The sequence below is a fragment of the Sceloporus occidentalis genome, unplaced genomic scaffold (genome assembly GCF_023333645.1).
Source record: "Sceloporus occidentalis isolate IW3139 unplaced genomic scaffold, rSceOcc1.0.p SCAF_11, whole genome shotgun sequence".
NCBI lineage: Eukaryota > Metazoa > Chordata > Lepidosauria > Squamata > Phrynosomatidae > Sceloporus > Sceloporus occidentalis.
The window spans coordinates 2,544,704-2,688,882 of NW_028316991.1; the positions used below are offsets into that span (position 1 = coordinate 2,544,704).

General features: G+C 39.6%; 2 protein-coding genes across 2 annotated transcripts; one reads left to right on the plus strand and one right to left on the minus strand.

Moving 5' to 3' along the window:
• Positions 1-50,681: 50,681 nt before the first annotated feature.
• LOC149305433 (clavesin-1) lies at positions 50,682-65,374 on the plus strand. Its single transcript, XM_089477436.1, has 5 exons — positions 50,682-51,073; positions 52,773-52,947; positions 57,131-57,241; positions 60,604-60,833; positions 65,287-65,374. The coding sequence occupies exons 1-5, from the start codon at positions 50,685-50,687 to the stop codon at positions 65,372-65,374; spliced, it is 993 nt and encodes a 330-aa protein (XP_089333562.1). The 5' UTR covers positions 50,682-50,684.
• A 5,416-nt stretch (positions 65,375-70,790) lies between these two features.
• On the minus strand, positions 70,791-120,550 carry LOC149305434 (aspartyl/asparaginyl beta-hydroxylase-like). Its single transcript, XM_089477505.1, has 19 exons — positions 120,535-120,550; positions 119,233-119,379; positions 117,356-117,400; positions 116,688-116,756; positions 113,847-114,084; positions 110,300-110,448; positions 106,719-106,799; positions 100,067-100,138; positions 83,165-83,250; positions 79,999-80,085; positions 79,429-79,579; positions 78,742-78,878; positions 77,987-78,085; positions 77,418-77,507; positions 76,845-76,982; positions 75,461-75,596; positions 75,057-75,148; positions 74,687-74,820; positions 70,791-70,941 (listed from the first exon to the last, which is right to left on the minus strand). The coding sequence occupies exons 1-19, from the start codon at positions 120,548-120,550 to the stop codon at positions 70,791-70,793; spliced, it is 2,118 nt and encodes a 705-aa protein (XP_089333631.1).
• Between the last annotated feature and the right edge of the window lie 23,629 nt (positions 120,551-144,179).

Sequence of the window (144,179 nt, forward strand, 5' to 3'; positions counted from 1 at the left end):
TTATGAGCAGCAATTAAAAATGTGTTTGTGTCTGGGACGCGTAAAGAGATAAATGCGAATGTCAGTTAACATATGGTTAACCTCTGTACTGCGACGTTGAATGATGTGTTGGAATATGTTAAGCATTCTGAAAAGTGGCACAAAGAATGGGAGAAAAAGAAAGTGAGAGTAATGTTAGCAGGAGAGGTGTATGAAGGAATGTTGTATGAAGGAATGTTGACAGGGAATAACGAAAGAGGAAGAGAGAGATTTCGAGGTCGTGGCCGGGGCAGAGGGTCATACCGAGGTAGAAGAGGTAGTGGTGATAGACGGTCACGTGGATGTTATAATTGCGGAAAGGAAGGTCATTGGGCGAAAGAGTGTCCCGAGCCAGACAAGAGAAAGCAGAACTCCCCAGAGCAATGACCAATACAGGAAAAAGAGACGTTGGATCTCAGTAATGTTCATGATGTGTTGTTATTGTCAAACTTGCCTGAAATTGATTTAATTGTAAATAACAAACGTGTAACATTTTTGGTTGATTCAGGGCCTTCGCGAACCCTATTGAATCATCCCACCTGCACGGGCATACAGAAAGGGACTGGTAAAATTCACATAAAGGGAGTAAATGGGAGGACACATACCGAAAGCTTATCTGTTCCCCTTCAAATACAACATCCAGAGTCTGGAAAAATAATTACCGCCAGTGTAATATTATCTGAGGTATGTCCCGTAAATCTTCTAGGAAGAGATCTGATTAGAGAGTTGGGAGTGCACATTGCACCCGTGGGAGACAAGTTTGATGTTACAGTGGGGGGAAGAAGAAATAACTATCAAGGACGGCATGATCATTACTACTATGCTTTAAACATAGATTTTACTGAAAATAAGGGAAATATAATACAGGCTTTAGAACTTGTACATAAAACATTCGAGATCTGTGATCATTTACAAGTTCAGCATTCAAATGATTTTCATTGTACAATGTATGTTAAGAAAACAGCAGGAGGAGACGAGTATTATGAATCTAAAAAGATGAACAAAGTACTGTAATACAGACAGAATACTTTTACTGGACAAAGGACAGGGGGCATTATCTGGTATATTAACACCCCGAATAACCACACTTTTTGTCTCTGAATAACCACACTTTTTGTCTCTGAATAACCACACATTTGTCTCTGTGTAAACAGCAAACTGATCAGTGGAAGTCTGTGGGAGATATGGTGTTGCGATGTGAGATTAGTCACTCGTGGAAAAGGGATAAAGGAAAAGCTGAACTAATCAAGGCAGGTAAATTATCTAATTATTTATTAGCCCAGGCGGCTGAGTTAACGGCTCTCATAGAGGCATGCAAATGGGCAGTAGACAAACGGGTAAATATCTATACCGACAGTCAATATGTATTTTCTACTATACATGTGTTTGCACAACAATGGAAAAAAAAAAGGTATGATTACCTCCACAGGGAAACCAATAAATCATAAAGCCCTGATTGAAGAACTATTAACAGTTATAAATCTACCAAAGGAAGTAGCTGTAATAAAGTGTGCAGCCCATACCAACAGCAAAGATCCTATAGCATTAGGCAATAACCGTGCAGATATTGAAGCAAAAAGGATTGCTCAAGAGATGTTTGCCATAATCACTCACGATATACAAATTGATCACCAGGTTTTGTATGATATGCAGCAGGCTGCCCCTATGTCTGAAAAGCGATATTGGCAGTCTAAACAAGCCACTCTATGTAACAAAATTTTTCACATTAACAACAAACCAATATTGCCGAAATCATTGTTTCGCTATGCAGCCTTATTGAGTCATGGGCTGAGCCATGTCTCAACAGGAGGGATGGTAGCCATCATAGATAAGGTATTTACAACATTCAGATTTCAAAATTACTCTAAAAAATTTTGTGCTAATTGTCTTATCTGTGCTCGATATAATCCACAGGGAAATCTCAAACCTGCTATTGGGAAGTTCCCCAACCCCGAGTATCCGTTTCAACATATTTGCATGGATTATATTGAACTAAACAAATGTGAAAATATGAGATATTGCCTAGTTATTGTTGATGCATTAACTAAATGGGTAGAAATATTCCCAACAGCCCACGCAGATGCAGATACAGTAGCTAAGGTCATGATAAAAGAAATCATTCCTAGATTTGGAACACCAGAAAGAATATACAGTCATTTTGTCAATCAACTAATCTCCAGATTTACACAAGTATTTGGTATACAATTAAAGAATCATTGCGCCTATCATCCTCAGTCAGCAGGGTTGGTAGAAAGAAACAATGGAACAATAAAGAATAAATTAAAAAAGACCATGGCAGAAACCGGGAATTGGGTTTCTTGCCTACCTATGGTAAAATTGAGTATGCGTATTACACCCAACAAGCAAGGTCTCACCCCATTTGAAGTAATGTACGGGAGACCCTATAGTTTGCCACAGATAAAGGTAAAAGAGGCAAATGATGAAAGAGAATTAACCCTAGCAGATTATATGGCAAAAATGCTGAATACCAGATCAATACAAACTGTGAATTCTCTTCCAGAGACACAAGAGCCAATTCCTGAGAAATTGAGCGTTGGAGATTGGGTACTAATAAGGATAATCAAACGAAAGAATTGGTCATCACCGAGGTGGGAAGGATCGTACCAAGTACTACTAACCACCCCCACGGCATGTAAGATAGCTGAGAGGAGTTGTTGGATACATCAGTCGCACTGTAAGAAGGTAACACCACTTGCTGGTAGTCACTCATTAAGTCTGGGTACAAAGGGGGGTCCAGACGATAGGTTGGACTCGTCTCAAGCCAGTGAAGAAATCCATTCCCCAAACCCTGAGTTGACGGCCAGGTAGGATGAAGGGGTGGTGCCTGCTTATAGTTTATTGGGTAGTGACTGATGCTATTCCTTTTTTTATTAAAAAGACTGAGTGGAATGAGAACAAGAAAGTGACCAAGTGGGAAGATACCAAAGCACAAAATCTGACTTTTTCACCAGCAGGAGATAGTTCTATTGAAATTGATCTGTATAAACTGATTAATTGTAAAAATATTGAGCAAACAAGAAACTATGCTAAGTCCGATGTATATGTATGCTGGATGCCCGAAAGGCCCCCTAAAAGACAAAGCATAACATCATGTCTTGGATGGGATTATGCTATGTGGACAACAGCTAGTTACGATTGGGGATATGATATACCCGGGGCAAGAGCAAGTAGAATCAAAACAAGATTTTCTGTGAAAAGACTACGATCCGAATGTACAACCTTTAATAACTGTAATAAATTGTTATTTACTTTAAAGGAACCTATGAAGACGGATGAGAGACTATATACTATAGGTGTGTGGGTTTCCAATAGAGACCTGCAGGGAATTTTCTTTTTGTCTTTTTCAGAAAATAAGGTCCAAGCAGAAACAGAGTTTCAGATCCAGGAAGAAAGATATATCGAGGAAATTGAGACAGGGGTAATTCCGTATACCAGTTTGAGTTCTATTGATCAAATTGCCCTGGAAGCAGGATTTCATGGAGATAACGTTTGGTTGGAATGGCTTCAATTTACTGTAAAAAGTCTAAACAAAGAGAATTGTATAGTCTGCGCAGAAGCCCGTCCGCAGTTGGCTACGGTGCCATTTCCATTAACAGAAGAGAATGATCCAGTCGGATTTGACTGCATAATAAAGCTCTTTGATGAGACTTATGCCCCACCTGGAAATGGAACTTGTCATACATTAGACTTGTTGTTTCCCAAGGTTAAAAGGGCTCAATTACCTCCAACAGTGCAAATATATGAGGGAAATTACACCTGTATGAAACTTCAGGGTGATAGCAGCTATTTCGATTATAAAGATTTGTCTAATTCACTATGTGTCGAGACTTTCTCCACAGGACTGCGACAGCCAACCCAGATGAGAGCAGATATTTGGTGGTTATGTGGAGACCGGAAAATAAGACCTTTTATCGATCCCAGAGGAAAAGGAAAATGTGCTGTAATACAGCTCATTGTACCTTTAAATTTGTTGACCTCACGGAAGGAACCAACCTCAAGGCCGAAAAGATCAATACAACCACAAGGATCGTTTGATGATCGAATATATATTGATGAAATTGGAATACCACGAGGAGTTCCAAATGAGTTCAAAGCCCGAAACCAAATTGCTGCAGGTTTCGAATCAATCATTTTCTGGTGGAGTACAATAGCAAAAAATGTGGACTGGATAAACTACATCTATTATAATCAACAGCGGTTTGTGAATTATACTCGAGATGCTATTAAAGGAATACATGAGCAACTGGATGCGACCTCCCTTATGGCCTGGCAGAATCGAATGGCCTTGGACATGCTATTGGCCGAGAAAGGGGGCGTGTGCAAGATGTTCGGGAACCAATGCTGCACCTTCATACCAAATAATACCGCCCCTGATGGGAGCATCACCAAAGCCCTCGAAGGACTAACATCCTTATCAAATGAACTTGCCGAGAATGCAGGAATACATAATGTGTTCACCTCTTGGTTAGAAGGATGGTTCGGGCGATGGTCAGGAATGATAATGTCCGGAATAATTACTATCACTATAGTAGCCGCAGTATTGATATTCGGAGGATGCTGTTTTATTCCATGTTGCCGAGGACTTTTGAATAAGACAATTGATAAAGCTGTAAATCAGACTATGTACTCCCTGGTCGACAAAGAAGAATGTGATCAATTATTAAGAGTATCTGAGACTCTACATATTAATGACGTTGTTGATATGAAAGATAAATTATCAGTGTTAATGACCGATACTGAAGATGAAGAGTCTGATATTTAATAATATTTTGATAAACAGGAGGGAAATGTTGGAAAAATACTTATGTTATCGAAAATATTATTTGCTTACATATAAGGAAGTAGAAAATGTCATGTCCATGATATATGCACCAGTCCCCGCCAACACGCTTCCTCTATAATATTCTATATATATATATAGAATAAAAGGTCAAGTCTGGGCCATTTTTAATTATGCAGCTTAATAGGTGTAACCTGCTTGAAAAGTAACCAATCATAATGATGCATGCTATTACAAGTAGATAAGATGCTATATAAACCATGTAATCTAAACATATAATCAGACAATGCTTCGACTTTTGTGTGTTATGTGCCTTGTCTCGATTATGCGCATGATCTAATTAAAGGAAACTCTTTCTGAGGAGAATTCGACCATTAATTCGACCAACAATGTGTTTGGAGTTAATACATCACTCCTGCATTTTTAAGTCATTTTAATTTTGTTATAGGTGTCCTGACACCTCAAGGCCTCACCAAATGTCCAAAATTCTAACTGCTCAGCACGGTTGTCCAAGCAGCTCACCAGACGTCACCACCCTGTGGCTCTCTGGACAAAGAGGAGACATTATGATTTATTAGTTACAGCCAAGCTGCTCTGTGAAAGTGTGGAAGTAAGGAGGAGCCGACTTCAAAATGCATGTCAGGGGAAAATCTTAACGCTGAGCAGCTTGTGAAAGAGAAAGATGCAAGGGACAGGTTAGCATCTTCCCTTGGTAGTCTCGTGACAGGTACTGTAGGCTGTTTGCATCTAGGAATGCCAAATGTTCATTCCTCTCCATTTTTCAGAATTATACATTTTTTTAGTATATGTTTCCAAAATGAAAGGAATGAGGGGAAAATAATTTAAAATAAATGAATGATACAATAATGATATATTGACCTTGAGGGATAACTTGAAATAAATTGAAATAATTCCTTTGCAGTCAGGATGAACATGAGAAAAATATGGCAACTACTAGGTTAGGGTAATAAGGTGAAAGACAAGCCCTGGATAATAAGAGAAAGGGCTGCATGACTGGGCCTATATTAACAGTAAGCTGCTGTCAGGATGTAGATGGGGTCATCTGTAGGACACCCTATAGGGTTCCTCGTCATGCTAGGGTGGGGTTTTCTGGCTGTCTATTTATGGGACCCCCTTTTCCCGCCTTTGGTCAGATAATATTTGCCAGCTTATTAAGCAGAGAATCCGTTAAAGCAGTGAATCATCAATCCTTGCGCATCTCTATATTCTTAATATCTACATACCTGCATATGGCTGATCAGAACGTTGAGGCCATGCTGGCTGCCATCAGGGCTGCTGCTGTGGCCAATGGTGGTTCCTGGCTGCAAGACAAATTGGCTTCATTAGTTTCTGACCTACCGGCCGGCCCTTCTGCTTCAGCTGGGGCCCGCAGGAGCAGGCCTCCGTCCCGGCTTAGTCCTGAGGTTTCCAGGAGGCCCGCCAGACGACCCAGACTTTCTGCTTCTCCCGGAGCTCAAAGACCGTCGCATGCAGGAGGGACGTCCCAAAGGAATTCTGCCAGCCGTGGAAGATCTGCGAGACGGGCTCCTGTCCTCCCCTGTCCACCGGAACCTGTGGTCGCGCGGGATTCCGACGAAGGCGGCTCCTCTGATGTGGTTCCACCTACCCCTTTGCAGCCTTCATCATCCGGGCGTGTTTCTCCTCCGTCAGTTTCCCGGTCGCGGCGGCCTCTTTCTTCAGTTGTGGTCCCTGCTCCCGGCAGCATGTCTCCCTTCAATATGGCCGCCGCCATGCCGCGTTTATCACGTGGCCGGCAGAGGTCGTCGCGGGCTGTGACGTCATCGAGGCGCCGAGGTGAAGACGATGCGGGCGGCCATCTTTTTGGTGTCTGCAGAGATTCGCCGGCTGTGTCTGACTCTCGTTCGGGCCGTGCGGCGCTTCCTTCGCCCGCAGGAGCTGGTGCTCATCAGGATTCATCTCAGCAGACGTCTGGTTTGTCTCCGGTGCTGTTTCCCGACGACAGTACCGCTCCGGATGCCGCTGCTGCAGAACATCTTCTTCCGTCCGGAATGGCTCCCCTGCAACCCAGCAGTTCTGGTGAGCATTTTCAGGATTCTGGTCCTGTTGCACCACACCCTCCTATACATACCTCTTTACCTTTGTCTGCTGCTGTTGGGGGTCTTCCTCCCGCTTCCTGCGCTGTGTCCCCTCACCCTTTACCACAGGTGTCTCCTTTACCATTTTTGGATTTATTTTCGGGTTTTCGTTCGTTTTTACAACAATGTGAGGATAGGTTTAGGGCTGGTAACCCGTGCCCACAGGCGGTCTGGAGTGGTTATGCTCCACAGCCCACTGGTGTCTTGCCTCCCCCTTTAGGTTCCGTAGCCAGCTCGGTACCTGCTCCACCTGTGCCTGCCCCTGCCACGGTGGCGCCGTCGCCGCAGACGGTAGAAAAGGCTACGGGAAAAAGTCCTGATAAGCCCGAGAGGGTTGGTGATTCGGCACATGGTGAGGTTTATGTGTGCTTCGAGGGCCCGCTTGGGGCACATCTCAAGCAGGAGGTGAGGGAGCGTATATGGAAGGGTGAGTATGTTGAAATTTTTTCTCTTCTTCCCTTGGAGAAATTTAATCTGGATAGGGGCTCCAAAGGGGATGAGAGTAAGAAGGAGGAGGAAGAAAAGAGGCGCTATCGCCTCATTCCTCGTACGTTTACGAACTGGTTGCAAGCTTTTGCTATTTTGGCAAGTGTCATCGGCGAGAAAAACCCTGAGCATTGCTCAGGATTATTCTGCTATATGGATAGCATTGGAGAAGCTTACCGGGTGTATGGGGGTATGGCATGGCTGCGTTATGACGAGCAATTTCGGCAGCGTATGTCGGTCCGTAAGACTATTCGTTGGGACCACAAGGACATTGCCTTGTGGCTCCGGGTTACTGCCCCGGCCAGGTCTTCAGGTAACCCCTTTACAGGGGCTGCCGGGGGCGCTTCAGCAGCCGCGTCTTCGGCAGGCAATAAGAAAGGCTGTTGCTGGCAGTTCAACCAGGGTATGTGTCGATGGGGAGCTTCCTGCAGATACAAACACGAGTGTTCGGTCTGTGGGGGTTCCCATGCCTCATCTAAATGCTTTAAAAAGGCAAAATCCGCTTCCGCCGCAAGCACTGTTGCAAAGGGGGAGAACTCCGGTGAACGCTCACGCGATGCTACCGTGGCTTCAGCGTTATGAGGATGAGGTAGCTGCTGAATTGTTGTGGTTCGGTTTTACAGAAGGTTTTCGTATTCCTTGTCGGGCTGAACGAAGTTCGTTTGATGTTAAAAATTTGCAGTCTGCTTTGTCTTTTCCGGAAGTGGTCACCGAGAAGTTGCGGAAAGAGGTCGCTTTGGGGAGAATAGCGGGCCCTTTTCTTTTTTCCCCTCTTCCGGATTTGATTGTATCCCCTTTGGGTGTTGTCCCTAAAAAAGAAGCGGGCAAGTTTCGATTAATACATCACTTGTCCTATCCGAAGGGCTCTTCGGTAAATGATGGTATAGATAGGGAGTGTTGTGTTGTTTCGTATACCCCTTTTGATCGGGCTTTACACTGGGTTAGGTCTCTGGTACTCTGATGGCTAAGACTGACGTGGAGTCTGCTTTTCGGCTCCTTCCAGTTCATCCGGAAAGTTTCAGGTTGTTGGGTTTTAAGTGGGACGGACGGTTTTATTGTGATCGTTGTCTTCCCATGGGCTGTTCCATTTCGTGCTCGTACTTTGAAGCTTTCAGCAGTTTTCTGGAATGGGTCATCAGGACGGAATCTGGTATTCCCTCCTTGATCCACTATCTGGATGATTTTTTGTGCATTGGTCCTCCGCGCTCTTGGTTGTGTCACGTCCTTTTACAAACTACGCAGCGCGTCATGGCTTCTTTTGGGGTTCCCTTGTCGCCCGAAAAGACTGAGGGTCCTTCTGAGGTTATAAAATTTTTGGGACTTGAGATCGATTCCCGGGTCTTGTGCTGCCGTCTCCCGTTAGACAAAGTGGTTGATTTGCGGTCTACGGTCCAGGCTGTTGTTTCTAAGAAGAAGGTCATCCTAAAGGAGTTGCAATCGCTCCTTGGTAAGCTGAATTTTGCCTGTAGGATTATTCCTATGGGCCGTATTTTCTGTAGGCGTCTGTCATTAGCCACGTCCGGTGCTCGCGCCCCCCAACATTTTATTAGGGTGACTACTGATCATAAGGACGATCTGCGCGTGTGGGATATCTTTCTGCGCGATTTTAATGGTCAAACATTTTGGTTGGATAGCGAGGTTTCGAATTCTGAATTGTGCCTCTGGACCGACGCGGCGGGTGCTTCTGGGTACGGTGCGTATTTTCGTGGGCATTGGAGTGCGGGGGCTTGGCCCCAGTGCTGGCGGGATGAAGGGTTGACCGCGAACTTGACCTTTTTGGAGCTGTTCCCGATGTTGGTTTCCGTTTGTGTTTGGGGCGATTTACTGCGCAACAAAAAGGTGCGTTTTTATTGCGACAATTTAAGTGTGGTGCACGCTATCAACAACGTTACTGCTTCTTCCCCTCCAGTGGTTCGGCTGTTACGCAATTTAGTCTTACTTTGTTTACGTTTCAATATATACCTTAGGGCTCAACATCTGCCCGGTGTTGAGAACGAAATTGCAGACTCTCTGTCTCGGTTTCAGCTGGAGCGCTTCCGGCTCCTGGCCCCCGATGCGGATTCGGATGGAGTGGAGTGCCCTGTGGAACTCTGGGATTTGGGAGTAGTGGTGCGATGGCCTTAATCCGACGCTCTATGGCTGACAGCACGTGGACGGCTTACTGTAGAATTTGGGAGGAATGGTCGGCTACGTTGGCTGCAGCCGGCGACCCGGTGCAGGATGAGGAAAAGTTGGCAGTATTGCTTTGGTTTTTGGGGGACGCTTACTCCTGCGGTGTGTCTGTGTCGTGCATTTCCCGCAAAATGGCTGCCCTGGCTTTTTATTTTAAGCTTATGGGGTCAAAGGACCTCACGAAATGCTTTCTGGTTAGGCAGGCTCTGAAGGGTTACAAGAAAGGGTACTTTCAGCACGACACTCACCGCCCGGTTACGCTGGATCTATTGGAGCGTTTGTTCCGTGTTCTGCCTTCTGTTTGTACCTCGGCTTACGAAAGTTCGCTTTTTCGGCTGAGTTTCACGCTTGCGTTTTTTGGAGCGTTTCGAGTTTCTGAACTGGTCTGCCCGAATAGGCGTTGCCCCGGTGGCTTGCGTTACTGCGACGTGTTCCCGAGTATGGACAGCCTTTGTCTACGTATATATCGCTCCAAGACTGACCAGTGCGGAAAAGGCTTTACGGTGCATTTGGCGCGTTTTGAAGGTAGTGATCTCTGCCCGCTGCTTTGCTTACGAAACTATTTGGCAATTAGACCTCACGGGGATGGGCCATTGCTGATTCATGAGGGTGGCTCTTTTCTTTCCCGTTTCCAATTCGTTTCCAATCCGGCGCTGCTTGGCTGCTTTGTTCCTTCCCCCTTATGAGTATTGCTCTCATTCCTTCCGCATTGGTGCGGCGACTCAGGCAGCTAGATGGGGCCTAAGCGATTCTGTTATCAAAAGAATCGGGCGCTGGGAATCGGCCCGTTTCAAGTCTTATATTCGCCCCCTTTTGATATAACTAAACAAAAAAAAAAAAAAAAAAAAAAAAAAAAAAAAAAAAAACAACACACTACTGGTTGCTATGGGTCTGCATTTATATGCAGAAAAAAAAAAAAAAGAGAACAATACGATGCTTGTTGTTGCGGAGCTTCCCGTCTGGGGGCGAATGTTTCTGATCATGTTTTAATTTCCTGCTTTTGGTCGACGTCTCGTTATTTATGTTTCTTTCTTTAGGTTGCAGGACGTGTTTAGTTTGGATAGTTGGCCACTCCTACGTTTTTTGGGCCGAGCGTAGAGCGGCACTTCGGCGCTCGGGTCGTCAGTTGGGTTTTGTCCTGCCCGAAGTGAAGATCCATTGGATGGGCGTGAGGGGCCTTCGCTGGGAAGGGATCTCTTACGAATTGGAGCAGGCTATTTGGCTTGACAGGCCTCCCCAGATTTTGGTTATCCACGCGGGTGGGAACGATTTATGTTCAGTGCCCCTTCGGCGCCTCAAAAAAGATATTAAGTGTGATATCGTTCGTTTCCAGGCTTCTATGCCCGGTGTCATTATATTGTGGTCCGAGATCATCCCCAGGTTATTTTGGAGGGGTGCAAGGTCGTTGGCTGGGATTAATAGGGCTCGTCTGAACGTAAATAAGGCTATTGCTCGTTTCGTTGCTTTGCAAGGAGGTCTGGTGATTTCTCACCCTGAGATTACAACCGACTCCCCGGCGCTTTTTCGAGATGACGGTGTTCACCTGAGTGATGTGGGAGCCGATCTGTGGTGTCTCGAGGTCACCACGGGTATTGAGCGAGCTGTCCAGTTGTGGAGGAATCTCCGCGTTTAAGGCGGTCAAACGCGTAGATTATGGCTGAATTCTGAGCGTTAAGGTGATATGTTTACAATTGGCTGTTATGCCGACGTGTATGTTTCATGTTGATTTCTCCACAGGTTCAGTCCCTGGGGGAACTTTGGAAGGGTAGGGTGTTCCGACCCAACGGTTCCCGTATGGTATTTGGCGGGACATCCCTACAAATGTTATTTTAACAATGTTTATGTTTTACAAATTTTCTACAATTTTGTCACAGTAATAAAGCGCTGTGGCCTTACACTTTCCAACGACCTCATGTCTCTTGTGTCTTTATTTATGTGTTTCAACTGTATGTTAATATATAGTGCCCGAGTCATGATAAGGGTAGACAAGTCATGTCCTATCACAATGATGTAAGACTCTATAATTACAAAGCAACATGGTAACGGTTAGTACTACAAATATTATACACTCCAGTTCCCAGCATCTCCAGGAATGCATCCAGAATGGCCTATTAAACATCTATAGCTTTTACAATATTGTATTTGTATATTTTTGTTCTATTTACATAGTATAGATATATATTAGTTTTACTAATATAAGCAGGATTCTTCTTATTCTGCATCTGTGTAAAATTCACTTGATTTCACTAGCCACTGACAGTAAATATCAGCCATGTTCCTTATTACTGGGCAGCCTGTGGACTTGGAGGAAGGGAGCAGAGGAGCCTGTGGACTGGGGGAGAAGGCAGCAGGGCAAAAGGGGTAGACAGAATGGAGGCCTGTTTCTAGAGGAGGGAGATAAATTACATCTTTATAGTATAGTGGAGAAAGGGGTAGGGCCCGTAGAGACCTACAGACACATGTACACATGTATACCTGTGGGGATTTTTCTTCCAGAATGAATTCTGCAGGCTGGTTTCGCTAAACAAGCTGCCCCTGAAATAAAATATACATGTTACAATATATGCATGTCATAAGTATCGGGAGAGTAAAACACAAAAAACATTCCGTAATATTAAAAATGCATTTTAGGAAGTCATAACTTAAAAAAAAAATTACTTTATATATATAACACATAATACCTGTGATATAGCTCCCAACTAGCACTTGGACAAACTAATACTAAGAAAACATCTCTACAAATAACATTTAGGATACCATGGGGACCAAATGTGTTCCGGTGTCTTTTCGAGTATTGTGTATGTGCATAGTTTGGCAGGTCATCAAGGGATTACATTTGAGACAGCTTTTGTAGCTCCAGGTATTTGCAGAGTATCTGTATGCTGTTTATAAAGCTAGACATGCTTAAATGATTGTGACAAACAGAAGGGTATTTTTTTAATTATTTTACCATACTAGATATTTATTACACATAAGAGTAACATTCTCCCTATACTTTAACTTTAATTCCACAGTGAGTCAACAATGCAGTAGATATGAACTTTTTTTTAAATGTTGAAGATAAAAATTAGAAGTACACACACGGCAGAGGGAAGCATTACTAGTAACAACTGAGAACACTAGAGATGTGTGCTAATAAATACTTTTAATCCAGTAAAATGTTACTTAGTCCCCATGGAATGCTTTTGTAGTCCCCACAGTTTAAGATTTGTACCTATATGTTTTGTTTCCCCGTTCAGTTGACGTTACATAACAATTTATTTGTATTCTTGTTAAATTATGCCTAATGTTTTGCTGCCTAAAACATTAAACCCTAAAAAATCTAATCCAACCAACAGCTTCCAGAGTCAATCAATGGCTGTCTCGCTAGCTTTCTCAAATTTCCATTCCCTTTAATTAGGATAATTCTAAAAATATTGTAAGACAATACTGGTTAAATCTAATCTCTGGAACGCGGCAGGCTGCTTTATCATTTTTCTTATTTGCCATGAAATTTAAACTTTCAGTTAAAAAAAAATCAGATGCGTCACCATTTCAGAATAATTGAGGTGTCAATATGAAGTATAGAAGTAAGGTGTGCCATCTAGTGGACCAGGTATGTATTACCATACAGAGTATTTGACGTTTCACCATTCATGTGTTATAGTTTCAGCACTTAATCTTCCAGATCCTAATGTTAGTTTTTGATTAATTTAGAAGCACTCACGATAACTAACTTTTGGAATATATATATATATAAATATATATATATATATATATATACACACATACAGTATATTGTAATAGGAACCAGGTAAACTGGAGGGTTCCTGCCTTCCTCACACTCTGGGCCAAATACAGATGAGTGGCTGGTAGCTGGGTAACAGGTCCCTTGGTAAGAAAACATAGCCTATGCTATTATATATTCACTGGCATTGGGGAAGAGACTTTTGCGACCCAAGATGAGGCTCCTTAGTTCCGCGTACCCGCATGTGGGAGCCGTTGGAGCTCAGGCTCTTCCTCAATGCATTCCTCTGTCTCTGCCTACAATGGAGGAATTGGCTTTCACATTCTGTATCTCTCTTCAGCCCTACATCCCTGTACCTGCCACCGAGGATGAGCCTCTTCAGTCCCACATCCCTGTACTACCAATACTTTTTATGCTAGCTATTGAAAAGGATCCTCCTCTGGACCAGATAAAAAATTGGGGGGATGGATGGTGAAACTTCCCTGTAGACCCACCCTTTCCATCCATTTTGCAGAACTTCATATTATTGAGTTACATAATGCACATTGAACATATTAGAATGAACAATCAACAAGCCAACCGGAGTGTGATATACAGAATGACGAATATATACAACATACAAAATCCATGCACAAATATATTTATTTCTATTGTTAAAGCCAGTACAAAGAAGCAGTCTGTAGCAGTTGTTGAAAGAGATATGTGATGAATACAGAGAGGGAGGGAGAGAGGCTAGGGCAAATTTAGCAGCTTTCACATGATTAAAGCAAGGAAAATATGTTTCCCGTCTAAAACGGCAAATTGTGTTCTCACAGCACATATGGGATTTGTTTGTAAGATCACTGCATCTCCTAGCATGTCTTAGCTGTACAGCAGAAGCTCCCCTCTTCAAAGTAGTAAAAGCAGAGTCCTTAGGGTGGACTACTGCTGATCATTTTCACGTCTCATATATAAGCACTGATACAAATATTTGCACACACAATGGTTTCTAAATATATATTTAGGTATGAAGCCTGGGTATTACATTTTTTTAGTTATTAGAAAAACATCAATTAAATTTCAGATAGTTGTCACTGATAAATTCTTAATTACACAAGTACATTTCCTCTGTTGGTGCAAAAGCCATTAGACAAGACTCACTGTAGTTGTTCAATAATATTTTAGTAATATTGAAATGGCTTACCAGCAGATTAAACTGTCATTAAACGGGTACCTCTTGTTAAAGAAAAGAATGTAAAAAAAAAAATGTAGCATCATATCTGAAGAGAGGCCATTGCAAGAATCAAAAAGGTTTCCTGAAACATCCCAAGCCCACTGCAAACCAATATATAAAACAAAGCACTAAGGGTTACTGGTGCCAGGAGTTTTTTGTCCTCTGCATACATGGGGAAGGCTACAAAGCCTATCCTCATAACATTACCTCAGCACTTCTGACACAGCTATATAAATACACAAATACATCTTACACTAACACCTACTCTCTAACCACACACACCGCTCTAATTCCATACACTAAAATAAGCATACTTTAACAGTGGCGGATCTACCGGGGTCGCAGGGGTCGCGACTGCGACCGGGCCCCAGCGGCAGGGGGGCCCAAGCCAAGGGGCCGCCCGAAATCTTTTTTACGTTTTTTTTTTAAATAAGGCAGGGGCGTCCAACATGCGGCCCGCGGGCCAAATGCGGCCCGCGAGACCTCGAGGTGCGGCCCGCGTAAGATCGGCAGCCAGGGCAACCGATCTTACACGAGCCGCACCTCAAGCCCTGCTACTTACTTGTGGGAGGGTCTTCTGGACAGCACAGAGGAAGCGGAGTTCACGTGACATCCTACTTCCTCTGTGCTTTAGCAGAGAAGGCAGAGGGAGGCCGCGCCCCCTGCTGAAGTCTGTGAGCGGCATCGAGGGAGCTGCAGTGCAGGTAAGGGGGTGGGGAGGGTCTTTGAATGAGTGTGTGTGATTGAGGGAATGAATCTGTGAATTAATGATTATATGAATAAATGAGTGTGTGTGTGTGTGTGATAGCATGGATGTGTACGTGCTGGAACCTAGGCATGATGGGACTGTGATTGCTGTTAGCAATCACACTGCTATCATGCCAAGTCAGCCAGTACATGCTGAAACCTGGCTAGCTGCCCCCCTTGTGTATTGATGCTGCCAGCAGTATGGGGTCTGCACATCACTTACAGCCATCCTGTACCAGCGTGTATTGGCTGACTTGGCATGATAGGAGTGTGATTGCTAACAGCAATCAGAGTCCCATCATGCCTAGGTTCCAGCATTTACTGGATGGATGTGTAAGTGCTGGAACCTAGGTATGATGGGACTGTGACTACTGTTAGCAATCACACTCCTATCATGCCAAGTCAGCCAGTACATGCTGAAACCTAGCTAGCTGCCCCCCTTGTGTAGTGATGCTGCCAGCAGTATGGGGTCTGCACATCACTTACAGCCATCCTGTACCAGCATGTACTGGCTGACTTGGCATGATAGGAGTGTGATTGCTAACAGCAATCACAGCGAGCACAGTCCCATCATGCCTAGGTACCAGCATTTACTGGTTGCCTGGGTATGATAGGAGTGTGATTGCTGTTAGCAATCACACTCCTATCATGCCAAGTCATATTGCTAATTTTGTCCAATTGTGTGTTACCTACTTTTATTAAACATGTGAGTTTTTATTATTATTTTTAAAGGTGGGGGTCATTTTCGGTTTTGGCTAAGTGAACCCTGAATGTTTTGGTCCAGAATTTTCATTTTAGTTCATCCCTAGAATAAATCTAGGGAATCCTGAATTTGTAGTCGCAAAACTTTCAAGGCCCAGAAATCAGTGAGAGGAAGAGTAAAGGTTTTGTGTCATTTTACTTTATTTTAATCTGCATATTTTATTAAAGGCCATATTCTTTGTCACAGTGAAAAATGAGTGTGGCCCGCGCACGTATACAATTCTGATGAAGTGGCCCACTGCAGAAAAAACTTGGACACCCCTGGATTATGCTCTTTGTACATGCGCCCCTTTTTCTTTGATTTTTTTACAGATATGATTCAATATGTAAATTGAATTTGTTGAATTAGTTGAAAAAAAATTGTTGGGTAAAAATCATGTTTTTTGGGGGGGGTGAGGGGGTGGGGGGGCCCTTAACAGATTCTCGCACCCGGGCCCTGAGGCGTCTAGTTACGCCCCTGTACTTTAACACTATACATTAACACACAGACCCACTCTCTCTTTCACTCACACACTGTCAAGAGCCATGGAAGTTTGAACCAGCAACATATAGATGGTGACACCTAACCTTTACACCACCAGTCACTAGGCTCTCATCATGGTTTGCCTTTTTGTATGGTGTTGATTCTGATTATCTGGACTCTGACCTCGGCGTAGACTTTGATATCCCGTTTGGATTACCCGTCTGTACAATATTATTGTCTCCTTATATGAGACCCAGTTGCCAAGGAGCCCGTTTCACAGACCCCGTTGCCGTGACCCTGTTTCCCCGTCTATTGGTGACACCAAAGAAAAGGTCTAAGGCTAGAGCAGACAGCTTGAGGCAGACATGCGTTGATGTATCTAGATGCAGACAGCTAAGTTCTAGGTCCAATCCTGCCCCTGCACAGGGACTGCTACCTGACCCAGCACCCTCGACACCTAACACAGATAGGAACTCACATGTGCCAACACCCTACACTCCCACTAACACACCCACTCTAATCCTATACACTAACACACATTCTAACACCATACACTAACCCAGCCTCTCACATTTTCACTCAAATATGTCAATTACTTCCATAATTGCTCCAATAATTTATTTGTTCATTAAGGAGAAGTATTTAAACAATTGTTAGAATAGTGTAGCTGGGAGGAATGGGAGTTGCAGTCCATTAGAAATGATGCTATTACCATACTCTGCATATTCTATATCTTTATACAGTGACACAGACCATAATTTTATTAAATAACATATGGCAGATGGAAATTGCAAGCTGCTCACAGGGTGGGAACGTAATGTTGTTATCTAAACACTGTGCGTTGCCAGCCAGGAAATTCAAAAACATATTGTGGACAATAGCAGCATGGGGCTTCTTTGATAATATTTGATTACAGCTGAACGCTCGCTCTTACTCAGGTCTCCACTCAGTAGGATGTGACCATGGCGGATAAGGTTACGCAGCACACCCTGTATTTTGGCTTAAGTCGTAGGAAATCTATAAGGGCAAAGGAGAAAAGGCTCAATATGTATCTTGGTGCCAGCTTTTTAAGAGCTCTGGTTTCTTCAACTGTATCTGCATTTTCAAGGAACATCATGTGTGCAATGTGCCAGGAGTCAAATCTACAACAGCAGCCTGGGAAATTTAAAGGGCAGGTGACACAGACCACTAAAGCCTAGAGAATTAGATCAACAATAGATAGGGTATTGGTTAAAATAAGATGTCTACTTAGAAATCTTTTGCATCAAAGAGTGTTGTTATGTTGTGTATTTACCGCCTAGTTGTGTATCCAAATAACAACATAGCAGATATTATAGGCATTGCCACAAAAGTGTCATTTTGTCAGACACTTTTATTTGTATGTTTATAATTCAATGCTGTATCGTGTGTATCGTGTATCGTGTGTATATTGTTTGCAAGATCGGTTAATTACTCTGCATGACTGCTGTCTTGCTGCTCAAGAATGTTGCTCTTTCCTTTGTGACAGCTGGAATCAAGGTTCTTTTCTGATTATTTTCTAATAACCGATTTATTCTGGCATCTAGCAGGAGCTTTTACCTAATTTTTTTTTTCCATCAAAGGCTAATCTGACTTTTTTTCCCTATTGTAGACCAGTTTTCTGATCTGTTTGTCATTTTCTATAAACAGTCCTTACAGTAGTTTTGGCTGCCCGGACGTCACTTTCCTCGAAAGAATCAATAGGATTAGGTTTTTACAGCAGCTCGAAATTATCAAATTAGTATAAAAAAAAATCAAATTAGAACTTTTCACTCTAATTTGTGAAAGCCTGTCCCCTAGCCATTCAGCCTGAAAATGTTGTCAGCATTGCCAGTGATTCTCTTAAAAATTTGCTGTTACAAATAACATTCAATTAAAATGATTGGCATTTTGAAATCATTAACTGTTCTCAAGGAATATTAATATCTTATATAGTCATGTAACAAATGCACACTTCCCTATTATGTATAGCTTTACTGTGTAGTTGACAAAATCACTTAAATATAAGAGACAGCCCAACAGCACTTATTTAAATAAAACACTTAGAAAATACCTTTTGATGGACGTACATGTTACACATGGAAAATAAATAAAAATCAGGGCGTTACATCATTGCAACAACTGAAAATATGAAATATTTCTGTTATATTATTTTTGTGTTTAATGATTTCTCTTTGCTTGGTTAAAGACAATCTTCCCACACGTTATAACACTTCTAAATTGCAATTCCGAAGAGTTAACACTAGATGATGCTAGCAGGTTCTAGGGAGGACATTTAAACCTAGGGAGCACATTTAAAGCAAGGATGCAGTTAAGTCAGGCTTCATTTTGGATCTTTATTTATTTTTTAACCCCTTCATGACCGGGGCAATATTACGCTACAAGACCAGAGCAAATTTAATATTTTTGCAATCTCTTTCTTCCCCTCTTTCACAATTAGTGTACCCACACAAATTATATATTCTCACGTTGTATGTGTAAGACATAATTTTTTATGAGTAAGTCGGAAAAAAATGAAACACATTTACTCACACTTTTACAGGTAGATAAATTATGCACATGAAATAGCTAAAAAAAAAACCTGGGAGTTGGCACACAGGGAAACACTGTCCTCTTACTCTTTCCAGCTCACAATCACTGTGAGGAGGAAACGTATGCAGAGAAGAGAGACAAAGGCAATGTTAATAAACACTTTCTTTGTCATCTGACTTTAACTGTGCATGTGATTCACTGTAGAAGTGGTACTCGGCCTTTTGGCTAAGATCAAGTGTAGTTCCTCTTTGGGAAGGGGGGGACTATGCTGATCCTCTGGCCTTAGGGTTCGGGATAGCTAATGGAGCCCGAGGTGAAATTGCCCTGGCAGAAATGCTGGAGTCACCGTGTGTGGTATTGCACGCCACTGCACACGGTGAGCGCATGTTTCCACTGGCGGCCCGTCAGCACTACCTTTTCCCCAGGTACCTTTTGGTCCTAAGTTCTTTATTTTTGAATCTGGCAGGCCAGCAATGGTCTGTCCTTAAATTATTTTTCTTTATTTATATAATGTACTTCGTTTTCACGAGTGCCTATTAATTTGCCCCCCTTATCTGATTCACGGTTTTGAAATTCACGGCTTGGCCCCCACGATGGGACATGATTTTGATCCCACGTTTTTTGGACACTGTTTTCTTTTAGAGGCAGTGAAGCCTGGACTTTGCTGGAGGAGGATTGGGAGCCTTCTGGCCCCTTCCTCTCTCTACAAACCCAGCAAGGAGTCTCACTCTTCGGGGTGAGACTCAAGATCCGACCCTCCCATGGGGGGGGTTGGAATTTGTCCGAGTTCTCCGTGAGGGAACTCGGAATCGTAGTCTGGCTTCTGTTGCCTTGTGCACAGAATGCAGCACCATAAGGAGCACGCACCTCGGGCTTCCAAAAAAAAAACATGTCACATGTGTGGAAATGCAGGGGATCGACTGTAGGTCCGTAATAGCGACTCTATTGGTTGCCGCCAGGGGGCTCATCTGGCATCAACCAATGAAGAACAGCTGCCCTTCATTGGTTGATGCCACAGGAGGCCCCTGCTGCCGACCAATAGAGTCGGTCTTACGGACTTTTAAAATCCTGGTGCCAAAGCTGCTGTGTACCACATTAACCCCGTATTAACCACTGCTAGAAAACTGGCAGAAAACAAAGAGAAAATACAAAGAGCGTACATGGGTACGGGCAAATATTCATGGAATATGAAAGTTTTTTCCGCGATGACGGACACAAACACTTCGTCTCCTTGTTTGAGACATAATTCCTTCCTGTACTTGGTTGAATCCCTCTATATGTATTTAAATCATGTCCCCTCTCATTCATGCTATACATGCTAAGATGGTTCACAGATTTAGAAGCTCTAGTCTTCTCTAACGTCTCTCCGTAATATGGGGACTCCAGGAACCCAGTACTGTGCAGAATATTCCTGGTGAGGTCTGATCATAACCACTTCCTTCTTTCATACAGCCCAGCATAATGGTTGCAGTTTCCTACACTTTGTCATATATTGTCTACCTTTAAGTCCTCAGAAACAATTATTCCCAAATCGCTCTCATTTTTTGTCGCTTCTGCAGAGTACTCCTAAAACTACCGTATTTGCTCGAATGCAAATGCTCTGAAAAATACCCCTCGTCTTATAATCGGGGTCATCTTATAATCAGACCTCAAATAGGTCTGACTATGAGACTAAGATCCAGATCCCCCGCAGCGATGCAAGGGACCTGGATCCTCCTGTGTTATGCCCCCCCCCCAACTTACCAGTGCTTCTGAGTCCCCCGGTGCTTAGTCTGGGCAGCATGTAGAGCTCTACGCGATTCACGTAGACAACTTCTGCTCAAGCATGTAGAGCTCTACGCGCTGCCCGGACTAAGCACCGGGGGACTCAGAAGCACCGGTAAATTTGGAGGAGGGAGGGGGAGGGAGTGTTAAATGGGGGGCATAAGGAATTTCTGGAGGCAGAATGCTCTGTGAAATGCCTTTTAACCCCCGTAATGCCACTCTGCCTCCTGAAATCCTTTCTACCTCCCTATATGCCTTTCATCCCCATAATATGCCTTTTAACCCCCTAAATGCCAGAGTCAGCATATAGGGGTATAAGGCATTTCTGGAGGCAGAGTGGCACATAGGGGGTCAAAAGGCATATCATGGGGCACAGTGGCATTTAGAGGGTTAAAAGGCATATCATGGGGTACAGTGGCATTTAGAGGGTTAAAAGGCATATCATGGGGCACAGTGGCATATAGAGGGTACAAGGCATTTCTGGGGCAGAGTGGCAAGCCTGGGGGCAGATGTGCATAACTGGGTTGAAAAAAAAGGAAATAAAAACAAAATATTTTTCTCAATCATAGCTTTTATTAACAAACAATTGTTCACATAGTTTACATGAATTAACATTTACTGGTAAAACTTTTTTCCTATAGGGTCGTCTTATATTCGGGCTTTTTCTTTTTTTCATAAATTAATATTCAGATTTTGGGGGGTCGTCTTATAATCAGGTTATACGGTATACGGTATATTCTTCCTTTGGATTTTTACATCCCAAGTGCTTTATTTTATATTTGTTTGCAGGAGGTATGTTCTTGACTATTTTCCAAATGTACTTAAATCATCAGTTACCTGGCTTATCCAGCCATAAATGTCTACCCTGTTGGAGACCTTTGTATTATCAGCACCTTTGATGCCATTTGTAATATTGCTGATAAAATAGTAAAAGCAATGGGTCCCTGTACAGATCCTCTAGGTACTCTACTAGTAACATTTCCTTCTTCTGAACATTCATCATGACCCACAACCTCATGTTTCCTGTCAGTATACGATTATCTTATCCATTTTGATATCCAAACCTAAACAATGTATTTATGAGTCTTCTAGGATGGAAAGTGTCAAATGCCTTACTGAAATCCTAATATGCTCTTCTGCTTCTGCTTATGGTACAATGGAAAGACCATTGAGTGCTGTAAAGCAACAATATTTAGTCTTACTCTGGTGTCTGGTGTTTTTTTTCATGTTTATTAGAAATGTATACTTGAGTAACCTGCTCGTTGTTTTGTGACGTATTCTCTGTGTGTGCTAGGACATGTGCAAGGTGCTTCATGGTAGGAATATTTTAATATGTAATACATACATTTCCCAGTTTGAATCTAACTATACCTGACTAGTCAAAGAAACCCCCCTAAAAAAATGTAAAAAAAAAAAAAAAAAAGACATAACAGCATGGCTATGAGTGCTGTGACATGCTCAATCTCAGATTCAGATGCACTTCAAAGAGCGGATGCTATAAAGATATCAAGTCAAGGAGAACAATCTCTTGTGAATGGGGTGCTTACATTTTATGACAAGCTATTTGGCAAGAACTTCTTATAAGAGTCATCTATGGAGAACAAGAGAAGGAAATATTTTTGCCTTAGGAAAGATAAAAAGAGATAGCTAGATGACAAATGCCATGTCTGAGAAAAAAATGCCTACGGAAGAAATCTATGCCAGAGAAACAGGAGGAGGTCTTCATCCTCTCATAAACTATTCTGCGGAAAATAAGCCTTTCATGGCAATCGCTATGCAATAAATCATCACTGGTTTATGGGAAAACAATAGATTCTGGGATTTTCAACCTTTACCACCTGGGGATATGTAAATCAGAAAAGACAAATAGATAAAGCATGTGACATTGATATATGAATAATGACGGGCTGATTACATTTATATCTCACAATTACATACAATGTATTGCAATTCGGTTACGTATTTTCTGGAAAGAAATAAAATTTGTAATGAATACATTAATACAGCACCCTTCCTCTCTTCTCACCTGCCCCATCTACTCTACTGTTCTCTGCAACCACCTCCTATTCCACTAGCCCTCCGGGCCAGTCCTCCTCATACTTTTTGCCACTAACACCACATGTCAGGAAACAACTTGTCAATGACGACAGTTTATTTAGAGTGTGTGAGAGGCAGGTTAACTACAGCGTTGCATTGGGATAACAATGAATGGAATTATTTCAGTCTGTGTAGTGTAATGGTTAAGGTTCTGACATACAATTCATAGGATCCTTGGATTCATCCCCTAGGGGCTTATGTTCAACTGTCCCTGTTTCCAGGCTCAGCACCCTACTTCCAGAGTGCCTTCCAAATATTTGAAGCCAATAGTAAGCTATATTCTTATTATCTGAGTAATTTTACTTCCATAATTTGATATCAATTATGTAGCTTATTAAAAAGCAAGGAAGTGAAAATTGTATTATCTTTATTACAATCCTCCCACCGCAGTGATTATATTTTTATCTTAAAACATACAGTTAAGAGAATAACACAGCCTCTTGTTTGGGAAACGGTGAATATCATCTATTTGTACATGCGTCTTTTAGGAAAATGTGGTGGAGTAAGGTTATTTGGATATATTCATGCACATACACATGTATGTACCTTAGGCAGACTGTGAGAAGAAGGAAGAAAAGTAATTGGTGACAGAAAAGAAGAAAATCAATAAAACCTACAGAAATTTGTAGTGAAATAATGGGGTCTATTTTGGTGATTTGCTAGTTCTTACTCTTTAATCAAGGTGAAGGTCAGCTGGACAAGACATCAAGATTAATACTGATCCTAGTTCCTAGGTGCTCATCAAGTTAAATTACTTAACTTGGCCATGGTAGACTCATATTTGAGACTACCTGACAATCAACAAAAGACACATCTGAGCAAAGTACTCTGCCTCATGATAAGCCTATGGTATATTTAGGCATAGAGTAGCTAGGACCAGGACGAGGCCTAGGGCAGCCGGTCATAAACACAGTTTACCCAGTTGGCAGGACAGATACTGAAAAGGTTTTAGCATTTATTTTCCCTCAGGCACAAGGTTAAATGATGGAGGCAAAATTTTTTGCATGAGGCTATCAGCAGTCATTAGTATTGTGATGCCTAAATGGATAGCTTGAGTGTGACATTATCACACGTACAGCAGGGTTGCAGTTTGAGCAATGGCTTCACAGTTGAAGCTTGGGATGGATGACTTGGTGCATCTCATATAAAGAACCAGACCCAGACCGGGCATCTGGCACACCGGCAGATGCCTGGGAGGCTGGTGGCCGTTAGGGCCGCATACTAACAGATTTGGTATGGACCAAATAGAAATGCTGGACATCTGGCAACCTTACTAGCGCCACCACTCCAGGGCCCTGAGGTAATTGCTACATGTGCCCCTTGAATAATCAACTAAATTCTTTATGCATGATAACAAAAAGCATTACTCATCCTGTTGTTAAAATAATCTTTGCATGATTTGGATATAGATGAGGATCTTATAACGTAATCCACTAAGGATGAGATCAGGATATGCCATCTGCCTTGGCTCATTTATATATAGAAGCAGTGTGTGGGAAGTACGTTAACTTAATAACTATCAATATATATCCAGCTTTATGACCTGATGCATGCTGTGTTTTGATTGGTGCATTGTATGCTCCTTCAAAATTGTATTTATATACCTTTTTTAATTTTGTCTTATGTTTTTATACAACTTTTTACGAACAAATTAATAAAATGAATGCTGTTGGTAAAGATTTACATGATCGGATGACTCTTTTAACAAGGGGGGGGGACAATGCAATTGCTATTAAGTATTCCTGCTGAACCCTTAGAGTGCGGATTGCTAAAGTGGTGTTTATTTAGCTGCACTCTAGGCCCTACTTTCTGTAGCAGTTTGGGGCTTCTGATTGGCTGAGCCCTGGCAAGCAGTTTGCATGCAGTAAAATTTACTAGACTCCATGCAAAACGGATCCTCCTAAAATACATAGAGAAGTATTGTTCCTATATGCATATTGGCAGGTGGCAAATAATGGATGCATTCCAGCTGCGTGCCAGTCACAATGTTTCCTTATTTAATATTTTATTGTAACATATATTGACACATTTAGGTTGTAATTGCTTCCAAACACAAGATCTTCTTTTTTTTAATGTTTTGGCTTAATGGCATAATACTAACATTATAAAATGCACGCCTGTGTGTTAGTGATATTTATATTGAACCCACTCCTGAGGGCATCACCATTACCACTCCCACAACAAGGCTAATGATTTATTGAGACCTTGCCATGTAACACAGGCAATTACTGCTAAGTGTGTGATTGGATATTGCATGACCCATCAAATAGTCATTAACTGCTTTACTGACATCCTGATATCCTAGAAATCTAAGGAAACATTGGTAAATGAAAAATTGTGTAATCATAGAAACAGTATGTCATCCAGCACAGACTGTGTCAGTATGCAAATAGGACACATTAAGCTTGATTGAGAAAAGGAATTGACATTTATATCTGCAGCCAATATCATCGCCCCCCTACATGTTTTGGATTTAGTATTTAACAAGCCGAAAATGTAATATGCTATAAAATTGTGACATTATTGACCCTCTTCTGTATGGAAAATAAAGAGTTCTTGGTTTACCAAACTGACCAGATAATTATCAGCCATGTGTATAGAATGTAATCCTGGGTAAATACAGGGCAATCAGAAGGTGCATTCCATTGGTTTTTCATTGGGAACATTCAGAATTGTGTATCATAATTTCTCAAATATTACCCTATATTACTTTAAATATTCATTTATGTATCAGGATTATGTATAATGAGCAATCCTTTACTTAACTAGAGATTACAATTAAACAGATACAGTGGCCTTTTAACATTATCACAAGTATTAGAATTTTGCACAAGTCTGGAATGTTGGTGGCATTCTGCTGACCCTACCTGTGTCTCCATGCACATCAATATTGAGCCTGGATGACAACTGAGTTCAGTATTTCTTTAGCATCCATACACAAACTCACTCTAAATCCATAAACTTGCATATACACATTATGTCCATCACACCAGTAACTCTAGACTCATCCAAACACCATATGCTGACACATACAGATACTCAGACCAACACTCACACACAGATATTCTGACAATAACGACTTAAACACAGTCAGGCTAACACTATAAACTAACAACCCTTCCTCACACACATTCTAATACCATACCTTAACACACACATTTTCCATACAGTAACATGCACACACTTACTCTCCCATTATCAGTGTAGCATGTACAGCTCTCCCATCAGTCTCCCTTTTACCTCATGGTGAGGTATGTCTTCACTTCACTTTGCAGTTTCCATGCAAGATCCTGTGCGGTTCACGGCCTTTTACCTTGGGGTCACGTAAAACAGCTCTGCTTCTCAATTACTGGGGTGCCTGAGTGCTTAGCACCCACATCGCCTCCCTTACTGCACCTAGACACACATAACACAAACGCAAAGTGAAAACAATAACATCCAACTTAGTGGATTCACCAAAGCTTGTCTACATGCTGCCAAGGTTCCCACTTAGCTGTTATTTTCATTTTTAATATTTTTGTAGCAGGCAATCATACAAGCATTTCAACTCTCCTTTGAACAGTAGGCCAACATATTCAAAGTATTTCAAGACTTAAGATGTCTCCTTTTCTGTTGGCATGGCTGTAAGGAAAAAAAAGAGAAAACTAGAAATATCCATCCTAGCCTCATCTCTTAGTTAACATGCCTCAAGGGATTCCCTCTGGTTAAAGCTGCCACAGAGTAATAATTTGACAGAATCAGTGACAGTGAGGGCTATAGAGTAAAATTGTTGCCCTAAGCATTTAAGATCTATTGATATAATTTTTAAGTAGTTCAAATTGTTACTTGAGGTCACAGCTTCTGTAGTCGTAGCAGAAGGAACTTCGTCAAACGTGTTGTTTTATTTTAATTTCAAATTAATAGCATAAGACCAACTCTTAGCAGAACCAATTAGCATTGCATACTTACAAACCAAGGCAGTAACTACACACAACCACAGTCACTAGTAAATTGATTTTGAAAGTATTATAGCAATAAGAAATTAATATGTACCGTACATTTAACAGATATGCAGCAAAACTTTACTGTGTAAGGGCCGATTTCACTGTGCCGAACTTCATAGGGGCCACAACTATAAGATCTTCATTTCTTATGGTCCCCATTCTCATAAGGGAAGTATGACACCTTCCATGCCAAAAGGCAAGAGGGAGAGCCAAAAGCTGACCTCCTAGACTCTTGACTACATGGCCAAATTTTGAATTGCATATCCTAGTAGCGACCTTTGGCCTGTCTGGCTCACCAATTCTGGGGTGAATAAACAACTACGTACACACCATAGTGCAGCTTTGTGTCGAAGGGAGACAGAAGGTATTGGCAACAACAGCAAGCTCATAACAGCCACCATGGGTGCAAAGGGTGTCGTTAGGCCTCAGCCTTCTCAAGGAGTGTGACTAGTTCCCAGGGACAGGTAGGGCACAGTCATCCACTGCACTAGCCTACCCTAGAACACTTTGGGGCTTTCCATTCAAGGAGCATGTCAAAGCAGCAGTCAAATTAGGAATCACGACTGCTTGGTCAGCTTATCTCTGTTGATGGTGCTTCCTTCTTCATGATTGGGGAAGCTTTTCAGGCAGCTGTCTTGGACCTTGCTCCCCACTACTACCTCCCCTGTAGTGTTGTAAGATTGCTGGGCACTTTCACTGCAGCATGAAGTCAAGCCAGCAGCTGAGCTAGGAGCATGAGAAGGTAGGTCTACCCCACCACCGTCTACATCAGGACCTAGCCACCCACTGGAATACCATCCTGGACATGATAGAGCGTATCCCAGAGCAGCAGCCAGCACTACACCCCATGCCATCTAAGCATGTCCAGCTCATTGGGCAGAGGGGAATGGATATTGATGGGGCAAGTGGTGGTGGTCCTGAAGCTTTAGTACTTATGCCAGATCACTGCCACTTTGGCCCATGTTATCCCCTTACTTACCTACCTTAAACAACACATGCATGACTTCCTGCAACAAAATGAGGTCTTTCTGGGTGACATGGAGGATGTTAAATAAAGTAAAAAAAAAAAACTCTGATGTTTTAATGTAAGCCCTGTGCGGCCGCAGACCCCTAAGGCCGGCCCTGGTGGGGGCTTCCCGGCCCCTTAGAGTGGCGGACCCGGTCGCAGTTGCAGCGGGCTTAAGGGGCAGGTGCCCCTTATGCCCTGCGTTAATGTGGCCGTAGAGGCTGCATAGGCCCAGTCAGTCCGGTCCTGCCGCGGGCCCGGCCGCAGTTGCTGCTTACTCCGGCAACAAGGTAAGTAGGGTGAGGTAGGGGGTGCAGTGAGAAGGGGCAGAGGGAGGTTAGATAGTGAGAAATGGGGAGAGGGGATAGATAGTGAGAGGGGGTACATAGTGAAAAGGGGGAACATAGTGAGAAGGGGCAGATAAGATGGGGAGAGGGGGTAGTGTGAATGCGTATGAGAATGAATGAATGAATGAATAAATGTGTGGATGAATTGTGTGAATGCGTATGACAATTAATGAATTCATGTGTGGATGAATTGCTTGAATGATTTGTGAGACTGCATTAATGAATGTGTTAATGATTTGTGTGAATGAGTAAATGCAAAGATGGTACATGAAGGGTGGGCTTTAACAATAAATAAATATGGGCTGCTCGGGCTTAAATGCCCAGGCCTATTTTTTGTCCCAGTCCAGGCCTGACTCCCACTACCTGATAGTACTGACCTTCTACGTTATTGGGACCAGAAAGATGTTGTCTAACCAGGCTTCTATTTAGTGGCCCAGCAGTTGCTTTAATGCCCACCAGTGCCCAAAGCAAGAGGTTTGTCTCTATGATAGGCAACATACTTAAACCTCAGAAAACACTGCTCTTCTTGAAAGTTGTTCTTCCCAAATTAGTGTGCCCAGCACTTAATGTTCAAAGTGTGTGAGGCTCTAGTGCTGCTTTTCTATTTCCTTCCTTAATCTTCCTTAATCTAAGTGATCATTTCTTTTAACAAATTCTTTAATATTGTTGTAATTTAGCCCTGTTCCAAGGGCCAGTGGCTGCCTGCCAAGACCCAGTGCTCTGCTACTGCTACTGCTTCTCCTCTTTGACCATCCAAACTCTGGGGGAACCTTTTTTTTGTATTTCTATAATATTGGGAAAATTGACTTCTGTTCCAAGGGGTTGCATGTGCCTATCATCTGCCAGTGCCTGCCTGCTTAGGCTCAGTGCCTGCCTGCTTAGGCTCAGTGCCCTGCTACTACTGCTGCTTCTCCTCTTGACCTTCCCTCTTCTGGGGAAACCTTTTTTTAAAATGTCTATTATAGACTTGTGCATTTGTCTTCGGGCGAACATGAAAACGAACACGAAGAGTGCGTTTTCGTGTTCGTTCCGAAGACATGAAGAAGAGAAGACAGTGCTGGTAAAACGTAGGCGAAGACAAAGACTCACACACGAAGAATCTTCGCCTTCGTCTACTATTCTCCCCGGTCCCTTCCCCATCTAACTTACCTTATCTTCACAGCATCGCGGGAGTTGACTGAAGTGGAAATCTGCAGGTTCGTCGTCAGGGGTTACAGGGCAGTGTGAGTGAGCCTATTGGTCACCTGCAGGGTCTTCCTCTGGCATCAACCAATCGATTGATGCCAGAGGAAGACCCTGCAGGTGACCAATAGGGCTCACTCGCACGGCCTTTTTAACTCCTGATTTGCGCTCCCGTTAACCCCTGCGATGCTGCGTTGGATAACGGGAGCAGAAATCCGTAGGGTAAAGGGCTGTGCAAGCGACCAATAGGCTCACTCGCACGGGCCCTTACCACTAGTTGCTAGGCAGAAAAAAAAATAAAGCAACCTGGGACCCTGCTGCAACAGTTAAAAGTCCGTGCCAGCGACCAACAAAGTCGCTGGTACGTCATTTAACTGACACAGCACGGACACCAGTGGTCTCCCCGCTGTGTCAGTTAAATGTCAGTGCCAGCGACCAACAAAGTCGCCGGTACGGACATTTAACTTAGCATAAATAACTTACTATAACTTCGGACACAATGCTGCCCTCTGTTGGTTTTACATTAAGTAGCATATGCTTGAAATCCAAAGTTATTATGCTACTCAATGTAAAACCAACAGAGGGCAGCATTCTGTCCGAAGATATATTAGCCATATGTGGCAGTGTGTTCATTTTCATCTATTAATTATTTAAATAAAATATAGTCCCATGATCCGCTGGTCTCCCCGCTGCAACAGTTAAATGTCCGCACTCGCGGACATTAATTCTGTCGAACTTGCAAACTCTTTTTTTCTATTTATTTGGGGGGTTTTTTGTATTAAACTGTTAGACAAAAGCATCATGGGAATGTATTTTATTTGAATAAATGCAAATGAGCACACTGCCACATATGGCTAATATATGTTCGGACAGAATGCTGCCCTCTGTTGGTTTTACATTAAGTTGCATAATAACTTTGGATTTCTTTCAAGCATATGGCATATAGCCATATATGTTCGGACAGAATGCTGCCCTCTGTTGGTTTTACATTAAGTAGCATTGTTCCATATGCTTGAAATCCAGTTATTTATTATGCTACTTAATAGAAAACCAACAGAGGGCAGCATTCTGTCCGAAGACATATGGCTAATATATGTTCGGACAGAATGCTGCCCTCTGTTGGTTTTACATTAAGTAGCATTGTTCCATATGCTTGAAAGAAATCCAGTTATTATGCTACTTAATGTAAAACCAACAGAGGGCAGCATTCTGTCCGAACATATATTAGCCATATGTGGCAGTGTGCTCATTTGCATTTATTCAAATAAAATATATTCCCATGATCCTTTTGTGTAATGGTTAAATAAAAAAAACCCCCAAATAAATAGAAAAAAAGAGTTTGCAAGCTCGACATAATTAATGTCCGCGAGTGCGGACATTTAACTGTTGCAGCGGGGAGACCAGCGGATCATGGGACTATATTTTATTTAAATAATTAATAAATGAAAATGAACACACTGCCACATATGGCTAATATATCTTTGGACAGAATGCTGCCCTCTGTTGGTTTTACACTGAGTAGCATAATATTCTGCCCGAGAATATATTAGCTATATGTATGGTAGTGAGCTCATTGGTCACCAGCAGGAGGCCCCCTGCTGGCGACCAATAGAGTTGCTGATACGCACATTTAAACTACTGGCGCCAGAGCTGCTGCGGTACGCGTTAACCCCGTATTAACCCCTTAACCAGAAAAAACGAAGAAAAAACGAATATTCGCCCGAAGAGAAGACAGGAACGGGCGAATATTCGCGGAATACGAAGATTTTTTTTTGACGAAGACGAGCACGAAGACGAAGAGCCCCCTGGTGCCCAAGTCTAGTCTATTATATTGGGGAACTCCAGTCCTGCTCTAAAGGGCTGCATGTGCCTGTCTGCCACGGCCCAGTGCTCTTTTACTGCTGTTGATACGCTTTCACCGTCCTTACTCTGGGCATTCTTATTTTTTCTAATATGGGAGGGGGGGGTCAGTCTTTTGGCTGGATGTGGCTGGTTGTGTCTGTCTGTCAGTACCTGTTCGGTGCCCTCTGTGCCTAAATGCCCTTCATTACTCTGGGGAATAAATTCTTATTTTTTGTAATATGGGGGGATCAGTCTGTCTGCCAATGCCTGCCCTGTGCCCTGCTCTGCTGCTGCAGCTCCATCTCTTTCCTTACTCTGAGGCATACATTTTTTATTCAGGGATAATTCAGTGCCTTGTACGTTGGAACTGGATATGTGCCAGTACCTACCTTCTTCCAGTGCCCTGCTACTGCCATATCACCTTCCTTACTCTGAGGGATCAACTAATCAAACTTGTCCAATTTTTGGAGAAATTGAGTGCCATAAAATGCTGCTGGATGTGTGTATCCATTGATGCAGTGCCGCTATTGTTGGTGGTCTCTTCCTTGTTGCTGCAATCTCTTGACCTTGAGATGGTGCTGCTGTAGGTAAGAGGTGAATCCAGAAGGTGCCAGCAATTTCCCCCTTTGGGAACACCCCCGAATGTTGTTTCTGAATCCAAAAATTCCCCCAAATTTTGTCCGAGCCAAGTGGCAAGTTCATTGCCCGAAAATGAATGCAGCAAAAACAAAACAAAATTTTTTTCTGAATGAATTTTGCTTGCCGTTCACAAGTCTAGTATTTGGTTCCTTTGCAAAATCACAATTATCAGATACATATCTTTCAAATAAGCTCCTTTTTAATTGTTGCATAAAAACACATTTTCAAAATGTTTCTTCTCATAAAAGCAACTTTGCTTAAGAGAAGAATGCATTCAATATAAATGTATTAGGTTAAGAATGAAAGATTATGCAAAGGACTGAAAGTGAGAGAGTGAAAGATTACGGTAGCTCAATGATTTGATGATGTATTAATAATGGTGTTCCAGTCAAATACCTTAATATGCACTTTTCCGGACTATATTAGGTGAAATACCCATACCTTGAGTTCAGATTCAAATTGCATGGTATTGCGCAAGTAGCCCTGGAAGTTTTATACAATATAGGATCTCCTAATAGTTTCTTGTTCATATGAGATCCCAGTATCTGACCTCATACATATACCAATAAGTAAAGAACTGAATTCTAAGCGGCAGAATAATCTTGTTAAACAGCAGAGGTCACTGCAGTATAAAGAGAGTGTTGTTAGTTTGTAGAACTGCTTACATCTGTCTCGTGCTTCACGATAATGCAACCAATTGAAATATATTTACATTTCCCTTTATTGTATTAACCATTTCTTATGCATACCTGCCCAAAGTTGTTCTTTTAAAGCATTAATCATGATTCATGGGTTGTAGAGAAAGCACCAGAGAGTTATAAGCAATCACACCAAGAAGTTCCTGCGGAAACAGGGCCCTTCATTCCTCTTGTATCTGTATGTCAATTGCTGTGTTGTACTTGTCATTATCTGTATCATTTTCTTTATTGTGCAGCACTGCAGAATCTGTCGGTGCTTTATAAATAAAGTATAATAATAATAATAATAAATTAAAGGAACACAGTTTATCTCGTTTATAAAGCTATCATGTGAAAGCCTTGGATATAAACAATCTACCCTGAAACATTTGCTTATTGTCAAAATCAATGATGGTAAGGCCAAACGCATCTCATGCAAGCCAAGGGACGGGGGACAAGGAAAAGGGATTGTGTAGGGACAACTAAACTATCACACATATTAAAGTGCATATGATGGCTGGCGTGTCTCTTTAAAACAAACAGTAATATAGATTACTTGCTTGTATTGTTTGTATTGAGCTGTGATACAGGTTACAAGCCACGTAGTTGGACTCCCAAAAGTTTCACTTACAGTTAACTTTACCTTGTCCATTTCAGCTTTTGTACCACTATGCATACATTACTGCATGAGAGACCCTAGGCAGAAGTCCTCCATAAATGTGAAATTGTTGTTTGTGCGTATATATTGTATAAATTGTGTTAAGGTTTGTAAAGGTAATGTTTTCTAATGGCGTAGAGAGATTCAACAACATACATATTTGCCAGGATGGTACTATCTGGAATAGGGTCCATGTTATGTTTTTTGGTTAAATGATTTGTGGTGTTATGAAGTAAGTGCTGGCATAAGCTAATTAAGTCTAGGGTGGCAGGTCCAGGCAGGAGGGCTTGCACTTGTCCATCGGCCAAAAAAACAGGGACAGATTTTGGATGTTCTGGCTCCCTAGTTGCTGCTCAAAGGACTGGTGACATCGGAGAGCTCCTAGCCAGCACTATGTGTATTTATGCCCCCAGCCTGCCCCTCGCTTTAGTATTGATTTATGTAATGGCCCCAGCTAGCTGCCCCCTTGTGTATTGATGCTGCCAGCACAGATAAAATGCTGCCCTGCAGGATGGGGTCTGCAGATCACTTACAGCCTCCTTGTGCCATGTCTTTAAACATCCATGCTATCATACACATATTCATTCATTTACTCATTCACAAACATTCATTAACTCATTCAAATACTCATTCAAAGATACTCATTCATTCACAGATACTCATTCATTCCCTCAATCATGCATACTCGTTCATACATCCTCCCCCACCCCCTTACCTGAACTGCAGATTTCCCGGTGCCGCTCGTAGACTTCTGCAGGGGGCGCTGCTTCCCTCTGCGTTACTCATACTCTGTGCGAACAACTTTCCTTGTCCCACCAAAGGGAAGCAGGAACAGAGCAGAGTCATGTGACGTGATGTAAATTCACATGACTGGGTTGCTGCTTCCCCTGGGCAGAACAAGAGACACAGGTAAGCAGCAGGGCCCCTGTGGACGTGGTTGCTGCAGGCTTTTGCCCCCATTAAAGACAGCCCAGGCGGCTGATTGTTTCCGGACGTTTTTTTATTTCGGCATTTTACTGATAATGCTGATATTTTGGTGCATCCTTAGGAACAACCTCCATAAAATGTTTCAAAAGGAATGGTGCACATGGGCCAGACATAGGGCAATGTTCAAAGTAAGTATTCTTCTGCTTGAAAGTAGATGTATTTATTAACAGAGGTTTCAGAAGGTTCTCCACCCAGTCAGAGATATTTTCTGTGAGCGTGGCAATTCCTGAAATGACTACAGCGATACATCAGTTGAAATGATGGCTCTAGTATCAACAATATGAAAGTAGCTGCATTAATAGGATGGTTCTGCACACAGATAGTAAAATGTTGGAGGTACAAGTGTGCTGCCACAGTTTTTTTTACTATGGAATAACCTGCGTAACCCACAAACACTCATACAGAAGTGTGAAACTCCTTTGATGCCTCTTGTGACATCAGTTGGGCATTTTGTACATAGCATTTATACTGATACAAGTATGTATATAAATGTATTTACGAGACACTTTAGCTTAAATTCCCCGAAGAAGAGACCTAGGTTGCCTTGAAAGGTTGCACTCTGATTCTTCACAAAGTATCATCTTTAAACTGCTAATTTTTCACTTACGATAGAGCCATGCATTAATCTTCATCTGACTTGAGACAGCAATAAATTACCCCATTTCACACATAACACACTTGGTGTTATACACACAGAAGAATTCTGATGCAAAGCGATAAAAGTAATGCCATTACTATAGTAATAATGTTCCTGTTGATTTCCCCACATTTGCCAGCTCCAAATAGTCCATGCCAGCACATCTAGGAGGTTTGTAAGATTCTAACTTAACATTAGGAAGTACATGTAGGTTGATTTATAATTGCAATTTTGGCTAGTGGAGTACAATCCCTCCTCTGCAACTTGAATTTTGTGTGTAGGATTATTCCCATAGGTAGAATTTTTTGTAGGAGTTTGTCATTGGCCACGGATGGGGTGCGTGCCCTTCACCATTAAGTTATGGAGGGTATTTCAAGGGGCACTGGAGTGTTGGGTCTTGGCCTCAGGGCTTGAAGGATGCCGGTTTGACAAAAAACGATGTTTTTTTGAGTTATTCCCTGTCTTGGTTTCCATCTCTATTTGGGGTGATCTACTGCACAACAAAAAGGTGCATTTCTTTTGTGACAATATGGGTATAGTCCAGCCCATAAATAGTGTCAATGCGTCCTCCCCTTCAGTAATCAAGCTGTTGCGCCATTTGTTTTTTTCTTTGTCTCGGTTTCAGCTGGAGCGTTTCTGGACGTTGGCCCCCGAGGCAAATGCAGTAGGAGTGGACTGCCCGGCAGAGCTTTGGGAATTGGGAATGATCTCACGCTGGCCTTGATTCAGCGTTCCATGGCCGATAGCACATAGGCGGCTTATTATAAGGTGTGGGTTGAATGGTTGGCAAAGTTAGCTGAAGCTGGCAATCTGGTGTTTGAAGAGAAAAGGTTATCTGTCTTGGGGGACTCTTTCACAAGCGGGGTGTCTGCATCGGTCATTTCCCTGAAAATGGCTGCTCTGGCCTTTTATTTTAAAATTACCGGGAATAGGGATCTTACAAAATGTTTTTTGGTTCGACAAGCATTAAAGGGTTACAAGAGGGGCTCCTCTCAGCGCGATACTCGTTATCTTAGATTTACCAGTTACCTTAGATTTATTGGGGCACCTGTTTAATATTTTGCTTTCTGTTTGCTCGTCTGAATTTGAGCTAAAACTGTTTCAGCTCAGTTTTGTATTTGCATTTTTTGGAGATTTCCGGATTTCTGAGTTGGTTTGCCGGGTGGCTTGCATTGCTGTGACGTGTCAATAAGTCAGGACGTCCTGCTTTTATGAGTGCGTAGATCCAAAACGGATACGTTTGGGAAGGGCTTTACAGTCCGCTTGGAGCGTTTCGAGGGTAGCGACCAGTGTTCCCTCTAAGCTGTCCGCTTGTGCGCGCGCACATAACTTTTCGAGGGAGCGCACACGTCCTAAAATTGTGCGCACGGGGAGCTGGGGGGGGCGGGCAGTCCGTCCAGGGTGCCGTCCAGGGTGACGCTGGCACTCCTCCAGAGACGGACAGTAATGTCCACCGCTGGAGGAGCAAGCTCAGTTGGGGAGATCAAAAATCTCACCCCAACCTCCGATCCTGCTCCCTTGTGATGCGCGCGGCAACTGATGCTGTGCGTCGGGATTTGATGTCAGATCCTGGCGCACAGCACTGAAGCCACGCCCACCGCCTTCACTGCACCAGAAGGACAGGACACAGAAGAAGAAGAAGAAGAAGAGGCAAGAGGAAGAACAAAGAGGAGGAGGAAAAGTAACTAACAGAGGAAAGGCAGGAAAACATTAAGTGAGAGGGGATTAGTAAGTGTGTGAGAGTGTGTGTGTGTGATAGCATGGATGTGTAAGTGGGGGGGGTGATAGCATGGTATAGGGAGGCTGTAATCACATTAATATGATGCCCAGGTTCCAGCATGTACTGGCTGCCTGAGCATGATAGGAGTGTGATTGCTGTTATGAATTATATATATATATATATATAATATTGTTGTTGTTTTTTTCTTGTTCAATTTTGGTGTGTTATTTTTAATAAAGTGGGTTGTTGTTTTTTAGGGGGGGGCATTTTCAGTTTTGGTCAAGTGAATGCTGAATTTTCGGTCCAGAATTTTCATTTCGGTGCATCCCTATATACTAAGCCAGACACTGAAGCGGTAGGTCTACACCACATCAATGTTTGGCTTAGTATATAGTGATAGGGCTTATGCTACATTATTGGCAATGTCTGGCTCAATGTATAGTGATAGGTGTTATGCTGTACCACCGTCAGTGCGTGCCTCAGTATATAGTGATAGATGTTATGCTACCCCACCGTCAATGTTTGCCTCAGTATATAATGTTACCAGTTATGCTGTACCACCGTCAATGAGTGCCTCAGTAAATAATAACAGTTATGCTGCACAACTGTCAGGGGCGTGCTGGGCCGGGGAGCAGGGGGGCAATTGCCCCCCAGGCCGCCCTGAATCTGGGACGTCGGGCTGGCCGGGTGGCCGGCAGATGAACATTCATGGCAGCCGCAAAGTTAAAAACTAAGCGGCTGCCACCGGGACTGTCCGCCGTGGCGGTAGCGTACCTGGCGGGGGGCGGTCCGCCTGGTGTGCCGCTCACTGAGGGGTGCCGGCACGCCTCCAAAAACGATGCGCGCGGCAACTGTGCCTGTGCGTCAGGACTTGATGTCAAATCCCGGCGCACAGCACTGAAGCCACGCCCACCATCTTCCACGCTCTCTGCACCGGAAGGACGGGACACAGAAGAGGAAGAATGAAGAGGAGGAGGAAAAGTGACAGTGCCAGAGGAAAGGTAGGAAAATATTAGTAAGTGTGTGAGAGTGATGGGTGTTATGCTATAGTTTATGATGAATGTTTGTGAATGAGGGTTTGAGATTGCATGGAAGTGTGGGGGGATAGCATGGCATAAGGAGGCTGTCTAGGCATGATAGGAGTGTGATTGCTGTTATCAATTTTTTTTTTGTCCAACTGTGGTGTGTTAACAACACTTTTATTAAAAGTAAATTACATACCAAAATTGGACAGAAAAATTCAATAACAGTATTAATAGATATATATGATTGCAAACAGCAATCACACGCCTATCATGCTAAGTCAGCCAGTACATGCTAGAACCTGGGCATGATAGGATTGTGATTGCTGTTAATTATATATATGTTTATATATGTATATATATATATATATATATATATTAATATTATTGATTGTTTTTTTTTGTCTAATTTTGGTGTGTTACTTTTGATAAAGTATTTTAAAAGTTTTTTTTTTTTCGGTTTTGGCCAAATGAATGCAGAATTTTCAGTTTCGGTCCAGAATTTTCATTTCGGTGCATCCCTACTATATACTAAGCCAGTCACTGAAGTGTTAGGCCTACACCACATCAATGTTTGGCTTAGTATATAGTGATAGGGGTTGTACTGCAGTATTGTCAGTGTCGGGCTCAAAGTATAGGCACACATTGACGGTGGTACAGCGTAATCCCTAAGTATATAATGATAACAGTTATGCTGTACCACCGTCAATGTGTGCCTCAGTATATAATGATAACAATTTTGCTGTACCCCTGTCAATGTTTGCCTAACCACAGAAACTATGCAGTTTTAAAGAGTGTGTGTGTGGGGGGGGGGTGCCACATGCAGGATCTGCCACAGGTGCCAAATACTTTAGGTACGCCCTTGTGTCATGCGGCAGTCAGGCCCAATGGCCATTCCTCAGCTCTTCGTCCCACGTCTTAAAAGGGGTGGGATAAAGAGCTGAGGCACGGCTATTGGGCGGCGCGGTGCGTGCACGCCGGCCGCTTTAATTTCATTAGGCGCCTGTGGAGTGACTGCCGCACGGCGGCCGCTTTCAATGTCGCTCACAGCCGCTTTGGTGGCGCAATGGGCCACTTGACTAGACTTGCCCCCCAGGCCTTAGGCTGCCAGCCCTTCCCTGACCACTATCAATATTTGCCTCATTATATAATGATAGCAGTTATGCTGCAACACCGTCAATGTCTGCCTCAGTATATAGTGATAGGTGTTATGCTGCACCCCAGTCAATGTGTGCCTCAGTATATAGTGATATGTGTTATGCTGTACCCCTGTCAATGGTTGCCTAACGACAGAAGCTATGCAGTTTTTCCCAATAAAAAAAAATAAAATATATATATATATATATATATATACACATATATACAAACACACATATATATATATTGATCCTTTATGCAGCCAAATTAACTTTTGCAGTGAGAATTTCACCTTTAAAATAGACCATGGAGTCAAAAGGGTTGGAAATATATAGCTCTGCCCCCCTTGCAATGTGATTTTTTTTTCAGCTCCACCAACTTCGCTTTATATGTACTGTAGAAGCATATTGTGCGCACAAAATTTTGGCTCTGGGAAAATTTTGCACAACAGAAATTTTCTGCGCACACCACCCAAGAAAAATTAGAGGGAACATTGGTAGCGACCTTTGCCCTCTGCGTTGCCTTGAGACCTAACCAAGATGAGCCGTTGCTGATACATGAGGATAGCACTTATCTCAGGCGCTTCCTTTCTGCCTTGTCGCTTCCCCTACTGAGTGTTGCTCTCATTCTTTTTGAATTGGAGCTGCGATGCGGGCAGCTAGATGGGGCTTAGAGGATTCAGGAATTAAGAGGATTGGGCGCTGGGAATCTGTACGTTTTAAGTCCCTATTTGGTATATAAAAAAAGAGACACAGGATGGATAGTACTTTGCAGAATGAAGATAAAAAAAAAATAAAAAAATGAAAAAATAATTTGTCAAAAAAAGGAAAGGAAACCCACAAAGGTTTTTAAAAAATAAAAGCGAGGAATAACATTTTCGTGGATACTTGACTGTGTTTTGGTCTTTGTGTGTTGTTAGTGTGCACACTGGTTTGTGTTGGCAAGTTGCGTTTTTTGTACTATTTGATATTGTTTTCATTTCTTTCCGGTTGCATGCCATGTTTAGTCTGGATAGTTGGCCATTCATATGTGTTTTTGGCTGAACGTAGAGCTGCGATTTGGCGTTCTGGACGACAGCGGGGTTTTCCTCTACCGAAGGTGCAGATCCGTTGGATGGGCGTGAGAGGTCTTCGATAGGAAGGGGTCATGAAGTAAAGCGTGCTGTCTGACTTGACAGACCACCTCAAATTCTGGTATTGCATGTGGGGGGTAACGATTTGTGTTCTGTGCCTTTAAGGCGCCTCAAAAAGGACATCAAATGTGATATCATCTTCTTATTTTATGGCCCGTAATCACTCCTAGATTGTTTTGGAGGGGAGCGAGGTCATTAAGGATTAATAGAACCCGCATTAATGTTAACAGGGCTATTTCTTGTTTTGTTGCTTTACAAGGGGGTATGGTAATATTGCACCCTGAGATTACACCGGATTCCCTAGTGCTGTTCAGGGATGATGATGTTCATTTAAGCGATCTGGGGACCGTTTTATGGTGTTTGGAAGTAACCACGGGCATAGAGCAAGCAATTAAGACGTGTAAGTGAGTCAGAATTTTTATGGAGATAGGTTGTATGCAATGTTCTAATTGGTTGTTACGCCAAGATTCTGTTTCTGGTTTCTCACTCCACGGGTTCAGTCCCTGGCGGTTATCATATGGTAGGGTGTTCCGACCCAAACGGATTCCATTGGTATTTGGCTGGATATCCCTACAGAATGTTGGCACTTAATTGATATGTTTTACATGTTGTGATAGCATATCCTATCTCTTATTATCTTCATTTATTTTTGTTAATAATTCGTCACTGTAATAAAGCACTGTGGCCTTACACTTTCCAACGATCCTCACGTCTCCGGTGTTTTTATTTAAGGTTTATTTTGATCAAGCTGCATGTTAATATATAGTGCCCAAGTCATGTCTACTACAGGATGGGGGGCTCAGGCCCCCCAACATTTTGGGAGCTTTGAAGCAAATGGTTGATTAATCCAGCCCTGCTGCTCATAAATTAGATTGTATAGGATATTCTAAAGCCTCATATATTATTATTAGGCACAAACAATTTATAAAATGCATGTTTTTTATTCTGTTTTAGAATACTAGTTTGCTGGAACACCTGATAAGTACATTGCTTGCCAATTATCAAACGTTTTACAATGAATCTCTTTCATTGCGTTGATATTATTTGAGCGTCAAGGAAGAGATGAGATGACTGAACAAATCAATATGGTTGATTTGCATAAGATAATGGTTCACTTCGATTGCTGTTGAATTTCTCAGCATGTAAAAGGTTTTAATAAATCAAATTCTTCACATTCTATTACCTTTTCAATTAAGTACATTCTGTTTTCTGGCAATTTGGCAACAACTGTTCCATTTAGCTTTGAGGCAGATTAAGATCAAATAACTATTTTTGATGTATTTTTCTGTAAGTATTAAGGTAACCATTTTTTATCATTAGCTTTGTGTATTTCAATAAAGGGGAAAATTATTTTTTATAATGACCTGCTACTATTATGGTTGCAACGCCTATGACTTTAGTGTAGGCCATACAGGAGATCTAGATACGGAGTAAGGAATACCTGCTGCAGAGAGAAGGTAATTTTTCTCTTTTTTTTTTTTTAATTGCCAACATGGTGACAATATACTGGTTATTTTATTAGCATATATATCGTTAAGTCATAGAGTTAACAGATGTTATGGCAAATTATTTACTAAGGATTTTTTTCACATGTTAGAACTACAGATATTCTATGGAAATATATGCCAGGTTTGAAAACACAATCACTAGAGTTCCTCTTCTTATTACATGCGCCCCTGTTGGGATTTAGACAATATATGAAGATTATTGGGCTCTAGTAGATATAAGTCTACCAGTAGATATAGGCAGGTTAGGACTAGTTATTGGGCACACTGAGGGGGGCTCCTCTCAAGTAGTTTTATTACCACTATTGCAATAAGGGCACATGGGAGACACCACTGGGCATTATGCTCAATGCTCGAAATCCCAACGCAATAGCATTGCAAACTCTTCTTAGCAATCTGAGAGGTGTATACGATTTTGCAGCTTCTATAAAGTGCTACTACTATTGTGCTTACTAGAAGCAGCTTGTTGGTTGGAAACTAATTAAATATTTAATATTCTAACCTGTATTCACTGATGAACAGAACAAGGTCAAATTAGCTATTTTTGTGGAGTAATAGTTGCAAAATGTTCCCCAATTTGTTTGAAAATTGGATTAATCACGTGAGCAGATCTGTATTATTAGAATGCCCACCTGCATAGCTGGAGTGTTTTTCTCATGCCCTCGTCTAATACTGGTGCACAACTTTCAACAGCACATTTAAGGACCTAAAGTCTCAATGGGATTTTGTTAAAGGAATCGGTTAATGCCCCTGACACCCCTACTATAGAAGAATGCCCCTGTCCTGTTTACTGAGTGTACAGTCCTGTGGAATATGATAGTGCTACTGTATATAATTACTAAATAATAATTAGAACAAAATAAACCACCCCTCCATGACGTTCACTGAGCACTGGAGAAGACTGGTGGTAAATATATCCAATGGCATGAAATGGGATAGCCTGAATATTCTGCACGGAATATAGCAAGGGCTGGGAAGAGGTTAATGCATATGGGGGGATTCTACAGAATCTGTTTGCATTTGCAATGGAGACGCCATAGATTTAAAGGGACCCCTTCGTTATCCTGTGCATTAAAATGCACAGAACACAGCTGAATTTCACCATAAAGAAACTCAATGTAACACTCAGCACCGGTAGCCAGGACAGGATAAATGGCAGAGAACGCATAGCAATTGCTCCAGGGGCCTGGTGCTCTGATTGATCCAGGTGCGAGGTGCTCACCTGTCCCATGTATTGGCGATCCGATCATGTCCCACGCATTATTGCCACACATAACGCGACCCGATAGGATTGTCGCTCAGTGAGGGAGGGACTACAAGAAACATACAGGAGGGAAGTGGAAGTACTGCGTGTGAAATATGTGTGTGTGGTGATATGTGTGTACATATGTGTATAAATGTGTATATGTATACACGTGTATGTTTGTGTGTATGTATATATATATATAGAGAGAGATATATATATAGAGAGATATATATGCCTGTGTGAATGTACATATATGTGTAGGGGCAGAATAGAAGTAGAAGTTAGAATGAGGATGAAAAATGGAAAAGACAGAGAAGCTGGATAAAAGAAAACAGGGAAGGGTATGGAAAATATGTCAGCAAGTGAGGTGCAAAAAATGATATAGGGTAAAATAAATTGCCAAAAGAGAGAGGAAAGAATAGAACAGAAGGAAATAAGACTGCAAGAAAGCAGGAGAAAAGGGGGAAAGACCTTGTGAAAGGCAGGAAATCCAGCGGCTTGGTCTGGGAGAGATGTTCTGTTCCTAACTTAATGTGCCTTGATATTTGCAGCACGGTGCTGGTGAACAGCTGGAAGACTAACCCCTTCATGGCCTTGTTTTGGTTAGACAAGGTGCCCTCTCTCACCTACTCTTTTTGCCTGTTGTATTGAGCTCATCACTTGACTTTAGTCGCTCCTATTTTCTAAGAAGATAGACCAGAGATTTTTTGGCCATGAAGAGCTGGTGACTCACAAAACAAAGTGGACATTTGTATTGTGGAGCCTCAAAGATCTCACCATTGAAGGGAAAGTACCAGTGCTGTGAAACGAGATTCCTCCCATTCTGTGGTACATGTCTCAGACCTGGCCCCCACTGGCTACCATTTGCCATTTGACATCCCCACTATGCAGAGCATTTTCATTGTATGCAACAGCGTGCGCAGGGATCTCAGAGATGTTGCAAAAGGCTTTGTGGGAATCTCCATGTCTCAATTCTTCCTACTGCCCTTGTAGGGGCAACTCAAGTTGGAAAAGTGGTACAGCTCCATCCCTTACAATTGGACTATGCATTGGTTATACGTTAATTGTGGGCAACTTTGTGAGGAACAATGGCAATACAGAAAATGGCTTCTCTATATAAATAGCAAAAGGATTCCAAGAGGTAATAAAACCCCGATTACTTACTACAAACAAAAGAAAAAAAGGAATCCTTGTTCCTAAAACGTAACTTTTATTAGCATAATCTAGAAGACGCTAATAGAGGTGTAACCTAAATACTAGTTTTCAAGGTAGTCCCTAGTTATTTGAAGGTGTAATGAGCACAAATAGGTGCATGAGGTCCTATTCCTTATACTAAGTGCCTCAAATCAAAAATGTCCTTACTGAACAATAACAGCACTGGGTAAGATGCATGACCTACAGGTGAGAAATGGTAAAGCCATTCAAATGATTGCAATTGTGATGACAAAACCTTCCTCACCCAGTGCAAGAAGTTACTGATTTTGCATTCAGTAATGCATTGCATGGGAAAACATGTTCAAGGCATGCCGACCAGGCTACATACAGTTATCTAGTAGAATATGTTTTTGCCTCCCATGGTTCTCATCATAGAAGCACTAGGATGCTCCTAGATTGGTTTCTGAGTTCTAATGAAGAAATTGAAGTAGACCAAGCAAGATTTCTCCTGGAGCAAGACTTCTCTGGAGCAAGCATTTATTCTCCAGCAAAAAATGATTTGCAGCAGTGATGATATTTCTATGATTCATGTAGGTGGTCATTACTGCAACAATATAAATGTCATAAGGCAGTCATCGATCATCTCTGATGAGCCACGAGGCATCTGATTATCTAAGTCTGACTCCCAAGCCAGGGGTATAAATCTTCATTCTTTTTCATTGGCTTGGTGAGGAGGTAAGGTAAAAAATACAGTTCAAGAAGTTTTATTTAATTCACATAAAAGTAACAATGTGTACCAAATGAAAGATATGATATTGGAGAGAGTTCAGAGGAGGCTACCAAACTGGTGAATGATTAGCAGGATACATATTATCAGGAAAGACTGAGTTCAGTATGTATAGCTTGGGGGAAAGAACAGAGAGGGGATGTGATAGAAATACTTAAATACTTAAAGGGACCAAGTGCAGGAGGGAGGTTTATTTCTAAGGAGGAGAAATGTAGGAGCACAATGTCATATCTAAAACTAGAGGGTCAGAGGCTTAGATGCATAATTGCCAACAGGCCTGAATTTTCTGACACAGTCCTGTTTTTTTTAATCCTGGCCTAAATGCTTTTAGATGAGCCCCAAAATACCCAGCGTCTGTACTGGGTAGCCTAGAACTCAATGCTGCATCCAGGAAGAAAATATAGAGAGGGTGCTAGATAAATTGAACCACCAGAAGTGAAAGACATAAAGCTATCCTGAATCTAAGACAAGACCAAGGACTGATTAAGGTCTGAGTCTTACATCTAGAAAAATGGATGGACAAGATGGGCTGAATAGTTTTTACCTGCTGTCAAATTCCAATATGCATATATAGTAATTGTAATTGTTCAGGTGCAGTTAGCCAATGACTTATATAATAAGAAACTATTAATAATTGTATGACTTCACTAATTTAATGGGAATTCTAAAGCCAGAGTGGATTCATGATTTACATATTATGGCTATTTTATCACTGACAAACATAACATCCCAAGAACAAGAAGGCAAAGGAAATATTTCCATTTATGTCAGCAATTTTTGGACATTTTGAGAAGATAAAAATAATGGTGCTGCCCTTTTCTAAATTACACTAAAATATTTTATTGCATCTTTTTCAGCTGGGGGAGAAGTCTTTTTTGGGGAAGGCTTGTTAAAAATCAACATCTGGGTTTATTCCCTAAAGGGAGAGTTGACAGCAGAGTTCTGTTTGTGCTGCTTGACTTCACTATACATTATGTAAAGCTATACAGTGAGCTTAGCTGGTCCTGTATAATGGATAGTTAAATCAGGGAGATTTCTTCATCCTCTTTAATGATGCTAGTTTGCTTTTAATGACAGAAGCTAATAGGAGGGGAATCTGACAATTTGCATTCATAGTTTCCTTTAAGGACAGGATTAGGCTCCCATGGGGGCTAACAATAGCCAGGCAGAGGCAATTTCTGCTGTATTTACTTATATAAAATAATACTCTCCCTGTTGAAATATATTCTCATCTCAAGTGATGTCACTATTCCTGTTTTCAGCCATCAGACTGTAAATGTGCCCTATTGTAATTTAGAAAAATAGTAAGAAACGTATTACAGCAGAATGTTGTATTCAGAAAATTTCATTATCAGGGTGCCTTTTTGCCCAAAGTGGCTCTGATACCTTTAAATTCACCCAGTTTGCTGAACTGGGGCAACTGGTGAGGTCATGAGAATGTCGGTTTGCGTCACGATTTAGCGTAAACCAATCGGGATTGAGGGGTGTGGACTGATTTGGAAACACAACTCCTGTGTCTTTAACACACTCGATGCTTGGGAGGACCCTTCCTTTTGCGTGTTTCTTGTTCGTTCCACGTCTATTGATGAATCCACATCCCCCGAAGCTGAGTCCTGCTCCCCGCAGACGTGGATCTAACATGTAGCTCAGGGTGTAAATGGATCTTAGTATGTAACAGGTATGTGGATATTACTGCACATTTCATGTATTGTTCGTGCTACGTGTCTGCATGATTTCAGCACTTTGTGAGTGGACAGCTCCCATCTGCAATGCCTCTGCTTAATGTTTCTACAGCGATTGCTTGGAGCATATGTGGCCACATTCTATACTGATCCTATGGGGGGGAATAAAACAGCTGGTGGTTTGAGGATAGGGGGTCACTACCAGGACAGGCTGCTAAACCTGGTGAGTCAGCAAAAGATCTCTCTTTAAATGAATTGGAGATTATGGGTTTTTAACACTAGAACATACCAGGAACCAGGATTGTGATTCATGCAGTTGTTCATTTAATATCATTTAATGCCATAATTGTACATATTTGTGACTTTGTTTCAAATAACCCAGCAGGGATGATCTGACACTTTTAGGAAAGCAGCAGTTTCTTTATGGAATGCTGTTTTTTAAGTAACATTTTGTGCCACTGGGTTGTTGGGCTGTTGAGTGGAAATCAGTGTTTATGTACAGATACATCACTGTTTTGTTCTAAATAGTCTGTTAGTATTAATAAATGATACACAAAGTGATACTTTGATTGAGAAAAATGTAGACTGTGACAAGACCCCTGTAACATCATCCAACAGCACAATGGGATGAGATGTGTGTTGAATCAAGTGAATTCAGATCTCTAAACCATAATGCTCTCTGCCAGCATATATATGTATGTATATATATATATATATATATATATATATATATATATATATATATATAATATATATATATAAAATAACATTACAGAGGGATAAGATTTAGATAAGCATCAAACATAACTGCTACCATCATGTATCTCTCTGTCTATATATATATATATATATATATATATATATATATATATATATATATATTTATATACATGGAAGTTGAATGTATCAGTGTAAATCACAGTATGTATCATTTAATGTCATTTGGTAGATATATTATATATATATTTACATATATATATTATATATTATATATTATATATATATTTATATATATTTATATATTGTATACAACAAAGAAGCTTCTTATGAGGGATATTTATTGGATAAGAACAATGCCCTGTTTACCCTGTATGTAGATTATCAGATTATATGCTATAGGTTTTATTATCCATGAAAACCACACGTGGCTTTTTAATGTTAAAATGATGTCAACTATATCAATAATTCTTTTTCCAGCATGTTTTCTTACTCAGCTATAGTAAGCAATACAAACAGTAGTAATGCCACCAGCATTTGTAAATATTTTTTAATAATTTTTGCATGGTTTTGTAAATTCATTCTCATCCACTAATTACAGTTTCTTAGCTGCTATTGTGCACATTGTATCTTTGTCTCACATACAACGCACAGGCCATATGCCTTAATAACCATTCAGGAGTTAAGTGCTAACCACGGGGCAGTTAGAAGAAATGCTCTGTTGGTTTCCTTGGTGATTCCTTCTCATTCAGAATCTTGTCCCGGAATTATTATAACTATAGGCCATAAAATGACATAAAATGTTTTCGCTGGTATTCTGTGTTAGTGGTGAAGGTATTGAGCATATGTAGGCCTTTTTGTTATTGGTGAAAAAATAGCATTTCTACATTGTCAGATGGCTACACGCAAGAAGCAGGAATCAAGCAGAAACCATAAGAACGCTAAACAGGCTCATATGGTTTGGGTAGTCTTGGTGAACAATTCTATGTAAACAGTCCATATATTTTAATATGTGGGAGGTAATATGCATGTACTGTATTGAGAAAGCCAAAGCCATCTCCTGTGGCCAGTGGCCTGCTCGGAATGGCAATGTCTTCTAGAGCGTTATTGGCTAATTGTATGCATGTATGCGCAGCTACATATACCATCTGATGCAATGATATTTGTGCATTGTTAATAATCCAGTCAGGCTGCCCCATTACAAGGCCAGAGTTATACCATATTGTCAGGTTAATGTTTAACATATTGCTTTGCGGGTCACAAAATAAATCTGTTAATTACATGTTAATTGGAGGTCTCATTAAAATCTGGAAGGACAGCAGCACCATAGGACTGAGTTATACAGGCCTGTTACATTACAAGAACGCTATATGTGGCACAAGGCCCTGAATATAGCAAACTACGAAAATATACATAAAATCTAGAAGTAACCCTAGTAAAATCTAGTGATCCCACCAAATATTACACTTTGTATTCTATGGCATTAACATGTCACATTTTAAGTGTCATACGCACTTTTAAAAAAAAACAATCAGATTTATATAATATGTCTGAATAGTAGGTGGGTCAGACACCACACCCCATATGACATATATATATATATATATATATATATATACATCCCTCTATGTAATGGATGCCCTTTAGATTTGTAATACGGAGACCTTTGTCCCTTTTGTCTCTGTCTGCTTAAATTGGCTTTTGTCTGGATTACCCATTGTACAGCGCTGCGGTGTCTGTTGGAGCTTTATAAAGGAAAAATAATTATATAGTGATTAATCACATTACATGGTATATATGGTTATATGTAGTATGTAAATAGTTATTTATTCTCTCTTTTGGTCCTGTTGGAAAAATGAACTAACAAAAGGGCCCTGTATGGGGAAAGTATGTAAAAATATAGTTTTTTTGGTTGCTGCTATGATTATCTGAGAAAAAAATCTGGGAAGCGTGTGATGGGACCTTTGCATTGATTAGCAGATGGGCAGACCCATCATACAATGAAAGAGCACAAAGGAGAGCAAAATGAAATGGAGCCAGCATTAACAAAGAGTTAATCCTGTTAAAGGAATACTTGGAATCTTTGGTCTCTCAGAGTGTTAACTCTTTCTGTGCTCCCACCAATCCCATACAAAGCTTTTTGCTTCCATCTGGCATCCATCTGGTACTGAAAAAGTTACAGACTAAATATTACACAGTATTCATCATAAATTATTATTATTATTATTATTATTATTCAGTCTATTTGGATGTTTCATCCTGGAGCCAATCCTAAAATGCACTTATTAAATAATTGCATTCAATATAAAAAATAGTAGGCTTGTTGAGTTTTGTGTTTATAATTAAAACCTACCACAAATATGCCTTCCCCTGTTGTGACAATACTGATTATCATGTATATTTTGCCATTACCATATGCACACTTCTTTCACTCACTGAAACATCTGCTGCTTACTAAAACAAATCTTTTGGAGTCTTTTTTTTTTTTTAAGGATCAATAACGGAGACAGAAGCATGATGCTTTTGGATATTTTATTTCAGAACTATTCAAAAATATAATTATTCAGTGATATTATTGCAAGGCACACATGTACCTTTAACATAAACATACATCATTTAAAAAAGTTGTAGACCTATGATACGTGTTGATATAAGTGTTATGCTATGAGAGTCCGCTTGCTGCACTTGATATGGATGAGCGGATGAATCTCAACAGTCAGGTAGCCACATTTCCCTCAATTTAATTTTTTAAAACAAAAAACTTTAGATCAATCAGATATAAGGACTTCCTGACCCGTCACCTCCTCGCTTCCAAACCACCTCACCCGTCACCTCCTCGCTTCCAAACCACCTCACCACCCCCACCTCCTCCTCACCAAGCCAGCACCTGCTCCCCAGCGCCTTCTCCTCACCATCTCCTTTTTGTCTTCTGTGGCTGCCTTGCATTGTGTCGGGGACATTATGTGCCCCTGCGACCCTGCCAGACATCAGTAGCACAGCCGGCTGTTCCCCAGACAGCTAATATTCAATTAAAAAAACAAGTTACATTGTAGGGCTGCCACCTAACTTTCTGTAATATCTAATATTAATCTATATTGACTTTTAAAAACGGCCTTTTGCCTCTCTGGGACAAGCCTACTAGCCATAAAACATTAAATAAACCTTATTATAAAATTAAACATGAAATGAATGAAGCAATAGTAACACATTTGTTTACATTTTAATACATATTTATACTGCATCTTTCTATGCCATGCTTTAATAAAAGAGAATTAACAATAATAAATATCTACGTGGTACATTTTAATTACACCAACTTATATGACATCATTGTACGATTAAAAATATGAAACATAAAAACAATTTCAGGTAAATACTCTGTTTTGTAATTGTAATTTTATTGTAGCTGAAACAGCCAGGTCTGTTCATTAATCCAAATAAATACATTATGCCTCACAGCTAGAGTTTTTCGTATGCTTGTTCCTTTATGTTTTGTTTTTGTTTTCTTTTTCTAGAAATCAGGACATTTCCCTGCGGAGGAATATTATATCTACATTACTTTCCTGAGATTAGAAGGCTCTGCCTTCCCCTGGTACATCAATCAAATCTCCTGTTGTTGTAGAGAGTTATTTGGAAATTCCTTGCATGGGATCTGTGTTTTTGCTGCTAATTTATCAAAATTTTGAACAGATCTAAGAATATAAAAATGACCCATTTGCAAAGTGGACTCAGTCCAGAGACTATAGACAAAGCACGATTGGAACTAAATGAGAACCCAGACACATTACATCAAGATATCCAACAAGTCAGGGATATGATCATAACTAGACCTGATATTGGGTTCCTACGGACGGATGATGCCTTCATTTTACGATTTCTACGAGCTAGGAAGTTTAACCAGATGGAGGCCTTCAGACTTCTTGCCCAGTACTTCCAGTATCGCCAGCTTAACCTGGACATGTTCAAAAATCTCAAAGCGGATGACCCGGGCATTAAACGAGCCCTCATGGATGGATTTCCAGGTGTGCTCGAAACTCGTGATCATTATGGACGAAAGCTTCTCCTGCTTTTTGCAGCCAACTGGGATCAGAGTAGGTAAATGTAGATAGAATCTTATTTTTTTTAATGAGCCTTTTGTTGTCAAAATATACATTGAGTGTAGAAATTCAAAATTGAAAGGTATAATGTTAGATGTAGGTATTTTTATCATCATTTAAGAGGAAAATATAATCTGATATTATTCTACATCATGTCCTACTAATAAACTGTCCCTCTAGGGGCATCAAAACTGAACCGCAATAACCAATTAACAAAACTCTCTGTTTTTGTCATTTGGTCGCCTGTGCATTAAAATTTGTACATTAAAAATGTTCAGCCATGCAATTTAGAAGCATGTAATGCGTTGTGAGTGACAGGATGGATGCAGATGAGAAACTCCTTGACATCACTATGTGTTATAAAAGCCCCCTCCCCCATTGAAACTCTCCCTCAAAGCATGTCCTGCATAATTCATAATACATGTAAGAGTTCTAGAAAGTGACATTGACTTAACTATACATTATGCGGGGCCCTTCTTGTAGGAGCAAAACATCTGGTGATGAAATTTGCTGCTCTCCTGCGATAGCACACAGGATGTTAGTTTTGGGATGATATATAATTATATCTCTCCAGTGCTACAAGAGAATAATGTCCTTAGCCCTTTGGCTTCTGATTAACTGTAGATCCACTTTTACCGACCGGAAGTCCTCAAGTCACAAGACCAGCTCTGTAGGGCGTCCGTTTGAGCTGCTTGCAAAAGCACAAGAACAAAACGATTCTCAGGAATATGCTTCCTCAGGAGTATCATGTGTTTTAGGGACAGCAATGGACATTCAACTTTGTATTTTCAGTAAATAAAAAAGAGCAATTAAAGTAACTATAGCATCAACTAGCATCATAAACATAGAAACAAATGTTTATCTTTACAGAAGGACTGAACAATGTGTCATATTTATATTGTATCATCATACTACATTACAATTTCACATATAAATTTGTTTTCTTAAGGCAAGACAATTTAATGTAACGCACACTATTTTTAAAGATCTCTACATTATTGACTGCCAATAATTTTGTAGACATCTATTTCATATACATATATATATATATATATATATATATATATATATATATATAACTGTAATATCTCTGTACGTTCATGTTTTAGCTGAAAGGTAAATTTGCTTGGAATGGTCGTCAAAATTTTTCGTTTTTAAAACAATAAGATTGTCTTAGATACTTACCTGTTTCCCTGCTATAAATGAGAATGTGCAGTATGTGAACCTCAATAAACTCACTATTAAGTTTGTAAATATATGTACAAAGAATACCTCTGTAATAGAGACGCTGGGAAAAAGAATGGAAATATAGTTATGTATCTCAAACATTCTTGAACTATGAACGTTCATTGTTTATACTACTGTTTCCACTAACCTTATGTGAGTTTAGGTGGAACATCTCCATGCCCAAGCTTGGAAGACACTTCATTTATCTCTTTATGTGCAGCTATATAACACCCACATCTCCAAGTGGTAGTATAAGCGACCAAATAACTTTAAACATATTATAACTACCGTTACTGGTAAGCATTTTATTATATTCAAATAAAATGGACAAGGACAGCAGTAAGTCTTATATACAAGACCACCAAAACTCTTTAGCGCTCAATAAATTTGTGTTTACAAGGTATCTAGACTTAGTTAATGTATGACTGCTGGTATTTTACGTTTTTATGAACTTATTTATGTATTTCCAGGAATTCTTTTGTGGACATCCTAAGGGCTATTCTATTATCACTGGAAGTTCTCATTGAAGACCAAGAACTTCAGATCAATGGCTTTATATTGATAATTGACTGGAGCAATTTTTCCTTCAAGCAAGCTTCCAAACTCACCCCCTCTATCCTTAAACTGGCTATTGAGGGTTTACAGGTATGTGCTTGGAACAAACCTCCAGGGTTTATATAACATCAATCATTCACTTTATATCCACATACAATATAATCTTTTGGTTTACTTTTTCATTTTCCCCTCATTTCGAGTTTGGAGATTTGCAGCTCAATCACATAAAAGAGTTTGGAGGATTAAAGTAAATTACATCTGTCACAATGAAACATGCAGTTCCTCTGTGTCGAGCTTACATTATTCATGATATTAAGTGATTAAAATAAAAACAATGCCGTTAATATATTCCAACTTACAAATTAATACAAATGGGAATTTTCTGCAAACGTGTCAATCAGAGACTTATAACCCAATGAACTGTATTAGAATAAATATTGCTGTTATTGTAAATCAAAAGTTAAAATGTGTAAATACGAAATAATACACTACAGAGTGGTTATAATAAAACATGGCAGGAGATCTGTTTGGCTGGACACATCTTCTGCACGCCAAATAGCTGGGCCCAGGGAAAGAGGTAAATGCCACTGTGGGGCCACTGTGCGGACTGCCTGGCGCTGTTTTTGTGTGTGCATTACATTGTGTTTATCACTCTCATCAACAAAACCCTTGTAAACTAATTTCTGACCTACAGTTGAGTGAAAATGAAATATCGGCCTTCTTTTGCATTAATTGTCTTATTAACATAGGGAGTTGAAGCAGTCAGAGACACTTATTATCTGATTAACCATTTCAGTCTTGAATGTCAACATTAGAAATATTTTATGTAGGTTTATATCTTGCGAAATCCTTTGGACTACATTACTAAGCATGTGTGCGTAAATATTATGCGACATGAACACTGATGTTTTTCTAGAATTGGCTTCTGATTCAGCGACCTAAACGGGAGTGCAAATGAGCATGTGCAAGAAATTTACATACGAATGCTTTCTGAAACAGACAGGCTAGGAGTTATATGAGATACAAGTCTCTTTTTCTAACTCCAATAACAAAAGAATGCATCATTCAAATTGCATTCAGTAAAATGCATTGGATCCATGCAAAATGGACTCCAACATTTCTAAAGATAAAAAATTTGACTACATTGTTCTTTTAACAAAATAATTTGGGAGAGTAAGACTAGCGGGACAGAGTAGACACTAATGGGGGAAGCCTTCTTAGCTGACAAGAAAATTAACTCACAACTGTGGTCAATAAATACACAACTGTGCTTTCCAATGAATACCCAGGTGCAGGCTTGCCTGGGGGACAATTGCCTTTAAAAAACACAAAGTCTGTGTTAGCGTGAATGTGTGTGTAAATATGTGTGCCAGTGCGTATGTTAGCTACCAGGAGGAAAGGCAAGGGGCTGCTGTGTATGTATAACCACCACTGCTCATTGTAAAGAGAGGATCATGGTGTTTTACCTGACCTCAGTTTAGGAGTCTAGTGTCTGGTAGGTGTAGGTAGTATAAAGTGCTTGTATGACCTGTATTAGTGGAGTTATGCATGGAGTAAAGAAACCCATGGAGTAGAGAATGGTTTGTATAGAGCTGAGAACATTTTAGTGGTAGGAAGTCTTAGCTGAAGTACAAGATACAAAGCTACGTTAAGGTATTGGTAGGCTCTGGAATACAATATAACTCAGAGACCCATGTATTCCATAAATATTGGGTATGAGTTGCAGACTTTTTACTATGTATAACATGCAGGGAAACAGGCAAATCACAAGATGTGACTATTATAGAGAAAATGCTGAAGATAGCTTGGTGAGTAATTAATCAAGTGTGGTGGCTGAATGATAATTCGGTTTATTCACAATTAGCCAGATAATACGTTACTGACAATTGGGTCAGGGACCTTCCAGCTTCAGATAAACTGTGCCTTGTTTGTTTTGATTCTTCAGGGTGTCAAACTGGTGATTATACAAATCCATTGAGAAAGTTTAATATTTTACTGCTTTAATATAGTTTAATATACTGCTATAACCAATGTTCCTTATGCTTACATCACGTAATGGGAAATCTGTTCCTTGAAATATTCAACATTGATCCACTATAAGGAATCACGCGTCACTGAACGATTAGCCCATGAAAAGCAATGCTGGCACTGAAATTCCAATGCCGTTCTTGGAATTCCAGCTAACATAATTTAGAAACCCAAAACTCTTCAGCAAACAGTCCTTTTAGGAAGAGATGAGATAAAGAGAAAGGAGGGAGATAATGAGATATGAGGATAAAGGAGATAGATGGGAAGAAAGGGGAGAGATAATGAGAAGTGGGAGTGATGAGAAAAGGTGGATATAATGAAAACTGGGAGAGATAGGAAGAGATGAGATAAAGTGAAATAGGGTCAGAGAAAGGGAAATAGATACGTAAAAAGAAAAACATGAGCTAGGGAATATTTAGTATTGTGTTAAATAAATTTAAAAATGTGTCCTTTGCTGAGTCCAGCAACTGTAAAAATTAGACTTGGGCACCAGGGGGCTCTTCGTGTTCGTCTTCGGGGAAAAAAAAATCTTCGTATTCCGCGAATATTCGCCTGTTCCTGTCTTCTCTTCGGGCGAATATTCATGGACATTCTTCATGTTCAGTTTTTCTTAGTTTTTTTCCGGTTAAGGGGTTAATACGGGGTTAACACGTACCGCAGCAGCTCTGGTGCCAGGAGTCTAAATGTCCGTATGAGCAACTCTATTGGTCGTCAGCAGGGGGCTCGTCTGCCAATGGTTGATGGCAGACGAGCCCCCTGCTGGCGACCAACAGAGTCGCTCGTACAGACTTTTAAAACCCCAATGCTGCAACTTACCCGGCAGATCCCACCGATCTCCCTGTTCTATCATTTATTAACTGATAGAACAGAGAGACCAGTGGGATCTGCCAGACAAGTTGCTTCATTAGGGGTTAACTTTTTAAAGTCTTCTGACTTTTAGGCTCCTGGTGCACCTGTTTCACCTTAAGGGGTTAAAGGGCCGTGCGAGTGAGCCTATTGGTTGCTTCCACGGCCCTTTAACCTATGGATTTCCGCTCCCGTTATCTAACCCAGCATCGAAAGGGGTCAGGGGTTTCAAAGGCCGTGCGAGTGAGCCTATTGGTCGCCTGCAGGGTCCATTTGGTTGATGCCAGAGGAGGTCCCTGTAGGCGACCAATAGGCTCATTCGCACTGCCCTGTAACCCGTGATGGTGAACCTGCGGATTTCCACTTCCGTGAACTGCCGCAATGCCAAGGTAAGTTAGAAGGGGAAGGGGGGGAGAGTGGTAGACGAAGACGATCACGAAGATCTTCGTGGTGTGTGTCTTCGTCTTCGCCTACGTTTTACCGCCGCTGTCTTCTCTTCGGCGTGTCTTCGGAACGAACACGAAAACGCACTCTTCGTGTTCATTTTCATGTTCGCCCGAAGATGAATGCACAAGTCTAGTAAAAATGTCTTCCATGAATCATGTCCATGTCAATCCCTGGTCAGACCTCCCAGTGCTCTGGCTGCAGAGAATGCGGGGAGAGCAAGACTGAGAGGAGTCCTGACTTAGAGAAGACCTGAGACTCTGAGACCACTTTTTTTGACACAAAATAAACTAGCTATTGCTCTGTACTGGTTTACCACTTCAGTAGAGCATACAAAATAAAAATAATATTGTTCTGTGGACATCTTTCAAACACCTACATCCATTATAATGTATTTTTACAGATCAACAGTGTGCAATAACCTTTTATTACTGTAGCTGCGTTAATGCATGCATTTTTGTGACAATATCTGTAATATCTATTATCAGTCACAAACCGCTGACTTGATTAAGGGGAAGCAGAGGTTTAAATGAATTATGTGCTGGCGTCATTAGTATGTCAGACACATTTGCCTGGATGACTTCCCTAAGGTCTTAAGGGAATATCTAAGAAAGAAAACAAGACAATACAGAAGGCATTGAGATGCTGTTTGCATAGTATCCACAGTCTGCCTTCCACAACATGACATCAAATCAAGGGGATTATACAGTTTACCAACCAGATTCATCTTTGTTTACCTGCTTGTAGTCCTTTTTGCGACTAAACTGGACGGATTAAAGGGACGCTTCGAATTTTTAGATTCAAATTAAAAAGTTCAAAATACGCAATTCAGTTCATTGGCGCAGCTGTCCTAAAGTCATTTCCTTCGGAGAGCTCCGGATAATTAATTACTTTTCCTCCCAGCTGCCCTGCCGATAATGTGCATTAACATGCTTCTGTTTTCTCTTTGTTGTAGGACAGCTTCCCAGCTCGATTCGGCGGTATCCACTTTGTCAATCAGCCTTGGTACATCCACGCGCTGTATACCATAATTAAGCCATTTCTCAAAGACAAGACAAGGAAAAGGGTAAGACAAATGAACACGTGTAAAGCTGCGTTCTTGGATATAGTGCAAATCCCTGTTGGCCTCGTGCTCTGGATACTCTGTAATTTCCGGTGACCTTTTAGAAGAAATCATGTGACACACGGTGGCCTCAGCTGCTGTTTGCAAATTGGTTTTGAACGATGATGCTTTAGAAAGGGATTCACCTCCAGTGTAGAACTCTTTGTATTAAATCCCACGTGTGGAATGGCCGATCACCAAAGTATCAAAAAGCTGTATCAATAAACTAGAAATACATATAAAACAACACAAATCATAAAGATATTATACTTAAAATGCTATTATTGCAGCAAATTATGTGATCTATATTAGTCTTGTGCATTCATCTTCGGGCGAACATGAAAACGAACACGAAGAGTGCTTCGCGTTCGTTCCGAAGACACGCCGAAGAGAAGACGGCGGCGGTAAAACGTAGGCGAAGACGAAGACTCACACACCACGAAGATCTTCGTGATCGTCTACCAGTCTCCTTCCCTTCTAACTTACCTTGGCATCGCGGCAGTTCACAGAAGTGGAAATCCGCAGGTTCGCCGTTACGGGTTACAGGGCAGTGCGAATGAGCCTATTGGTCGCCCACAGGGACCAATTGGTTGATGCCAGAGGAAGACCCTGCATGTGACCAATAGGCTCACTCGCACGGCCTTTGTAACCCCTGACAGCGAACCTATGGATTTCCGCTCCCGTTAACCCCTTCGATGCTGCGTTAGATAATGGGAGCGGAAATCCGTAGGTTAAAGTGCCGTGCAAGCGACCAATAGGCTCACTCGCACGGCCCCTTAACCCCTTAAGGTGCAACAAGTGCACCAGGAGCCTAAAAGTCCGTACGAGCGACCAACAGAGTCGCTTTTACAGACTTTTAAAACCCCAATGCTGCAACTTACCCTGCAGATCCCACTGGTCTCCCTGTTCTATCAGTTAAATGTCCGTACAAGCGACTTTATTGGTCGTTCGTACGGACATTTAACTGATAGAACAGGGAGACCAATGGCATCTGCCGGACAAGTTACGGCACCAGGAGCCTAAAAGTCTGTACGAGCGACCCTATTGGTCGCCAGCAGGGGGCTCGTCTGCCATCAACCATTGGCAGACGAGCCCCCTGCTGACGACCAGTAGAGCTGCTCATACGGACATTTAAACTCCTGGCGCCAGAGCTGCTGCGGTATACGTTAACCCCGTATTAACCCCTTAACCGGAAAAAACGAAGAAAAAACGAACACGAAGAATGTCCACGAATATTCGCCTGAAGAGAAGACAGGAACAGGCGAATATTCGCGGAATACGAAGATTTTTTTCCCCCCGAAGACGAGCACGAAGACGAACAGGAAGAGCCCCATGGTGCCCAAGTCTAATATATATACACTGCCGTTCAAAGATTTATTATCACTTAGAAAATTACTTGTTTTCTTGGATCAGATATACGGTGTAGGCATTAGTAATGTTGTAATGGAGGATTGTAACTGGAAACAGCTGATTTCTAATGGAAAATCCTCATCGGCGTCCCGAGGCCCTTCATCAGCAGCCATCACTCCTATGTTCCAATGGCACGTTCTGTTTGCTAAACCAAGTTTGAGTGTCAAAAGGCAAATTGATAATTAGAAAACCCTTTTGCAATTATGTTACACCACTAATAATTTGCTTGTTTTCTATGAAAACAGCTAAGTGACCCCAAACCTTTGTACTATAGTGCATGTATGTAACAAATATCCACTCTGTTGCAATCCGGGTAGGTTCAACATCCTAGAGTTTTTTGGTTACATGTCATTAATACAATGGGTTTTCACTTGTGTCTAAATCCAATTAACAGACAGTGTGAGAAGGCATATAGAATTCTATCATTATCCTTCAGAAGGAGGAGAGTACTTCTTTTTACTTGTGTTTCTATAAAAGTTACTAAATCAATTAAAAGTGGGTAGTGCTATTTAACATAATACACTTAGTGTGATGTTTATATTATATCCTTGTAAATGCTGCAATGATCACTTGTACGGTGCTTCACGTCGGTACAACTTGTTGTTCGTGAACCCACCCAATGATTGCTCCTCAGCTATTTATGTAAGTGTAGATAGCGGCTTCTTTTGGCAGAGTACAGTGGCTGTAGCGGTGAGTAGTACCGGGTACCGCAGCACGCAACTGTGTGTCATTAGTTTCTCTGCACAAAGACTCCCGTCTTGAATATTTATTGTGCAGTAACGTATATATGGATGGATTTATTAGAATAGTGGTTGGGAACATTAGTTTTCACCTGTACATATACAAGATTTGTAGGCTCAGTGTTTCCAGGCCATAAATCCTTTTTTATAAGATAGATTAATTATACTGTCAAATATTGCTCTAAATTCTGCATGGCATGCACTGGCTTCTACTTGGAATTTTAAGAAAATCTTAAAATAATAATAATAAAAATTAAAATGCATTCTGCTTCCATCTGAGAAATTCCTAGTATTCACATGGAAACTTTTTCAGCTATGCACACATAGTAAAATAATAGAAAGGAAACATTTATTCATCTTGTCTACAGTAAACAACATATAATCTCTATTTTAGGATAAAGTATCGAGGGACATTGCAATAAACAGTGTTATGCAACACAGCTCAACAAATGTCAATAATAGCTGAGATTTGTGAGATCCAGGGTACTCAAGTACATACAGTCGTGTGAAATAGAAAGTACATCCTCTCTGAATTCTATGATTTTACATATCAGGACATAACAACAGATTGATTTGCAGCAACAGCTGCTTCTCTGAGATCACTGCAGACGTCTTTCCTCCTTGGCATTGCGTTAACACAAACCTGAATGCTCCAGACCAGCAAACTGCTAAAACGTTGTTTTTTATAGAAGCAGTCACACTTGCTGTTGATCAATTAATCAAGGGCATTTGATTAGCAGCACCTGTCTGCTACTTAGCGTCTTAATTCCTATGAAAGCAATAAGGGTTTACTTTGTTTTTCACACATGGCTTCTCCATTTTGGCTTTATTTGTGTTGAATAAATCATGACATGTTGTATTATGCCATGTGTTGTTCATTTGATCAGCCCCACCTTAAAAACAAGACTTGTCAGTTTTCTCTCTTGGTTCACCAAGAGAGCTGTAGTCAAGTCACATATTGGGTCGTAGAAATAGAAAAAAAAATAAAGCGGCAAAGGAAATTGTATTTGTCTAAAACCCCAAATGTTCGACAACTTCAAGATATTATTACTTCATGATATTTACAATTAATTGTGTATGTTTAGCACCAAAGTAGCATCACTAATTAAAGTTGAATTGAGGCATTAAAACTGTATTATGGTAATGTATAAAATATATTTGTTCATTTATTTGCAGATATTTCTTCATGGTAATAATCTCAACAGCCTTCATCAGCTGATTCACCCAGACTGCTTACCTTCTGAATTTGGGGGCACACTTCCACCATATGACATGGGCACCTGGGCTCGATCACTGCTTGGCTCTGACTATAATGATGAAAATGAATATACACACAGTTCATATAATGAAATACACGTGAAGCACACAAGCATTGACAGAGAATGTTCTCCAAAATACATGAAAAGGTAATTATTTATTTACTTTACAAAAAAATTATTATTATTGACCCAGGGGTCTGAGTTTTTCAAACCATTGACAATAAAAAAAAATCAGATGGTGCATACACAAACCTCGTAGTTTTTGATACAATAAGTAGCCATAAGGAAATCGTTTTGTCAGCGTGTCCATGCCCAGATCCATCTAAAGCCACACCTTGACTGATTGGAGCTCTTTGTTTGGGTTCTGGGTTTTGCCATCTGTAATTTCTGAAAATTCCAAAAACACTACTGTATGTATGTTACTGTTATTATTGTATATAGAGTTGATTAGGTGTTTATTTGAGTTAAGGAAGTGACCAAATACTCCCAACCAGGGCCGGCCTTAGGGGTGTGCAACCTGTGCGGGACATAACTTAAAACATCGTTTTTTTTGTTTGTTTGTTTCATGTGATAGCATGGATGTGTAAGGGGGGTGGTGGTGGTAGCATGGCATAGGGAGGCTGTAATCACACTACTATCATCCCCAGGTTTCAGCATGTACTGGCTGCCTTGGCTTGATAGGAGAGTGATTGCTGTTAGAAGTTATATATATATATACATATATATATATTATATATATATATACCTCCAGAAATGCATTTTAACCGCCTATATGCCACTCAGCCCCATGATATGCCTTTTAACCCCCTATATGCCAGAGTGGCATATAGGGCTATGAGGCATATCATGGGGCAGAGGCATATAGGGGGTTAAAAGGCATATCATGGGCCACAGTGGCATATAGGAGGGTATAAGACATTTCTGGAGGCAGAGTGGCAAATAAAAGGAAATAAAAAAATATATATTTTTCTCAATCATAGCTTTTATTAAATATGAAAATTAGTTTACATGAATTAATATTTACTAGTAAAACTTTTTTCCTATAGGGTAGTCTTATATTCAGCCTTTTTGTTTTTTTCCTAAATTAATATGTTGATTTTGGGGGGTCGTCTTATAATCAGGGTCGTCTTATAATCGAGCAAATACGGTAATCACACAGCATGACATATACACTATTCGTTCTGTCCTCACAGAATTATCGTCTGCACATAATTTGTACCTTGGTAAGCAATTCCAGTTTAACCCTTGATAACCACTGTCAATGTTCTTGATTCACTTTTATGTCTACAGATGCTGACAGACGATTCATCGTTTTTTCTTATGTTGTCTCTGTTCTCGTTCATACTTGTTCTTTTTTTTGTAGCCTCCCACTAGTATTTTCTGGTGCTTTTTATACCATGATGCAGAAACGCACTGTGTGAAAAGCATTTTGACACTACTCTGATGTCATTGGGAGCACTGCTTTCATTAACTGCTGCTTGGATGGATCTTTAGCCTTAAGCTTTACTGGTGACCATAGTTGCACCACATAAAACATGGTTTGTCTTTACCGAACATTAATAAACGGAGGAAACACACATATATCAACTATTGCCAAAGCAAAGAAACTGAGTAATGAAATTAAATCTCAGGCCTCGGAAACCAATGTCCCAATGTTCCATCTGTTATGTTTGTTGAGAGGTCTACATTATTACACCATGGAGGACTAAAATTAAGGCTGTAATGATTAATCAGGCAAAAATGTATTCTATGAAACAGTGCCATAATTTAGGAAACCTCTGCTTTTTATGTTTTACCGAACAGCTGTGATAATTCTTCCCAGTTGCTATAACTCTTTCCTTTTGCTTAGTGAAGAAATTGGTTTGAAGAACGTGACTAACGTGTAAACCACACATGTTCAGAAGATAACTAACATCAAGATAATTATCATGCATAAGATGTATTAAATCTACAGCATTGCGCTATAGGAGAGAGAAATAAATACTGCCTTCTAATTCTAAAAAGTAAGAAATAGCTTCGATGAAATCTGCCTGGATTTTTTTTATATTAGCCGTTATTAAAAATTAATATTTATTTTTGTGATTACAAAAAAAATGCTACTTATAATATGGATGATGCAGCTGACATTTTTATGACAAAAATCGTTTAACGTAGCCGTAAAAAAAACTGCAAGATAAATTGAGATTTGTAAGGTAAGTGTTTTGTTTCAGATGTATTTGACTTTGAATATTTAATAGTTATTTTGCTGAAAAGTAATTATTGATAATTAGGCAAAGTATTGTGGTAGAGCTTGTGCATTTTGAAATGTTTCATGTCCTAAAGCTCACTTCATTAGCGGCACTTCGCTTTCTTGTATTTGTCTAAAAGACGGGATTTCTAGAAAGAAATGGTGTGTCCACTGGATGGTTAATGCTTATTTTCACAACATGGCTCTTTAAACATGCTGCTTTATAACATGGCGATAAGACAGGTTATGAAATATTCAGGCTCTTTTTCTGAACCTTTGCCACTTGCAGCATAAAATATAAGTGAAGCCATTAGCAATAGTAGCAGCAGCTGCAGGATACTGCAATCAGACTAATGACATTGACCTAGACCAAGGACATCCTTGCAATTAAAATAACAGTTCCATTAAAAATTCTAATATTTTACAGTCTTTTATATTAAAGTCACCGCCAACTAAATGTTCAATATTTTTGTTATAAGAATATAAAATAGAATAAAACATAGCCACTTAACATACACACACACACATATATATATATATATATATATATATATATATATATATATATACACACACAGATATGTATATTTATTGGCACATACAATTTCAGATTATCTATGATTGTGGTATTCTTGTAATTAAGAATATTTCACATGCTTCTCTTGATGTATACAATTGCATGTGTAACATATACTGTTGTTACGTATTAAATACATATTTAACAATACATATATAAGGTGTATATAGTATGTGTTTAGAAAGTAGTCCTATAACATTCAGATATAAGCTTACAAAAATTAAAGTACACCTGTGTTTAGTCGCATTGCAGCTACAGAATTGACTGGTGGATATCAAACATGTCTGATCCAAGCGAAATTAACTTTCTTTATAATTATTTGACCTTGAAATTATACCTTTATATATTCCTTTATATATAATTTATACAGTTGCAGACCTTTTAGCATTCCAAATGTACCTCCAACGCAAATCAGAGAGGAGAGTTTATTAGCAACAGAAATCAAGGCGTTACTGAAGTAATTGGGTAATTAGCAGAACTAATAATTTTTTGAGGCATTAATTACTTTTGTACAACATGTTCCTTCCCTACCTGCTTCAGTCAAATCATGACAGGATGTCATCTTGCACGATATTGGAAAAATATGTTTGAAATGTTTAGAGGCAAGAGAAGTTGGTTGGGGGAGGCAGGTAACTCACATGCTCACTGACACACATACAGTATTTACACACACTCACATTTACACAAATTTATACACTCACGCTTCTACATACTTACACACTCATGCTAACACAGTTTTTCTCACACATGTACACATACACATTTAAGCTAAAACACACTTACACATTCATGCTCACATATACTTACACAAACACATTAATGCTAATACACAATCACTTACACATATACATTAATGCTCACACACACTTATACATACACTCTCACTCTGACATACATAGATACTCCTTGCCTTACCCCCTACCTCACTTGCGGCTTATGCTCTGGCTGCTCACACTCTATAAGTGAGCAGCCTTGCTTTTACAGTTGCATTCATGCCCCCCAGCCAGCCCAAAATTGTTCACATAGGGCTGGACTGAACTAAAAACTAACTAAAAACATTTCAAAATAATCTTGTAATCCTAGAAATATTAAATAAGGTGTATTACATAACTATAATCATATTTAAATTATATTTTAGAGCTATTACTAAGGCAACTACACTGATCAGAAGACACGGTATTCAGCCAGGGCTTCATCAGGGATCCCAGAAGTGTCTGAACTCCACTAGAGTAGTGTTTCTGGTTGTGTCAACATTGACCCCACCAGAAACAAAAAGGCATAAGCATTCAAATAATGCGGGTGTACCACACCAAATATAAAGGCAATATAAAAGGGGGTACATTGTTGCTAAGAACTATATGGGTAAGAATCAGGAGTTTAATCTTAGATTATAAGGAGTAAGTGGAGAGATTGGCACAGAGGACGAACAATGATGAGATAAGATGATTAGCTTGGCATTGGTATTTAGAATATATTGTAGTGGCAAAAGGCTTGGATGGGCGAGGCAAGCTAGTATGTAGCTACAATAATCCATACAGTATAACATGAGGAATTTGTATTTTATAATTGTATTTGATGACATCATTGCTCACCTTAAATAACAAACTAATGCAGTGAAGAATATCGTCTGCATGGGATCATACAGACCCATAACATAATTTATACTTTTCTCTTGCTGTATATTTGGTTGCAGTCCATCAATGCTCTGTATTAACAGTTAAACCCTTAAGAACAAAGTTAGCAAATATGTTGGTATTACAATATGCTATTATGTCATATTTCTTAATGTCTTTCAGATCTCAGTCAGTGGTGGAGCCCGGCACACTGAAGCATGAAGATCACAGAGACAATGAAAACACCCAGCCACTGCTATCTCTAGATTGATTCTTCCGGCTTAACCTCAGACACATTCTTCATCAACGGGTCTTTATTTTTCTCACTTTGCAAAAACTCACCAGTTTTTTTGCACACGTTGCCACTTCGCAAGAGACCTATTTCATTTAATTTCCATAGTGCCAAATTAAAGGGGCAACATTATCAATATCCTTGAAGAAGTGTTGTTTGCTGCCAAAAATGGACACAGATAAAGTGCAACAGAGTTATAAGTTTAAAGAGCTTATGTTATAAAATGTATTCTCTGACAGTGTATTGTAGGCAACCTCTGTGTAAAAGAATTATCAGTATTTTTGTAACATTTGCAGAAAAATAGAAATTAGTTTGTATGAACACCCGTGATATTTTGTTCTTGTACCCACTAAAAGTCACCAGCAGAAATTGTCAAAGTAATTTTGTTGAATGTGTTAATTATAAGATAAAATTGTCGAAAAGTCAATGAATGTCTTAAGCTGGTTCGAATGTAAGCAATGGTGCAAGCAGCCTTTGACACTAGAGAGCTCATTATCCTCAGCTGCCATTTGGAAAGGATCAGTGGGAGTTCTAATTCACCAACATGTCTCAAACGTTTTTTGCAGTAATTTTGTATGTAGAAGTAGTACAGGGTTATTGTAGGGAAACAAAACAGATACAAAAACATACAATTTCATTATGAGTAAACTCAAAATGTGTTAAGAATAAGATGTAGGGTCACAATTTGTGCCTGGCTTGAAACTATATAAGGTCTGGGTTCCTTGTCTCTGTATTGAACGCTCTTCCACATGCTTCAAAAGGACAGTTTTACTCTGGTTGAAACTTAAGTAGAATGAATCCTTAAGATGACTGGTATATTCTTAGATTTCACTCTTTCATAATCCACACAAACATTACAAATACATGATTAAACTGGTATATACACAGGGTTTCTAGGTCTAAACCAGCAGTGAAACTTCATTCCATTGACTTCTATTGATAATTCTTCAAAACTTCCAAATTTTAACAGGTAGTAAGCCCATCTACTATATAGCATCTCATATTTAATTGGGTTAATACACCAAGTTAAACCACTTATTTTACAAAGAAAGATTTGATTCTTAGTAACAGCATTCAGATGATGCATTGGATGCTGTTGATGGCATGGAGTCTGTTTTGAGGAGATGTCCGTGACAACTGAAACCATGTCTGGTCATAGCTGGAAACTTGCCCCTTCCTCGACTTGCTATTCACTAGGCTGGTGTATTTGGCCCTAGACTGATAATAGAGCTGTCCTGTGTTAAGCCCTTAAATAAATACACCACTGTGGTGACATAATTCAGGAGTCAGATGGTTCTATTACCATCCAAGACTGAAGACCTTGACCCACCAGTACTCAAATAATGTTTTCAAATATAACACAGTAGTTAGAAAATCCCTTGGATACTTGGAATCTCAAGTTTTATCAGAACACTGTAAAAGAAATTGTGTCTGCTTTAAAAGTAGGGTAAAGCAAGAATAAATTAGATGCTGTTTTTGCATATGTAAAGGTTCAAGTTTATGTTTAAAGCACATCCTTTGTGTCAACATAGAAGCCAGAGACAGTCTAATTTGAGGCAATTTCCTCACGCCACATCTTTGAAATGATTAAAACTTATATCATACCTCTCTAGTCTAAAATAATCAAAGTTTCCATTTCATCTAATTGCCGCTGATCAATAGTTGTAAGATTCATTGTATACAGCCTTCAACTGAGGTGCTAAAGATTCTGTTTATTATTTATTTGCACAATGTTTCACATCATCCAAATAAAACCATGTGCTATGTTTAGGGTATTTTTATTGACTCATTTAAAAAACGGACTAACGATGGTCTTAGATGAATACATACATACATGTACATTAGATAAAGGACAACAGACATGACGTTCCTCATTCTTGGGTCATCAATTTAGATGGAATTATATCTGCATTCATGTAAAAAATGTAAAACATCAGCTTCTGATTAAGTCTAAGAGAACCTGGTAACCATCTTTGGCTTTTCCAGTTTAAAGGACTTAAGTTAGGTGCTCAAGTCAGAAGAAATTTGTAGAAACACAATAATTATATTTTGGATCCACCTGGCATTATTAGGGGTTTAGTGGGTGTCCCCTCCCTTATATCTGTAAGTAACAATGGTGCAGTTCCAAATGATTTTCAGCCTGCAATAGGAATTGTAGTTAATCAAATATGTATTGACCTTAACCCTGTTTAACAAATTTGGGAAATATCCCAATATTAACGGAATTTGAATGTGCTTTCCCACCACTGAGTACTGATGAGTGACAATTAATATATGACAAATAGGGCAACACAAACTGAGGTTCTCAATAATATTTAAAGTGCTGAAGCACCTTTTTGTTCTATGATTGGAACGGTAACATATGGCTCTTTAACTGGGATGAAACGACTCACATAGGCTGATCGATCGCCATAGGGAGTTTTATTCCAACAACGTGCAGAATTATGAACTGTTTAGCTAAATTTATTCATGGTCCAGATATGGCCATCTCAGGGGACATCTTCACTCCCAGCATAGAGCAGGTAACGAGAGGTCTTCTATTATGAATGAAGAGCTGGTTCTAATGTAAACAGCAAAGAAAATTCTTCGCAATGAGGGGTTTAAGTATTATAGTAAGCAGAGCAGTTGTATTAAAGGAAAAAAATACAAAAGATGAATAAACATTTTTTCACCTTTATTTGTATTAGTAAAGATATAACAAATCACATTTAAGAAAAATACATATTGGTCTCAGTACATGTACGTGACCTCCGCATAGTAGTAACATTACATTACAAAAATAATTCCATCTTTCCACCAATCTACAGAAAAAATCATAATATACAATACACAACATTATCATGAGGTCCGGAAATTGCTCATAGCATAACTGATAGCATAAGAGAAAAAAGATCTCATTCATAAAAAAAAAGCAATTTGTCCTGTAGAGCAACCACATTCATTATTTCATGGTTTTCACCTTTTGTATTTGAAGCCCATATATCACTAAAGAAAATGAAATCATTTTCCTCAGCATTAATAATGTATCTGATTGGCCAAGTTACAGAGCGGCAGAGGAAGATGATATATTTTGGTTGCATGGGTTATGAGGCACAGTGCAGTTGTGATGCCACAGAAACTGATATAAGAAAAAAAACCTCACTTATAGAACCAAAGCAAAAATGGAAGCACAATTAAATAGCCTTTTGTGAGCCTCTTTTTTAAGAAAAGGCACATGATTAGAACATAAAATGCAAATATAACATTTGTGATTGTGGCGATACAAAGCATATATTACTGACAAATGATCACATTGGCGTTACTTTATAGTATACAATTACATATGTATTCTAGAGGTTGTTATGTATATAGGTACTTGTAGACTTATTTACAACACACAGCAGCTTAAGTTAATCAACTTCTTAATTAAATAGGTGTTGATGATGTCACGTTTAGAGGAAAATATGAATACCATCATCAATATAAAAATATTCTGAACCAGAACAAAGTGGAGATATACCAAGTTTTTAACGCTGTATTCTACAACAGCATTAATAGCCCTGTATAAAGTAAGGCACACTCATTCTAATGAATTATGGGCGTTTTTAAATACAGTCTAGCTGATAACTTAAATTTTACATAATAATTAAGTAACTAATTATCCATTTTAATCAACATATTGGAATGATTTTTAAAGAACCCTTCATTACATTTCTATTTAAGCTATTTTATTTCAAGATATGTTTTATGTTAAAAATAATTCCCAGATTTCATCAAACTCTGTAGTTTTGATTTGTGTTTCCTCTACAAATTGCTTGGATTTAAATGACTATATTCTTTCACTCTGCTAGTAAACATGTTGCAATGGTTCATCTCCTAATATCGACCTCTATGGAAAATTTTGCTGAAGCAAAGCCTAAAATAAATAGAGCACACTATGACATTTAGCAGAATGTAAGCACATGGGCTACATGTTTAGTAATTTTTTTTTTTAAAAAAGCATTTTTGTGTTACAACACTAAACTCCTTTTCCTTCCACAAATTAGTTTTTGTTCTGTACAGATGGCTGTTCTATGAAATATTTTTCTAAGAAGTATAAAGCAGCAAATACTGTTCTTATGTTCACAATATAAACAGAAAAACATGCAAGAGTCACAGAAAGCTTGTTCAGAAGTAACTATGTTACATGGAAGAAATGATCCCAACAGAGAACTTAATGTCCACCTTGCACACAGACAAGAGTACTCCATTAGGACACGCCAACCACAAAATGAATACATGGCTGGACAAAATCTAGGTAACAATGAAAAAAAAATAGTTAATTCAGTGTTCATTGGCTCGTTCATTATTCCAAATCTAAACATGCGTTTAGCTAAATCCTAAATTCTGTGGTCCTGAGTTAACAAAAATTAACGCACAATCACACAACAGTCAATTAACTTAAGTAATTGTAAGGTTTTCAGTGACAACTGCTTGGCAACGGAGATGTAACTAGGTCTCTTGGTGTCAACACATCAGGTTCTAGAAGAAGAAGGGGTGCAGGGCCATTGCCACCGGATAGCTTTAATTCGCCCCTCATCTAGTGGCATCTGGGGCAAGTGCCCCTTTTGTCACATGGAAGTCACTGCCCTCGTCTTCCAGACTGCAGTAAAGACGCCATGACTGGCACAGTAACAGTAATACACACTAATGCAATAACATCCTTATTGAAGGTGAGCAAGAAGAAAAACATTAACCCACTGTACTCCAGACCGTTAAGCGTGCATTACATTCTCATTGTTGTATTATAAGTATGGTTGGTTGTAAATCTATCAAAAACGTTAATCACTCCTATGATAAAGCAAGTAAAACTTGCTTACACTAGAAAGATTGAAAGTACGTAGAATTACTCTTTTGTTGCGCACAATAACAACCATAAAAAGCAAAATTCTAGCGATGCAGTTTCATCCTGAAACCAGTGGTATGATTGACCATATATCACAAAATGTAGTATTTTAAAAACTATTAATAATTGTGCACAAAACATTTGACTTCATAAATGGCATGTGGATATTACGCAGATAATACAGACATTCAGTGCCCCAGTTTAATAATAATAAAAAAAAATGTTTCATGGGCATTTGCCTTCATGAAAACAGTGGTCCTAATTTTTTTTTAGATAAAAAAGATTTTAGCAAGCATGAAAAATATAAAGTTCCTTCACTTACCTTATATTTTACTACTGACTGAATTACAAAAACTTATATATTATATAAAAATATAAGTGAATATAAATGATGTGAGGGAATGGTATCTTGGCATTTGATATTGTGTATTTAACAAACAAAAGATTAGAAACAGAAATTGTCGTTTTCTGTAAACCTTAATCCCTTCATGCGTTTTGACCTTGGGAAATATCCCCCATGGAATATATCGATCAAATGGCTGGTAGGGTCCGTCGTTGATGTGGTGTGAGCTCTGGGTGCCAAACGTCCACAATAAGTATTAGCCGGTAAGAATCAGCATCCTGCCATACTTCGTGCTCGAAAGAATCATCAAATACCAGAACTTTGCCTTCCTCCCAGGACCTAAAATTAATTTGTATGATTAACAAGGATTACCCATACCAACATACAAAATACAACCAACAGAATAAGCGCTGATTTCAGAAAAGAAAAAATAAATACAATATATATATACACCGGTATATATATAGAATTTTCAAGCATATATACCGTATTTGCTCGATTATAAGACGACCCTGATTATAAGACGACCCCCCAAAATCTAAATATTTAAACAAAAAGCCTGAATATAAGACTACCCAATAGGAAAAAAGTTTTACTAGTAAATATTAATTCATGTAAACAATTTTTTCATATTTAATAAAAGCTATGATTGAGAAAAATATATATTTTTTTATTTCCTTTTATTTGCCAACCTGCCCCCCGAGTTATGCACATCTGCCCCCAGAAATGCCTTATACCCCCTATTTGCCAGTCTGCCCCATGATGTGCCTTTTAACCCTCTATATGCCACTCTGCCTCCAGAAATGTCTTATACCCTCCTATATGCCACTCTGCCCCATGATATATAGGGGGTTAAAAGGCATATCATGGGGCAGAGTGGCAAATAGGGGTTAAAAGGCATTTCTGGAGGTATATATATATATAACTACTAACAGCAATCACACTCCTATCAAGCCAAGGCGGCCAGTACATGCTGGAACCTGGGGATGATAGGAGTGTGAGTACAGCCTCCCTATGCCATGCTACCACCACCACCCCCCTTACACATCCATGCTATCACACACTCATTCACAAACATTTAAATACTCATTCATTCCATTAATCACACATACTTGCTCAAACCCCCCACCCCCTTACCTGAACTGCAGATCTCTCACTCTAAGACTTCTGCAGGGGCCCAGCTGTGCGAGCAACTTCTCTGGCCCCGCCCCCAGAGGAAGGAGGGGGGAGGCAGAGTTATGCGACACTCTTCTAGCTTCCTGTTCTCCTGCCGCTGGTAGAAGAGAAGCTGCTCGCGACCAAAGCACCGGTAAGCAGCCTGGCCCCAGCTGAGGTCTGATTATAAGACGAGGGGTATTTTTCAGAGCATTTGCTCTGAAAAAAACCTCGTCTTATAATCGAGCAAATACGGTACTTTCTTATATAAATTTCTTTATTTGATTACCTATTTGATTATTTCTCACGATGCTGCATTATTTGCAATGTTAATAACAAATCTGATGTTACTTTATGCTGTTCACAAGCTTAAGTGATGAGAAATAAGGAACCTCACACCCTACACACTATCTAATATCTTACTACCTCCTCTTTTTCACTATGGAGGGTGTTGGTTCTGTTTTACTGCTCTCCAATATCTCCATTATTTTCCTTTTGTTCCTGACAAATCTTACTTCTAGTCCCTGATTCACACAGTAATTTTAAGAGGACTAAAGCTCTAAAACACAAACCGAAACTGTTTAGCTTTATATCCCAGAGACATAAAGTGAGGTGTCAGTGCTGTGCCGTCGTGTTGGGGGGGGGGCACTTAATGCCCCTAAATATCCTAATAGGCAGCACACAGGCATTTCCATATGGTATAGTATTATAGTAATTATTTTTGAAGGTACCAATCCTTTAAGCACTATAAAGGACATAGACAGAACGTTCAAGTGAATTAACTGTTTGTGTCAGTTTCTCCAGGGCCGCATTCTATGACATGGAGAACACAACACACACAGTAAATCCAAATGTATAAATATTAAAAACATTATGTACATCGTGCACACAATATCTCACGGTGGATGGCAAAATTCAGGGGCTAATATTGGCATATTTTTATTCAAATTGTAAGAGCTGATAGCAGAAAATATACTGACATTCATTAGCCCAATGTGTACTCAACTTCCACCCTAGATAATCACATAACATGTCTTTCCATAAATACACAGTATCGATGGCTATTTCTCACACTGCTTCAGCCTCACAAAATAAATACACAAGAAAACGCAGAACACTAACAGATCAATAATGACTTTATTATCCAGAACAAAAGAGGTGGTGTTTAGCATCGACAGAAAGGCTTAACAGAATAGAACCCTGGCTTTACTGAATGTCTGGACATTCAATGTTGCCAAATGTAACGATTAACTTCCATACGCTCCATACACTTTGCCTGCACTCCATATCATCCCCAATCAGGGGAGGGTTGGCATCTTTTTGGCTTGGGGCAAGTATAGCCAAGTGGCCTCCTGGTACCCTCCATCAAAACACACAATTCCAATCTAACCTTGGCAGGCTTCACAATCATGTAATCATGTTCTAGTACAAGTCAAATAACATTGTGTTACAAGACCCTGCTGGAATGTCACATCTGTAGTCTGGCCGGCCCTGCTTTAAGAAATTTGACCTGTCCTGAAAGATGTATGGACTAGGCCAGGAGAAAATTGCCTGCCTCTGTCCACAATACTGCTAAATAAATAAACGTTGAGAATCTTTAAAAATAAATAAATAATAATATTAAACCTCATCTTATATTGTACTTTTTATTAAATGCTAAACAGATCATCCATTATCGGGGGGCCCCAGGCTGGCAACCTCAAGTCAATGGGCTCAGTCACACAGCCCAAAAAAAGGACAATATACTATCCCAACATTGCGCTCTATAGTAACTAGGATGAGTTGCTCCTGGGACCTCTCTACCTTTGTGACAAATAGAAAACAAAAGAGGCCACCTGCACGTGTGGATGTGATAATGAAAAGATATATATATATACCCTACACATTCTGCTGCTCCCAAAAAACACTCCTCACAAGTGTTCAAAGAGTCAATGTATCAGAAGTAGGGGCGCATGAACAGTGTAATAAATCCTGGTAGAGGAATAATATATAGGTATTGGTTACACTCACAAAAGTGATTAGAAAGCCAGCTCATCAAACAAGATTATGGTGTCTTCTTTAGGGTCTCTAATATAGATGAAAGACCATAAATAGTGCAATAAAAACTAGTGATAATTTAATTAATTAAAGTAGAGTAACTCACAAACAAGTTGGCATAACAACTAGGTCATGCATAAAAGCGGTAGGAGAATTTCCTCCAAGGTAGAAGAAGATCAATAAAATGTCCGTATGAAAAGTCCATAAGTCCATGATTAAAATTCTGTGTATGTCTCCGTTTGTCTTGTTACTCTACTTAAATTAATTAAATTATCACCAGTTTTTATTGAACTATTTGTGGTCTTTCATCTATATTACAGACCCTAAAGAAGACACCATAATCTTGTTTGATGAGCTGGCTTTCTAATCACTTTTGTGAGTGTAACCAATACCTATATATTATTCCTCTCTACCTTTATGTCAGCCTTTGATCTTGGGAGGGTGTTAATTTCTGCCTCTTACCCACCTGGTTCAGGTCATTTATCGCCTTGCCAGTGTTCATATTGCAAAATATCCATTTGTGATAATCAAGGAGGCACTAGGTTTTTAATTGTGATAAGCAGACAAACTTAGAAAGGCAACATGTTTAATACAAATAATGAAAATGCATAGTTAACACCCACACTTGTAGCATTGTTGAAGAAAACCACCCATTACAGTGATAAATATGTAAAAGAAGTCTGTTATCACTACTCCAGTTATTCAGAGGTGGTCCTTTGGGGTTGCTTATTCTGCTTAGTCGGTAGAACTACCCCTGCTATGATACATTCAAGGTCTTCTAAGTTGTCCAGCGGTAGTACAAGACAACATCAAATAATGGCAGTTACCAAAGAGGTTTTGAATAGCTGGCACTATACGTATAATTCGAAAATCAACACAACAGAAGACATACCTTGTGTCATTGGCACATCGGATTTTACACCCTTGCTTTGGGATAACCAATCCTAAATGCATCCTGAGTCTACAATTTGTTGGACCTGTGTGAGGCCACACATGAGTTCCTGGGTGCATTACTGAATATTTGATCTGAAAGAACAAGACATACAGAAATAAAATTAGATGTTTTCAAAGAAATTACATCTTCATCAAGTGATATTTAAGAGTTGCTGTTGGCTACTTTTTTCACCGGGAAATTACTTGTTCCCTTATTGGACTCATTATCCCCCCCATTAAGACAACACAAGGCTAAAGAGACAATTGAAATTGGGAAAAAATCCAATATGATTTCTATTGTACGTATGTGAAATGCGGCGTTACCCTACCTGTCCTCTTCGGCATCCAGTGGACTCAGGAAACCTTTCTAACAAGCTACATGTTCGGGGGGCATTGTTACAAGACTTTTCATTCTTTCTTCCTATCAAGGGGAAAGAAAAAACAAACCTTAACACAAAGTATGGAGTGTGTACATATTGCTCACCCATTAGAAAGTCATTGCTATATTGTATGTTGTTTAACTGTAGGTCACTATAAGGTGTATTTTGGGACATATTGATTTGAGCAACAGTATACATGTTACAGATAATAAGTAGCATTAAACAAATATTTCTACAAATATATCTATGGTGTATTAGAATCTGACATTCTGTTACTATTTCAACAATTATTATGCTACTAGTTCTTCTCTTTACATAAGGGTTTCAACTTTCAGTGAACATATTTGAGTCACCTTGCTGCCATAAAGTATATTGACTCCAATCTCCCTTTTCTCTTAGATTTTCATCCTCGGGAACAAAGAGGCCTTTAACTTTATCCATCACTGCAAGCCCCTCATCACGGATCAGTTTCCAGTTTGCTTCTAAAGTCTTTCAAAGAAAAGAAAAATGCTCAAAAATACTGTTTTGTCACTTTTGTGTGATAAAAAATGTCAAAAAAATGTGTCTGGAATATTTTGGGTTCATAAGAAGTCTTGCAAATCAGAGCAGAGCATAGGTGAACATTATAAGAGCAGAAAAATTGGAAAGGTGTCTGTGGAGACAGTTGAGGAGATGCACGTAGGAGGTAGGGTTTGGAATTTATTTTTTTTACAAATGAATTGTTTAGTACATTTTATGTTAATTACAAAACTATTGTAAATGTAACACATTGGTAAATGATTAGGAAAATTACAAAAATAGGGACAGAAGAAAATAAAAGACAGAGAATGGTCACATCTTAAACTTGGATCTCTGCAAACCATGTTCCTTTGATGTTTGTTACTGAGATTAGAAATGCATCTCACAGCAATGTAAATGTTGGTTTGGGTACAGTGGCCATAATCCAAAATATGGTAAGGTACTTTTAATTATTATGTAAAGGGTAAGTGCTAACAATTACCGTATTTCCCCAAGTATAAAAGACGCACCCCAATTTTGGGGGGCCGAATTTTTTTAAGAAAAAGTTATTGTACTGGCTGCCTCGGCATGATATGAGTGTGATTGATGTTGGCTGCTAGCAACTGTTAGCAATCGCACTCCTATCATGCTCAGACAGCCAGTACATGCACATCAATTTCAGCCTCCCTGTGCCCCCTACACATGGATCCATGCTAACACACACACATATACATACATACAGAATACATACATTTCATTTACTCCCCCACCTTACCTGAACTGCAGATCTTCTGCTGCCGCTCGCCAACTTCCGTGGGGGCCGCTGTTTCCCCTATGCCTTGCTCGAGCAGGAACAGGAACTGAGCGGAGTCATGTGATGTGCATTCACGTGACTCCACTGGGTTCCTGTGCAGCCGCGGCAGATCAAGGTAAGCAGCAGGTCCCCTTTTTAGTTTAAAAAAAAAAAACAAATAAAAAATCTACCACCACTGTATAAGATGCACCCAATTTTTAGACCCCAAATTTTTCTAAAAAAGATGCGTCTTATACATGGGGAAATACAGTACTGAGGCCAAAAAGTACTGTACAGAGAAGCTTCTGGATGAGTTTGTTCAGGACTTGCCTGATGCCATTGGGATTTCCAAACTCTCCTTAATTACACTAGTTTTACACTTTTCATACAAGTTTTACTATAGCTTTTTAGGATTATGCTTAAAAGCAAATTATTTTAAAGCTTACCCTCACTAAGTCAGTATACCCGGTTTCTTTTGCAGTCCACCATGGCTGAGCTTTCAGTCCATTGACATTGTAAAGAGACCGCTGCCACACAGATGCAAAATGGCCCCTTTTGTGGCCAGTCTCATACCACTGGTATGCCTGAAATGCGTAAAAACAGAAGTAAGGAGTTGGGTCATGCATTTTATGTCCAGGCATCAATCCATCACAGCAAGGGATTTTTGAATGCAGTATATCTTTATTCAATATGTGCATATTCTTATTGCCCCCTCATTGATTCATTCGGATATGAGAATATGGTAATATCAGACACAATTTGTGCATGGTTTGGACATTCAAAAGAACTTGGGGTGATGCTTCCACCATTAGTTTTAAAGGTAGGTGGAACAACCCTTTCAAGGTAAATTCAACCCAACTTTACATACAGAAAAACATTTGTAATTTGTTTAATGTCTTATCATTATTATTGTAATAAATTTTACCACACATTCACCAAGGTCAAAGATTCACGTGCCATGTTATTTTGTAACACTAACTTCAAACGTAACTGCTGAAACATGCTTTAATTAAACTCACCTCTTTGTCTCCAACTCTTTGCATGGCGTCCCCCAAGTGAAAGTAAAAACGTCCATCATCCGTTCCCGGTTCCCCAGACTCCAAGCCTTCCTAGAAAAAGACAAAGCTCAAACACAAACTAACCAACAATAGGTTCTATAACTTGAGGCAGAAGAAGCTAACTTTATACAGATGGCAAACATATATAAATATCCACATGTTGCTCATTTGGCTTAAAAAAAAGTTTTGGGTTTTTTTTTTTTTAAACAAAACCATTGTGTAAATGTTTAATTTTCGTAAAACAATACAGTGTACATAAAGCAATGCACACTTTATAATACATGACTGCAAGCGCAAAGAATAGAAGAAAAGCCTACATGAGATGTTTCTAAATTCAAGACAAGCAAATGAATATTTTGTTTTTAACTTTAATTACCTGTGTAAAACAATGAAAGATGTGGTTTGTTTTTTTTCAGCGAAAATGCTCTGAACCTCAAAAAAGTTGTCCTTAAGACACCAGATTTGATAGTTATATTTTTATGATGTTTTGTTTTATTTACTATTATTTTAATTTTACAGTATATACTTACCTTTAAGTAGGGAATGCTTTCAGCAACCTTATTCTCGGCTTTCAATATAAAACCATAATGTACTTTAGCGAAGCCGTTATTGGGAGCCATGGATAAAACCTACATAAAGGCATAAAGCATAAAAACAGCAACTTTCATACATGATCACACCATCACATTCAACGGCAGAGTTAAATCAAAAACATATCATTCTGTTCCATATAAATAAAAGTATTTTTTTTTATTTTTTTTTTTTTAAGATAAACGTACAATATTTATTGTTTTTGTTCCCAAAGATGAAAATTCCACAGAATACTATAATATTAATGATTGCGAAGCAAATTATACTCAAAAATAAAATACGTTGTACCTTCTGTCAAGAGCCCTTCTAAGTTTATCAGTAATGATTCTGAATTGCTGGGAAGTGTTTCCTAAAAACGATCAATGTTCTATCACCCATTTCCTTCTTACACAAAGTTTATAATCAATGTGACTTTTCAAAGGTCACATAGAAAATCAAGATGTCTCCCTTTATTTTATTCAAATATGAAATATAACTTTTGTAATAGTGCAAGATTCCCTACCAGTGACTGGAATAGAGATTCAGTAGAATTTATCAAACCTCACACCAATGCTACATGTATGAAGGGCAAAAATTAGCACCAGTAATGTAAACTAATAACAAAAACTGTGAGTTCTGTTAACACACGGTTAACACACAATAAATATAAGGTATTTATACTCAATACTGAAATGAGAGTAATTGCTGATTTTACCTCCTCATATACTTGCTTTGCGCTGTTATTATCGCCAAGCAGAAGATAGCCAACACCAAGATCGTTCCTCAGAGAAATGTCATCTGGGTAGAGTTGGACTAGTTTTTGAAGAGTGACCACTGCTCCTCGCATGCGACCTAATTTGTACAAACAGTGGAAATCAATTAAGTAAAAAAAGAGAAGCACAAAGCACATTTCTATGCATGTGTCTATAATTCACGTACAGATTAAGCATTATTTGGCAAAATAGCTCCTGACAGGTTACAAATCCAAGAATCCTCAGCATAGCTGCATGACTGGTCCTGAAGAACAGCTAACCCTGCCCTGACTATACTTAATACCTTAAATAAAGAGACAAAAGCTCTCTTTGTGAGGGTAGAGTGGTCCGGGTGAACCTTTTTAGATCTGTATGGTGTGCTGCTTATGTAACATAATGGAAGTCAAAGCGTATGCAATTCTAGGTAAAAACACATAGAATCCAGTTGGAAGTTTCTGTTCACAGTAACACAGTACAACGATAAAAAGAACACATGGATAAATGCTGGTACATCTCAATCCAGCAATACAAAACAAATATTTGTGTACTACCTGCTACATTTTAACAGCATTATCATGCCTCAAATAACCAAGGCATCTAAACAGAATAAGTATTAATTATACTTATGTCCACAAGAAGACTGGGCTCACCTAGAAATTGCTGTCGATTAGCTCGTCTCTTGAGTGACAACTTTGCGAGATCCGAAGGCACACTGGGTAATTCCGCTACTTCTCCGTAAGTGTTAATGGCTCTCAGAAGGACTTCATTGCTTCTCATCTTCTCAGCTAAATCATCTTCTGACTGCAGAGCAAATATTTTAACATTTAGGGCAGTGAGATAAATAGCCAGTCCGTTCGTGCATGCGTGGTGTGATGTATTGGTAGGCACATACATTGTCTTAAATTGGAAGAAATATACAAGATGATAAAAATCCTCGAGCAGATTCCAACACAAGCCTGAAGTAATAATGAAATATAGTAATATAGAGTAAATTATATTTATTTAGACAGTAAGGCATGTAGACAACTATAAAAACAGCATAATTTGGCAGTGTAAAACCCCACTGCATCTAATTTTATTGATATTTTTCTTTCTAAGCAATCAGAGACCATGTTTTAAGGCTGCACACGGAGATGTGACACTGGAAAGCTGCAAACGTGTTATTTGAAGAGCGGAGATATCATTCTGAATTAGTTCTAATACAAAGAAACTATTTTAACCTGAGCTTTCCCATATCTCGCTTTCGGACTCTCTGGGTATTTATTCACCAGACCTTCAAATGCTTTTAAAGCATCGTCCACTTTCCCCTGTGAATAAGAAAGAAAAAAAGCAGTAATTATTTGATCTTGTCATACTTGCAGCGGTTTACATGTGGAATCTGCGTATGCAGGGCTGCGATTACAAAATACACGCAATCGTCTTATTGTATTTATGCCCTCAGAGTGTAATTGCTTACTTGTGGGTATGTGGGACATGCAAACTTCATTCAGAAAGGTCACTGAATAAAGCCCATGACATTTTAACATTTCTAATATGACATGGGTCAAGGTTCATGTACCACTATTATAACGTCACTGCTTGACCAGATGTCTGTATAGTAGTCTTGAACATTGACAACCAACTAGAGCTATCCTTCTTACAAAATTAGATAGCGTGAGACGGTACAAAATACATCATCAAGGGGACAAGCATTATTATTTTTTATTCATATAGGGCCAACAATTTATGCTTCTTCCAATACATATATTCAAGGGGTATGCCAAGACTAGAATTGACAGACTTAGACAAAGTGATACATTAGAAAGCCCTTGCTAGAGAAGTACATGTTGTGGGCTGACTGTGGGAAACCAGCCTGGATAGAAGAGAAGATACTAGGAGATTTTAAAAGTCACATTTTGTTTAACGTTTTGTTCGGTACTGCCAGACTGTAATTCCCTTTAGTATGTGGTCATGAATTAAAAATACAACCGGTCAAGCAGACAGTGCTGTTTCTGAGTAAACAAAGACAAAATGAGTTTACCATCTGTATGGCCTGAATTGGAAACGTAATAAGCCAACCAACAAATTACATGAGGAATGTTCTGTTATTAACAGGCCCAGCTCCTGCGGCAGGTATGATAATCCAACGGATATATTGCCCGGAGGGTGCCGTGACACACTCAGGAGAGACCCGCGGGGTTCATTTCCATTTATGTCCCCTGTTTACGACTTAAGGACATGGGAAACGAGATTAAGTACCGCTAGAATGTACGCCTGACAAGTTTATATTGGTACATTGAGGTTTGTCATAGCCCATGCACAGCATAAATTCTTACTATATAAATATATTGTGTATGCATATAATGGCTCTTTAATGAGGTTGGTAACGTCCAGACCTTAGGCGCAATAAATGTTACTAGGGCTGAAACAACTAATCGATAAAATCGATAATAATCGATAATGAAAATCGTTGTCAACGATTTTCATCATCGATTAATCGAATCGATTTTTATCGATTATAAAAATTATAATCCGACCTCAAACAGAGATCGGATTATAACACTAGAATCCAGATCCCCCGCAACGCTGCAGGGGACCTGGATTCCCCTCACTGTCGGCCGGTCTCTTACTTCCGTCTCTCTCCCCCTCCCATATACCCCTCTGACTCCTCCCCCCTCCCTTACATCACTCTGCCTCTCTACCCGGCTCTGTTACTGACTTCATAGAAGCCTCAGCGTAAGTGAAGGGCAGTAACGGAGGCTGTCTGTGCGATGCGTGCAGACCCCCACCGGCTGACAGAGAATCATCCTCTCTGTCAGCCGGTGGGGGTCTGCATCGCACAGACAGCCTCCGTTACTGCCCTTCACTTACGCTGAGGCTTCTATGAAGCTGCAGTGAAAGTTCCTGTCAGTAACGGAGCCGGGTAGAGAGGCAGAGCGGTGTATGGGAGGGGGGAGGAGTCAGAGGGGTGTATGGGAGCCAACCTCCCACACACCACTCTGGCTCCTCCCCCTCCCATACGGCACTCTGCCTCTCTACCCGGCTCCCTGGTGTCTTGTGAACCTCCGAGGCTGACAGGAGGCAGAGTGGAGTATGGGAGGGGGGAGGAGGCAGAGTGGAGTATGGGAGGGGGGGGGAAACAGAGTGGAGTATGGGAGGGGGGAGGAGGCAAAGTGATGTATGGGAGGGGGAGGAGCCAAAGTGATGTATGGGAGGGGGAGGAGCCAGAGTGGAGTATGGGAGGGGGCAAAGTGATGTATGGGAGGGGGGAGGAGGCAGAGTGGAGTATGGGAGGGGAAGGAGCCGAAGTGATGTATGGGAGGGGGAGGAGGCAGAGTGGTGTATGGGAGGGGGAGGAGCCAGAGTGGTGTATGGGAGGGGCAGGAGCCAGAGTGGTGTATGGGAGGGGGAGGAGCCAGAGTGGAGTATGAGAGAGGGAGGAGCCAGAGTGGAGTATGGGAGGGGGAGGAGCCAGAGTGGTGTATGGGAGGGGCCAGAGTGGTGTATGGGTGAGTTATAGTGGTGTATGGGGGGTATTATGAATTTCATATAGGGGTATATGGCATATCGATATTAGGCATATCAGGGGGGGCATAAAACATATCTGGGGTAAAAGGTATATCAGGGGGCTCAGTTGCACATCACTGGCATATAAGAGGTATAAGGCATATATGGGGGCAGAGTGGCAAGCTGGGGGTCAGATGTGCATAACCGGAGGCAGTTTGGTAAATAAAAAAAATGTAAACAAGGCTTTTTTCTCATAGTTTTTATTAAATATGAAAAATAGTTAACATATGAATTAATATTTACTAATAACTTTGTATTAAAACCTAGTTTGAGAAACACTGTGTTTGGGTTCTTGTAGCTTTTATTATTATGTCAGTAAAATAAGAAGGTGAATAGAGAGAGAGAGGCCATTGTGATAAAGAGATGAAAGTGTAAATTGTACGTTTTTTATTACATTATTTTCATTTGAAAAAAAATAAAAAATTTTATCCGATTAATCGAAAAAATAATCGGCCAACTAATCGATTATTAAAATAATCGTTAGTTGCAGCCCTAAATGTTACCTCATAACCTCCTAAAAATTAATCCTATTCACCATCCACCGTGCCAAATAAAAATAGTGACAACCCCTGCCTCTACATATACTTAAGTAAATTACAAAAGAACCTGATGTTCTACCGAGGACAAGGGTCACTTTACTATAGCAATTCCAAAGGACATAAAAGTATATGTGTGTGCCAGTGTTTCAATGAGGGGTTTAGAACCTTCCCATGCAGAATGTAGCAGCTCGTAGCAGATCATTATGACTGGCGGTATCATATACCTGTCTATTTACACCCAGACCGATCATATCTGAAGGGTACACAAATAACAAGTTTGGATCAACAACTGGGAACTTGCCTTTTTACGCAGCTTCTCAGCAGCATCAAGCTCGGCTTTTATGGATTTGTCGAATTTGTTTAGCAGCTTGGGTTTCTTTTTCTTCGCTACAGAGAAAAAATAAGATACAAAAAAAAAAAACCTGTTATTATTTATAAGAATACCGTGCTACTTTGCAGATAACATGCAATTACAACCCTAGGAACATGTACTTAGTTTACAATAAAATGTAAGATGTATGGCATTAAAGAGGTGTATCTAGATACACATATAGATTTTCTATAGTCATAGTCATTATATAAAAATAATATTTTTAAATGAATATAAAATAAATAAATCACATTTAGTTTTCTTTCCTAAACAACGTGTTTGCAGGTAAATTAAAATCTGTGTTTATAGGTTATGAACATCCAACCCTGAGGAACATGAAATGCCCTACATAATGTGTAGGTAATTGCTTGAAGGTGATTCCCTGATGTATAGTAACTATGCATTATTCCGCTCAACAGACACAAGAAAAAGGCTGACTCTTTACGATGCATATTGAAGTTAGTGAGTTTTAATATTTTAAACCATCTACAAAGTCACATTTTAGGAATTAACCCCTAAGGCACATAGTTTGCAACTGAAACAGAAGAAGTCAAAAGGTGCTTCACTGGACATCTATGGACAGCAAACTTCAAGTCTTGTCTTTCTGAAAACTCTGATCTCAGATTTCGTGAAAGCTTATTTAACGCCACATCTTTTTCTATGATTACCCAATAAAAAGGTATCACGTCCAACTAAAGACTCCCATCTTCTCTGGATCAATGCTGTTCTCTGATTACCGCTTCTTATTCTATCCAGACAAACCTCACACTCAAGGCTTTCATAGCTGATATTAAAGAACAAAAAACACCCACCAATTTTCTTTGTAAGTGCGTAACCTCATAATTGCCATTTTGTTTAATGAAGACAATTGAAGGGGACCACCATAGAAATGAACAAAGGAATGTTCTGTAATTTGGACACGCTATTTGCAGACTAATTAGATACTATGTGAACAAGGTAATAACACAAAGTAATTAAATATCGATTTTTTGGAAACAGCAGAGTAAGCACATACATGCTAATTTTATGATTATGAGTAATTCCACATTGTATATGGAATTATGCAAATTCCTAATTAGAGGTATGCAATTAAGTAGTAAGCAACTGAAAAAGGAAATCGGTTAAGTGCCTCTTTTAGACAGCATAAAGGTAGTTTTGCTCCCACGCAAATTAAAGGCTTTATTATGTAATATAGAAGTTGAAAAAAATCTAAGAACTATTGGATGTCATGCATAACAATCAAGAATCCTATGATGGACACAAAGTATTGTTGCTAATAGAAATCATTTTGGATTTGACATCCATTTTTTTGCAAATTATTAATTTAAGGTCAGGTTGACGTCTTAGGCTCTACCAAAGTCCTTGAGAAAAAAAAAATAACATGATCATTAAGGTAGAATTTTAAGTATATTGATTGCCGTCCTTTTCATTTTAACAATATGAACGCTCGTGTTGGAATGAAGCTATACAGTGTACTAAAAGGAGCAATTATTTCTGAGAATTAACTCAGTTTGTATTTTCCCTAAAATGAGTTGATTGGATTGACTCTAAATTGTGTTTTTTTTACTTAAAATTAATCTTTGTTCTACTTTTCTTAATAATCCAGTGATTGAGTATAAAAAAATTCTTATTATGCACTTGTGAATTGGCGCCACCTGCTGTATATTTCCAGTGCTTCCCTTTAACATCTGTATATGTTTTGGGCTAAAACAAATACTGTATACATATTTCATAAAAACTATGATTGAAAAAATGTTTTTTTTTTGTTTTTTATTTGCCACTCTGCCCCAGTTATGCACATCTGCCCCCAGATATGCCTTATATACCACTCTGCCCTCCAGAAATGCCTAATACCCCCCTATATGCCCCCCCCCCCACTTACCAGTGCATCCCTTTACTTGTGACTCATGACTATTGATGCGCACAACCTCCACTGCTGCTGGCACTTCCACTGGGGCTTCTATGGTGGAGCGCTGGAAGGTCATGTGATGCCGGCGCGCCATAATAGAAGCCCCCGGAGGAAGTGCTGGCAGCAGCAGAGGTTGCCAGAGAGAAGGATCCAGGTCCCCTGCAGCGCTGCAGGGGATCTGGATCTTAGTGTTGTAATCAGATCTCTATTTGAGGTCTGATTCGAAGACGACCTCCAATATAAGACGAGGGATATTTTTCCGAGGATTTTCTCTGAAAAAGCCTCATCTTATAATAGAGCAAATACGGTACTTATTTTTTTTAGTATAGATTCATGAAACAAGAAGGAACACCTGCACAATACACATGAAAGAAGTGGTAATAAAAGAATTATTGTACCAATAGGGCACCACTGCTAGTCAATGGAATCCTTGTTTTTACATTTAATTCTCACCTTTCTCCTTCTTTTCATCAGATACAGTGTCCTTTACTGAAAAAAAAGAAAAAGATGCTTATGAGAATATATTCAGTGAAAGTACATAAAATATACAGCGATATACAAAACAAAAGCAGAATATCTATAGTTTTATTGATACATAATGCACATGTGGGTCTGGAGCTCACTGGCAAATTAGGGGTTATTGTGCAATGACAAAAACATAATACCCATCCCTGTGAATTCAATAGTATTATTATGTAACAAAGTCATTTAGGTTCAACGTTCCGGATGATGCAGAAGAAGACAAAACAAAAAAAATGCATTAAAGCAATTTTATGTAGTCAAAAGGGGGGAAAATTCCTTCTTGAATGTAAAATGATTTCTCACCCAGGATTATTAAGCTATAACAAATCATGTCCTTAAAACCAATTATATCCTTGTATATTCTTCGTTGCTAAAATATAACCTGGCAGATGTTTAAAGGAATCTACTGAATTTGCTAGCAGAATGTCTGTGGGTAGTAAGTTGTTCTTACTTTAAAGAAACATTTTCACTGATTTAAGTGAAAACATTCAACTTCTTTGTACAGTCCTATTAATGAACAGGTCAGAGCGTCAGGTATTACCCTGCATATTTCTATCGTATCCCCATATTAGACACATTCTTTTTGGAATCCAAACAAATTCAACCTCTCCAGCCCTTCTTCATAACTAAGGTGTTCCATTCCTTATTCATTTTGTTGGCAGCCCTACTTTTTCAAACCCCACAACGTCCTTTTTTAAGAATAGGATCCCAAGACTTGCACTGCATATTCACAGAAGCAAAATTATATTTTCCTCCAGTGAGTCACTACCTGGTTTTATACATGACAATATCTTACTTGCCGTCGTCTCAGCTGACATTGAACATCGTTGCCAAGTTTGTTAAAATTATTCCCTTTAAAATAAGTCCTTTTCATTTAATGATTTCCCTAAAACAACCCAATTAAATGTATAATCTACACCTTTATTTCTTTTCTCAAAATGCATAACTTTGCATTTGTCAACATTAAACCTCATCTGCCTCTTGGTTGCCTTGTCCTCCAATCTGACCAAATCTCCTTGCAGGGAAGTAAAGTCTACTTCAGTCTGGATTTCATTTCCAATTAGTTTTGTCGTCTGCAAACACTGACACGTGGCTTTCAACACCCAAAAGCAGAACAGTGGGCCTAGGACAGAAACCCAGGAGAACTCCTAGTCCACTTACCACCTTCAGTTGGAGGATCTTCCATTAACAACAACTGTCTTTAAACAAGATTTCAAATCAAAAAAACTCCACCTAAGCCTTTTTAATTTGCACAATGACCTTTTATGAGGGATTGCATCAAACGCTTTTGTAAAATTGAAATAAATCGCATCTACTCAAAGACTCTGGTCTACATTTTTGTTCAGAAAATACAATTAAGTTACTCTGCCACGATCCGTCCTTCATAAAACTGTGTTGAATCTTAATAAGTAATAAGGTTATCGGACAAAATTATTTCCCCACGACAGATGTCAGGGTCACAGGTTGTTAGTTACCTGCTAAGATTTCGATCCCTTTTTGAATATTGGTACCACTTCTGCTTTTGGCACCATGCGAGAACTATTGAAGATCAACAGCAGGTTTATGTAATCATTTAAAAATGTAGCCCTGGTCTTGTGTAACTACATCTTTTTTCTACGTTGCCTGCTGAAAGGTATCATTGCAGACTAAAGACTTATTAGGCAACATTACTCGTGATTTGGTTTTACAGAATATAAATACTTTATTGAATTATTTCACATTAGTTGATTTGCTAAAAACGAATGATATCTTGCCATATTATGGAAGCGATACAGCGAGATGGCTGAATTACTATTTGAGTTAACTCTCAGAACTTACAACTAGCTCCAACGAGAGATGCCGGGGATCCAAGAAGCATCGGAACCCAGTTTATCTCTAGCATTGTAAACAAATATATCTTTGTAGACCTATTTTCCTCTAAAATATTAGGAGGTATTGATGAAAACCAAAATCCTCCCAAATAAAGAGTTTTTCTTGATTTTGCTACGCAATACCACAAGGCACTGCTCTTTCGTTTAGAGTTTCGCATGCGCTAGATCTGCCAGATTTGTTTATAACCTGCTAAATTATTTTTTTCCATATTTACCCCAGCAGATGGATTTAGCTGGGGAGTTCACACACTGACAATAAGCACAGGGAAAGAACTTGTTTTATTCTTCAACTGTCAGATGAGCATCTGGACTTTTTCCATTGAAATTAAAAATGAAAACCTTCAAAGTATCACAGTATATTTCAAAACAACATATGCTAGAACTGGTGATTTTTTAGGAGTCTCATAAAATAAACAGGTTGATATTTGCTAAAGTCAGAGAAGTAAATTATAAAGGTTCATAGCAAGATCATGAGATACATAAATTGTGCAGTTTCCTAATTTTTTTCCATGAAAAATAAACCTACATGTATACAGTTTATTAGCCATTGGGCATTTATCTGTTTAGTCTCATCGCTGCCAGAGTTATATCCAACATATTTTCAGAACAGTCATGTGGACAGTCCCTCTTTGGCACCAAAACTTGTATGTCTAAACGTAATATTAAGCACCAGTTGGGGAGCGAAACGCGTTGAGCCTCACAGGTTCTTTGTCTTATGCACTGAAGCTTTAATAAAACAACCCCGCCTGCATCGAATTTCCAAGATTTTCATATTTTCCTAATTGCCAATAGTGCCATTAAAAAGGGGAAAAAAAACTTCTTCTTGACTCCAAAATGACCTCCCACTGGATCAACAAGCTTTAACTAATTATATCATCCATCCTGTATTTAGCAGCATTTTATAGCACAACCTCTGCAGGTAGAGAATTAAACATCTTTATTGTTCTTACTGTAATCAACGAATAATGGGGCAAAATTATTAATTTCGGGATTTCAAACAGTATTTTTTCTATTTATTATTACACACTGTCTGCACGTGAGATTTTTGGGTTCCCTTTCACTTCATATTTGTTCTTACTCTTTTTTGCTGATTTGGGTGATATTACTTTTCTTCAAGTCGTAATGGATGACCGATTCTTCTTTGTACAGTCCTATTAATGAACAGCTCATCAGAGTGTCTGGTTTTGCCCTGCATCTATTCGTATAATTCTATATTAGATGCCTTTTTTTTAATGCAAACAAATTCAACCTTTCCAGTCCTTCATTGCATCAATAAGAGGTGTTCCATTCCTCTTACTAAATTTTATAGCCAGTCCCTGCACCTCTTCAGGCTGTTTTAAGAACAGGTTAAAACTAAAACTTTTTCAAAAAACTTTTCTGCAGTGGTTTATTCTGTTCTGGCCATCAGTTCATGTATGCAGGCTTTTGTATCCATGTACCTGTTCTCAATCAAGACACAGGCATAGGACTTAACGAAAAGAAAAATAGAGCACATTATAACAGATGCAGAATGATCTGAACAACAGATGGTAATGCCGTCAAAAGGGGTTGCAGACAAAAAAAATATAACAATTCACTCTGCTTTTATATGATACATAAAAAAAGGGAGAGCCAGAATCCCACATATCCAAAACCTGATGATTTTATATACCCGTGGTTCAATACATATAAAGAGAGAACAGCTTCTATAAGCTGTTAATATCAAATAGCAAAGATATCATGAAGAAACATTAAATAAGACACAAACAAGCGTTACTCTTCTGTATTTTATTTGTGACAAAATACAAAAGAGAAGAAAATGTACATTTTGAAAACCCCCAATATCCTTATCAAGGCTGGCACACTTTCACAAAGCATTTTAAAAATTAGGAATGGAATTACAACAGCAATAAAGGAAGAATTGGAATCACAGCATGATGCATCCTTAAATATCACAAAGAAACTATATTAAGATTGTCATGTACAAAAATGTAGTATTAATTATGTCACTATTCACTTAATCACATCAATAAAAGGATTATTTAAAATGTATGCTAAGCAAGGATGAAAACCCATTTCTGCTAAAAAGATTTTTAAAATTATTAAAACCCTTTCGTCACCCCCACATATGGCTTTGTAATACACAATTGTCATTACACACAATGCAGACCAAGTTGTTGGTTCCAAAATCAGAACATATCACATCTTTGGAAAATTATTGCTTTCTATGTCACCCTAGGGTGAGACGGCCCATGATAGCTATGTCTATAACACAAAGTGTTAATTAAAAATAGCAAATATAATTCTTTATATTCAAATTTACATACTCATTTTACTCTATCGATCCCTAAAATACCAGGTGTAATTTGTTCAAGTTTAGCTTGCAAATACCACACACAAAAGCATCAGATGAGTTCGGAAATCTACACAACACAAAGTAATCCGAAGACCAGTGTAAGAACATTGACAGTATGAAAACCAACGTGCAGAATTAAGGTTCTTATGGAATAACGCCCCGTAATCTGCTTCAAACAACTAAGGGTAGAGTTATTTGTTGGCTTCCCCTGCTCTATAGCTTATGTTGTGGAATGAAATAAACATCAGGAAAAACCCTGGTTATTCACAGCCAAGTGGAATGACCTGTGATTAGTGTTTAGTTTTCACAGTTGAAAGATTACCCAATGTACTGTCTGTCTGTAATTTTACATGGTGCCCTAGTTTCCAGCTCAATGCCAGAAGACCTCATTCATACCATACTTAATAACCCTGAGTACCGAGCAGCCCAATTAATTCATAAATCATCAATACAAAAATACTTTTAATAATAGAGTGTTAACTTTTGTTATAAAATTGCCCTGCGATAGCCTTATCCAATAAAAGGTATGGATTGTCTATGCGTAGAAGACTGACACGCAGACCATGAGAGAGAGAGAAAAGTCCACAGAACTCTAGGAAGTGTTCCATTGTTATAAACGGATTATAGAGGAGTCTAAAAACAGTCACTTCTTTGCTGCATACTTGTGCTCTGTGATAGAATTATTATTGGAACCTGTTTTAGAAGTATGATTAACCATTAAAAGTTGGACGTGGTCACGCCTGGTTTAAGAAGAAAACATCTCAGAAGACAATATAGGGCAAAAACAGATTTACATGATCAAGAAGCAAATGACCATATTCTACAATTTTGGATTGTCTGTTGTTGTTAATGCTATATAATAAAAAAGGAAGAAACCTATCAGAAAAGAAACTGATGTTATGTACTCACAAAACAAGGTATAACATCTAACTTTATAAATATATTATTAACAACAGCCTGGTATGTGCAAATGAACTTAGACACAGAACTCATCTAAACTGAAATGAGAGAAGGAAAAAAAAAAATAAAAAAAAACACCTGCATTTCCTAGACTAAAAACACAATATAAAAAAACCAAAAAATAGAAACCTCTAAAACATTGTCCCCTAAAGGATTTCCATTTGCAACATTAGTGTTCTCTCCCACAATGCCGGGAACTGCTTTGCAATTTACTTCTATGAAAACATCAGCTCCCCTTGTGAAGAATTTGACTGGGGCTGGTTCTCCTGATGTAGGGGCAGTCGTTATGAACTTCTTAAGTATCTGTAAAAATAAGGGGAGATCTAAATTAAGGATCAACCAGAAGCATTTTCATAAGGCTTTTGCCAGAACATTGGAAAACACTATTTGTACCCAACAGGCTGATTGATGTTTGGGATACGGTCAAGTTCCATGACCAAACTCGTCAAATGGGAACTGCATCACAACTTTTACACTGTAGACATGCTGTTCGGTTTATTGCCGCAGGCAACTAAAATTGACCTTTGTAGTTGTCTTCTGACCAGGTTTCCCTTGGCTGACAAGCTCTAGGACCCCCTCCAATAAACACAGCGCCCAAAGAAAATTAAATACGGCTAGGCCAAATGATTACCATGCCCAGCGTCATCTGACAATGCAAATACATTCTAATTAGTAAAAAAAAAAAAAAAAAGTTTGGCAGCTAACGTTGTTTTCTATATTCGGGCTGATGTTTCAGACTTTTTTTATTTTGTTGTTGTTTTGTTTTATAAGATCCACATAAAAAAATCTATTTGCATCAAGATATAGCAACATAATCAATACACAATCACACTGTATGATTCAGGCATTGATAAAAAAAACTGTATTTTAAGAGATTTCTATTCCATTTGCTTGACGTTTACATTGAGAAGTAGGCGCTTACCAAATGAATCATGAATTAAATTGCAAAGCAGTTTCTGTACAAATCAGTTTGCTCAGGAGATGATCACTAGAGGTTTTAATTATAGAGGTAACCAGAAAACGTGGTAAAGGAAGATGAGGAAATCAAGCTTTTACCGATGAAAATCATTAGGGAGCACTAGAACGTAAAAGGAGTTTCACCTCCAAACTACGCATTTATACACCACATTTATACACATAGGAGAGACAGGATAATTAAGAAGCACAACTCTCTGCAAACAGTAAGAACACATATACACTACTTGATTTTACGGGGGCGATATGAGCAACAAGTATACAAAACGGGGAAATTGTTTCCTATTATGAACATCAATAAGATTTGGTATTATTAGAAACCGTACCGTATATATAAATAGTGAGAAAAATACATTATATTATTAGCCTGTTTTTTGTGACCCTCGTCACTTTATTTACCTGCTGGTTCTTCTACTTGTTTCTCTGACGCCAATGTGTTATCTTCTGCAAGAGAAATATAGTCTCAATATCTTCCAGACCGGATATTTATCACAGGCTAATGGTCAAGGTGAAACAAACTATTTCATATCAACTTTTTAAGAATATTTAAAAAAAACAAAACAAAAAACAAAAAAAAAAAAACAGGGACAATTTATCCTTTAATGTAGGCGAACATAATAGGATATTAGAGATTATCAGCCTACTACAAAAATTTGCCAGCTCACCACAACTCATTGCTCTCTAAACAGACTGTAAGCTCATAAGAACAGGGCGCTCATCCCGTACTGTACCAGCCTCAATGTGTGCCGACGTTATTGTCCATTTTAACACGTAATCATTTACACTCCTCTCCTTATTGAGCTACAGAACCTGCCTGTGTTCTTTAAATAAAATGTTATATAATAATGTCATGTTTTGCTGTTAACAACGCAATTGCTTAAGGTTGACCATACTTCCTAACATTTCAAATGGCCAAAGAGGAACATGTTTTAGGGGTGCGTGGATAGAGCTGGGGTCTGGGACCTGCTAAGTAATCGATAACGGATTTTGGCAAGGTAGCATTTTATTTATTTAAATTGCTTCTATTTTATTGGCTGTTTCAGAGCCGTAGAACACTGCGATTCACTCATACCCAGCAAAACATTCCGAGCCCCTAGAAAACCGGGACAGAAAGGCCTGGGTCCAAAAAGTGTCTGTCCCTCGTAAAGAGGGACGCCCGGGAGATATGCGGTACTCATTGCCACGATTAGTTTGTACATACCTCTGACATCATCTGTTCTGACATCTTCAGCTTGCGTTTCTGCAAACAAAACACAGCTATGATGAGGGTCAACGGAAAAAAAAAAAAACATCAACGAGCTACGCCCGTCACATGCATTAACTAGACCCGCCGGTTTCAACACAGGCGATGGTAATTAGCAATGTTTAGTTTTGCCATAGCCAACATAATACTGAAAATGAATACCTACGTTGCCCGTTTCTAGATCTGTAACTTTAAAACTCTAAGCACCTTACTGGAGTAAAAGGTATGGAAAAGCTTAAGGGTATTGTAAAGCCTCTAAACATCTGTGGAGGACCTATGGATTTATACCCAGCTGAACACTTAGATTGATGAGAGTTGCATCAAGCGACATCATGAAACGTTAAAAAAGGTCACCTAAGAAAGCCGTCAACCATTACAGGTTTGTGCTGAGAATCTTTTTTGTCTATCCGGTGCTCCACAAAGAGCACAGGACGCCTTTATCAAAATGATCAACTAAAAACAGCAAATTATTCTAAAAAACTGTTAAATAAACCTAGGTATCTGTATGCGATTTGAACAAAAAACTCAGCCCTAAGCTTAACCCTTTGGTGACTGCTCCAACATCATGATTAACATATATTCACAAATGACTCAGCCTCACAGTTTTACACCAAATTTTCCATGTTATATCATTAAATGGTCTGCAATGGAAGCGAAAAAAAGCTTATGCTTTTCCACATATAATATGTAAATACTGTAAGATTATTGTAGCCATTGGATGAAGAGGATCCCCAGTCTTTTGCCCTACTACCCAGCAAGCAGTTTTGGTTAAATAGCGCATACCGGTTGCTTCATTTGACTCCTCTGCGATTTGCTCTTCCTGCAACCTCTCATCTGTTCAGGGGAAAAACATTTTTTAATTTTACTGACAAAATGTAGAAATGTATAAAATAAACTAGGCATCTCTGCAAACCTTTTGTTTCTGTACCATCGTTAACCAGACTGAATTGTGATGAGCGTGCAAGTCCAGTATTCATACACATACCAGGCCAACTTGTATATTATCACCTAGTTCTACTTTACACAAAGCTCATTTCTATCAAGTAATTATTAGAAATAAATCCAACGATTAAGATATAAAATTTGCCACTGTGTCTAACAATCTTATTTTGATTTTTATTCATAAAACTGTGGAAAATGTACCGTATTTGTTCGATTATTAGGCGACCCCCAAAAATTTGAATATTAATTTAGGAAAAGAAAAGGTCTAGATATAAGACAACACTATAAGAAAAAGGTTTTACTAGTAAATATTAATTTACATGTAAACTATTTTTTCAGATTTAATAAAAACTATGTCTGAGAAAAATGCAATTATTGTTTTTATTTCCTTTTATTTGCCAGCCTGCCCCCCCCAGATATGCCTTATACCCCCTAAATGCCACTCTGCCTCCCTGATATTCCTTTTAACACCCTATATGCCACTCTGCCTCCAGAAAGCCCTGATACCCCCCACTATTACCCTCCCCGACTTACCAGCGCTTCCCTAGACTTGTCCCCCGTGCTTCAGATTCCTTGGTGTCTAGTGGGGCAGCCGGTGGAGGTCTGCGCAAAGCGTGCAGACAACCTCCGCTGCTGCCGGCACTTCTGCCGGGCTTCTATGAATGAGCATCGGAAGGTCATGTGACTAGCGCTCCGTCATAGAAGCCCCAGAGGAAGTACCGACAGCAGCAGAGGTTGTCTGCCCGCATCGCACAGACCTCCATCGACTGCCAAAGAGGAGGATCCAGGTCCCCTGCAGCACTGCGGGTGATCTGGATCTTAGTCTTGTAGTCATTTGAGGTCTGATTAGAAGACGACCTTGAATATAAGACAAGAGCATTTGCTCTGAAAAAACCTTGTCTTATAATCGAGCAAATACGGTATATCTTATCTTCAAGTCATTCAAGAAACATGAAATGAACAAGATTTATTCTGTAATACCCAAACGTATGCTCTCCATACAATAAATCATCACCACAAGATCACTATTCCCACAAGAGTTTAAAAGGCTTTAGGATACCAGTACACAAACAGATACCAACCTTCTTGTTGCTCTTCTGCTGCATGCAAAATTTCTTCTGCAAAACAAGACATTTTCACATATTATAATTGAGCAAAATCTGCAAAACTTGCAAAAGATCAAACCACAAGTACATAAGAAACTACAGAAGAGGACCAGGTAAAAGAATATCTAAGGTAGGGCCTTTTGCCCAGTGATGGTAAAGCCTATTCTCCATGCTGGTGTATGGGCTTGACCGAAATGTATCATGCTCAACAGACTCCATATGGAGTGTGATAACTTACAAGTAGAGGATCAGACAACAAACAACACACAAAGAACAGCTGTTTACTGTTTGGGACTCATGTATTGTCACAACTCCTATACACAGCTTTTTATTCTGTAGTATCAATTGATATAAAGTATTTATATAGGCTGGGTTTACAAATTACATATGATAGGGTACATATTCAGAACTCCAGTCCTCGTATACTGCAATGTCTTATCTTAAGCGTAACCTTTCAAAATCAACGGAAAATATGGTAAAGACGCAGGGGTTCACTAGAAGACATCATGAAGTCCTACAATGCTGGGGGAGCCTGGTTCTAACAGGGTATGATGAGTAACAATAAGGTCAATGAGCCTGAATATACACTCACCTGTCCTGTACAGTTCTTCCTCAGACAGAGCTTCGTCTGGAATGAAGAATTAAAAGACATAAGACTACAGGCAAAAAGACAAAATTATCGTATCAAAAAAATATATGGTAAATTCTTACCTCTTTCTAAATCTTCTTGTGCAACAGGAACTTCTTCAGATATAAAAATAAATAATTAGGATTCTTAAAGTGGGCTCAATTAAGTAGGGGCAAATACTTTCATAAACAATCATATACCACTGCAAACACAAGATGCATTTTATTTTTATTTTAATTTTTATTTTAAAAGAAGGAAATCTGTATATTTACACAAGGAAAAACAATCTCGATGCACTTACCTTCTTCTTCAGGAGCAGAATCTGTTTTGTGGAAAAAAAAAAAAAATTAGTTCTAATATTTGGCCATTAACAACAGGCAATCAGAATGAGATCTTTAAAGGAACCGAAAAGGGGAAACAAAAATCTAAAGCCTATGTTATATGATTTTCATATCATATAATCAAGATTGTAAGCTTGCGAGCCGGGCTCTCTCCACCTAATGTATCGGTTTGTCTTAGTCTGTCAATTCTCATCTTGTCATACCCCTTGAATATATGTATTGTATTAAGCGCTGCGTAAATTGTTGGTGCTATGTAAATAAAAGATATTATTATTATTAGGGCTGCAACTAACGATTATTTTAATAATCGATTAGTTGGCCGATTATTTTTTCGATTAATCGATTAATCGGATAAAAAAAAACAATATGCAACTTTTTTGTTTATTTAAAATTTAATGAACTGGATGTTAAAAAACAACTTAAAATTTACATTAACATTCTTATTTTGTTATGATGTAATAAAAAACCAATATGTTCAAAGTACAAAAACCCAAACACAATATTTATGAAACAAAATACCCGCAAACATTCTGAAAAGAGGTGGACTATTACTGTTCAAGAAACTTTGCCCCAGCCCTGGCACTTTGCACCCAGCACTTTGCCCCACCCCTGGCACTTTGCACCCAGCCCTGGCACTTTGCACCCAGCACTTTGCACCCGGCACTTTGCACCCAGCCCTGGCACTTTGCACCCAGCACTTTGCACCCAGCCCTGGCACTTTGCACCCAGAACTTTGCCCCAGCCCTGGCACTTTGCACCCAGAACTTTGCACCCTGGCACTTTGCACCCAGCCCTGGCACTTTGCACCCGGCACTTTGCACCCGGCACTTTGCACCCAGCACTATTATCGATTTTATCGATTCGTTGTTTCAGCCCTAATTATTATTATTAATAAAAAATATAATTACAGGGGATGGTTAAAAAATTAGAATCTACTTGCTTGTTTTTGCTTTGTGCTTTTCATGAATATTAGTAACTAAAAATAAATTAATATTCAAGTCTTACTTATCCAGATTACATCAGAGATGAGTTTGCAAATTATAATGGGCTTGTTATAAAAAAGAGATTATTACCATAGAGAGTTTCTTCTAGATCACTAAGCTCTGTTTCTTCTATTGCTTCTGTATCTGAAAATACAAGTGAAAATTTACAGGGGTGCTAAAGAAAACATTACACCTCTTTGGGGGAAAAAGCTAGCTTCCCATATACTCTAATAACATCGCAATACCAAATCCTTTGAGACCCAGCTGGATGGACGGACACTCTTATAAAGCTAATTGGCAAACGTTCTTGCAACCTCAGCATCTTATAAAGCAAGCAGCCAATTACTGCAATATTCAACAGTTATTAAAAATAAAAAAATGTAAGAAAAATACAGCAATAGTGGTTACCTAAGAGTCACCTAAAATGCATTTTTAAAGAAAATTGAATTATCAGCTGAACTGGGGAAAATATTGGTACCTGGTGTTTCTGGTGTAGGCTCTTCAATCTCCTCTTCAGGTTCTGGAGTATCTAAAGAAGATACAAATAATATATTATTATTTGTATGCAGAAATTTACTTGGGCATATGAACTTTGCTATACCATGATTATAGTCACATGCTTTTGTGTCACATGACTATTAAGTGCTCCCAATATATATATATCTATCAATAATACAAAATTGGAAATGATTAAACTATTCTTTCTGGGAAAGGTGTAGGCATTCTACAGTATTAGGAATGGCATTTAATGCTGCATTTAGGTACAAACATTCAATTTAGCAGTGTACATGGTAGAGGATCTTTGAAACAATCAGTTAGATGAAAGCAGAAACCCATACATACAGCAACAAGAGAAAAGAGGTAAGTATATTTTGATTTATGAAAAAGGTGAATTACACTATAGAATTGTCATGAATGTTAAAGTTTACATTACACGTTTGTCCTTGCCATTGTGCCTGATCACTCAAGACTGGAAGATTATTTGCAATGGACTAATTCAGACCATTTTAAACAGGGATGTGTTGGCCTGGGGGTCATTTCCACCTTGGGCTGCTCTAAAATTCTTAAAAAAGGGCCATTCGGACTTGGACATTGTGTGATCACATGTAAAAATGTGAGAGTGTATGCGTAAGTGTGTGTTAGCATGAGCGTGTATGTGTATGTGTGGGTTAGTTACCGGAGTGAGGTGAAGGGGCCACTTGGCTTTATCTGCCCCCTACGGGCCAGAAGGTGCCAGCCCTCTTCTATTTTAATGCCTGTGTCATACCACCAAGCTGTACAGGGATATCAAAAATATATCAAATTAAAACTATTCTATGTGCATTTTTTTTGAGCTTTGTTGTTATTTATATAATCCATGCTTCCTCTTAATCTACATACCTGCAAGCTCATCAGCCTGGGGTTCCTCTTCTAAAACAGAAAAAAAAAATAGAAGTTTAATCCATCAGAGTAATATTTGCAAATACATAGGAGGTATGCTTTAAGTAACATTATTACAAAAGACTTTAACGATGTTCAGGATCTACTATGAAGGACCAAAAAAAACATCTTCTTCAATAAGTGCTGCTTCCCCCTGCACAATGCGTAGATGAAGCTGGTGAACTAAAATGTCCAATGTACCTACACAAGTGATAGTATCAAAATTATATTCTACTGACACCTTGTGGCACTAACAGAATCATCATGTCTGTGAAGTGAAGTATTCTGAAAAGCACATTTTCTGAAGACCTACAAATAGTAGGTAATAGAAACTAGTTTCATCATTTGCTAGGATCACCTTTACATGAGTACATGAGATGTCAGGATTTTATACTGGGAATAAGTCATTCGTAATGCAATACTCCGGGGCTTCTAGTTAAAATAATGCCTTTTGTTTCTTTAAACAATACCTGCATCGTCAGGTGTATATTCGTCCTCAACAGCTCCTTGTGTATTTTCATCATCTAAAAAGTCTTTGTTTTCATCTTCATTGACCGGCTCCTCTGATTCGGGCACATTCTCATTCAAATTAAGATCTTCCTCTTCAGAGTCATCTATAACAGGGGCTTCAGGTTCTTTATACTCAGACGCTGTGTTTTCAGAAGCTGCTATGTCTGGCTCATCTTCAAAAATGGTTTCTTCTACATCGGCTTCTCCAGTTTCTGTGACTTCCAAAGTTTCTTGCTCTGGCACTTCCTCTGTTTCCAAGACCTCTTCAGCATCATGTATGCCTAAAGATTCTGGTCCCGAGTCTACCTCATCCTCCTCTGGTTCCGTTACAGCTTCTGTATGTTGCTCTTCTACAGGTTCAACCTCTTCCGGCTCTAATTCTTCTACTGGTTCTTCTAATTCCATTGCTGATTCTTCTACTCTTGTTTCCACTATTGGTTCTTCGACATCCACAGTGACGTCTTCCGTTTCTGGTTCCCCATTATCTGAAAGAACTTCATCTTCTGATTGTGGTTCTTCATCATCTACAGGCTCACTGCGTTCCTCTTAAAATAGAATAAAAATGTTGTTATTTACATATTATGTACATATTATACATAGATCATTGTTTCTGATGCAGGTTCAAATGAAAGGTAGTTATTTATTCACTAAAGAGAGAGCTTGCAGGAGGACCTGAGTCACAGCTCTTTGACTTCCCTATACATTATGAAGGGACAAACCCCAGTGGGTGGTTTGCAGGCCCTGTGTAATGTGTAGCTAAAATCTCCTGACCCATTGAATTATGCATTATATGTGACCAGCTGGGCCCTTAACTGAGCGACTGTGCCGGTCCATCATAACGAATGAGGAAGTGAAGGAGTTGAAACCACAACTCCAGCTGCAAACGCTCCCTTTAGTAAACAAACGCCATAAGGTTGAATACAATAAATGTTTAACAATTAATACATTCTGGATGTGACATTTAACAGAATAAATCAAAATCATAACAATTACACATAACTAAAATGAGTCAGATTTCTTTACTAGATAGCAAAAAATCAAGGTATGAGAAAAATTAATTTTTAATAAATAAAAAACTGAAAAATATACCATGTACAGAGTGTAATGATTCATGAACATCAGCCTCTAGTGCGTCTTCTAGGTCTAAGTCCTTTACATTATCTGAAGGTGAAAAAAAAAAAAGAAGAAGACTTGGTGATGAGTAAAGCATGGGTGTATTTAGTTTTCAACAAGATATTTTAACAACGGACTCCATGGAAAAAATGGAGTGAGGCTTTAGTTCACTTCTACCAGCTTGTGAGCATTGAAACATGTTAATGGAATAGTACTATTCTAGGAGTATTGCATACCTTTCTTAATTTCTTATTATACAAAATAGTATTCTTTTGGGCACTGTTAAATTATTATTATTTTTTTTGTCTTCCCAATATACATACAAGTTGATGTGGAAGAAAATAAATAACAGTTTAAAGGGACACTCAAGCAGTCATATGCATACAATAGTTGAGAGGTCCCTTGAAATTGTTCTGGAGCCCCTTGTGTATTTTCTCCAAACACATCTATTTGCATGTGATATCGTTGCTACCAGTCAGCTCCAGCCCTGTCTCAGTTAAATATATCGGCACACGCATGGAAAGTGCTCCTATTCATTTTAAGGGGAGCTCTTTCCTGCCAATCAGCGGTGAGAGTCGTTGGACCATGGAGGAGGTGGGGCGCCCACGTTTTTACCAAAGATAAGCCCTTTCGTAGTACTCACAAAGTACTTTATCATACATTATTCCTTGGGGAGGCTGTCAGGGACAGTAAACGGTCTCTTTAAGAATGGATGTTTCCTTTGCATGGATTTAAACCAGACCAACAGAAACGTTACATTTTATTCTTCTTCACATTGTTCTGGCGAATTTGGGCTGATAGTGGGAGGCGATTGATTCTATGCACAACGGATGACGTTCTATACAAGAATATAGTATTCTCTAATGAAACTGTTAATTGTGTTAAAATGTCCTTGCTATCAAGTTTTGAAATGTTTTATATCGGGTATGTTTATCACCCAGAAATCAAACAGGTTAACTTGTGACTCAAAACGGCAACTGCCATAGTGCAGCCCGTAATCTAGAACATATGTATAAAGAACAGCACTATCACACATCAAAACAGGTAATGGAAATATAAAGCTGTATCATACCATGATGGGAGTGACGAAAAATTTCTTCCACTGCATCTGCAAGGTCCTGGTCATCTATATCTGAATAATTAGAAGGCAGTCTCCTTTAATGCTAATTGTTTTGCAAATGTCCAACATGAATAAAAAGCTTACATCTGTATGGACAAAAGTGGTTGCTGGAGTTCTGTAGGCTATGCATACATGCAACATTCGTACAATACAGCTATTCTAGGAAGGCACATTGCTTTAGTAATTTTTGATATTGCATAGAAATGATCTGCAGGGCACATGATGCTTGGGGGGGGGGGTCTTGTTTTATTGTCCTACATTAATTTAGTAGCAGTAATTGTCAGTTTAGAACCCGTTGCCAAGTTCTTTAAAGGGTTCTAAAGACTAAGTAGAATGTCTTCTGCTGATTCGCCCATGTTGAACCGACACGATATTTACTGCAGTTAATTAAAAACAAAAAATACAACATACATTCGACAATGTATTCTACCGTGAGATACAGGATATTTACTAGCGCCAAATGGGGATCCACCATTTAAAGACTAGCTTTTATGAAACGTGATACGTTCAGGCTATCGTTTAACGTGAAATAAACTCTGTCTTCCTGGACAGTAACAAAACACAGTCGTACCATATTGCGTATTCTTTAATTTCTCATGAATCACATTCATTGCATCTGCCAGATCCTGATCGCTGATAACATCTGCACACAATCAGGAAGCAAAGGATGGTGAGAAGAGAAATAAAAATGAGGTAAATGACATTTCCTATTTAATACACATATCAGGGAGCTGTCAAAATGAGCCAAGCCACTGTTCCCTTTAACATGTTGAGTGCCAGAGTAATTTTCATTATGGCAGACCACAGAAGGTGGGCAGAATTTTGTGACAGTTAAATTTAGAAAAGAACCTCACAAAATGTTGATATTTTCATAGAAGCCACGTTTAAGATTATGCTGTCCATATTTGCCCCCCCCCCCAAAAAACAAAAGCATTTTGGTAAAATACTATTTCTTCAAAGTGCTCTAATCCATTGAATTATGCATTATATAGGGCCAGCATTTTGCCTTCTTTCTAAAAAGAAAAAACTACAACTAACTCATGTTAACCCTCCTGTTCCAACTATATTTAGTACATAAACCTAAATGTCTAAGCAGCTGATCCTCACTACCCAACAATTTCAGTTATGGTTTAAGAGGGATTAAAGTGACACCAGACATGGGACATCTTGTGTCTACTTGGTCAACCCCATATCCTACGCATTTACTCTAGGGTTAAACTCACTTAGTGAAGTGACTCAATAAAGGGTTCAACAAAGATAATTCCTGATGACTTGAATATATTGTTGACGCACCTGTACACAGTTGGGGCTTTTCTTACTAGTGTACCGTTGCGGAGCACAGGTGAGTCAACAATATATTTAAGTTGTGATGAGTTACTGTCATTCATTACAAGAATTATTTTTCTGGCCAGTATTTGTATAGGTGTATGAATGGGCCTGGAAATTTTTAGCTCCTTGTGGTGAATGGAAAAATTCTCAGGCAGTCAGGTAAGAAGTCATTCATAATATTACGTATGACATGATAGTATGAGAAACACGTAAAGCATTACAAAATGTTTACTGTAATGTCAATTACTCACAGCAATAATGCAGAGCCTTTAAAAAATAGGGCTTATGGAAATAAAATTATCTTTGTATAAATACACAAACTTTTCTTCTGCAATATTTCAGATAGTGTATCTAAATAGTGTAACTAATTAGCATTTTTTCTTTATCTGCAGCAGTACAATACTTTTTCAAATGTTTCACACAGGGCCGGCCTTAGGGGTGTGCGACTTGTGCGGCCGCACAGGGCGCCATGCCAACAGGGGCGCCTGCCTGGGACTTAAATTAAAGCATCGGGTTTTTTTTTAGTTTTTTTTTTAAACTTTAACACCCTCCATATTAAAGTTTTTTTTTAACTTTATTTAACATGGAGGATGTTAAATAAAGTAAAAAAACCCAAAAAATACGATGTTTCAATTTAAGTCCCAAATAGGGGCGCCGAGTGGTCGCTCGTGAAGTTTTGCAGCAACCGCTCGGCGCCCCTCACGCTCCGTGACTCAGTCGCGGTGCCGGCGTTTCATGCTGAGCGCCGGAATTTTTCTGGTGCTCAGCTGTGAAGCGTGCACCGCGGCAGATCGGGAAGACGGACGCCTCCCGCTGCCACCGCAGGACTCCGGCAACGAGATAAGTAGGGATAGGGGGCAGAGGAGGGGGGCAGCGAGAAGGGGCAGAGGACGGGAGGCAGTAAAAGCGGCAGAGTGGGTGGGGCAGTGAGAAGGGGATGGGGGGCACTAGAGGAGTAGTCCGCACAGGGCGCCAGAACACTTAAGGCCGGCTCTGGTTTCACAGACTGTAGGGAACGGAACCTTTCCAGTCGCCTTAAAGAACTGGTACATCAATACACCTTCTGGCTGAAAGCAGTGGGGTACAGGTAAATTACTGCGTGTTGGAACAAAAATGTATTATGTATTCACTTTAAATAGCAATTTACTGGTTGCTCTAATTGTAAGTGCATTAGCACAAAATATTTGACATGTCAAGATGAATGTAATACTTTGGGCTCCACATACTTTACTCTGTTGCTAGATCCATTTGTAATAGGCGACTCAAGCCAAATGTAGTCATTATACGTCAGGATCTGTCAGACTTCCAGCTTTGGCATGGTTATAGGATTACAGATAGCTGACTATGTGAAATTGTATGCACTGCAGAAACCTCATAGCTATAACATCAATACCCCTGCAGCTGTATTATTCTGATCTAGCTAGCCATACAAGAATTTTAGATAGATGTAAAAGTCTTATTATCAATTATTAATTCAGACTTATCTCTTAAAATTTAAATATATGTATGTAATAGTAAGCTCCATCTCTCCTGTCTTTCACCATGTACTGAAATGGTTTCTCCCATGCTTCAACATCTCCAGGCTACTGAATTCTAAATTTGCCTTCTTTCTTTTTAATTGCCCCCCCCCGCCAAACCTCCTAATAGATGTTAGGTGCCCAAGAGCAGGGACCTCTTCTCCTTATAAATGTATGTCTTAGGATTGTTAATGTTATAGCTGATTTGATTTTCTCCCTTCGTTGTAATAAGGTATACATTTGGAAGATGTGAATATAAACACGTCAACACCCTTCGCAAAGAGACAATGAAGATTATGCATAAAAATTATTCTGGTGCAAAAGCTTGAGCAGTTCCACCTGGCCGTTCCATTCATTGCTATAGTGATAAAACCACTTGGCACTAAAGTCACTTTTAGTAAAGCCCTAAGTAGTAATCATTGACAATCCTTCTACTTCATAAATATTGCCAAATAAGGTTCTCTGTCTTTATTTGTGATTCAGAGAATGTCTCCTTCATAGCTGATGGCTGGAAGGCATCTTTGTATATCTGTACAACCAGTGGCGGATCTACCGGGGTCGCAGGGGTCGCGACTGCGACCGGGCCCCGGCGGCAGGGGGGGCCCAAGCCAAGGGGCCGCCCGAAATCTTTTTTTTTTTACGTTTTTTTTTTTTTTTTTTAAATAAGGCAGGGGCGTCCAACATGCGGCCCGCGGGCCAAATGCGGCCCGCGAGACCTCGAGGTGCGGCCCGCGTAAGATCGGCAGCCAGGGCAACCGATCTTACACGAGCCGCACCTCAAGCCCTGCTACTTACTTGTGGGAGGGTCTTCTGGACAGCACGGAGGAAGCGGAGTTCACGTGACTTCCTACTTCCTCTGTGCTTTAGCAGAGAAGGCAGAGGGAGGCCGCGCCCCCTGCTGAAGTCTGTGAGCGGCATCGAGGGAGCTGCAGTACAGGTAAGGGGGTGGGGAGGGTGTTTGAATGAGTGTGTGTGATTGAGGGAATGAATCTGTGAATTAATGATTATATGAATAAATGAGTGTGTGTGTGTGTGTGTGATAGCATGGATGTGTAAGTGCTGGAACCTAGGCATGATGGGACTGTGATTGCTGTTAGCAATCACACTCCTATCATGCCAAGTCAGCCAGTACATGCTGAAACCTGGCCAGCTGCCCCCCTTGTGTAGTGATAATGCCAGCAGTATGGGGTCTGCACTTACAGCCACCCTGTACCAGCATGTACTGGCTGACTTGGCATGATAGGAGTGTGATTGCTAACAGCAATCACAGTCCCATAATGCCTAGGTTCCAGCATTTACTGGATGGATGTGTAAGTGCTGGAACCTAGGCATGATGGGACTGTGATTGCTGTTAGCAATCACACTCCTATCATGCCAAGTCAGCCAGTACATGCTGAAACCTGGCTAGCTGCCCCCCTTGTGTATTGATGCTGCCAGCAGTATGGGGTCTGCACATCACTTACAGCCATCCTGTACCAGCGTGTATTGGCTGACTTGGCATGATAGGAGTGTGATTGCTAACAGCAATCAGAGTCCCATCATGCCTAGGTTCCAGCATTTACTGGATGGATGTGTAAGTGCTGGAACCTAGGCATGATGGGACTGTGACTACTGTTAGCAATCACACTCCTATCATGCCAAGTCAGCCAGTACATGCTGAAACCTAGCTAGCTGCCCCCCTTGTGTAGTGATGCTGCCAGCAGTATGGGGTCTGCACATCACTTACAGCCACCCTGTACCAGCATGTACTGGCTGACTTGGCATGATAGGAGTGTGATTGCTAACAGCAATCACAGCGAGCACAGTCCCATCATGCCTAGGTACCAGCATTTACTGGTTGCCTAGGCTAACAGCAATCACACTCCTATCATGCCAAGTCATATTGCTAATTTTGTCCAATTGTGTGTTACCTACTTTTATTAAACATGTGAGTTTTTATTATTATTTTTAAAGGTGGGGGTCATTTTCGGTTTTGGCTAAGTGAACCCTGAATGTTTTGGTCCAGAATTTTCATTTTAGTTCATCCCTAGAATAAATCTAGGGAATCCTGAATTTGTAGTCGCAAAACTTTCAAGGCCCAGAAATCAGTGAGAGGAAGAGTAAAGGTTTTGTGTCATTTTACTTTATTTTAATCTGCATATTTTATTAAAGGCCATATTTTTTGTCACAGTGAAAAATGAGTGCGGCCCGCGCATGTATACAATTCTGATGAAGTGGCCCACTGCAGAAAAAACTTGGACACCCCTGGATTATGTACTTTGTACATGCGCCCCTTTTTCTTTGATTATGATTCAATATGTAAATTGAATTTGTTGAATTAGTTGAAAAAAAATTGTTGGGTAAAAATCATGTTTTTTTGGGGGGGGTGAGGGGGTGGGGGGGTGAAGGGGTGGGGGGGCCCTTAACAGATTCTCGCACCCGGGCCCTGAGGCGTCTAGTTACGCCCCTGTGTACAACTGGAATCTTTGGCACCAAAGCACTGTTAAATGTTTCTTATTATATACCTTTTTAGTCAATACTTTAAGCAAGATACTTGTATATTTGACAGCTAAGAACTCGTGTTTATTCAGATGGCAAAACTGTACAAGGTCCAACGTGTGCTTCCCCCCCCCCCCCCCCCCCCCAGGAGAGTGTTTGGCATGTAGTACTCTCAACATCTCACCTGAATGGACTGGCTCTTCTAGATGGTCGTTCTCTTCAGAGTCTTCTGACGGTTCTTCTAAGATTGATCTTTCTTTCAGTCCTGAATTTCCCAGTTATAAGAGGTTTATTAAAGCAGAGTCAAAATATACATTCACACATACACAAGAGAATGTAAGTGAACCCTTTCGAAATACCTTGATTGTTCCCCTAATTATTCATAAAACGTTATCTGCTCTACATTTAAGTCACATATAGAGAAAAACATGCCTAAACTAATAATGCACAAGTATACGCTTTCACATCTTAATTGAACACACCCATTAAACATTCAGAGTCCTGGTGGAAAAAGTTAGGGAACCCTTGCATTTAATAACTGGCCGAACCTCCGTTCGCAGCAATAACCCTCACTCTAGGGTTCTTTGTTTACCTCATTGAGAATTATTTTACTCTTGGAGCCATCTTGGCTTCTACAGACAGGAGCCACCGCACTAAATGGTTTCCACATACAAATATGTAAACTCCTTGGGACTACCATGTAACCCTTTCCAGCTTTATGGAAATCAACAATTCTTGTTCACATCAGAAGATGCTTCTTGAGAACAGCAAACAACATGTTTGACTGGACTACAATTACATTTTGTCTAGGGCTTCACACACTTTCTCCAAACCACACTGTAAATGTTTGAATAATGTATTCAATATGGCCAAGAACAACACAATCATTTGTGCGTTCTTAGTTAAAACATATTGTGTATGTTCGTTATTGTAACTTAGATGAAGATTATATTTTAAGACAACTTTTTACATAAATGCTGGTATTTCCAAAGGGGTTTACTTGCTTGTTCTTGTCACTGCATATACACACATGAATTAACCTAGGCCAGTTCTACCCCAGTTTGCTCATGCCATCAAAATTTGGTTTAAGTGAACCAAAGAGTGCGGCAAACAATTACCTACAATTGTTCATGTTTATACAGTTCTTACAGTCAACGATGATTGATAAACATTAGGAATACTCTGAATCAGAAATGTAAAAGAAAGAACAGCTGCCATCAGAAACTCAGACATGGGATAAATGTCAAGGTGTTTGGGACACAGACGCTGTGGATAATATTTAAAAAAACAAACAAAAAAAAAAAAAACTTAATTTTGAAGGCAGATAACCATTTGGTCCACCTACCCCTGCCCATATATGCCTGTAAAAATCTCAAACCTTTTTCTGTCCTTGTTTTTGTCTTATACATAGGATTGCCTTATGCCTACGCAATGCATTTTAAGTAGCTGCTAAGTAAAAACTGAAAGTTCCTCAAATTACATTTATATGTAAATGAAATCAACATAGATGTTCAACTGCTTACTGAAGATAGACAAACGAGCTAAGCAGAACATTTTAGAAGTCAGTTTTCCACCTTTTTGTGCAGAAGCTTTGAAGTGAATATAAAACCGTGGAAAAGCAACCACAGTATAATTTTAGGAGACATGGATGTCTGGCATTTGGATAACGCTTACAAGCATTGAAAAACAACTAGTATGTTATGGAGAAAACAAAACTGGACGATACAAAACCGATGATAGAGGTAAACACCATTGACATTAGACGGACAAAAATCTATATTAAAAGTAATATTAATTGGCTTTTACGAAAATATTTAAATTTCGTCTAGGAAAAACAAAAATGGAGATGTTTGTAATATCAGCAAAAAAGCGAATGCAAGTCCTGTGTGGTTTTCCTATATTTTTAACTGAAAAACTGACCAAATGCAACCAAAATGTTCCATCACATAAAGTCCAGAGCACACTTTATACATGTCCCTTAAAAATGAACAGTACCGTCTGTAGTCATGTAATAATTTATTAATGAAAAGGACAGTTTTATATCATTATTTTACTTTTTTTGCTTGTGTGTTGCATATGCTTAAGTACTAAAATTGGAAAGGCAGAGCAGTGATCACCATGACCTAGTGTGCGATGAGTAGGTCAGTGGTTTAAGCAATTTTACCGGTCGCAAATTAACCTTTGAAGTGCAACAGAGAACAACCTGAAATTAACTTTGTAAGAATAAAAAAAAAAAAATAGTCTCCAAACAGCAAAACAGGACTTTTAGCAGAGAACACAGACAGGTTTTTAGCACTTCATGGTTCATTATGTACACTTTTGAAACAGATTATTAAACAGAACAAAAGTCAAGTAACTACATAAGCAGTAAGTGCAAATTGGCTTTTTCTTCTCACTCTTTTTTTATTTTTTTTAATAATTATTCAAGCCACTTCAGCAAAACATTCCTTAAATTAAAATAGACTGTGAGAGTAGCCATAGAAGTGCCTCTTCTTTTTATTTTTGCTATACGACATTGAAGTACTATAGCTTACTTCTTTTTAATCTTCATTATCGGGCTCATTGGATGCCCTTTTGTCAAGTTTTTTCTCTCGGTTTGGCTCAGATGTCTTCTTGCTGGTGGTTCGCCTGCGTCTTTCATCTCTCTTCTTTCTTTGTTCTCTCTCTTCTTTGTCATTTTTCTCTTTCCCTGTATCTTTTTTTGATTTCTCATGCTCACCATGCTTCCTGTCTTTGATGTCTTTTAAAAGCTCCTTTGTATCTTGTGTTTTAGGCTCCTTGGTTTGGACTACCACTTTCTCTTTCACTTTTAGAACTTGCTCTTTTAGATCTTCTTTTACGTGTATTTTACATTTTAAAATACAAAAGGAGTGTCGTGTCAGTCAGCAAATAAGGTTAGCAGAAACAGGATGAAACAAGAAAATGGTTAATAGAAAACCCCATGTACTGATGGAAATATGAAAATCCTTCCAGTGTCAAAGTAAATTTGTGTTATTGATGAATCCATTCCCAAAAAAATTGTTCATTCTATAAAACTCTTCTGACCTGATAATTAAATACGTGGGGTTATTGTTGTAAAGAAGTGAACAGTACATTACAGGACCCCTACTGCAATCCGGCCTCAATAGCAGGCCAGCGCTATTTGACTGCCTGAGAGCCAAATTCCTACCACCCCAGCCAGCCAGCCCTTGCGACCCAATAAGCTTCCAGCTGCCATGCTGAATTTAACTTTGGTAAACATCAGAAACTCTATTCCTAGTACCCTTAAACACAGTCCCCAGATTTTTTTAATAATGTAAAGCTTTGCCTTGCTCATAGTCAACTCAACCACCCAATGCATTAGGAATGGCCAACCCCAGGCAAGTTCTCTTGCAAGAAGGGTCAAGCAATCCCCGCATTATGCGTCGTTAATTCCGTGAGATGAAATGTTTCAAAACGCAACTGGCATCTCTACAAGCTGCCATGGAATGCAACTCCCATAATACCCGTGCAGCAGCTGAAGCTTCAAAGGACTGCCAGTTCCTGAGCCATCACAAAATAGAGATAATTGTATCTTTTCTATTTCTTACATGCACAAAGCATGCTTCTCAGCACAAAGCATGCAAGTCACATAACTTCAGCTCTATTATAGGCTGCTGCTTTCGCAAAAAGGCACATTTTGACAATAAGAACCAACACAGGGCATGCTTTTCTGTATTCCGTTGTGTTGATATTTTGAACCAGTTGCAAAAAAAACCAAAGTTTAGATGAAATGGCTCCACATACTTTCATGTACTGTGCAATACCATTCATAGATTATATTAAAAAACATCCTGGGGGGCACTGCTCCTCCTGTTCTCCATGCATTGACATGACCATGCATATGAGCAGATATCCACATCGTGCAGGACACCTTTTGAGTTAGTGCATCTTCTCTAACAGAACCCATATTTAGGAAACAATAAATTGAGGTCACAAATTATTGATGAGATATGAAAACCCACACTATATAAGTTATATTCTTAAGGCCAGTATATCCTGTATACAATAGGTAATGACACCAGAAGTCCTTGTTGAAGGCAAGATACCCTCACTGCTACTAGTGCTCCCCCAAAATGTTATTGTTCTTATGCTCAGTTCTTCCTCTTTTGCTAATTCAACATTTGTTGAAAAATTATGTTAGAAGAGGCGATAGCATCACACCTCTAAGGGTAACAATCCTGTATTAAAACCAGCCAAAAGAAATGTGTCATCCCCCAAATAAGACCCAGAAATTATATATAGGCAATATGGCTTGATACAAGCCTGCACAGTGCATATTTTCTAGGTAACCCTAAGTCTAAGAAACAACATTGGAAGGAGAGTATTTTGTGACTTTTGTTTCAAAAGAATGTGTAATAGTAATTTAATATTTGACTATGTTAAGGTCCAATGGAGCGACTAAATTAAGATCACATCTGGGGCACATAAAAGATTAAAATATATATATATATATATATATAAATGAATGCAAAAAAATCAATTCACAGATTAGTATTTATTTAATATTACTACTGGTTTCGAAAATCATTGCAAAATCACAAAAAAAACAAAAAACGAGGAATCTAGCAGTTAAGAAATAACAGCTTTGAGGCTAAGCTATCAACGTCAGATTTTCAACAATCAGCAAAATCTGACAATGGATGCAAATGTACCTGGTGCCTTGGTTTTTGTCTTTGTTACTCCTCCTGGTTCTTCAGCTGGCATTTACATAATAAAAATAACGTACAAAATCAATGTGCACACAAGAGCCAACATGGCTGGAAATCATGCATACAAAGAGAAAATGTACGCTTAAAAAAAAAAAAGGGCCAATAAGGTTTCTATGAGCAGCTTTCAGCTCCATAAGTATCTTTAACCATTTTATATTATTTGTTCCTTTAAAATTTCCATTGTTGGGTGGCTTTGACACCTGAATGCTCAAATCCTAGCTTCATGCATCACACACATAGCAGAATTCCTATTTGGAATAAGCCATAATGTATAGGACTCTTCTTAAAAGCAAGGGTTGGAAATTGAGTTTGTAGGAGAGTTGCAGTTTTAACTTAATTATTGCATTATAAAACGACCAACACCAATTACATCTTTTATACCTGTATCTGTTATATAGGCACAGCCTTTCTTGCAGGTAACGCATGCAAGTTTAAGTCCTTAATAATAAACTCAATGAGTTGAAACCAGAGATGTCCTTTGAACTTCAACCCCTTACAAAAAAATACTGCAGTTTTTCTGAAGTAATACTGCAGTTTTTTGGACATGAAAAAACTGCAATACTGCACTTTTACTGCATTTGTACTTCACTGTACTGCAGTTATTTTTGTACGGAAGTACAAATGCAATAAAGCTACAGTACTTTGAAGTACAACTGTAGGTTTGCAATATTAAAAAAAGAAAAGAAAAGTGCAGTAAATGCGCAGTAATACTGCAGTAAAAGTATAGTTTTTTCATGTCCAAAAAACTGCAGGATTACTTCAGAAAAAACTGCAGTTATTTTTCGTAAGGGATTAGTGAAACCTGAAGAGTTGTATAAGTTTTTAATTACATCTAGTGTTTGACTGGTAATGGGTCATATAGGTTATGGGTCAAACCACTTTATAAAAGTTATTTTAATGAATGAACGGAGCTCAGCTCCAGCTGTTAAAAAGCTATGGACTCACTGATCATTTCATGAAAAACTCTTATTTATAATCATTAAACCTCCATTTTACTAGTCAGCCAGCAAAGAGAATGCATAGAGCTTTTCGCAATACTGTGTTACTGTTGAGTATTAATACTCCTATAAAGAATACAGCGACACGGGTACAATGTAAAGAAAACCACAAGAAAATCAGATTTAATGTTTGTTAATAGAAGCCATGCAACACTTGGCCTCAAAACAATCATGTTACGTTACACAATGTACCTGGAGTTGTGGTTTCTGTTTTAGCTATCCCTCCAGTGAACTGCCCTAATGTTCACAAGATAAAAAATTGGTTAAAAAACAACATTTGGGGGGAAAAAAATAAAACTACAAACAAAGAAGGTTCAACAACTATTTAGAACTAGGTGTTGTCAATGATTTTGATCAATAATTGATTTTATACAAATGTACAAGAAAGAGATAGTGTATGTTAGCCATTAAAGCTTCAAGAAGTACCCAAGACATCCTATCCTTTGTGTTACAAGATAAAAGCAGCAACCGGTAATGCTATAAGGCTCATTTGTTTAGAGAGTGCATGTGACCAAAGGTACTAGCATCTAAACGACAATTAATCCATCAATGAAAAATTGAAATTAAATAAGATTGGAAGATTGTATACAAACAACAGCATTAACAAAAAGAAGGTAGCACTCTCAAACCAGCCATGTCGGAAAATGCGCTAGCAAGTAGAGACCTTAAGCCTTGCTTTCTCATGGTTGTAGAAACTTTTTAATTATTTTTTCAAGCTTCACAAAATTGCTCCTCTGAAGGTTTCTTTATAAAAACAGAGGCCGAGCCTTCCAGTGCATCTTGGTGGTGTTGGTTCCTACAGCAGATATGAATACATATTCCACTAGGGTTTGTAAACCATTCTTCTTCTTCATTGTACCAGAAGAATGAGCTGCACATTGATAGTACATTCCATATACAATCTTTTTGTACATGGAATAAAACATTTCTAGACATTACTTCCATAACGTCTATCTCGGAAACAAGTGAGACGAGTAAGGTTTATTTTTCAACCCCCAACAGGGGCCAATGTTATAACATATGCTATTAATCTTGGTACTCGTTACTGTATGCAGAAAAAATTAGAGGCACAAGAAGCTTATATAATCATATCAGAAGAGTTTTAGGAGAATGAAACAGTAGACACTTGGGGAGAGAGTGGTGTTAATACTACATGGTGGGACAGGTTTGTCCGTTCCTCTCTTCTTTACTTAAACAAGAGACCTGAGGTTTGGAAATCGTGTGACTATATATGACAATATATGTGACTATATATTACATTGGTCCATTGAAAAGGTATCACACATTTCTTTGGGCTTGCTTTATGGCAAATAGATGAAGAACTTTGCTTAATGCAGTACTCTGGATACAGTACTCTTGGGAATGTAAACTAATAACTTTTTTTTCTACAGCATTGGATACGTCAAGTAATTTCTAACAAGTCTGTGTTCACAGGCCTATAACATATTTGGAAAGCCAAAATTTGTGGTTTTACCTTAGAAAATTAAACCACTTGAAACATACAAAGCCTGGTGATCACAGGAAAAAAAGTTAAAAAAAAAAAAAAACTATATAAAAAAAAAAAACCCCAAAAAACAGAACTACTGGTTCTGCAAATCCAAAATGACGCAGGTTTTTTTCCCCTGAACCCCTTCGTTCTCTGACGTTCTTTCAGCATTGTCTGTTCCTTCACTCTCATCTTCTTCTACCATTTCAAAAGGAGTCATTATGTCATAAAGAAATGAGAGGAAGCCATAAAACCAATCAGTGCTTTCCTCTGCTAAAATATTTAAGACTTCCTCAAGGGAATCAGTATTCACACTACTGCCATCTTTGGTGAGGCCTACACAAGAATAAAGGGAAAAAAGAGAGAGAGAAACAAAAGGAATAGTTAGGCAGAAAGAAGGATAAAAGTGAGAAGGGTGGAAAGTACCAGTTGACTTGCTACAAAATCTACGGAGAAATAATGATTAATAATGAGAAATAATAAAAATAATAATTAAAAAACATTTAAAACAGTAGCTCTAAGAACATGGTTCAAAATGAAAAAATGAGAGGCTGCGATACACGGAAGCATGCCAACAATACGCAAGGCACAAGTAACGCCTAGGCTCCCCCTACACCATCTCCCCCCGCTCCGCAGGCTTCCTAATAAAACCGCGAGAGGCGTCAATGTGTACAGTACACATTCAAACATTACGGTACACTACAAGTATTTACAGAATTATACCAAAAGCTAGACTGTTTTTACTAAATATTTAATAAGAAAAAAGGCACATTAATTAAAAAAGCCTGTTGAGTTGTGTAGTCCCTTGGCCCAGTTGTGATGCAAGAGTCATATTCTTTTATTTACACATTATAAGTGACTATTAAAAGCAAGGAAACAAAGTGCAAAAAGTTATCACTTCATGACCATTGGTCTGTACATTTATAAAATCTACAAAAACAAAACAAAAAACACAAGGAACAAATAAAACTCTGTTGTAGTAGTGCATCATGGGACATGCATGGAAGTACTAGGGTGTATTATACTGGCAGTCAGGATTAGAGAAGGCATAGTACAGTTTCCATAACATGCCAAAAGAACATGTCCCACAAGGTAAGCAATTTAAAGTGCATTATGTACTAATTTAGCACAACATCATAATCCTCAGAGAGACACCATAGGCTTTAATACACTTGCAAGTTGGGAAGTGCATTGGACAGTAATTCCGCCGTGTCTGCTGCTTGGCTATTGAATTGCTCAGGAAGTAGACTAATGGCATGCTTTCAGTATAAGCTTTTAAAAAGTAAACATGGCTTCTTTTCTATGTTGCTCAACGTACCGTGAAACGCTGCAGACTTGTCAAACTTTGGATGACAATGTTTAAGAAGAATAAATAGCAGCAGAGGTCATATCCTTGATGATCTAATACAGCCCTGTGTTGTTTGCACACCAATACATTAAAAGGTGCCAATGGCTTACACAGCTGGGCAGAACATTATAAGAACATCATTTTAGAAGAAATTATAATTTCAGTATTACCTTAAAAAAAAATAAGATTATGACTCTAAACTGCTGATAAAAAGATATTTATTAAAATAGGGATTTAAAAAACTTTGGGGCATGCAAAAGCAAAACTAATGTAATTTTATATTAACCAGTGCTGCCACCTAGTGACCATTTACATAATAGAACAATGATAGGGCAGTTCCAAAACTTTATGGACATAATTACCCCAAAGCTTTATCGAAAGGTGCCTCCAGTTACTGTGGATGTAGAGAAAATGGAAGGCACTAGCATTTTCGGGATTATGAGAACAGCTTGACTGTCCACGGTATTTCAAATACATAGGCAATCATAATCAATCATTGCTATAACCTTTTTTTGCGAAATATCTTAATGTAATCTTGTTTAAGCAGGTCCTACATGTACTATGTTCCTTTAAGCTACGTTATGCTGGACTTGTTATGTACCGTTTGCCTATTGTACTGCACTGCAGAACATGATGGTGCTATATAAATCAATAAATAAGAATTATTATTTGCTTTTCTCTCCATCTAGGGTGAGGGCATGCAACTAACAAACTGTAGATGTTTAGACTGAACGGTCACCTTCAGAACTCTAAGAGTAGCTAAATGAATTTATGAAAAAGTACAGTTGTATTCATGCAATTAATCGTTGGTTCATGACATCTGCTCCCATGGTATACCCAATGTAATGCTAACTGATAAAATCAGATAAATCCATATTTCAGAAAAATCCTAATCATAATATGCTAAAGATGCATACTAGTCGCAACTAAACAAGAACACAGCACTGGACAACAGACAAAAATAAAATAATGTACTATGGAGATGATGTGCGCGTCACATTTCAACATCATAAATTATTTCTAAGAAAAATCTGAAACGATTAATATTTAGACAGAGGAATTGTTTTCTATTTTCTATTAACAGCTACAATGTTGAAATGTTAATTGTCAAGCAACTCAAGATGTTGTGTGTTTGTTAGAATGAGAAAATCACAAACTTAAGAAAAACCATAATACATAAAAATCAGTTTATGAAACGGGTATCAAACATGTTAAAACTTACAAAAAAAAAACAAAAAAAACACATGCATTTTGAACATAGATTTCAGTTACCAAAAGGCTCTTTGAAAGGTACTGTAAAATCTCGTGTATAATACTTCCTCCTCTTTTGGACACTTAAAGAGGTGGTGCAAATAATACACAAGTATAAAACACGACCTAGGGAGTTAGTCTTGGGTTAGGCTCACTTATACCGGAGATTTTACGTTAACCTATTAAACACAGCGTGCACGTAACACTACACCATTTCATTTGATGACATGAGCAAGCGCATCTCTATTTTCACCAAAACAAGCTTTTTTTTTTTTTTTTTGCGAAACCACATTCCGCAAATTAACCAGCAACTCAAATATAACAAAGTAACTGTACTTGCCTAGCAAAATCTTAGCGTCTTCCACATCAAAGTCTCCATCGCCGTCCGCATCATAAACTCCAAGCTTTCCTAAATAAAACAAAGCAAAACCTACGGGTTAGTATGAGTAAATAACCATACGTAATGCCAGGTTACAAAATGTTCTATCTTATGAATTTCCACACATGGTTACCTGGTAAAGAAAAAAAAAACTTTGAAGGGTAAACAGTAAGTATACTATCTGCCATCACAGTTCATGTGGCATTTACAACCCAAATCAATTCTATCATTTTGGGGTATAATATAAATAAATTTTAATTATATTATATATTTGCTTCCCCCCCCCCCCCATATATTTTCTCTATTGTGTGGTTGTAAACATTATTAGGGAGTAGTAATAGTAGTCATGTAACTTCCATAACCAAATCATAAACAAATCTTAATCTAAAAGAATAAACAATAAGCAAAAAAAGTGAACAGTCTTTATTGGAGAATATTAAAAGAAAGTATAACCGTGTTACTATATACATTGAGTACAGACAGTGATAATAAATATATACAATATATATTATAACTCTGTTAGATCAGGAATGAAAGGAAATGGGTTAAATTCAGTACGCAAAGTAAAACATTTCTAGAAAAAGATGAGAATTGAAGAATATTTTAATGTTTATACACTGGCGGCCTACCTTGAAGTACCTCTGACAAGTTATAACGGAAATCCTTTGCTTTGGCTGCATGCGTAATAAAAATACAGAAACTATTATTTGTACCACAAATAGCAACAAAAAAAAACATTATTTCAGAACCATATGTGAAAGTCACCCCTTTAAAAGAATCTTTAATCTAGTCAAATTCAGAGATGGATCAAAGCTGATTTATAGGCACGGGGTTTAAAGGGACAATGGCTTAAAATGTATAGGCCTTATTATATATTGCCAAATAATCAATTTATTAGACAAAGTTAGCTTTTCCAGGGTGTTGCTTGGGGAATGTAGGTCAGCAGAGGACTTCGTCCAAGCCAAGCTCATCCAATTCTAGTATAAAGCCATTCAGGGCCCTCTGTGTTATCGGTCTGAGAAATAACCTTTATAAAGCCGTAACAGGCAAAAACAGCAGCGTAGAAGGGCATCTAACCGGATATAAACCCCTATCAGTCTTTGACTGCCTATAATGAGGTATGCCTATTTCTGTCAATAGTATTCAAATAAACAAAACAAAAAAGCAAAGGAGAACATTTTTGGCGTGAAGAGTTCCCCTAGTGTGATGTTCTGTATGTTTAATAGAATTCAAATTAATGACTAGCATCCAATGCTTGTATTTTGAAAGATGTTCTAATTAGCTCGTAGTTAATTCCACATTGTTCTTTTACTGAAAACGTGTAAAAATAAATAAAAAAAACAATTAAGTGATTTTTTTTTGCCATTGATAAAGTCGTGTAGTATACCTTACATTGCACTTCATTCATAAAATAGGCATTGAACAAAATACCATTTAAAACCAACTTTTCACGGTCAACCAACATAACCAGAATATTTTAAATAAAATGTCAGTCAAAAAATCCCACATTGCCTTTATATTCCACAGGAAAAAGTTACATAATAAAACTAATTAAATTGAGTATACATTCCCTGTGGAGTCTGGGCTCTAGAAACCAAGTATATGAAAAGGAGCAGCACCAGTAAATACAAAACGGGCCCAAAGACAGCGTGAAGTTCTCAATGAAGGTAATTTGGGAAATTTGTAGTAGTTGGAAAAAGTCCGCCAAGGGGTTTGAACTCCAGGCCGAGAGGGACATTAACCAGGATTTCTGACTGCCCTTGATTAACAATTTATATCATATCAACTATTTTAAATAAGCTGCCTGGGTCGAAATGAGGATATTCAAACAGCGTCGGAGGAAGCATAAGGCATTCCCACAATTAATCTTAAATTATTTCGTTTACCAGTACCTTCTCAGACTTGTTACATTTTAATGTACATCAATATACGTAATATTTTAGATATTTGAACTATATAGGTAGGATTTGATTTGATGTGGCGATATTATTAGGGCATTGTGTGTGTATATTTCTAAGAGCACAAGCTTTCCACATGATCTGGATTTATCGTTGGAGCGTCGCCCCATTTATCACCCATTTATTCATTGTTGGCTACGCATTCATGAACACAAACCCATAACTATTACACAGTGACTGGGGCCTTCAGGCTTCTCATTGCCATGAGTTACATTTTTATGTTTGGGATAAGGACCTTGTAATACAGACTTTTGGTGGAAGTATCTTTCATAACACCTTGTTTGCCTGTTTGTGGTTCTGGGGTTTAACTTCGTCACTCGAAAGATAGCGAGATCCATGAACCTACCACAGCTGATTTTAAAATACACAGAAACTAACCCAATTCCCAATTTAACACTTGTATGCATTCGGACAACACGCAAGCTAGACCGGGATTTAAATCCCACAACATCAGATGTTGACTGCTAGCTGCTTCGGAGCCTTTTGGATGGTTAGACATGTAATAATAAAAAAGCATTTCCATTTATCATAAGAGTTAAAATTCTTACCAAGAACCTCTTCATAATCCACAAGGTCGAACCAAACCACAGCCACAGACGTCCATACGCCCAGGAGGGCAATCACCATGAACCAAGTGAAGAAAGAGCTGCCAGAGAGGCCGTCTTTCTTGCCATTCTTGCCTCCGTGTTTGGTTTCTATTTGGAAGGAATTATGAAACATATTTAAAACAAATACACGTGTCTAGTTTAATGTATAAGTCTATATAGCAGAGTTGTTTCCTGAGAGCTAATCACACATTTACAGTTGCTGTCTCTCAAGCCCAGCACAATTATCAGCCTTTACCAAAAACCACAGATTATCACAGCAAACGTTTGATAGCTTTAAGGAAAACTGCTGATCGAAAGCCACCCACCCTCTCACCATTATTTTAATCACTTGGGGGGGGGGGCAGTAGAAAGGCTAACTAGAAACTGGTGTAATAACAGAAAAGAGATTTCTTCTCTACCCAGAGTCAAGAAATCTCTAATCAATGTCTTCAATCCATAAAAGTCATCAAATCATCAAATTCTTAAAGTCACAGATCAAAAAAAAGGTTTTTATTAGCAAGACATTTTTCGGAAATGCATCACTAAGCTCAACAATTTTACAGATAGAGTAATTTTTTTCCATCCGGGCATCCAAATATAAAAAACTACAGTAATTACGCCAATAGTTTTTTATCTAAATATCCTATTCGCAATACAGCTGCAGTACACGAGCGCACATTTCATTTCATCAGCGCTATTTTGATGAAGGAGACAAACTTGGTCACAACAACCCCAGCACAGCCACTGCTAATTTTAATTTTCTGCTTACATCAACCTCGCCTAGGATTAAGGATTGGCTTAACAGGAACAGAGCTTTACACTAAAAGTCATGAGCAAAAATACCCAATAAATACCTTCTTTTACCACCTAAACTTCAAACGAGGTTCACTACACTTATATGTATACAAGTTTGATTACTGAAAATTTCACAGATTTTCTTGCGTCGTACCCCCCCCCAATGCAAAAAAACCTGCATTCAGATTGTTTATTATTAAATACAGCATTTTGCATCCAAGCTATTTTGGAAACTGATACTTTTTGCAATATAAACCATTCGTATATTTATACTTAACCCCTTAAGGACAATTGGCGGTCCCTAAACCCATTGAAAACAATGCATTTTGAACCTGTACATGTACGGGCTTTGTCATTAAGGGGTTAAAAGCCCAAACTCATCGCATTGCCTTTATCGTAACCTACGCTTGGTTAATTCTTTCTTCAGCGCTACAAAAATCTAATATCATCATAAAAATATCGTCATACCTGCATCTTCAACCATAGTTACAGAGCTGTTACTTCCATGGATCGTCAGAAAATCCTAATGCAATTTTTGTTATCGGCAGCTTTAATAATAATACTGAATGGAAGAACGAAGGCGAAAATAAACCCCAGCCCTCGCTTCCAGCCGTGGCGAAAGCGATTTTGTACAGTTGTCAGCTAGATTCCGAAACTAAACCTACCCCGGAGACTGCTGGAAAAAAAATATCTATTTATAGGCCTCCTGGCTTCATAAGCCAAAGTCTCGCAAGCACTCATATGGAAATCCTGCCCTGTGCAACAAGTACCCTGCAAACCATTAACGCGTTCGTACCCGAAGGGCGGAGGCTTGGAAGACAACCTCTCTCGTCCCTATTCCAGAGTCTCAACAGTTAACGCTTGCCAGAAGACAAAGGAAAGTATGTTCATTTAGCTTTGCACTATATGATCCATAAATATTTGAAGAGTAAATTAAACAGATTGGCTGGGGTTCAGCTGGCCGCGGCTCAATGCTTAAATACATTAAATCAATCTATTTGCTTTTGCAGTACTCAGCATAAAGTTGCAGAACTTGCCCAGAAAACCTGCTCAGTTGGCATTTAATTTAAACTGAAGTTAAAATAATACGCCAACAATGTTAACACGATTAAAAAAAAAAAAAAAAAAAAATTATCTAAAAATGTATATACGTTACTTTTAAACTCTATAATATAGGAGTCAAAGTAAGTTTAGTAGGAGTACCAATCCGGATATACAATCTATCTCACATCCCTTCATTCTCTGTAGGGTTCTATTCACCAGTTCACATACCGACCTTAAAAAACAAAATAAAAAAAAAAAGATCTGGCCGACAGGAATCTGCCGGCACCTTTGCTTGGTGCTACTATTACACATGACAATATTTGTGCTGGAGACAGCTGCAACGATCAACTTAACATTATAGTAGAGATAACTAACCATTAACACCGGTATCCAAGGTTAGGCATAACCAAGTTATCGGAACTTCCTGGCACAGACTTGCTTTGCGATTATTTGATAAACCTGAAACGGTTATGGATGTCTCCCTATTTCAGTCTATAAGTATGAAAAACAACCCAGACATGCAACGAGACACTCCAGAGCTGCTGAACATCCCTCCATAGTTTGACTTTTCACCTATCAGCGGCAGGAAAGCACTCCCATGGCAATCACGCACACTGATTGGCGGTATATATTATATATACACACACACATATATATATACCTATACACACACACACACACACACACACGTGTCAGGAGTGTTCAGCCGAACACATCTTCTATCGGCAAACAGCTAGGGGGAACATGAAAATTTAAAGGGATCTCGGCTATCCTATCTATTAAAACGTACTCACCTGCCTATAACCCTCGGCTATTTACAATCTGGAAGCCTCTTGGAGATCAGAAGCCGGCACTCACTGCATCATAAGCGACACAGAACGCAATGTAATAATGTTAATATTTATGCCGCAAATGGCAACAAACTTTCATCTTTATTTGCAAAACCTGTCTTTGTATGTGACAACATCCTGAGTTTGCATATGAAGTCTGCTCACGTTAATACGACTTCTTAGTGTCATGAGCCCGGCTTCTCAGTCCTCTGCGCACTTTGCTACTCTACAGACAGTACAAATAAGATACTTACAAGGAAAAAAAAAAAGAAATAAAAATTAGCTGCTATGCTGAAATATCGCAGCAGAAATGTTATACCCAACTGCATTAAACCATCTGACGACGAGAGAGAAAACCAGCGTCAGATGACAATTCAGCACGGCTATTTTTAGAGTATGTGACCAACACATACGCGCACATTCTAACACTGGTACCGAGCAGCTAATAAACACTAAAGCAACGCATCTTCGAAGGAAAATGAGCCTGGAATCTGGTCTAGAGGACAGCCCTGGGTCATTTATCTAGTGCCACTGTTGTATGAATTATACCAACCCATGAGAGAGACTTTTTATACAATTGAGCCTCTATATGTGTATGAGTGCATTTCATAACAGTCTTTTATAATTTGAAATGATAGGTCTGCACCATTCCCCCGTTTGTCCTCCAGAGTCGCTGAATCATCATTTGCAGATGGCTATATGATGCAGCAGGCGTAATATATTTCTCCAACTGGATTCTTCAATTTTAGGAGCGTATTGTTATTAGCATATTGATGTGCATATAAGCAGAAGGAATTTGGTTCTATAATTTATTAAAACTATTCAAGTGGAGAAACAATACTAGTTACTACATGTCATAGTTTTATTTGAATTTCCAGCTTGATCAATCAAGCTAGATTTATTTAAGGCACATCAACTACTTCCATCCATAAAAATTGGATTCTTGGCATCGAAAACTAGCCCAATGAACTAACAAGGGCTTTGTTCAGGGAGCCAGTAATCCCGATGCAATTCAGCTGACCTATTTTTATATTTTTGCATACAGATCATACTTTGTATTTGGCTCCAGTGGCAAACCGCTCAGCCTCCGCAATCATGTTTGGTTATGGTGAAAACAGGCCGGTAAACCAATACGTAAAATCATTTTTGAGCAATGGCTGCAGCATGGAGATCGGTCCCATTCGCCTGTTTGTTAACGTTAAACAATGGGGGGAAACAAAAAAGCTGCACCCTGCCCCCATACATTGTGATAATCATATCACATTACTCAAGCAGGATATAGAAACATAGAAAGTGATGGTAGATAAGAACCATTCGGCCCATCTAGTCTGCCCAGCCTCTTAATACACATACTCAATAACTTTCTAAATTAGCTGACTTGGAGACTTATTAAATTTTAACCCTTTAGTGGCCCATCCTGCAAAGTCTACATAGAGACTCGTCCAATGTTCTACCCAAATGACTCATACTTGTCCTCATAGAAGCCTTGATGTGTCATTTAAACAAAATTAACATGAATTCGAAGTATATCAACATGACGTACTGGTAGCAAAAGCATTAATTAGGAGTCTTGGGTATGATCAGCATATCTGGGAACTCAGTTTCTGACCCAGAGTCTGGGGCAAAAACCCTGGATCTCCCTGCTTTTGCTACCAGCATGTTATAGTTGATGTGCTTGCTTTAATACAGGCAATTTAATTAGGTGTATCTTTAAATAATTACATGTCAAGGTTTCTATGAGGATAGGTATTAGAGCCATTTGGGTAACAGATTTGGTGAGTTACTACACAGAATATTCTCAATGTGCTATTAAACAGTTTATATTTTAACAGTCTGCACATTTACAACGCTCCCAAGTATGACCAGCAGATCACTGTAGAGCAAGGGTCTCCAAACTGTGGCCCTCTAGATGTTGCAGGATCTCTCATAATGCTTTCAGCCAAGAAGCTCACAAACAAAGAAAAGCTTGACAAAGGCCCTGTTTGGCCGAAACTTTTTTTTTTGCTTTCTCTTAATAAAAGTATCCTAAAGATTGGAAGTGCGGGGATTCCTTTTCTTTGTTTGTGTGCTTCAAGAGGGTTTATGCTGTCCCTTTTTTCCAGCTAGCACCAAGCTTCCTGGGAGTTGAGTGCAGAACCATTTTTTCTTTTTTTTCGGCCAAGAAGCTGGAAGAGGAGTACGAGAGGTGTAGTCCCACAAGTGCTGCAGTTTGGAGACCTCTACTGTAGAGTACGAATACTTCAGCTCCAGACTGTGATCCTGAGAATCTGCCCTTTCACCCAGAGTTTACCCCTAAGCGACTTCCCCAAGTATTGATATATTTAATGGAGTGATAGTTGAGGGTTTTTTTCTTGCTCCCTTTCCCATACTTCACAACGTTTTCTTTTTATGCAAAAGTTCCAGCTACCAAGGCCAAAATTGTTTACTTCCAAACAATACTGTCAATTGATTTTACAGCGCTGCCTTTTGCACGTCAAACCATTTTTTTTTCAATGCCGTTTCCTCCTCCGACTTACAGTATAACAGGTTCATTAAAAGGTGAAAAGAAAAGAAAAATATAAATTTTGTTTAATGTGAAGCTCTAACAAGATTTTTAAATCTTAAATGTAGTCACTGGTGAGCTTTCAGACTTGTAACTATGGGACAAAGCACATAAGATAGCACTGAGCATGTGAATTCCTCCAGAAGGAACACACGGTGGACTCCATTCCCACCAGGACATTGAGAACGTATTATATATGGGACATGGCAGCAAACCAAAAGTAAGGCTACACCTTAAGCTGCTGAAAATCATAATTATGCGTCTAAGGGTCAGCGTTTACCTGTCCCCGATTCTCCGAAAAGGATTTCCGAACTCTATTATAACCTTGTGAGAGCCCGGTTGTACACGTGGTTAGACGTCGCCCACATGGACGTTGTACATACCTGTACCCCATCGGTTTCACATTGGTCAGAGCACCCAAACGCCTTTTACAGCACCTTTTTTGGAGCCCAGGGCATCTTATTAAGAATGGGAGTTTGACGATTGTGTGTGGTGTTATACTCTGCATGTTGGCGTGTAACATGTTAGTAAAAAAACAGGCCTTGAAGCAGTCCAGGTGTCACCTTAACAAAAGGAACATTATTGACACTGCATTCCACAGCACAATCTGGCTTGCTGGACGGGCACAGAATGTATTTATCATTGTTTACTGCTAGAATACTTTTTCTTCACTCCAGCCCCTGGATCTGCCAAAGTATAGCAGCAGGCAGTCGATGCAAATTCAAATTACACTTTGGAATACGGTGTAGAAAAACAAAGGTTTGTTTATTATGTATTAAAAACAAGCACAAAAAACACTAAAGTGCTGAAGTGTTAACCCCTTCCGGACCGGCGTTGGAAAACTGGGTTTTCACTTGAAGACCGCAGTTTGTTTTTTTTTAAATATTTAAATTCTGTGCTCATGATTCGCTGCAAAGCGATCACGTGCACGGAATTGAGGGGGAGTGGTGTCCCCAGCGGTCAGTAGCAGCCGCCCCTCGCGATCCCAGAGTTCAAAGCGACGCTGGATCGCGTATCATCGATGATGTACCTGGTACGTCCCAGTCTGCCGGTGACCTTTGACCCGGAAGTACCAGGTACGTCCCGGTCTTGAAGGGGTTAAATAGCTTGTCCCAGAATAGGTAACTCTACAATTACACACTCTTCTGCTTAAAACACAAAGTTCTACTAACGTGATGGGCTCTATTCGATAAGGGAGAGTTTTGTTTCGGTCCTTGACTTCATTATACATTATGAAGGACCAACCGCAGTGAATTTCTGCGACAAGAGGAGCCTGGCTGTTCTGTAAAATGGACCAAACATGCCAACACCTGTTACTTGATGTTCACGCGTTATCAGTGTTAATCGGCTGCTCTGTCCACTTCATGTTTTAAACACAAAGATAAATGACACTAAATGTCAATTTACTTTTCTTTTACTTTAAAATTACATTTGGCAATTAATTATTAATTCTACATAGACAACATTCAAGGATATCACACAAAAGCAAAAAAAAAAAAAAAAAAAAAGTGGCCATAAGGAAACACTGAATATAAACACACAGAAAACCGGAGCTGTCCTATTATGAATTGTTCATTTTATATATTAGTACCAGGTGTTTATTATAGTTTTCTGTTGATATATTCCGTGTAGGATAATCATTTGATTTAAAATTATAACTTATTAAAAATAATGATCAAATCTTCTATTAACATAGCACACACATATATATATATATATATATATATATATATATATATATATATATAAAAACACAACTTCCACACCCCTAGCCATCCAGTTAGACCATGGCAGGTATCCCCAAATCATCTTGGGGAGCATTATAGCGCTATATAAAACAATAAATAATAATAATTATACATCGGGTCCTGATGAAGCCTTTGCCGAGGTGAAACATGTTGGATGGATAAACTAAGGAATCCTAGGGCATTGGTTGAATTTAGATGTCAAGGTTATAATAATTGTAACTTACCTGTGGATACCAGCTTTGGCTCAAGAGGTTTATTACTAGTTTATCAAGTAGTTTTCCTACTGCATCAATAGTATTTTAAACTCCCCCAATGACTTTAGGGTACTATTTAAGTTGTGCTGGTTTAGAATTCAGATTTGTTATTCATTCATACATTCAAACCAGCGAATGGACCAATAAAAAATTTTTTTTTAAGTCTATGTAAGTAAATGTATTTAATCAGTGATAGTCTAAAATCAATAATTACAAGCATCTCCAGAAAGGTTGTGTACACATAACACAATCAGACGGTGATGGCTAGGTAAAAAGGAAATTGTATCCTGTATACCGTATTTGCTCGATTATAAGACGACCCTGATTATAAGACGACCCCCCAAAATCTGAATATTAACTTAGGAAAAAAGAAAAAGCCTGAATATAAGACGACCCTAAAGGAAAAAAGTTTTACCAGTAAATGTTAATTCATGTAAACTATTTTTTTTAATAAAAGCTATGATTGAGAAAAATATTTTTTTTGTTTTTATTTCTTGTATTTTCCAGCCTGTCCCCCAGTTACGCACATCTGCCCCCAGGCTTGCCACACCAATATGGCACTGTGGCCCATGATATGCCTTTTAACCCTCTATATGCCACTGTGCCCCATGGTATGCCTTTTGACCCCCTATATGCCACTCTGCCTCCAGAAATGCCTTATACCCCTATATCCCATTCTGGCATTTAGGGGGTTAAAATGCATATTATGGGACAGAGTGGCATATAGGGAGGTATAAGGCATTTCAGGAGGCAGAGTGGCATTAAGGGAGTTAAAAGGCATTGTATAGAGAACTCTGCCTCCAGAAATGCCTTATACCCCTATATGCCACTCTGGCATTTAGGGGGTTAAAAGGCATATTATGGGGCAGAGTGGCATATAGGGAGGTATAAGGCATTTCAGGAGGCAGAGTGCTCTATTAAATGCCCCCTTAACGCCACTCCAGAAATGCCCTATGCCCCCATTTAACTAACACACACACACACACACTCTCTCCCCCCCCTCCCCTCCCCTCCCCTCCCCTCTCTCCCCTCTCTCCCCTCTCAGCCCTCTCTTACCGGTGCTTCCAGCCGGGGCAGCGGGTTGACGTCGCCTTCTGCTGCAGCCGGAAGGAGGTGGAGTTGGCAGCGGGGGTTTGTATCCGTCCGTCGCGTATACTTTCCCCGGCTGTCAGAGATCAGAGATCTCTGACAGTCGGGGAAGGTCTACGCGACGGACGCAGACAACCCCCGCTGCTAGCCACACCTCCTTCCGGCTGCAGCGGACGTTGTCTACGCGGATCGCGTAGACGTCAACCCGCTGCCCCGGCAATACAGCAGGAAGCACCGGTAAGTGTGTATGATGGGGGGGGGGGTGAGACAGGAGGATCCAGGTCCCCTGCAGCGGTGCGGGGGATCTGGATCTTAGTCTCCTAATCAGACTCTATTTGAGGTCTGATTAGAAGACGACCCCGATTAGAAGACGAGGGGTATTTTTCAGAGCATTTGCTCTGAAAAAAACCTCGTCTTATAATCGAGCAAATACGGTACTATTGCTGCATCGAAAAAGAATCTGGGTCATTCCTGCACTAGTTAATTTCATACTCAAGATAAACGTGAAATACTTCACACAGCACCAGAAAGGTATGAATTCAATCTACGGTCACACTTTTTACTCCATGCTTCATCAATTAGCATTGCACGACTTGGAACGTGGTTTACTGGTTGCGGATAAAGTATTAAAAATAAACAGCAAGCAGCAGGCTTCATGCAAAAAAAAAAAATCTGCATCAAATAGAAACTGTTAGAAAACGTGTTATCTTCCTAAAAAGCATAAGAAAACCATTTCACGCAATTACCAGCTTGTCCGATTTATTGTGAGAGGAGACTTCGGAAGGTGAGGAGTCGCTGCATATAGAAAGGAACAAAACTATTAAAAATAAAGGCGACATAGAGATTAATTATATTTCTTGCACAGTCTCAGAGACACGCTGAGGCTCAACTCAAAAAACTGACACAAGATTCTTAAAAGACCATTTTTTCCAAGACTATGCTATAACCCTTACGAAAAATTACTGCAGTTTTTCTGAAGTAATACTGCAGTTTTTTGGACATGAAAAAACTGCAATACTGCACTTTTACTGCATTTGTACTTCACTGTACTGCACTTTTTTTTTTATATTGCAAACCTACAGTTGTACTTCAATGTGCTGCAGCTTTATTGCGGTACAGTGAAGTAAAAATGCAGTAAATGTGCACTATTGCAGTTTTTTCATGTCCAAAAAACTGCAGTATTACTTCAGAAAAACTGCAGTATTTTTTTTGTAAGGGAAAGCATACAAAACTCCTTCCCTATAAAGAGGTTTGTTCCGTTATACCTTTATGACATTCTCAATTTTATAAACTTAACTTGCCAGGGAAGTGAAGTCAGACAGACAGCATAATTTGGCAAATATTCATATTCAATGTTTTAAAAAAGTTTGTTTTTACACATCAGTAAGAAAGCATATTTGGCAAGCAGTTTTCCTGAATGTAAGCATCTTCTGGCACAGTGTACCTTTAAAGTAAGTATCCTACAGCATTAAATCTTCAGTATCATCCGGTCTTTCCACTGACTGGTGGTTACAGTTTCCTGAATGAAAGTTAGAAATCACTTACTACTACTTAAAGTGGCAAGAAAAAGTGAGCACACCCTTTGAAATTACCTAGTTTTTAGCAATAATTGTTCATAAAATGTGATCTGATCTACATCTAAGTCACAAGTATAGACAATCACAGTGTGCTTAAGCTAAAAAATAAAATAAAAAATAAAAAATTTGTAATCTTCCATGTCTTTATTGAACACAACTATGAAACAAACATTCACAGTGCTGGAATTCTTGTCCACTCGATGATGGGATGCCATCCAGGTCCTGAGGCAGCAAAGCAGCCCAAAATCATGATGCTCCCTCCACCACTGGAATGATGTTTTGATGTTGGTATGCAGTGAACTTTTTAGACCATACATAGTGCTGCCTTAGTTTCATCACTCCACAAAACATTTTCCCAGTAGTGTTGTTGAGTGTCATGGTGCTCTTTGGCATACTTCAGACAATGACTTGGAGAACAGCAGCTTCCTCTGTGGTGCCCTGCCATGGACTCCATGCCTGTTCAATGTTTTGCATATGGTAGACTCATTAACAGAGATGTTACCCAGTTTCAATTATTCTTTCAAGCTTTTAGCTGTTATTCTAGGGTTCTTTTTTTAAACTCATTGAGCAAGGGGCATCTTGGCTGTGGGCCCACATCTAGGGAGAGTAGCCACCATACTAAATACCGTATTTGCTCGATTATAAGACGACCCCCCAAAATCTGAATATTAACTTAGGAAAAAAAGAAAAAGCCTGAATATAAGACGACCCTAAAGGAAAAAAGTTTTACCAGTAAATGTTAATTCATGTAAACTATTTTTTTTTTTAAATAAAAGCTATGATTGAGAAAAAAAAAAAATTTTGTTTTTATTTCCTTGTATTTTCCAACCTGTCCCCCAGTTACGCACATCTGCCCCAAGGCTTGCCACACCAATATGGCACTGTGGCCCATGATATGCCTTTTAACCCTCTATATGCCACTGTGCCCCATGGTATGCCTTTTGACCCCCTATGTGCCACTCTGCCTCCAGAAATGCCTTATACCCCTATATCCCATTCTGGAATGCCTTATACCCTGGCACTTAGGGGGTTAAAATGCATATTATGGGGCAGAGTGGCATATAGGGAGGTATAAGGCATTCCAGGAGGCAGAGTGGCATTAAGGGAGTTAGAAGGCATTGTATAGAGCACTCTGCCTCCAGAAATGCCTTATACCCCTATATGCCACTCTGGCATTTAGGGGGTTAAAAGGCATATTATGGGGCAGAGTGGCATATAGGGAGGTATAAGACATTTCAGGAGGCAGAGTGCTCTATTAAATGCCCCCTTAACGCCACTCTGCCTCCTGAAATGCCTTATACCTCCCTATATGCCACTCTGCCCCATAATATGCCTTTTAACCCCCTAAGTGCCAGAGTGGCATATAGGGGTATAAGGCATTCCAGAAATGCCCTATGCCCCCATTTAACACACACAAGCGCACACACACACACACTTACTTACCGGTGCTTCCAATTTCCTGCTGTATTGCCGGGGGAACGGGGTGACGTCTCCTTCCGCTGCAGCCGGAAGGAGGTGGAGTTGGCAGCGGGGGTTTGTCTGCGTCCGTCGCGCATACCTTCCCCTGCTGTCAGAGATCAGAGTTCCCCGCACCGGTGCGGGGAACTCTGATCTCCAACAGTCGGGAAAGGTATGCGCGACGGACGCAGACAACCCCCGCTGCAGCGGACGTTGTCTACGCGGATTGCGTAGACGTCAACCCGCTGCCCCGGCAATACAGCAGGAAGCACCGGTAAGTCTTTGGGGGGAGGGTGTTAAATGGGGGGGAGACAGGAGGATCCAGGTCCCCTGCAGTGGTGCGGGGGATCTGGATCTTAGTCTCATAATCAGACCTCTATTTGAGGTCTGATTAGAAGACGACCCCAATTAGAAGACGAGGGGTATTTTTCAGAGCATTTGCTCTGAAAAAAACCTCGTCTTACAATCAAGCAAATACGGTAGTCTTCACTTATAAACAATTTGTCTAACTGTAATCAACAGTTCTTGATTGTAGGTCTTCAGAGATTTATTTTTTGTAAAGCATGGTTCACATCAGCAGATGCTTCTTGACAATAGTAAATTAAATGTTAAAGTAGCTCCAGGTTTGCTAACTCCTGACTCCAATTAGCTTTTGTTGAAGCGATTAGGGTAGGGTTTCACATACTCTTTCCTACCTAAACTGTGAATGTTAGAATGATGTATTCAATATGGACAAAAAGCAATACAATTTGTGTGCTATTAGTTAAAACAAATCGTTCATTATTGTAACTTAGATCAAGTCATATCATATTTTAAGACATTTATACATAAACGCAGTTAATCTCAAAGGGTTCACTTACATCTTCTTGCCACTTTATGTAAGCATATTGCTTTAGGATCCGCTGCCTGTGTACACACAAACAAAGCAGCCAAACCGGGGCTATGGAGAGCATTTAATTAATTTTAAATAATGCTGTCTGAACACAAATCTTAAGTATTTATCAACCCAAACTAGAGCAATTATAGCACTAATTTCCACAAAAAAAATATTAATACACACTTCATGAATAGCAGCTGCCTTTCTTTTGCATTCTCCAGATCTGGCGATTTGCACAAGAACTATTTCAGTTTGTACAGATTTGAAAAAGAGGAAAAACAAACAAAGGGTTTAATCCCTTAAGGACCAGGTTGCTTTTTTGAAAAAATTTGCACAATTTGTAAACAAGGCCGAAGCAACACTTCTGTGGCATTTGTGTCTAGCTGTAATATCCTTCTTTCTCATTTACTGTATCCGCAAAAATTATATATAGTTGTTTTTAAGACATGAAGAGGTTTTTTTGTTAGATCAGAGGTCAACAAATGTAAAAGCCAACTTTTTCCCCAGCCATGTATTTATTTTCATATATTACCTTATGGTCTGCAGTTATAGGATGTTTATTGGGGCAATAAAACAAAGCACACCTTTCTTCAGTGCTGCATCACTTTGTACGTGCTGCAGTTAACCCCTTCATGGCAAGGGGTATTATACCATAAAGACTCAAGCTTATATGTTTAACCATTATCATACGCTCTAAAATCTTACGCTCACAAACACCTTACAGTAAAACACACGCCAACTTTCTACACTCATGTACCCGCATGCTAACACCATACACTAATATACACACATTTTATGCTGACATACACACATGCTAATGCCATACTGTAACATACACGCCAACGCTGCACTCTTACACACATGTATACACTATCCAACAACATACACACACTGGCTAACACTATACAGATAAAAAAAAAAAAACACACACAGTCTAAAACTATGCACACTCAACCTGGCACTCCAGTATACACATATATACACTACTTTATCCTGCCGTCACCAAAGAGACCTGCCCCCCACATGCCTATCTTGTGCCATTGTGAATCGGGCACTCTATGCCTCCCTGCTGGGGCGCAGTGAAGCAGGTGCCGTGGGGTCATGTAATACAGGGCTCGACAAATCCCAGGCGCCAGGTCGCCATGGCGACTCAGAATTGTCCTGGCGCCTAGGAGTTTGTCAGCCTCTTACATCCACAAAAAAATGCCCCTGCTGCTGCTGTCTACCCAGGAGTCTGGATTTAAAGTCTGATTATAAGATGACCTTGAATATAAGACAAAGGGCATTTGCTCTAAAAATAAAATAAAATACCTTGTTTTATATTTGAGCAAATACGGTAATCTGTCTGCTCAGCTGAACTTGTAGCTTTCTTTGTGACTCCGGACCGTATATCGCTCCAGTCCCAGATCACAGGTCTTAAGACTGGGATCCGGAAAATAAGGCGATCTTGCTTGAAACAACTGTTCTAGTCAACTTTAAGACGTGCTATAATAAGTAGCTGTCATGTACTGTATAATCTAGCACACCCTAGGGGTAGGTATTTCTTGCTCTAGCAATTCTCTAATATAGAAACTGTCTGGTTTGGTAATCCAGCACTCATTCGGTGCTCCCCTTGGTGATTATCTCTCCTTTTTAACGTCTTTCTTCCCTTTTGATTAAGCTGCTGATTTCTGCAGATTGGTTCACGCGGTGTTTGTAAGGGTGAGAAGACGGGAGATTATGTCTGAACACAGGAAATCCATTAATTACTGTCAGGGTGAAAAAACAGCTCTCGACTTCCACAACTGAATCCGTCCAAAATTACACCGAATGACAAACAAAAAATAAAAAATACAAGCTATAAGTAGTTTTAAATAATACATTCAGTTGTGGTAAAAGTTGCCCCCTTAACAGCTATGGTACACAGTATGCAAAAATGGGCCACAGCGGAACTCTAGCGTCTCTAGCGTTAACTCTGGCGACCACCCAAGAAAAACTTTTGGCAAGTGCTATAGGGGCTGCCGATCTGCTTCCGAGCCGACCTGCAGCGCCCCCCTTCCCAACAGCCGTCATGTCTTTAACTAGGAAAGTGCAATGGCAACCCTTTCCACACACGTGTGCGGGTTCAGGGGTGCGGAGCAGACCCCCACTGGCAGTGTTCTGATGCCTGCAGACAGCAATGGGTGATCCTGGCATCATGGGACCCTTTTTCCAGTAAAAAAAACAAAACAGTTTTTATATTTTCCTTAATACCGCATAAACATAGAAAGGCATTTATTTTTTCTTTATTTTCTACTTATTACTGGAAAGAGGGACCTATGATGCAGGGATCACCTATTGCTTTACAAATATATATAAAAAACTTTTATGAATGTAAAAAAATGTTTATTTAATTTTTATAAAAACAGGCTCATGAGCTTTTGTGCATTACAACCCGCATCAACATCAGCCTTAGGCCTGTGGGAGATTGGGATTGTAGCCCCCAAAAGTAGGGGGCCTAGAGTTTGTCTTTTTTGTGTGATTATGGAATAGGGGTCCACCTTCTCTCCTCAAATGACACTCAACTTCAAAGGCAATGTCTGCTTTATATGCCTTTTGTATACTCTTGTTTGCGGCACCATTTCTAAATAAGGCCACTGATTTATAACTAGTGGCCCATATGCCGTTCTATTAAATTAATCACCAATTGTTGGGTCTCAAGCCTACTCTTCTGTACAGTATGAGGACCTCCCCCGTACAACAGCCTTAAAATCATTAAAATTTGATTATTATAATCCTGCCTCTAATGTATGTAAATTAAGAAAATCAAATGGAATGTTGGAGTTCTTGCATGTGTTTACGTTATAACTTACTGAGAGGGTGGTGGATAAATGGTACACCCTACCGGCAGAAGTGGTACAGACTATTATAAGTGAGTGAATTTTGACATGACTGCTATCCTGAATCTTAGGCAAGACCAAAGACTGACTTAAGATCCGAGTCTCTGAAATGGGCAGACTAGATGGGCTGAATGGGTCATATCTGCCATCAAATTCTATGTTCCTATATGTTTTAAGAAATAACAAAAAATACTAAAGCTTATTATTATTAGATATTACGGTTGCCCTGGCTTTCTTCGGTAAATTAAAGAGTTAACGAGGCAGTGTTTTTGGAACAAGAAATGCCCCATGTCCAATTCAAGCTTGGATTCAGCTGAATCAGCTCTTACACGCCGCTTGTGTTGTTTTGTGATGCACTGAACCACACAATAGTGTATTACTGCCACTTAGGTGACTTCGGCTTTCACGTCATCTGAAAATTACTTGCACTTTTAGCTATTTGCTTTCGGGAAAAGAAACCATTCCAACATCCATAAACTGATTTATATAGATGAATACTTAAGAGAACATTTCGCGATTTCAAACCATTATGCACAAAGGCGCTACATTTCTCCTTTTAAATGACTTCCTATGCCTAATAATCGCCTCTTATAATGCTAATGGTTGCAGATGATTATCTGACATTCTCACGTGATACAAAACTTTATGGGTCGCTATATCACGTCCAAGGGTCACTGAACTCCATACAACGATTAGAAGGGAGCGCGTTTATTCTCGTAGCGATACAGAAATTTAGAATTTGACAGCAGATAAGAACCATCTAGTCTGCCAATCAGTCCTCGGTCTCGTCAGATTCAGAATAGCTTCATCACTGTATCCGCCGCTACTACTTCTGCTGGGAAGCTGTCCCGCCTATCTACCACTCTTTCAGTAAAACAAAACGTCTTTCCAATACATCTGACCTTCTAGTTTTAGATTATGACCTCTTGTACTAATACGAAATGAAGATTAAATCAGTCATGAGAGGGCAAGTAAATTACATAAAAGGGGTTTAACTTGAAATGTTTAAACTAAATGAAGCCAATGAATGTAAAGATACAAAAGAGCTTCCAGTTAAGAGGACGCTGCGTGGTTTTATACAGTGCTGAGTATATCGCAAGCAAAGGGTGGGTTCAACACTGATAAGAACTAGAATAAAGGTGAGTTCATTATCCTATGGCAGACATAATGTATTCTTTACACATTCTATAAACTGCTCTTCTGGTTAAATTGTAGCAAAAGAACACTTTGGACTCGTGGGAGGTTAATAGGAATGGCTGCGCTCACTCGCACCTCCAGCCTGCTCCTCACTCCTGTCCTCAATAACCTCTCATCACATCTGGATCCCAGGGCTTAGAGCTCCAGACTACACTAGGCAGGGGGAGGCGGAGGGGGGCTGATCGAAAACATCTGGCCCCTAACGCCTCCTAACATTTACTTCCAGAGCCCCCTCCAGAGTGACACGTGAACAAGGAGGGATCCCGGGAGCCACATGGAGGGGATTTCCGCTACACCTGATCGCACTGCAACTTTCAATCAATTACCGGGGGTTCTAGATTCCTTCTGGACCCAGGAAGAATGAATACACTGTATAAAGAGACACAGTCATGGAGGGGTTAATACTAAAGCTGTATATGACATTCATGGGGATTAATATAAACATTATTTGGGAAATTCCTACACCTGCAAAACAGCTTTGGATCCTGAGATGGACTCCTTAGTGTTTGATAAAAAAAAAAGGAACCGAATTGTAATCGTTCAGGATAGAATGCATTTGAACTGGGAGATCGGTGATCACGGTGCTGACGACCGTATCGATCTACTAGTGCAAGTCTCACCTACACCCAAAACCCAATGCTTATCGGCTTACCCGCGCATAACAGGCGTTTTCTAATGCGATGCTCACACGCCGACAGACATACAAAGGGTTAAAGCCTAGATTAACGAGACGTACTGACCTCTTTTTGGTCCCGATCTGCTGGATCTCTTGGGAGCCATGATTGTGTTCTGATTTATGTAAATATGGAGACGAATGTCCAATCAGAACCGCTATGGTGATTTACAGCGCAGCCCCGGTTATCTGCAGAGTACGGCTCGTACCGACGCGGTGACAGCAGTCTGAAGAATGCCTAGGTTCCCTTACCCTGAGTTAGTAGATGCACCCAGCCACGCTTCGTTACGTGACCACCCAACCCTCTTTGCCCGTTTGGACCGCCCAGTTCCTGGCCTACAGCGGCTTCAGCCAATGACGAGCGCCAGTGGGAGGGGATAGAGTCCAACCCCCGTCCCGGAGAGATGCGCTCGCCCCGTAAACTCTAGCAGGGGCCAATACAATAGGGGGCGTGGCTACCCAGCGCTTATTGAACGTGGCAACATGGAAGCGGATGTGATCTCGCGAGAAGGAAAATCAGGGCGATCGGGGCAGGTTCGCGTAGTCAGTTTGCCAGAACCCTCTTTATAGTTAATGGCGTCTGTGCGCAGCGCTGTTACATTTACTAGTAGAAAACATATATTCATATGTAATGCTGTAACTGCACAGCGGGGGCACAAAGCAGCAAGTAAAGGGACACTCCTTCAACAGGCGCCCTGTTTTGCAAATGCATGTGTGGATTCTGCAGAAGCCCTCCAGTTTCCCCTTCCCCCGCTATTCTGCACATTCGTCTGAACGTATCTAAATAAATGCGATATATTTCCCGCCAGTCCGCCCCAGCGCTGCCTCGGCGCATGCGCAGTAATCGCCTCCATTGGTTTCAGTGGAAAAGCTTTCCTACCACGGATTGGCTGCTTCAAGCCGTCTCTTTATTAATTTAGAGTGAAAGGCGCCAATTTGGTATGTTGATGCTCCAATATTTGGCAATAAAGCAAACAGTGCCGTTTGTTTAGAATTGCAACATAAATCATTGCGACGCAGATCATCGCAGATTTATTTTTTTTACAGAGAAAGCGTAAGAGCCAAATTACCGTATTTTTCGCTCTATAAGACGCACCTGCTGATAAGACGCACCTAGATTTTAGAGGAGAAAAAAAAGGAAAAAATATTTTGAGCTAAAAAATGGGCTAAAATATTTATTACAATAACTGAATAAGCTATGAACACAGTAAGACACACACAGTAAGACACACACAGACACAGTAAGACACACACAGACACAGTAAGACACACACACACACAGTAAGACACACACACACACAGTAAGACACACACAGTAAGACCTCCCTCCCTAACCCCCCTTCTCAGTATCTCCCCTCTAACTCCCTAACCCCCCCCTTCTCAGGATCTCCCCTCTAACTCCCTAACCCCCCCTTCTCAGGATCTCCCCCCCCCCCCGCCCCGGTCACTTACCTTAAACTCCTGTGTTGGAAGCGTGAGGCGTTTGTCTCGGGTTCCGGCGCTTCACTGCTGAGCGCCGGCGTCTGACGTCATATGCCGGCGCCCAGCGTAAAGCGCCGGCACCCGAGACAAACGCTTCCAACACAGGAGTTGAAGCGCTGAGGCAGGCGGCGGCGGCGGTGGCGGTGGCGGCCGCCGCCGCCAGCAAAGGATTCCTGTATATCTGTCAGGCAGGGGGGCCCGAGAGTTGCCGAGCGGTTGTCTTCAGCAACCGCTCGGCACCCCTTGGGCCCCCCTGACTGGCAGAAATCCAGGACTCCTCTGCTGGCGGCCGCCGCCGCCTGCCTCAGTTGCGACCCCGGATTTATCGGCGTATAACACGCAGGTAGGGTTTAAGCTCCGGATTTTAGTTAAAAAAGTGCGTGTTATACGCCGATAAATACGGTATATCGTTGCCCCTCCCTGCCTGCATCTTCGCTCCATAAGACGCGGCTGATTTTTCATCCTACTTTGGGAGGAAAAAAACTGCGTCTTATGGAGCGAAAAATACGGTATACAAAACACTCAAAACCCATTATTGGATTTCTAGGAGTTAAATACTGGAACAATTCCAATAAGGCGCTCAATGAGGAGCATGAATGATCGAACATTGTGTGCGTATGATTTAACATTAACTCTTTCTGGGTGGGGGTAGATAAGGCAGACACATTTAACGTATGAATAGGATTGTGTGATAACAATGTGTATCGAGGGTGTAACGTCTATGGGCAGGAGGGTTAGTTTCTCCAGTCACCTAAGAACGTATCAATAGTTAACAAAAAAGTCAACCTCTTCCCCCAGACGTGCTTCTCACCATGCAGTGAAAACAATTCCGTCCCTCCTCGAGATAAAAAGACTTTCTCTGCTGGTAGTTACTTTTATACACGTGGTACACTGTTGCAACACGCGCGTTAATGACCCATATAGTTATTTATACAGATTTCTTTTCATACACTAGGAAACACACGTACATGTCTGGAGCCCTATACTCTTGTAAAGGGTCCGGTTCATTGAGCCAAGGGCAGTTGTAGGTTTAGTGGTGATGTGAGTTGGGGATGTCTGATCCCTGCAAGCGTGTAGCCTGTCACCTGTCAGCCTGTTACATTTAGTTGATCTGCTGTGTTACAGACATGTAAGGGATCTACATATGACTGACGCTACCTGTTTACTGGCGTTAAGTCTTCTAATTCCTACTCCTAAATATTAGATATTAATAAACTTATTTTATATGATAAATACATGCAACATAAAAGTGCTTGCATATCACGCTCAATAATAAGCACTAGCATTTCCAGTGGAACAAGGCAATTTTTTTGTCAGCATTCACTTCTGCATCCCTGAGTTGGAGACATGCAAAGAGTGCCAAATAGACTACAATGGAACAAATAAGGACAAATACTGGAATATACAGTGCCCTGCAAACGTATTCACCCCCTTTGCTTTCTTCATATTTTGTTCCATTACAACCGAGAATTAAAATGGAAACAAACAAGAAATAAGACACAAGAACATAAACCTTGATCGTGCATAACTCTTCATCCTCCCAATGTCAATACTTTGTGCTGCAATTACAGCTGTAAGTCTCTTGGGGTACGGCTCTATAAGCTTGGCACATCTAGCCGCTGGGGTTTTTGCCCATTCTTCAAGGCAAAACTCCAGCTCATTCAAGTTGGATGGGTTCCGCTGGTGTACAGCAATCTTTGTCATACCACAGATTCTCAACGTGATTGAAGTCTGGGCTTTGGGCTTTCCAAGACATTTAAATGTTTGCCATTAAACCACTTGAGTGTTGCTTTAGCAGTATGCTTAGGGGCATTGCCCTGCTGGAAGGTGAACCTCTGTCCCATTCTCAAATCTCTGGAAGATTTCCCTCAAGAATTTCCCTTTAAAAGCATCCCCACATGGTGTTCTCAGGGTGGTGAGAGGTGTTGGGTTTGTGCCAGACATAGCGTTTTCCTTGATAGCCAAAACACTCAATTTTACTCTCACCTGACCATTCTTCCATATTTTTGGGGAGTCTCCCAGATTTGGCGAACAGCAAACGCGTTTGATTATTGTTTTCTTTAAGCATTGGCTTTTTTGTGTCCGCTCTTCCTTAATGCCCAGCTCTGTGGAATATACGGCTTAAAGTGGTCGTATGGACAGATACTCCAAACTCTGCTCCATCAGAGTTATCTTTGGTCTCTTTGTTACATCTCTGATTAATGGCCTCCTTGCCTGGTCTGTGAGTTTTGGTGGGCGACCCTTTCTTGGCAGGTTTGTTGTGGTGCCATATTTTTTCCATTTCTTAATAACCCAACCCTGATCTGTGCTTCTCCTTAACATGTTTGTAGAGCTCACATTTTGTGTATGTCCATTACATGAAATCCAAATCTAAATCCATTTTAATTCCAGGTTGTAAGGCAACCAAATAGGAAAAATGCAAGGGAGGGTTAAATACTTTTGCAAGGCACTGTATTTGGGTTATTTTTGTCCATATGTACATCATATTTATAATTATTTGATATTTTTTTAATTATCCCAACTGTCTTCATATTAAATTACTATTATGTATTTATGTATGTAGCGTCATTGCCATTGGTACATCACATAAGAATTTGGGATAACAGAAAGAAAATTTGGAGAGGGCCACCGCTCAAATGAGTGTGTAGAAATGTTCATACAGTGAGTGTGTGTTATGAAAGTATATCATTTGAAAACTAAAACTAAAAGAAAAAATATCCTCCCCTAGGCAGCCTCTTGAACTAAGAATGGATATTAAAGTGCTTGACTGGTGGTAAGTATACCATACGGTAGTAGAACACTTCTCTGAACACTTCTGCACGGCAAATAGCCTGGGGCGAGGAAAGAGGAAACATTTCTCATGTACTGTGTGTTATTTTTAAACTGGTGGCTCGCAATAAAGCATTAGCAATAATAACATTTCAGGAGAAACAATCACCTGGAGTGCATGCACGGTCTTCAAAAACAGAGACAGAGATCACACAAAGTATGTTTTTGGGACCTTAGTTGATAGAAGGGTAATAATGCAATTTTTTACTAAGGGATCATGGCAAATAGTGGACACTTTGAATGAAATTTCATGTCTATACATTTGGGGAAGAAGATGCAATATCAGAATTTAGGGGAGTCCAGCCATATGATCCAGTAAAAGACATATCTTTCAAACTACAGACTCATCATTTTCTAATCTAGTCCTTTCCAAAACACATACCTAGAAATCAAATAGAAAGAGGACAGAAATGGTGCAGTGATGATTTAAGTGCTAATACACGTGAAATTGCAAGGTGAACACAAGTTTCCAGGTGCTGACCCACAATGTTTAAGTCAGAGCAGCAAAAGGGGGCAATTGCCCGCTGGCCGTTTTGCCAGCCTTCTGTTGTTAGAACTGGAATGATCAATTGAAACAAAAGGAGTATGTAAAAATAGTAACATTATTTGCTAATATAGTAAAATATCTCAACAAACACATCATGCAGAACTTGGAACAACGCCTTTGTTGCTCTAACTGAAAATACCTGTTGTTTATCGGCAAGCTGTTTGGCAACTTTGTGACAGAAACGCATGCCAACTGTAGAAATAATGCAACAAGATCAGTGGTATGTAGGGTGAGAACTTGTTATGACATGCCTTAAAGGCGGAAAATATTTAAACAAGATTTCCAAACAAAGAAGCACAGTGGTAAATGAAGAGTACTAGAGACAGTTATATACATTTTCCGGATTTTTAGAAAATCTTATCTTGCTTTTTTAGCCTTTTCTGTCACATAACTAGAATTAAACATTTCAATGCAACTAAGCGCAGTGCTTTGTAAAATGCTTTAAAGGTTCACTCAGAAGTCCCAAGCTGCCTCTTGAACAATGAGTGAATTTGTATATTCATTAAATCCAGCAACGTACTCTGGGGCAGCAAAACCGTGGGGCAGATCAACCTACTTAATGCTACTACTCAATGATCCAGTGAGAAGGGAGATCTCTGATCTGATACTACGAAGGCTGTGCGGGCACTCTGCAATGCGGATGGCAGCCATGGAGGGGCAAATGGGTGAGCTGCCCTGGATCAAGCCTAGGGTCCAAGGTTAATATGTCCCTGATTAAGCTCCCAATATGCAGAGTTCCTTTATTGTTTGATGAAATGGATCGGCAGCTGGGAAAGGGGCAAGGGATTCTGCAGAATCTACCAATGCATTTGCAATCTGTACCACACTTACATTTAAACGGTGCACTCAGCTAGCATACGCAGTATAGGGCATATAAGGGCTACAGTGTCCCATTAAGCATACAGCCAGATATTCCTTAATGATCGGTAGTTGATGATTTTATTTGACCGTTAAGAATAACCTTGAAAAACTCTTTAGACGCAAGCATTCCTTGAAGAAATATTGAGGAAAATTCAACCTTGGCTTTTGGTACAAGGTTTGAAAAGTCATAATAGCAGGGAAATTGTATGTTCATAATCATGAGACCATTTCATTGGTTTCTATTGTGATAGACCAAATTTTTAAAATTTGCACCAGAATCAGTTTGTTAACACAATCCACTATTAAGTATATTGTTTGCCATATATACTTTGGGGTATATAGCAATAGAATATCATGCTTAGCTTGCACCTGTAATTTGTATAACTCCAAAAACAAGGATGGACATTTATTGTTATAAATGTCATAAAAGCTTAACAAGTGGTAATTGACTTTTGGCAAAGTGTCCTTGTTTCTGTAAGTTGAATTGTTATGTTAAATACCATATTTGCTTGATTATAAGGCAAGGTTTTTTCAGAGCAAATGCTCTGAAAATTTTCCCTCGTCTTATAATCGAGGTTGTCTTCTAATCAGACCTCAAATGAGGTCTGACTATAAGACTAAGATCCAGATCCCCCGCAGCGCTGCAGGGGACCTGGATCCTCCTGTCTGGTAACCTCAGCTGCTGCCGGCACTTCCACCGGCGTCTATCACCGAGCGCCAGTGAAAGTGCCGGCAACTTGCATACCTTCCCCGGCTGCCAAAGAAGAGACCGTGTGGCCTCTTATAGGGACCACACTGCGTTCCAAGCCTCCGTTTCATGTGGGGCGGGAAATTCAATTAGTATGTCTATTTAAACCTGGCTGTTGCACTAGATCAGTGCCTGTGAAAGTGCATTGTGCATGTTGGCTGTGGTTAATAAATTTCTTACATCGTGATTTTGGCTTTTGACCTTGGCTTGTCTTTGAAGTTCCTGTCTATCTCCTGCATTTGACCTGGCTTGTTTTGATTATCCTGTCCTCGGCTCCGTGTTACGACTACTCTTTTGCCTATTGCTACCTGTATCCTGCTCTGCTCCTGTAACCGGTGGATGATACCAAGTTCCTGCATTGCTGGTCCTGTACCCGTGACAAGAAGTTCCGGCGGAATACTCGCTGCTCCCACCAGACACCAGGCAGTCCCATGATGGGGGCAGAGTGCCCCATGATATGCCTTTTAACCCCCTGTATGCCACTCTGCCTCCAGAAATGCCTTTTAACCCCCTAAATGCCACTCTGCCTCCAGAAATGCTGTATACCCCTTATATGCCACTCTGTCTTATGATATGCCTTCTAACCCCCTAAATGCATAAGAGTGGCATAAGGCATTTCTGGGAGGCAGAGTGGCATATAGGAGGGTATAAGGCATATCAGGGAAGCAGAGTGGCATATAGGAGGGTATAAGGCATATCATGGATTCAGAGTGGCACTATACACTCTCACACACATCCTAACACCATATACTTGCTAAAAACACACGCAGACCCTACAGCACACATGGTAACACCGTATGCTGACACACTTAAACACCATACAGTAACACAAACACACGCTAACACCATACACTCACATTAACTCAAACTAACACACCATAAATTCACACAGTCACTCTTCGGTCATTATTGCACCCCCCCTCTTCAGAGCCCTGTCTTCTTTCCAGCCTTGAACTCTCTGGAAAAAAGACCAACGCTGTCTGGAGTACAAGAACTGTGAACAGGTTTTGATTCTTTGATTTTTGATGTTTTTAAGATTTGAAGATGTATATTATAAAAACTATATTTTATGCTCAAGGGTTTTCCTCCCTCTCCTTTTGTGCTTATGCTCTCCATTTTGCTTTTATCAAAACTGGGTGATAGGTTTAACTGTGCTGCACTTCAGTGTTGGAAAAGTGAAGCTGCATGATTTTAGCCACCACACCTGAACAACATCACTCCATCAGCCAGCAAATCATCTCTTTTTTTAACCTACCTCTTCTTCTACTCAGTGCCTATGCAAACAAGTTTCTGAGAGACTTTGCATGACCTTTTGACTTGTTCCAGATTCTGCATTTGTCAAGCCCTTTATACTGTGTTCCAAATACAGACTGATTTCTCAGGTATAAAACTTGGCCTGGCTTTGACCTTGTTTCTGGATATTCTGGATGTTGGATGTTGACCTCAGCTCTGATACTAATTTTGATCTCTGCCATTGCCTCCTTTTGCTTGTGCCTATG

Bases quoted from the DNA above. Each gene is read 5' to 3' on its own strand.
- LOC149305434 (XM_089477505.1), bottom strand. The intron at 74,821-75,056 runs GTAGGGTAACGC...TTGTTCTTTCAG, and splicing joins CTGGATGCCGAAGAGGACAG to ATCAAATATTCAGTAATGCA. The intron at 70,942-74,686 runs GTATGTCTTCTG...AATTAATTTTAG, and splicing joins CGATGTGCCAATGACACAAG to GTCCTGGGAGGAAGGCAAAG.
- LOC149305433 (XM_089477436.1), top strand. From the start codon at position 50,685: ATGACCCATTTGCAAAGTGGACTCAGTCCAGAGACTATAGACAAAGCA. The intron at 52,948-57,130 runs GTATGTGCTTGG...TCTTTGTTGTAG, and splicing joins TGGCTATTGAGGGTTTACAG to GACAGCTTCCCAGCTCGATT. The intron at 57,242-60,603 runs GTAAGACAAATG...ATTTATTTGCAG, and splicing joins AAGACAAGACAAGGAAAAGG to ATATTTCTTCATGGTAATAA.